At 38.5% G+C, this 144,179-nt stretch overlaps 3 protein-coding genes and 7 long non-coding RNA genes across 25 annotated transcripts; 3 read left to right on the top strand and 7 right to left on the bottom strand.

Moving 5' to 3' along the window:
- The first annotated feature begins 27,112 nt into the window (after positions 1-27,112).
- On the top strand, positions 27,113-28,594 carry LOC123622685. Its single transcript, XR_006729601.1, has 3 exons — positions 27,113-27,181; positions 27,629-27,741; positions 28,551-28,594. It is a non-coding gene; the product is annotated as an uncharacterized LOC123622685 (long non-coding RNA).
- Positions 28,595-50,000: 21,406 nt separating this feature from the next.
- LOC123622684 lies at positions 50,001-57,640 on the top strand. 2 transcript variants are annotated; one of them, XR_006729600.1, is made up of 5 exons: positions 50,001-50,184; positions 50,854-50,926; positions 51,923-52,048; positions 54,523-54,616; positions 57,123-57,640. It is a non-coding gene; the product is annotated as an uncharacterized LOC123622684 (long non-coding RNA). The 2 variants fall into 2 exon arrangements; XR_006729599.1 differs by lacking the exon at positions 57,123-57,640 and having other exon boundaries at positions 54,523-54,639.
- A 4,011-nt stretch (positions 57,641-61,651) lies between these two features.
- On the bottom strand, positions 61,652-67,453 carry LOC123622675. Of its 9 annotated transcripts, XR_006729583.1 has the most exons (7): positions 66,344-67,453; positions 65,180-65,252; positions 64,420-64,537; positions 63,943-64,158; positions 63,278-63,384; positions 62,547-62,717; positions 61,652-62,149 (listed from the first exon to the last, which is right to left on the bottom strand). It is a non-coding gene; the product is annotated as an uncharacterized LOC123622675 (long non-coding RNA). The 9 variants fall into 9 exon arrangements; XR_006729584.1 differs by lacking the exon at positions 63,278-63,384 and having other exon boundaries at positions 66,344-67,450; XR_006729586.1 differs by lacking the exon at positions 62,547-62,717 and having other exon boundaries at positions 66,344-67,448.
- A 1,812-nt stretch (positions 67,454-69,265) lies between these two features.
- On the top strand, positions 69,266-82,670 carry LOC123622680. 4 transcript variants are annotated; one of them, XR_006729596.1, is made up of 4 exons: positions 69,266-69,334; positions 72,993-73,110; positions 80,134-80,262; positions 81,585-82,670. It is a non-coding gene; the product is annotated as an uncharacterized LOC123622680 (long non-coding RNA). The 4 variants fall into 4 exon arrangements; XR_006729593.1 differs by lacking the exon at positions 69,266-69,334 and adding an exon at positions 69,398-69,494; XR_006729594.1 differs by lacking the exon at positions 69,266-69,334 and adding an exon at positions 69,398-69,498.
- LOC123622678 lies at positions 72,942-77,710 on the bottom strand. Of its 2 annotated transcripts, XR_006729590.1 has the most exons (4): positions 77,521-77,710; positions 76,359-76,587; positions 75,377-75,510; positions 72,942-73,052 (listed from the first exon to the last, which is right to left on the bottom strand). It is a non-coding gene; the product is annotated as an uncharacterized LOC123622678 (long non-coding RNA). The 2 variants fall into 2 exon arrangements; XR_006729591.1 differs by lacking the exon at positions 75,377-75,510.
- Positions 78,309-83,585, bottom strand: LOC123622679. Its single transcript, XR_006729592.1, has 3 exons — positions 83,563-83,585; positions 83,354-83,419; positions 78,309-78,727 (listed from the first exon to the last, which is right to left on the bottom strand). It is a non-coding gene; the product is annotated as an uncharacterized LOC123622679 (long non-coding RNA).
- An 80-nt stretch (positions 83,586-83,665) lies between these two features.
- On the bottom strand, positions 83,666-101,727 carry LOC123622669 (putative coiled-coil domain-containing protein 144C). Of its 3 annotated transcripts, none has more exons than XM_045529214.1 (4): positions 101,591-101,727; positions 98,338-98,560; positions 95,928-95,970; positions 83,673-83,698 (listed from the first exon to the last, which is right to left on the bottom strand). In XM_045529214.1, exons 1-4 carry the CDS (start codon positions 101,725-101,727, stop codon positions 83,688-83,690), a joined length of 414 nt encoding a protein of 137 aa, XP_045385170.1. In that variant the 3' UTR covers positions 83,673-83,687. The 3 variants fall into 3 exon arrangements, with proteins under 3 accessions (XP_045385171.1, XP_045385170.1, XP_045385169.1); XM_045529213.1 differs by lacking the exon at positions 83,673-83,698 and adding an exon at positions 94,470-94,698; XM_045529215.1 differs by lacking the exon at positions 95,928-95,970 and having other exon boundaries at positions 83,666-83,698.
- LOC123622666 (ankyrin repeat domain-containing protein 26-like) lies at positions 101,614-106,773 on the bottom strand. Its single transcript, XM_045529210.1, has 4 exons — positions 106,603-106,773; positions 105,802-105,939; positions 103,435-104,394; positions 101,614-101,808 (listed from the first exon to the last, which is right to left on the bottom strand). The coding sequence occupies exons 1-4, from the start codon at positions 106,675-106,677 to the stop codon at positions 101,779-101,781; spliced, it is 1,203 nt and encodes a 400-aa protein (XP_045385166.1). The 5' UTR covers positions 106,678-106,773; the 3' UTR covers positions 101,614-101,778.
- Positions 106,774-107,955: 1,182 nt separating this feature from the next.
- Positions 107,956-118,897, bottom strand: LOC123622806 (POTE ankyrin domain family member A-like). Its single transcript, XM_045529426.1, has 5 exons — positions 118,728-118,897; positions 111,208-111,241; positions 110,860-110,932; positions 108,130-108,343; positions 107,956-108,022 (listed from the first exon to the last, which is right to left on the bottom strand). Exons 1-5 carry the CDS (start codon positions 118,856-118,858, stop codon positions 107,956-107,958), a joined length of 519 nt encoding a protein of 172 aa, XP_045385382.1. The 5' UTR covers positions 118,859-118,897.
- An 8,465-nt stretch (positions 118,898-127,362) lies between these two features.
- Positions 127,363-142,978, bottom strand: LOC123622084. The gene is made up of 4 exons (XR_006729408.1): positions 142,908-142,978; positions 132,333-132,393; positions 132,038-132,240; positions 127,363-127,467 (listed from the first exon to the last, which is right to left on the bottom strand). It is a non-coding gene; the product is annotated as an uncharacterized LOC123622084 (long non-coding RNA).
- Positions 142,979-144,179: the final 1,201 nt, after the last annotated feature.

The raw sequence follows: 144,179 nt of genomic DNA, 5'->3' as shown, positions 1-144,179 counted from the left end.
TCCCATTTTAGCTGCAACTTGCCTGTGACTCTCAGATATTCATGAGCAATTAAAAAATTATTTCTGAATAAAAACCACACAAGAAAAAGAAAGGAATACAATAAAGAAATATCTGAATTTTTGAACACATGAGTAGCATGGATTGTAGCATAACGATTTACTGCTATATTCTTAATGACAAAGATAGAAATCTCAGTCCGCTAGTTATATTTAACCAAAATAATTCCCAGATATACTCCTTTTAAAAACTTTTCTTGCCTCAAATTTACACAATGCCCTTACAATTTTTCTTAACACAAAGGAACAAAACTGCGGTCTAGGGGTCAGTGTAGTGGATCAGAGTGTGCTGATTGTGGGTAGGACCACACAGACTTTCACCATTGAGTTGGTTCCCGCCTCTCACCCCTGTCTCAGGTTCTCTCTCCAGGGGTCTACCACCTCCTAGAGGACTCTAAAACGCCCAGTGATCAGCTCTCATGTGCATTTCCCTGATGAGCCTTCTTTTAATTAATTTTGTTGGGGATTTCCTGCAGGGACACGTCACACCAGGGGCACTCACCCCAAGCACTCCCACTTGCACCCGCAGTCACCCAGGCGTGTCTTTGGCCGGGATGAGGAAAGTGCCCTTTCTCTTCAGAGCTGAGCAACTCAGTGTCTCATTTGTCTACCAACGGGACAGTTCGGTTGCCTCTTTCATTTCAGAGAGGCCCAGAAGAGCCAATTCCGAGAAATTTGGGGAGGAAGAGGCAATGAATGGAGAAGACCCTTTAGAGTGCACCTCCAAGTCAAAATTAGGAGCCCTCAAAACAACTTCCTAGTAAAAAAATCCACAGCTCAGAATCAACCGGGACCATCGACCCAGAGGGTGAGGGCCCCGGGCTCAGGAGGACTAACCAGTTCAGCCCAGGGGAAAGCTCAGAGCACCCGGGGCACCCGAGGGGGCCACGCTGGTACTCAGGAAATCTAGCCATCATCCTGAGACTGACCATATTACATTTCACTAACTTGTCAGAAATGATCTAATACAGACCCCTTTGCTTTTGGCTGGGTTTACAGTCGTATGACACTTGTGTCAAACAGTGACACTTTAAGCACGTCAGAATGTCCTGGATCACAGGCACACGTGCATGCTGAGAATTCGAAAGCATTTCCACCTTCCCTTCGCCATTCACACTTTTCTTGTGTAAATAAGCCAACTTATTCACCAAGGTCTCCTAACTTCACCAGAAATAGACAGGACTTTGGCTTCCTTCCTGGATGCAATTGGCCCTGCAGTTAAAAGGTGTGCACAAGAATTGGCCCTAACCAGCTGCAGTCCTAGCATACCTGACATGCCTTTGAATCTTGCCATTTACACACATACTTGCGAGTCCAGCTGGCAGAACCCCACCGGGGTGCCCAGATGGGATCACTCTCCTTGCCTTTCCTAACTTGTAGAGGATTGGTTTCCCAGTTTTCTCACAAGAAGCAACTGAACTGCGGTCTAGGGGTCAGTGTAGTGGATCAGAGTGTGCTGATTGTGGGCAGGACCGCACAGGGTTTCACCACTGAGTCAGTTCCCACCTCTCATCTGTGTCTCAGGTTCTCTCTCCAGGGGTCTACCACCTCCGAGAGGGCTCTAAAAGGCCGAATGATCAGCTCTCATGTCCGTTTCCCGGATGAGCCTTCTTTTAATTAATTTTGTTGGGGATTCCCTGCAGGGACATGTCACACCAGGGGCAGTCACCTCAAGCACTCCCACTTGCACTCACAGTCACCTAGGCATGCCTTTGGCTGGGACTAGAAAAATACCATTTCTCCTCGGAGCTGAGCAACTCAGTCTCTCATTTGTCTACAAACGGAACAGTTCAGTTTCCTCCTTCATTTCACAAAGTCCCAGAAGAGTCAATTCAGAGAAATTTGGGGAGGAAGAGGCAATGAATGGAGAAGACCCTTTAGAGTGCACCTCCAAGTCAAAATTAGGACCTCTCAAAACAGCTTCCTGGAAAAAGAAACCACAGCTCAGAATAAACCAGGACCATCAACCAAATCGTGAGGTCCAGGGACTCAGGAGGACTTACCAGTTGAGCTCAAGGGAAAGCTCAGAAGTAGGTGGCTGATGGGTGCCGTGCTGCCTGGTGCTGACATTGGGCTCCTCCTTCAGGAAATTCTGAGTCTTCTTTGAACCCCAGATGTGAGCACCATCTTGTTAAAAGAGAAGAACCCAAAATCTTTAGAATAATTAAAGAGTTTTATTGTGATTTGAACATGTGTGAGAGACTCACCTGGAGCACATGGCCCTGGGTGGTCCTGAGAATATGTGCCTAGACTGCTGTGGTGCAGTCTGGTTGTATAGGTTCATGCAGGTAGGAACTACAAATAACTCCCTAAGTCAGTATGCGGAGGGCGTGTATTTGTTTTGCCTGAAATAGCAGGACATCTTAAAGTGTGTTCTTATGTGTTATATGTGCACTTAAAGTTTCTTTGACTTGTAACTGGTTAAAGAATGAAGCTTTGTTTTAAGTCTTGGAATTTTTTAACTTAAGAAATCTGTTAATCAGAGATAAACCATTGGATGTTTACGGAAACTCAAGTGATCTCTTATGTAAATTGAAGGCCTATAGATCGTTTTAGGTTTTTCCTTCTATAGCCTGATGTCTGTTCATGATTTGGCATCTCAGGGTTATAAAGTGTAATGTCTCCAAAAAGATAAAGGAGCACCTACCTTTTTATAGCCAGTATCTGAGCCTTAGGTTATTTCTGCAGTCCCCTTTGCCAAGAGGGAGTCCATTCCATCACAGCTGGGGGGATTAAGATTTTATTTTAGTTCATACAAACCTGATTGTAGAATGTTCTTCTTTTGGTCTTGATCCCCGCAATCATTGTGCAGCCTCTTCTGAAGCTGGTGTTCAGCAGAATTGTTTACATCAGAACAAAAATATTATAACCTTGTTATAAATACCTGGTCTACCCCTAGCAACACCAAACCTTAACAGTGCTAGGTGAGTTTCCAAATATTAGAGGTTGCTTCTCTCTTCTTAGTGTCTCCTTTTGACCAAGCTAAAGTCAGGTTTCTGGATGTAAATCAATGACCTCTATCATTTCTGTGATTTGCTAATCAGCTGCTTGTCTAGGGAGCATGGCCTATAGAAATACTAGGGCTTTTAATGCACCATCTTATAATAGGACATTTTTTGTTTCTAAAACATTTCATAGTCATGAACTAACCTAAAATCATACCTACCATAATAAAAAAATATTTCTTTCTTTATCTTTTGGCAATTGATATATCTGAATGATGGCAATTAATGCAACCATCTGGAATTATTTTATTTCTGTGAGAAGCTTATATTTCAAGGCCTGATTTAAGTTTCTTATAGCATACTCAGCTTCATAATTTTTAGTTTTTTTAAATTATTAACCACATAAAACCACATTAAAATTATGATTGTTTTGTCTATAAGGTTTAAATTATTGTGAATAGTTCCCAAAATGCTGGCAAGTAATTGCTGGGTTCTTTCTTTAGGTGACGAATGAAGAGTGGCTGGGTTCAGAGTGAAGCAGCAATGGACAGAGACCTCTGAAGAGGAAAGCAGTAATATTTCTCAGGATGTCAGGTGACTGCCAATAAAATAGTCTATGTAGGATAGGAACCAGTAAGTGTAGTAGAAACTCTGGAATTAAATCAATGGAAATTTTCATACATTTTTCTATTGCTGTTATAGATCCCAAAAAAGGTGGATATGGCTTGGCCACTAGATCTAACAAAATACTGAAATAAGCAGTAGGTCTCTAATGATTCCCACATACTTGAGTCAGCACTTGGTCAGAGTTTTCATGAACAAAACATGAAAAAGGATTTGTGAGCCTAGAATCCTAGAGAAAAATCTGATAGTTTATATTTCAGTATTTATGTTTAAATAGCAGCATGCTTCTTTTAACTTGAAAAGTACACAGTTATTAAAACATACTTCTATTAATATGTTTTACTAATACATAATTAACCTAATATCAACTCTCTTTTGGATTTGCCAGGTTTGGAGCACTTTAATTTTTGCACAGAGGGAAGTAACACTTACTTTTTTGTTGTTTTTAAATACCAAGGTTGAAGGACAATGGCTCTCATAACAGTTTTGATTTATTTAAAACCTAAAGAGTTTTAACAAACCTAATTATTCCTATTTGCCTTTGTTTTGTAGAGCAAAATTACTGTTCTGAATTTTGGAACAGTAAAACAAAAAATAGTAGTTACAGAAGACATGATATAAATCATAACTAATATCAGAAATAATTTCAGACATTATAAAAACACTGTAAATAACAATTGTAATTGAAAATAAATTATGAAAAGCAAACAAGACGTTTTTAAAAAACTGACTTAAGAGTTTAAAAAACAAACAAAAAACAAGAGTGTAAAAAACAACCAAAATTTAACAGAATTACAAGAACTACCACATAAGCATAAAATAGCCCAGTCATTTTAAATAAAAATGTCACTCATTTTGTTTCTGCTTTATAAGTATTTATATAATAATTTGGAGGAAAAGATTTATAAATTTAGACATACACAGATATATAAATATAAAAATTGGTAATACTTAACATTCCCTATGGTTTTACCAAATAATTAACTAAGCAGTATATTAAATAATACATATATATCATATTAAATTTATTCTGTGGATAAACTATTAATTTCTCAAATAAGGAAATGATATCTAGTTTCTTGTATACATATATTTATTTCTCTAATTATCATACATTATATAATTATTTAAATCAAGTGTCTTCATATTAAATATAAATATATTATGTTATATATCATAAAACATAATGTATATATTATAAATGCAATTATATATTTATATTAAATATGATCTTTAATCAAAATAATTATTTTTCCAGAGAGAACAAAAGAACTAGAGAATAAAAACACAAGAATTGTTTTACTATTTTTTCTCCATCAGCACGTATTAACAATTGAAATAGATGAATAGACAGATATTCACATACATATACACACACATACATATTTATTCCTATTGTATAATTTTGAATATATTGTGTGTGTGTATATGTGTGTGTGTATATATATATATATATATATATAAAAATCCTCTGAGGACAACTGGAGGATATATATTTTGTCCTTAATCCATTGCCATTCAAAAATAACAATAGATATTATCATTATTTATAAGTGTTTTGTGTCTGTTTTTTACTAAGAAACTTTCCAGGCTTTCAAAACTTATTAACTAACTGAATGGCTTATCTAAGATCTTAAAGGTAGATAGGGATAGAGAAATTATAACTTAGCTAATACATTAAATCCTTATGATTTGCAGCTTGTAAACATATTATAAAATTAAAACGTTTAAACTGGCATCCATTATCATTTCATTTAGTTCAATATAAGTTCACACATATAATTTTGTGTTTTAAACAGTTATGATATAAGTGGTAATTTACTTATAAATCCAACATAGGAAACTTATAAAATTAAAGTCACGAGAAATTTTACCCTCTTATTAAACAAACAAAAATATTGTTCCTAACATGTTTCCATGGTAATCTGATTTTTTAACATGAAACCATACCATAAACTAAACTTTTTGATGTTGAACCCAAAGCCATTACTTCTTAGCTCCTAACTATAGTACCAGAAGCTTACTATGTAAATAAGCTTTTAAGCGTCTACCAAAAGAAACACCACTTAATAACTTTTTTCTTCTTCCTTTTTACGTTTATAGCTTAATTGATGTATCATTAGCATACCCTAAAATTTGCCCATTGGAAGTATAAAACTCAAATTGTTTTGATAAATTTGTACTTATTCAAGCATCACCACAATCCAGTTTTAGAACATTTCCATCACCTGCAAAAAGTTCCTTCACAATCATTTGCAGTTAATCCCCTCTCCCACCCCCAACCTTAGACAAATGCTGACTTGCTTTGTCTCTATAAACTTACTTTCCTAGACATTGTATGTAAATGGAATCACACAATATGCAGACGTTTTTGGTCTGGCTCCTTTCACTCAGCATGTTTAAGTTTCATCCATATTTTAGTACTTAGTAGTGTGCTTTTAATTACTGAATAGTATTCCATAGTATGTATATACCACATTTCTTTAATCATCTGCCAATTGATGCATATTTGGATTGCTTCTAATTTGAGCCATTATGAGCAACACTGCTAGAAACATCCACGTACGTGTCTCTGTGTGAACGCGTTTTCATTTCTCTTAAAGAGATTCCCAGAAGTGGACTTACCAGGTTGTGTGCTAAGTCTAAGAAATTGCCAAACTGATTTCCAAGGTAGCTGTACCTTTTTACACTCCCACCTACAACATGTGGGGATTCCAGTTTCTCTGCATGCTCATCAACACTTGTTATTTTCTGGGTTACTGCAGTCATTTTAGTGGGTATGTAATAGTATATCATTATGGTATCAATCTGAACTTCTCTAATGGTCAATAATGTTGAGTATTATCACAATGTGCTCATCATTCATAGGCCCATTAGCCATTCTTATATCTTCTTTGGTGAAATGTCTGTGCAAGTCTTTTGAACATTTTTTAGTTTTATTCTTATTGTTGAGTTTTACATGTTCCTTATATATTCTGGATTCAAGTCTATCATCAGATATATTATTTGTGATTTCATCGTCCAGTGTGTGGCTTGTGTTTTAGTTTTCTTAATGGTGTCTTCTGAAGTGAAAAACTTTATAATTTTTATAAAATCCATTTTAATGTCTTCTTTTATTGACTATGCTTTTAATGTTGTCTCTAAGAACATTTTCCACAACACAAGGTAATGCATTTTCTCCCTCTTTTTTTTTTTTTTTTTGAGACAGAGTCTCGCTTTGTTGCCCAGGCTAGAGTGAGTGCCGTGGCATCAGCCTAGCTCACAGCAACCTCAAACTCCTGGGCTTCAGCGATCCTACTGCCTCAGCCTCCCAGGTAGCTGGGACTACAGGCATGTGCCCCCATTCCCAGCTAATTTTTTCTATATATATTTTAGTTGGCCAGATAATTTCTATTTCTTTAGTAGAGATGGGGTCTCACTCTTGCTCAGGCTGGTCTCGAACTCCTGACCTTGAGCGATTCACCTGCCTCGGCATCCCAGCGTGCTAGGATTACAGGCGTGAGCCACCGTGCCCAGGCTTTTTCCCTATTTCTTATTGCAATTTTAAAGTGCTGACTCTTACATTCGGATTTATAATCCACTTTCAGTTAGCTTTTGTGTGCTGTGTGAAGTAATAATGGTTTTTTGACATATGGATATCAATTGTCTCAGCACCATTTATTAAAACACTATATACCTTTGTCAAAAATCATCTGACCATAAATTTAAACATTTTTTAACCACGCTGAAATAACTTTCATTGATCTATATACCTGACCTTGTGTCAACACCATGATGTCTTGATTACTGGAGCTTTATAGTAATTTTTGAAAACAGATACATAAGTCCTTCAACTTCATTCTTTTATGTAAAAAAATTGTCTTCATTATTTTAAGTTCTTTGCATTTCCATATAAATTTTCAAATCAACTTGTCTATTCCAATAAAAACGCCTACTGGGATATTTGTAGGACTTGCTTTGAATTTGGAGTTTAATTTGGAGAGAATTGTGATCTTGAAAATACTGAATCTCTAATCAATGAATACAAGATGTCTTTCCCACTTATTCCTATCTTCTAAATTTCTCTCCGTGATGTTTTATAATTTTCAGTATACAGGTTTACAAATTTTTTCCTAAATTTATTCCTATTTTATTCTTTTCCATACTATTTTAAAATAAATTTTTATTTTATTTTATTTATTGCTAGTATATAGAAACAGTTGATTTTTATAGTTTGATCTTGTATCCTACAGAGTTATTAAGCTCATTTATAACTGAAACATCTGACCATAAATTTAAGCAGAAACAGAAAAATAAATGCCGTATGCTCTCGTAAGTGTAAACTATGCCTACACAAGGGCACACAGAATGCTGTAATGGAAACTTAGAAGGAGGGAGGCGGGATGGGGTGAGGGATGAATATTACTTATGGGGTACAACACACAGTATTCAGGTGATGGGTACAAAAGCCCAGACTTCACTATATCATATATACATGTAACAGAATTCAACGTGTACCCAATTCTATCAAAATAAAATAAAAATAAACAAAATTTTAACCTTAAATAAACATATAAATAAACAAATGGGCTACATGGGGGTGAGAATCTTCTAGCAAGTGAGATCATGCTTGGCATTTTCAGGAAAAACTTGATGTCAGAGGCATCAATGTGAAAAACAACACTCCTCCCTCCAAAAGAATTCAGGCTGCTTGGACCTATAGATATGGCCAAAAGAGGGCCTAGCTCTGAGGTCATTAAGTTACTGAGCCCTTTTGATGACTCACTAGGACTAGATGTAGGCCTTACCTCAGATATAAGCCCAACCCCTCCATTTCCAGAAGAGGAAGACCTCACAAGTTGGGACATCATTCAGAGGTAGTAGAAAACTTCCCAATTTCATTGTGAGGAACAAAGAGCACACCCTGCCCACCCCCGCACCCCGCCCTGGTTTGGATGGTCTCTTGGTGAAAGCATTTGAGGAATGCTTCTGGAGTTGGCCATCCAAGCTGAGCTCTCTGATAGTTTATTTTCTAAGGACCTCTCTCAGGTGGCCACTTTCATTCCCATCACCTGAATTCTCTTTCTGCAGCCCAGGCTACAGTGGGAACTGCGTGGGCTTTCTCACTAAGAAAACCGACCTTGCTATGAAGCTCTCTCTGTCCGCGCACGTACGACGCATCTCTCACAGGCACAGTGATCCAGAAAACTCAAGTGGCCGTCTCTATTGCGGTCATCTGGACTTCCAGGCAAACAAGACACACAGGGGACAATGAGCAGGTAAGCTGAAGACTCTGGAGAGCAGGGCTGGCTCCGGACGAAATTTCTGGAAACCAAAGTGGCAAAGTGGAGGACTGTGGCAGCCAGAAACTGAGAAGTCATGGAGGGTTAGGAAGCAGAGGGCAGGAAGCTGTAGAATAGATGAGACCCATTGGAAGAGGCAGGTGAGAGGGTGTCCTTGAGAGATGACCACAGGAAGGTGGTCACACCCAAAGGGCGCTGGAGCTGGCCCTGGAGCCTGAGTTCAGCACTTCAAGTCCATGCCAGCTCTGCTGCACTCAAGCTCGGCAACCAGCTTTTCATCACTACCCTTTGCCTGCACGGCCAATCCCCAACTCTGCTCCAGGTGCATCAGAATGTCACCCCTGTGACCTCACACTCCCCCACCCCCTACCCCACCCACCTGTTATTTCAGGGAGGCAAGTCCTCCTCTCGCTGTCCCTGTGCCATAGGCACCCACTAGCTTCACCCCTTGTGTCCTTGGAGCCGTTCCCTGTCACCTAGCCGCCTCCACTGGTCCAGGGGAGCCAGATGTCACGTTTTCAGGCAGCTCATGATTGAAGCTCATTCCCAGGATACTGGGGTTACTGGGCCCCAGGAGCCAAGCGGAAAGGCTTCAGAAAAACACTGGGTGGAGAGGAGTTAGAGACTTGCAGCTGTCTGCTGTCCTGATTCTGCCACCAGCATTTGCCCCCACCCCTTTAAGGGACTTTCCCGGCCACGCCCATGAGTTCCCAGGGTGACAGCAAATCAGCCTCAACCATAGCTGTGAGGAGTAGGAACCAAGAGAAACTGAGCCCCCAGGTGCATGCTGCAGCAGGTGCAGCCTGGGGGCTTGGGTGTGGGGAAGAGAGGCTCTGAGGGTTGGGCTCCAAATTTGAGGATCAGGGCAAGAGTTCTTCCCCCAGAGGAATCATGTATTTTTTTAATACCTGATTCTGCTGGGGAGCAGCCTGGATGGAATTAACATGCCACCTGGGGAGAAAAATTGATCAATGTCACACGTGCAAAAAAAAGAGTATACTCGTTGTATTTGACAACTTCATTTGATTATCCTAAAAAATAATGCATTGGAGGCACTGATAAAGTGAGTGTTAATAGGCTGTTATTTTCATTATCAACATGGTAAAACATATTTCACAACCTATCAAAGTCTTACTAATTGTCATTTTCTTACATAAAAGTACATCTCTAATTCCTATGTTACTTACAGCATTTTTATTTCAACTACTGCAAAGTTTGCCTGTTGATGGGCAATTGGACAGTACTTTTTAAATAGTTAAATCAAGCAAATATTTGAATTTTTAAAATGACATTCACTGGGCCTGGCACAGTGGCTCACACCTGTAATCCTAGCACTCTGGCAAGCCAAGGTGGGAGGATAGTTTGAGCTCAGGAGTTCGAGACCAGCCTGAGCAAGAGCGAGACCCCATTTCCACTTAAAAAAAAATAGAAAGAAATTAGCTGGACAACTAAAAATATGTAGAAAAAAATTAGCTAGGCATGGTGGCACATGCCTGTAGTCCCAGCTACTTGGGAGGCTGAGGCAGAAAGATTGCTTGAGCCCAGTAGTTTGAGGTTGATGTGAGCTAGGCTGACATCATGGCACTCTAGCCCGAGCAACACAGTGAGACTCTGTCTCAAAAAAAAAAAAAAAAAAAAAGGCCTTCACTTTTGTCTGTCTTACCATCACTTGAGTGACTGATGACTAAGATGGGGCAAAGTGATCAAGAGTTTTTAAATAGTGACCTTGACTAAACAGAATTAATTACATTTTTCCTACCCAGAATTCCATGTAAAGCCAAATATGGTGCCCATCCCTCCTGAAGATGTAACAGAAACCTCCCAATCCAACTATATGATTTCACTCAAAAATCCATTTCTGGGGATCTCAAAATGAATCCAAAAATGAAAAGCTGTATCAATTGTAGGCTTGTTACAGAAACAAAAAAGTTCAACTCTTCTTGATCCAGTTTAAGAATTTGTTTAATGTTTGACCATCTTTGACTAGGGGGAGAATTTTAAAAGCTAATCAGAGTGGTGCATGCATGAAGTCCCAGCTACTTGGGAGGCTTACACAGGAGGGTCGCTTGATCCCAGTAGTTAAAACTTGTAGGGCATCTTGATCATGCCTGTGAATAGCCAATGTAATCCAGATTGGGCAACATAGTAAAAGAGTTTGTCTCTTAAACAAAATTTACAAAGGCCATAAAACATTTGTTTGAACAAAAATCTATCAATAAATATCAATTAGTTTTCATTGTGAATCATTGTTATTAAAATGTCCATTTCAACCAATATACATTAACTTATGGTTTTGATGGTGTTTTCTAATCTCCGTAATTCAGAGAAAAGTAGCTTAGGCCCATTTTAAATGAGGCCTTGACTTTGTGTCTTTACCTGGCTTCATGTCCTTAGAAATCATAGAAGAGCAAGTCTAAGCTTTCCTAGCATGCAACAAAATAGCTTAAAAGAGAACAAATAACTGAGAGTTTTAATACATAAATTATAAGATCTTAGCTAGCTGATGTTTTTTGGTCATTTTATTAGCTTCCTTTTGTTTTATTTTTCCAAGAAACTCATATAATCAGGGTCTAAGTGCTTCCCAGTCATGAAATTGGACTACCGGGTACAAAAGGAAAATGTTAAATGCTCTGAAAACCATTAGAATGAGACAAATATAAAATATTCTCATTAGTTATTACCAAAAAAAATCAGGTAATGTATCATTTAATAAGATGATAATGAAAGAGTGTGTATATGCAAGGAAAGATTTTTCAGTAAATATTTTCCCTTAATTTTTTTGGGAGGAGCGGTGTTTATTTTAGTATTTCTCAGTAAGTTGAAAAACATTTTATTTTAAACTTAATGTAGTAATTACAAGTTATACATGGTTTCCTTGTGGGGCACTGCTTTGCCGACTCATGTTAGACTTAATGAAAGAGATTGAAAAGCACTATTCTATCAAGCTACAAAGACATGTCTCCATAATCACTGCAGATGCCTTGAAAGAGTTCTTATGCAGTTGTTTTTTTACAAATTTCTGAGAGTTATAAAAAGAAGTTGCCTTCTGGCATTGTTAGAAATGTAATAATTTCTACTAAGAAAACATCAGATTCAAGTAATATGAGAGGTAGTAACATAAATTATGTAAAATCATAGGGAAAATGAGGTTTTTGTTAGAATATTATAAAACAATAAGATGCTTAGAAATTTTTTCTAGGATTCTCCAAAATAAAATGTTAAAAATAGCATTGATACTGAATTATTTATCCATCTTCTTTATTTGCAAGAACAAAGAGCATATGGTTCTCTCAATAGATGCAGAAAAGGTATTTGATAAAATACAGTAACTTTTATGATAAAAACCCTTAACAAAATAGGCATAGACGGGACATTCCTTAAAAGTATTAAGGCCATATACGAAAAACCCACAGTCAATATCATACTGAATGGGGAAAAATTGAAAGCATTCCCACTTAGAACTAGAACCGGAAAAAGTTGCCCACTATCTCCACTTCTATACAACATAGTGCTAGAAGTCTTTGCCAGAGAAATCAAACAAGAGAAGGAAATTAAGTGTGTCTGAATGGGGGCAGAAGATGTCAAACTCTCACTCTCTGCTGATGATATGCTATTACACCTAGAAAATATCAAGGATTCAACCAAGAGACTCCTGGAATTGGTAAACAATTTCAGTAAAGTCTCAGGATACAAAATTAATGCACACAAATCACTGGCATTCATATACGACAATAACAGTCAAGCCAAAAGTCAAATTAAAGATGTAACACCTTTCACAATAACATCAAAGAAAATTAAATATTTAGGAATATATCTAATGAAGGAGATGAGAGATATTTATAGGGTGAACTATAAAACATTGAGAAAATGTAGAGGATGTGCACAGATGGAAATCCCTACCATGCTCATGGATGGGTAGAATCAATGTTGTTAAAAGGTCCATCCTACCTAAAGTGATCTATAGAATTAATGCAATCCCTATCAAAATTCCACCATCATTCTTTACAGATTAAGAAAAAATAATTCTATGCTTCTTCTGGAACCAGAGAAGACCTTGTATAGTCAAAGCAATCTTAAGCAAAAAGAACACACTGGGAGGCATCAGTCTGCCAGACTTCAAACTTTACTACAAGGCTATAGTACCCAAACAGCATGGTGCTGGCACAAGAACAGAGACATAGACCTTTGCAATAGGACGGAGATTCCAGATATAAAACCATCCTTATACTGTCATCTAATATTCAACAAAGCAGACAAAAGCATACATTGGGGGAAAAAATCTCTATTCAATAAGTGGTGCTAGGAAAACTGGATATCCACATGTACAAGATTAAAATTGGATCCCCACCTCTCACCTCTCACAAAAATCAACTCATGTTAGATAACAGACTTAAACCTAAGGTATAAAACCTTAAGAATTCTGGAAGAAAATGTGGGGAAGACTCTTTTAGACATTGGCGTAGGTAAAGGATTTATGAAGACGACCCCCCAAAGTTCACAGCAGCAACAAAAATAAACAATTTGGATCTGATCAAATTAAAAAGCTTCTGCACAGCCAAGGAAACTGTCTTAGAGTGAATAGACAACCTATGGAATAGGAGAAAATATTTGCTTCTATACATCCGATAAAGGGATGATAACAAGAATCTATATAGAAGTCAAGAAAATCAACAAGCAAAAATGAAACAACCCCATCAATAAATGGGCAAACAACATGAACAGAAACTTTTCAAAACATAGAAAAATGACCAACAAACATATAAAAAAGTGCTCAGTATCTCTAATCATCAGGGAAATGCAAATCAAAACCAAGATGAGATATCACTTATCACCAATGAGAATGGCCTTTGTCAAAAAGTCCCAAAACAATAAATGTTGGTTTGGATGCAGAGATAGGAACACTCATACACTGATGGTGTTACTGCAAACTAGTATAACTTCTGTGGAAAGCAATATGGAGATACCTCAAAGAGAGACAAGTAGAACTACCATTTGATCCAGCAATCTCATTACTGGGCATCTACGTAAAAGAACAAAAGACATTCTATAAAAAAGACTTCTGCCCTTGAATGTTTACTGCAGCACAATTCACAATTGCAAAGATGTGGAAACAACCCAAGTGCACAACAATATATGAGTGGATTAATAAAATGTGACATATATATATATATATATATATATGTGTGTATATACACATACACACACACACCATGGAGTTCCACTCAGCCACAAAAAACAATGGTGATCTAGCATCTCTTGTATTATGCTGGATAGAGCTGGAGCCCATTCTACTAAGTATTCCAAGAATGGAAAAACAAGCACCGCATGTACTTACCATCAAATTGGTATTAACTGATCAACACTTAAGTGCATACATAGTAACAACATTCATCGGGTGTCGGGAAGATGGGAAGGGGAAGTGAGGATGGGTATGTGCACACATATTGGGTGTGGTGCACCCTGTCTGGGGAATGGACACACTTGAAGCTCTGACTTGGATGGGGCAAGGGCAATATATGTAACCTAAACATTTGTACCCTGGTAATATGGTGAAATAAAATAAATAAATAAAAAAAAACAAAAAACTCTGACAGGAGAATGATAAATGCCTCTGGTGAACACAAAAGTGCTATAGGACCCCAAACGGAAACGTTCACCCATGGCTGCTTGGGACAGGGAGGGATTTGTAGCAAATGTTCATGTAGATCTGAACTTGAGTAGCAGGCAAGATTTGCGGAAGCAAAGATCTGTGGTGGAGAGGGCAGGGAAAGGTGACCTTTCCAGAGGGACAAACATGTGAACTTTGACAGAAGTGTGTATGCACGCCATTAAGGAGTCCACTTTCTCTAGAGGCTAGGCTTTATGAGGGGCAAAAGCAAGGGAGCAGCCAGGGAAGGCAGGATGCCTGTGCTTCGTGTGCAGCGGATGCAGCTCTCGCAACACTTTGGAGCCAGGGAAGCACAATCAGAGGGTGAAGACAGCAGAGCAGTGAGGATGTGAGTGTCCAGATCAGACCTATCTAGGGAGGGGCCAGCAAGGTGGGGGCTGAGGAATAAAATGAGTTTTCTCTTTCATTGATTGCAAGATCATTGTGACAACAGAAAGCAGGTTCTTACACTCTTGTATCAAGGTACAAACCCATCACCACCTTCTTTTTGTCTATAAAAGTATAGAATTGGGGTGTTATGTAATCACATAAGGTGAGTGAAGATCATATCACAATGAAAAGTAGCTGCTGACATCTGGCAGTGGCGGTGATGATGGTGGCAGTGGTGATGGACATAATGATTATGGTGGTGTTGATGGTGATGATGTTGGTATGGCAGTGATAATGATGATAGTGATGATGGTGATGGTTGGGACAGTGACGGTGATGGTGGGGATGATAATGTGATGTTAGTGCTAGTGATTGTGTTGCTGATGGTGTTGACGATGTCAGTGATGGTGATATGATGCTTAATGTCAAAAGCTGAAGATTGTTGGGGCAGAGTATAAGTGCCAAGCCTGAGCAGGTGCTAGTGAAGAGATTCCTCTGTCTGCAGATTCACGAAATTGGGACTCAGGTGAATCTTCTCAGTCACTTCACCTTAAATGGGAAACTGACCATCACAAATGAATCACGTGTTCTTGTCCACCACTGGAACAAAAGCAGGCATTCCCTGACATTCGTGCCTCTGACCCCCAGAGATGACCATGAACAAGGAGAGAGGTAGCGTGAGAAAGGGGAGAGGGGAGCAAGAGAGAGAACAGAGAGGAATGGGTTAGAGGGGGAAGAGAGGAGAGAGAACAGAAATCTGACTTGTCCATAGGGGTTTCCACACATTCACTGTCACTTGCCTTGGAAGGTCTTTGTCATCCCAGATGGTCAGTTCTAGGTGCCCCTCCTTCCTGGGGAGGGCCGGTTTCATGCATTTCTGCTAAAGGGTTGGGGAGGTGGTGGGGAAGCTGCAATACCGGAGGCTGCTGCCCTCTCTTGGTGTCTCCTCTGAGCAGTGAGGCCCTGCATGCCCAGGTGGCCCAGAGCAGCGAGGAGAGAGCCAGGGAGGGGGGCTCTGCAGAAGCCAGTACTGCACTCAGGGAGTGTGTAGTTGCAAAGCTCCTTCCTTCAAGGCAGACCCTGTGCCAACCCCAGGGGCCACCTTCATAACCTGCTGCCCACACATCGAGGCAGGAACAGAAGGTGCCTGGGGAGGGCTGGTAATCTGTGGGTGACAGCTGCCCTCTGCTGGTCACCGTGCTCAAGTGGCGGACACAGGTGGAACCTGACAGAGGCTGCAACCATGAGCAGGATTTACAGGGCAGGTGGCTGGGGACCCAGGAACTGCCCTTTAGCTTGTGGTCTGTCTGGCACCTTCGAGGATTCTTTCAGTGGTGCTTTCATCCTCACATGTGATATTTCAGCACATCATCCTCCCCGTTATTGTGGGGTGGGGGCTGCTTCTTCCCTCCTGACTTTAGGAAGTATGCAGTTGCAATGCATTTCAGTTGACAGTATAATTCATCTCTCATCAGAACAAGTATTCTGATCAGCTTGGATTCATTTGTAGAATGCTACTTAATGAAAATATTCATTTTTTGCATTAGTTATATGGGCTATTGGTATGCCTACATTTCTTGTATCCTCTGGGTTAGTCACCTTAAACTTTCTTGATATACTCATGCAAGAAGCCACAACAACACATCTAAGAAAAAATGCATAAGTTTTCAATATTGAAATAACAATTTTAGAATTTAAGGAATGAACTCCATAATTTGCTTTCTTTCTAAAATTAGTTTGGTTACCATGTAGTCTTTAAAAGACTTTTATGAAATAATTACCTAAACAAAAATTCAGCTATGTTAAAAAAGCAGCTGATGCTTCTATATTCAAATTAATCTCATTTGATTAACTAATATTAACACAACATGTATATTTGATGGCTGACAGCTATGGGCAGGAAAAGTAAGTTACTATTGTTCACTCCCTCCTGCTTCCAGTAACTTTTAGAGCAGCAATAATCTAAGCCTCTGTTTGAGTGTGAACATACTGAAGTCATGTTCCTCCCAAGTTTCCTCATCATCTCCAAAATCACCTTCCTAACTTCTTTCTTTCCTCCCCCCTTACCCCCTCACAATCCTTCTTCCTTCACAACAGTCATCTCGAGATCTGTGGTCCTTATTCTACCCCTTCTACATTTTTTGATGTATTATTCCCACCACATCTTTCCTCTTTATTTAGCAGTAGTATCTTACATCTCTAATTTCTCCTTCCTCATCACGTGGCTCCTTCCCCTCTGGCTACAAACATGCTCAGACATAAAAAATAAATAAATATATAATGTTTTCCCTGATCCTGTAATGTCTTAAACTGTTATCCAATGGCTCCTCTTCCAGATTTCTCCAAAAGGAGGTCTATACCCCAGGACTACCAGCACCAGCATTAGCTCAGAACTTATTAGAAATGCAGAATCCCAGACCTGCTGACTCAGAGTGTGCATTTTTAACAAGGTCCCCAGCTGACTGATGAAAGTTTGAGATGCTCTGGTCTACACTGAGTGTGCTTCCACCTTCCTCTACCTGAACTGACCCTTTTGGAATCTAGCCTCAAGTTCCTCCCTATCATGTCACCCAAACTGAAACTGCATTACAAGTCATAATGTTTTGAATGTGCTGTTTATCAGCCTCTATCTTCCCTGATCTCTCTATAACTGACCCTACTCTCTTCTTCTTTCCAATGCTTTTATTTTGAGTTGTATAATTCTATCCTATGAAGTAACACCATTTCATACCACACTGAATTATACACATGCATCGCTGACTATATATGCTTCTATTCCTCTGTAGGACAGAAAATGTAGTTCTACAGGTTCAGGTGCCTCAATCCTTCATACCTTCCCAACAGTGAGGGAGATAAGAAGAGTGAGAAATATCTGCTATATTTCTCTGACACACACTGTTATTGGAAGCTCACTTTCTATTTGTCCCACCTTTCTAACACTCTGCTCTTCCTTTTTCTGAAGAATTATTTTAGTTGACCACCCTCCATTGCATATGCCTGCTTCTTGTTGCTGGATGATATTTTTTGGATTTTAGAATATTATCAGTGCACATGTTTTTAAATAAACAGTCTGTTAAATGACTTTCTTTTAATAAAATATGGTTCTTACCATATTTTAGGTACTTCCATTTCCATCCCCATCCTAACTACAAATTACCTCAATATTTTCTAAACAAACCGTTTCTGTTTTATTTATATGCAGAACTTATAGTGACTTATATGTCTTTGTTGTTTACTTGTCTTTCTGTTCCTACTCCTACAGCATATTCCCTCATCTTGTATTTTCAATGTCTTACTGCTCAGTATATAGTTGGTACTTAATAACAGACATTTAATCAATGGCGAAACATTTAAAATCCCATCAGGAGGGTCTCAAGCATCCAATCACTATATTCCTATAGGACATCTCTAGTAATAGTCTGCCCAAACTTAACATAACCCAAATTAGGAATCCATATGCCTGTTATAACTTCCATTCTTTTCTTAGCACTACTGCCTTCTGTTTTGCAAAAAGTACTTGCAAGCTTTATTAAGTCAGTGAATATCAGTGTAATCATTTGGTCCTCCACTGGTATAAACACCCTCTAGTTTACAAAATGTTTCATATTTCTTACCATATTGGTTCATTACACATTTTTAAGGAATAGATGTCAGTACCATGTTTTTGAAGAAGGTCCCTGATATCTGAATAGAATAAATCATTACTTTCAAGATTCCATGGCTAGTAAGTGACAGTACCAGGACACTAACATGTCTTCCACTCAGTGCTGATGCCACTGTGCAGCAGCTCTTCTATCATCAGACCCTTCCCAGCTCTTTCCACAATTGTCACCTTAATGTACAGTGTCATTATTTTATACTTACACTAGTACAAACATGGGTGCCACAAAAATATCCAATGTGTTCTATTATAAAAAAGGTATTCTACTTTCTAAAACAGCACTAAACCAAATTGTTACTACAGTCCTACATATTTACTGTTCCCATACCTTTTCTTCTCCTGAAATGTTGCTTGCAGATCTATACCTGACAACCCAATTACACTAACACCATCAAGTTATGGATATTATCTTTTTATGTTCCAAGTTGGAAAACGCAATAGTCCAGATGGTTTCTCTCTGAATATCATTAGGACTTTTACACATCTAATGATTCATGTGACCACAGGTTGACCTGGAATAATTCTTTAGATTGTAGATAAACATAACATTGGAACCCAAACTGATTCCTGTTCTAAGCCTTACTTTTTTGCACTACACTATAGTAGCTTCTTAAATGAATCCCACAAATGAGCAGAGTTGTACTATGTAATAATAATCACTTTTTTAATTATGAGCTGAAAATATAAGAAAATAATTTCTTATGGGCATATGCAGAGGTGAGAATGTAAAGTCAAAACATCTCCTTTTAGGTTTTAATATCATTTGATACTTATACTTTAAAATAATAACAACAATAGGCAGTACCTCCAAATCCTGAGGTGATTCTGCGTCTTCATTTTGTTCAGTTCCCAATGCAGAGATCTTGTCTAAAACATGTTATTCACAGATACGTTCATGAGAACATTTTTAATGTAAATTTTAAATTCATATACAAGTCTATCACCATTAATTTTTATTTCAATAAAATAAAATTAATAGCAAAAATAATTTCAAGGTTGAACCAGTTTTAGGGAGGGGATGGATGTATGACTACATGGTGAGTGCCAGGCGCACTATCTGGGGAATGGACACGCTTGAGGCTCTGACTCAGGGAGATGGGCGGGACATGGGCAATACATATAACCTGAGCTTTTGTACCCCCATAATAAGCTGAAGTAAACATAAAACCAAAAACAAAAACAAAAAAAGAAAAAAAAAAGACAGCAAAAGAAAAATATTTAAAAGAAATGAATAATATACTTGGGTCTACATACTTTCAATGTTTTTTTCATGATGGCATTTAAGTATCAAATATTGTCAGAGGTATTCACTAACTCACCACTTCTGTTATTTGTGTGTACACATATGAAATTGACAATATTTTTTTGCTCTCTTGCAGCATTTTCAATAATACCATTTTCCTTTTGTCCAGATACTGGCTTCGTTGCTTCATCCTATTAAAAAAAGAATCCCAACTTCAGAAAACATTGCACTTATTATTCGCTCACTCACTCACTTGCTCAGTCAGTCAGTAAGACAATAAACATTTACTGTGTCTGTCAAATCATAGGCACTATTCTGGGAGACGCTGAGGAGGTTGAGATGCAAGAAATGTATGAGATATATGAAATCAGATAAATGAAAGAAAGAAAAGAATAATTCACTGTTTCTACCATTAAAGTAAATAAAGGACAGTAAGAGTACAAAGAAGAGAGCAGTGAGGTCTACCTGAGAAGCATAGGACATGCTGCAAAGATATATGGCCATATTATGAAAGACAAAGTGTTGGAAAAAGACATGAAGGGTTTTTAGACAGGGCAGTGTGAGAAAAAGGATGAGTACTTGTAAAATGTACTTAAATATAGTAAACTGGGTAGAATTAAATAATGAAAACCTACACAGAACTCTGAAATTTTGAAAATGAAAACAGGAGGAGGAAGAAATATGATTCAATTTTTCAGTTATACCTTTTAATATTTGAACGATATGAGATACAATAGCATTAATATAAGAAAATATTTATTTCTTGATTATCGTAATATGCACTTTTAAATTGAATAAAAAAATTTAATTCTAAAATGCAATTTAAGATGCTGCAAGATTATTTTTAAAATTAATCTTAAAATTTTAAACTGTAGAGGAAAAATGCTTATGTGATGCAGAATTATGAGGTACTTCTAAGTACTACAATCATGTAAGAAAGAAACATAAAATCCTCCACTAAGTTTCACATGGTTTTCTTACTCCCACGTAAGCAACACACTCATAGCTCTAATTTCGTATTTACATTATATAACAACGTAGTTAAAAATTGGGGATATCATCTATTATAAATAAAGATATGATTACCCAAATTGAAGATTTAAGAATCTTCAAACAATCTACAATTGTCAATCAGGCCCCAATATTCACATGAGGAGTGGAGAGAGGACTACAAAATCAAGTCTACAGGATTTCTGAGTTTTACAGATGAACACACATTTATGTGCAAAATATAACAACTATCAATACTGAACTTGATAAAGCTTCCTGAGAATAATATAAAATGTCCCCAATGCTGGAGATATTTTTCAAGGTAAAAAATCATCTTCCAGAGATGACTGTGTATACTCTGTTGGCAGGTGCCCCTTCTTTATAATTCTATGATAATAAGTAGGTTATTCTAGAGAATAATGATCAATTATGATTGCATTCATGTGATGTATACATAGGTGTGTCCATTATATGGAGAAATTATTGCCACAAGATAAATCAGAATACCTCCAGAAATAAATAATTGTTACCTTTATTTTTTCAAGAGGGTTAGTTCTTATTTCATGGATACAGATTAAGAACCTCCTTCATATAACCAGGAATTCTAATTTTGATTAATAAAAAGATCAAATAAAATGCTTATTCCTTTCTCTCTATTCTCAAACAGATCTAAAATGGCTGTAAAGACTGTATCACACAGCAAGATAAATTAGTTAAGTTATGGATATACAAAAGACATGTTAGAAACCTTAAAGAAGAAATAAAAGAGTAAAAAATTAATAATTCATAAAAATCAGATAAGGCCTAAAATATATTTCATTTTGCATTATCTGGAAACACAGGTTTTACTTGATTAAATATAAGATATTACTTCAGTAATTTTTTTAAAAATGATTTTTCCCTTTAAAATTGTTTTTCATTGATATATAAAAGATGTAAGTATTTGAAGGGACATATGGTTTGATACATTCACACAATCTTAGCGTAATTGGGATATGTGTCATGTTAAATATTTATCTTTTCTTTATGGCAGAATCATTTCAATTATTCTCTTGCAGCTATTTTTAAATGTACAATATATTAATTTTCATTATACTCACCTTTAACTTTTCTTTTTTCATAAAACCATCTAGAAGTCATTCAAAAGAAATTGAGCTTCTTTTTCATTGCCTTTCTTTTCTTAATTTGCATGAAAATAATTTCTAACATATAGAAGAGTTCCTGCTCTCATTTAACTCATTTCTGTTGTCTTTTCATAATAATTTCTGTCATTTTGACTCTTATTCAAACTTTGTATTCATCTCACCCTTCCTCAATGAATTCTTCTCCTTCATCCCCCTCCTCATTTCCGTATTTGTTGTGCTATTCTTTTGGGTTGCTTTCTAATTCTTTCCTTCCACAATTTCTAACCTAAGAATGATTTACTCTGCTCAACTTTTTACAAATCTCAATCCTGTACATCCTTCCTTCTGTTATTACATTTGTTTTCTATTATGGCCTTGAGGAGGTCCATTTCTTTACACCATTTTTGTCTGCATTATGAGGATGGGTGAGTGGTATATTAAAAAATATATACAAAAAATTTTTAAATCGTAATTTGCCTTTGTAAGGCCACAGTTTTCCAATGACCGAAAGGAAGGTTTCAGAGGAGCCTCAGGTGATTGAAATGAAGGATGTGAAAAGCCCTGGACTTTGGCTGACATAGGAAAGGATTCAAACACATCTTCATTTGCATGATCACAAACCTTGTCCTCAAACATGATTCCATTATCTGTTCTCACAGTATAATATTTTGCTTCTACTATAGTAAAAAGAAAGTAAACAATATATGAAAATATTTGTAATGAACAATCAGTGAATAACACAAGAATAGGTTATCTTCAAATAGCTTACAGTTTTTCCTGGATCTCTGAGAAGCAGTAATTAAGTTTGTTAAGCTTCATTATGGAACATCCTAGAATAAAAAACAATACCTTTAAGAATAAAAAGTATCAAACTGGTAAAATAATTATAACATTGACCATTACTATATGATCTAACACAAAGAAAAGAGGATTTGGAGTCAATCAGATGCAGATTCAACCCTCAATTCTGTCATTTACTAATCTACATGTTCTCACGGGGTGAACATTATGAAAAGATGATACAAATGTCCTCAAAATTTTACTCCCTTTACCCATACTTGATTATTCTACAAATACTGTAATATTCATTGGATTATATTCTTAACCAAAATAGCCTGGGGCAAAAATGTACCTAGTCAGCTTAGAGGATTGTTAAAGTAACTATCGTTAAGATAGTTAATCAATTTTGAGTTATATTGTGATATGTGTTTGTATCATTCACATTTGGACGAATTATCTCTTGCCGGGGAAAATGTTACAGTTCAGTTTTTAGTAATAATTTATTTTAATGGGTTGGCTTTGCTAATAGTATAAACCACTTCTATTATGTTTGTCAAAATGCTAAAGATAAAGTACTGTATAATTCAGGTTCTCTCAAGAAAGAGAAAAAGACCGGGCGCAGTGGCTCACGCCTGTAATCCTAGCACTCTGGGAGGCTGAGGTGGGCGGATCGTTTGAGCTCAGGAGTTCAAGACCATGTTGAGCAACATCGAGATCCCGTCTCTACTAAAAATAGAAAGAAATTAGCCAAACAACTAAAATATATACAAAAAAATTAGCCAGGCATGGTGGTGCATGCCTGTAGTCCCAGCTACTTGGCAGGCTGAGGCAGAAGGATCACATGAGCCCAGGAGTTTGAGGTTGCTGTGAGCTAGGCTGACACCATGGCACTCTAGCCTGGGCAACAGAGCGAGACTCTGTCTCAAAAAAAAAAAAAAAAGAAAGAAAGAAAGAGAAAAAAAATAAAAATAAACCTTATGAAGCAATGATTGTTGAATGAAAGCCACAAAGAGCTACTCAATAGAAAGCTTTAACTAAATACGATAACAATGAAGACAGAGGCACTGAAAGGATAGACAACTGAGGAAAAGTATTCTGCAAGGAAAACGTTAGGCTGGGGTAAATCATTTTTAAAAGGTGGAGGAGGAAGAAGAAACAAACAAAAAGAGACAGGACCACTCCATCAAGTATGTACTTAAACCATAACAGAAAACGGAAAATTGTATGATAAGGCACATGAAGAAATAAATCTATGTATATGTATAGAACAGAGGTTTTAGTACAGAGTATATCCATAATAAAACTTCTTAGTATTTACAATTCATTTTTGTATATATTTCTGTAGTAAAGAATTTAATTTTCACTCTCTGGCTGGCTGAGGTGGCGGCGGTGCGACTGGGATGGGACCGGCTCTGGGGCGCAGGAGCCGCGGCGGCGGCAGCAGTGGCCGCGCAACTCGGGCCAAGCGCGGGGCGGCGGGCGAGGGCGCGGGGCGCTGAGCTCCTGCGGCCCCTGGATCCCCGGCCGCGCACGGCCGAGCCCAGGAGAGCGCGCAGAGGCGCAGCCGAGGAAGCCCCGCCAGAGCCGGCGCCGGCGTCTGGGGAGGAGCAGCCGGGAGCGAGTCGGGCCGGGCGCCCGGGCGTAGCCGCCGGGGCTGCTCCCGGGAGCCGCGGGCCGGGCCGGGCGCGCGAGAGGACCAGCCCCGCGCCACCCACGCGCCAAGGACTGTGTTGCCCCTGGGCCGGGCGCCGCCGCTCGGGCTCCTGCTGGCGCTGACCGCGCTCCGGTGTCCATGTAATGTGTACCCAGACCCCATCCCTGACCCCGGCCGCCGCGCACAATGTTGGCTCCCAGCGGGAGGCTGCTGCCTCCTCAAGTCCGTGGCAGCTTGCGTCTCCTGGACTTGGACAGATCTGGAGAGACCCTGGGAACCGAGGAGCCCTCGGCCCGTTGCCTTTTGCCCAGCGCAGGAGCCTGCCTGCCTTCACGCCCAAACCCCAAGCTTCCCTGAGGACCCTTTCCGGGCACATGGGGCAGCAGACGGGATGCGCTCAGCCTCTCCAGGAGGGTGGGGACGCGCCTCCAGGCATCTAGCCCCCTCCCCGCCCCGCCTTGGGGCAGCATCCCCTCAGGGCCTGGTTCCTGTGGGGTTTTGCTGTGGTAGCCCCTTTCCCTCTCCCAGCTGCAGGGAGTTGATTGGCTGCAGTTTCCTGCCTTCCTAAAAAGGCTAATTGGTAAAGCTTTCTTAGAATTATCCTCAAACTAAAATTACTCTCAAATAATCAGGTCTTGTATCATTGCCCAATAGGTAAAAAGACTGCCAAAATTTCCATTACTGTCCCCTATTTTTAGGCTTTGGGATTACGCTTTTAAATCTCATTCTACAGTACAATGTGTTTGACTAAGTTTACACAGGGGATAAAATAAACATCCAAAAGTCTTCGTCTTTTTACATCTAGGAAGAAATTTTAAGCTTCTAAACCTTAATCTTGTAACCTTAATTTTCATTATCTCAAATTAAAAATGAAAAAGTAAATATTGGCCCAGAAAGAGCAAGGAAAGGGAGACATCAGGAGGTTTTTGACAACCCAAGAGGTAATGGTGGGGCGGACCAGGTAAGAGGGAAAATGAAAACCACCCCCAAAGGTGGAGAGATTGAGTTGTGAGCAACAGGACAGAATAGAATAGAGACACAGTGGAAGCCGCAGGTTCCTCAGGGAGCCGGATGAGTAAGGACTTCTGGAGCTAGTCCCCTAGGGAGAGAGAAATTGGCGCGATGTGCAAGAAGAGAAAACCCACAGTGGCTGGAGAAAAGAGAAGAAAACAGCAAACCTAAGAAGGGCCAGAGGTGAGGGAACCCAACTACACCTAACCCGGAAGGCAGAGGCAGTGCTGCGGGAGGAGGACAGCTCAAGACAAGGAGCGAGGGGCTCCTGAAAGGCTTTCCATCCCTGCTGCGAGCCAGCACGTCCCCAGCATTCCCCTCTTCCTCTCCTTACCTGGGAATCCAAGGCGAAAAGAGGTCTACCACTGGGGGCCAGGTCCATTTCCAGGCTCACTCTCCGCCACGGAGACTGAAGTGCTATCACAAGCCTTATTTTGGCCTCGGCAGGCCATTTATAGGCTTTCATATTCCAATAAGGCTTTCTGGAATGTACATTCTGGTTGGATGATAAAAACTGTCTAATTCTGATTGGATAGTGCAATCCAATCAGAACGAGTATTCTAGAAGAGGCCCTTTGAAAAGAGAAATTCACAGACCAATTGTGATTGGATAATGACATCCAATCAGAATGGGTATTTTACAATACCTCATTTGAATATACGAGGCTATAAATTGTCTGCCATGGGTTGAAGCTGTTTCTTTTTTCTTTGGCTCTTGAGAGCTTGCTGAGGGGTCTGTTAGTTTTTCATTTTGCTCTGGCCGAGAGATTTCCGTTGGTGAGGGCTTTGTGGCCAGAACCGCCTTTGAATCTCCTGGGAAGAGAGCATCCTACAGTGAGCAACACCCAAGGAAGGACCGACCTAGGACTTGAGAGGGACTTGCTGGTGAGCATCCTGTCGTGAGAGGCAGGTAAGCAAGGACTCAGTTGGCACGTGGGAGGGATTTGGTCCTCGGTACTCAGAGGCCTTGTAGACCGGGAATGGGCACGTGAGTGGGAAGGGGCACCGAGTGTGTGTGTGTGGGGGGGACACTGTGTCCAGGTTCTGCTTCTCCTCCCCATAGCGGTTTGTGTAGCTGCTGGGTGTAAGTACAGCAGGGAGATAGATCGGGGTGATGTTCCCCACACCCGCCCATCGGTGGGCCTAAGTTGTCGGTTGGTTTCCGGTGGATTTTGCAGAGTGGGTGTGAGGGCATCGGGGAACCTCAGCCTCTGTACTACAGGGGCCGGTGTGAGGTGATGCCGTTTAGCACCACCACGTTCTCCACTGTGGTTTCATGCTGGGTGGGCTTAGGTTTCTGCTCCCAGGAGTGGCTCTGCAATACAATGTGAATGACGGTGAGTGGCGGATGTCCTAGGCTGTGCTGCTGCTGGCATTGAAAGTGTAGAGGAAGAGGGAGACTGTTTTGTGAGGGGCCGTGGGGTAAGGACAGGAGAAGGGTGTAAGGGCGCCATGGTCGCCAGCCACGCCCTGCACAGTGCTCCTGGTGTCACCCACCCTTCACAAGCTGCCAGGTTCCAGGCAGTATGGCAGAGAGGCGGTCGCCCCCAAAGTCAGCAGCAGAAGCATCTGGTGATGTGTCCACCTGCGTCTCCCACCCAGCCCCAGCCCCGGCTCCTCCTGCTCTCATCCTTAGATCTGTTGGCCCTTGTGCTCTCACCCAGGTGCCTACAGTTAGCAGCTTCTGCAGGGGTAGGCTGCCACCTACATCTGCCCTGTTGATACGGGATTCAGATTCTGGAGCTTCAGCAAAGTTTTTAAAGTGGAGGTGATGGTAAGTTGGCAGGTGGAGGTTTGTGGAAATTCACTGATAGTGAAGTCAGGTTCAAGTTATCAGCTGAGAGTATGTATGGAAAAGGAGGTCTTAGTGGTTTGTGGAGGAGGTACAGAGTCACGGAGGACTAGAAGAATGAGTGGAAATGGGAAATGTTATTGAGGCCTAACTGGAAGTTGGGGATCACGAATTTATATCAAGACCAGTCAAGATGAGTGTTTTCTCCTACTGATTTCTGTTTCTTTTATCTCTTCCAAATGCGAATTCTGGAACTATAGCCCCATAGGGCGCTGAGAAGATGAGTGTGGGGGCTGGCCTGCTAGCAGCACAGTGCAGCTTGGCAGCAGTGGCTCCACAGATAGAGAGGCCTCCTCGGGTGACCCAAAGTTGGCATAGCCCAACTCCAGGGCCTCTTCCAGACCCTGTCACTTTCCGTGCTGTTTCCAGGAAGAGACCAGCCAGGGCCGTGTTCAGATGGGGTTAGGAAGCCAATGAGGTGTGATGCAAAAGGAAGATGTGTATGCTATCAGGATGGCAGGGACCCTGTCGTTAAACAAGAAGTAAGTCTCCACTGCGTATGTTTCTGTCTATGCCACCATGAAATATTTTTAATAGTACAGCTCCTGGGAGTCAGTGATTTATGCTCTAAGATGATATGCTTATATGAGTTGGACATTATAATTTTCAGTAATGTTATGATTGGCCATTGATAGAAACATCCTGAAAGACTGACTTATGAAAAAGGGAAGGTAAAACCTACATTTGTGGGGGCACAAATAAGCATTTGAATCTATTTTTGATTAACCTAAGATATTAACATGATGAAATAGCCAGAATAGTTATAGTCAATCATGGAAACTCACCTGAAATCCTGTCCCAAACGGGAATAGTGCTTTTGTTTTTGATAAAATAAATTGTAAAATAGAAGAAGATGGTGGTGATCAAATTCTTACACAGTTGGGAAAGAGTGGATGTTAAAAGTAAGGGAAGAGGATGCGAAACAAACTGGTGATGAAACAGAAATCAGAGAAACAAGCTGGAAGGATGACAATTATGGGTCTTAGTTCTGTCAGTACAGTAGTAAACACTGTGTAGCATGGCAGTGAAAGCTGCAACTCAGAGCCACCTTTGCAGCCAAAACATAGTCTTCCATAAGAAACCTCCAGCTTGGCAACTCTGTTTTCAGAATAGTACCAAAGCAATATGTATGTATCATGTGAAAGAATTTATTACAGGTAAAAATGAAAAAGACTTAAGTACAAGCTGTCTCATGAGAAGGTCAGCACACACCACCGTGCTCATTCGAGAAAATGGAAGTGTATCTGCTCTGTCCTTAATTTCTTCTCCTTCACTCCTGTTTCCACTACAGCCTACAGATGGAGGAGACACGAGCACCATAATCTCACCCATCAAACTTGTCCAAAAGATGGTATCTAAGATCCCATCGTGTCATCAAATAACAGAGGAATCTGTGTTTTCTTCTGAAGAAATCTCCTTTTCCGTGTCCATCTTTTAGAAGCAGAGAAGAGAAGAAGCTCTGGGGGCGTCATCTCCAATATTCCTGACTCTCCAGCATGATGAAACCACGGGAAACATAATAGCAGAAACTTTCCCCTTCCAAAGGCCACAGCTGGGTCCAGAAGATCTCCTGTTTGGTACCACTTCTGCATATGGCCTCCAGATAATTCTGAAGCTCTCTGTGTTCACTGCATGAATGAGTTCAGCAGAGGAAAGGATGGGAAGGATCTGGGCACCAGCTGTCTCATCAGACACACGCAGAGAGCACAGCGCTCCGCTGTGCTGCAGGAGAATGTGGACCCGGGCATCCTGCCTCTGTACTCCATCCACCCAAGCCAGATACCTTCTCTACTGTCTCCAGAGGTGGATCTAAGGTCTATGTAGTCATCTTCAGGAAAACTGGTCAAAGAGTCCCCTTCAGCTTCCTCCTCCCCTGATCGGCTGACTGAGGACCTGCCATTGCATTTGAACCCTGGCGATGTGCTGATGGAAGCTGTGTTGGTGTTGTCATCCTCCAGTGATGTTGGGGAGGCCGTGATGTCCTTTCCTGAGAAGCATCAGTCCCACGGGTTGAGGCCTGGAATGTTTCAGTGTGGTGATGTCTTCCAGAAGAATAAAAAGATCATGAAAAGAATGAAATCAGAAGGTTGGAATCACTTTTCATTGCCAGTCTCAAGGCAGCGTGCAGATACTGCAGTTGTGTCATCAGTCTGGGAAAGAAGAGTGATGTGGGAAGAAGCTGTGTGTGATGAGACACCTGTACAGATGGCATCCTGAAGTAGTCAGGAACCAAAAGAGCTTTCTCTGTGAAAGTTTGGCAAATTGTATGCCACCTTTGTTTCTGCAGAAAGTTCCTTCTCCAGATGAATTGACTTGGGAACAATGATCATAAGATGTAATCAGGTTATGTTTCCTATGAATAGCAAAAAGACCTCAAAGCTGTGGAATCATTTTTCTGTTTGCTCTGCACACTGAAGTTGTGTGATTACGCTGTGTCCAGATCAGCAGAGGAAAGAAGCCAGTTACCCTGGGCACCCGTTGTCTCCTGAGACATTGCAGAGGCTCCACAGCAATGTGCTGAAACCAATGTCTCTGAGACAATGCAGTCCTCTTCTCTGGACATATGTGTGCCACTGAGCACAGAATTATTAGGACCTCCCTCCTTTGGTGGCACCAATGACATGTTTTATGATTCTCACTCAGTTGCAAAAGTAACATCACAAGTCTAATAGCTGCAATGGTCATACTTGACTTTCCGTCTTTGTAGACAATGTTGGCTCTAACAGACTGCTCCAATACTTGAAAACTCAATGTTCCTTGCCCTCCCCATCTTACTTCTCTAGAACAGGTATCCCAGCTACGTGTGGTAATGTGAAGCAGATAATTGTGTCACATCTTAAGAAAGGTGAGATTCGGATCCAATTCACTTTGGGAATAGGTATGAATAACCGGACTTAAGAGGACCTGGCCATTTAAAGGCTCACTGGGTCTCCTTCGAGTTGTCAGTGTAACCACACTGTGAGGACCACCATTGGTCAGCACTTTTTAGATGTGTCACAGATTGTGGCAATAGCAGCAACAGCATTCAGAAAAAGCTAGAATGATGGTGGGATGTCTCGGATACCTCAATTGGCTTTCAAATTGGTATAATGGTGACTGACAATCCAAGCACAGAAACGACATAGAATGAAGTACAGGAGCATGCAGTGCTTCAGCCACATGATCAACTTGGTTGTATATGTGAGGACAGTAAGAGCCACAGAGTGGTGCAGAACTTCCTTAGCATTGCACAGAAGATGTGTTATTGGGTACATCAATCATTGAAAGCCAAAAAGAAGCTAGTAGAGATGCAGAAGTCATATAAATTGCCACAGCACCATTTTATTCAAGACATTCCATCCAAATGGAGGACATCATTTCATATGTTGGAATGACTCATTGAACAAGAAAGGGCAATTAACGAGATGGCAACAGAGTATAATTTGGGAGAACTGATCGCTTGTGACCAGTGGGAGGTCATCCAGTCTCTGATATGCACCAAACTTTTCCATGCTAACAGTCGGGAGACAGCCACACCAGTTTCTGCTTTAATCCAAGTCATCCCCATGATCCACATTCTCAATATAAAAATTGAGGTGCTCTTTGAGGAGACGGTGGACATGGACACCATGCTAAAGTTCTTGAAGGAGTCTGTGGTGAGCTGATTGTCCACCATCCTACATGACCCCAGATACACATTTGCTACACTGTTGGACCCTCATTACAAATCTTCTCTGTTTACACAGGAGGCAGCAGAACAGCAAAAGTGGGCTTCAATCAGGGAAGTATGGAAATTCTGAGTTCTATCCAGATGACATGCCTTCCTCCAATGGGTGTGATTCATAAGAATTCGTTGGAGAGGATAACTTGTGGTCACTCCTGGCCAAGATGAAGAAGAAAAATCTGAGAGCAAAGCTACCTGAGGACATGGTGCTTGCATAGTTGGCGGAGGAAGTGCTTGATAAACAGAGCTCTGAGCTGCTTGCTTACTGGAACCTCAAGAAGTCATCCTCAACAGGGCTGTCAACTTTGGCCATCAGAGTTTTGGGCTGTCCCCCAGTTACCATCCCTTCAGAGAAGCTGTTCAGCATGCTCACTGAGAACAGTACCTTCGGCTAGTCCAGGCTCATGATGGAATATTTTTAAAAACTTATTTTTTTGAAAGCAAATATTTTCTTAATATATTTTCAGTATTGAATCTCACGATGGAGCCACCAGACTAGAGTTGCTATTGCTGCTTAGGCATTAGCAGTTGGTACAAGGGGCTGTGACTGTGCCCCGGGCCATGTATGTTACCAGACCAGACACTGAGGGTCACTCTCCAGCTTTCACCATAATGTCTGCAGGTGCCCTACTCCTACTCCTTCAGGCCAGGTATAGTGGTGTGTTTTTTAAGAAGTCTGTTAGAAATAGCTCGTCCTGTCAACTATGAAATAGGACCACTAGGTTTTAATTTGTAACTAAAGTTTTTTGAAAGTTGGGGTTTAGTAATTTGTCTTACTAGAATGGCAGAGAAAAGTAAATAATTTTATTCTGTAGGTGTTTTACTTCAAATTGGTATTATGGAGACTGACAATCCAAGCATAGGAAAGATGTTGAATGAAGGGGAGCATATGAGCATTGCCGTGCTTCAGCGGCATGATCAATTGGATTCCAGCTGAGGACAGAAAGAGCCACAGAATGGTGCAGAACTTCCTGCACCATTGATTATATAAAAACCATGAATCAGGTACTGGATTTTAGTTTAGCATTGCTTTAATTGTAGCAAGACAGCTTTTGTGCCTGTCAAATAAAATCTGTAAATAGGAGGTGGAGGCCAAGCCATCCGACCTTTGGAGTTTTTACTACAGGCTCTAAAGCTGTGGTCCCCAACCTGGGTACTGGTCTGCCGCCTGTTAGGAACTGGGCCATGCAGCAGAAGAGGTAAGCAGCAGGCAATTGAATGAAGCTTCACCTGTTTTTACAGCTGCTCCACATCACTCTCATCACTACCTGGGCTGTACCTCCTGTCAGATCAGCGCCAACATTAGATTCTCACAGCGTGAACCCTACTGTAAACTGCACACGTGAGAGATCTAGGTTGTGAACTCTTTATGAGAATCTAATGCCTGATGATTTGAGGTGTGGATGAGATGGTGATGCTAGTGCTAGCACTGGGGAGTGGCTTTAAGTACAGGTTATCATTCTCAGAGAGGTTTGACAGCACAGAGACCATAATAAATCAATTGCTTGCAGAGTCATATGAAAACATTATCAGTGAGGATATGTTACAATGGTGGAACAATAGAAATAAAGTGCACAATAAATGCAATGCATGTGAATCATCCTGAAATCATATCCCGCCACCAGTCCCCTGGTCCATGGAAAAATTGTTTTCCATGAAACCAGTCCCTGATGCTAAAAAGGTTGGGGATTGGTGTTCTAAAGTATGTCTCAGGGTACAGAGAATATTCTGGAAAGTAACTGTTTACTGCAACAGAGACATGGCATTTGAAAACAAAACTAAAATTAGATGTATCATGTCAGTTACATGGTTACTTGCTACCGAGAATTTTCCCTTTTCAAGTTTTATGTGGTTTGTTAACTCACAGAGCTCACAAGTTTTTAATGTGAGCTCCTTTGAAATTTGCTCCAAGTTTGTCAATTCATGCTCATTGTGTAGCCAGTGCTTAATATGACAGGTTTCCAGCAGATGATCTGCTGCTTAGTGTCTCTGCGCTAAGGAAGGTGTCTTGTAAAATGTCTGCATTGACCCACTTGTTTGTTCAAATTATGTGTAAAATTCTTTTAAGAGAAGATGGCTTAATAACAGGGAAGAAGCTCATAAAACAGTTTTAAGAATAGCCTTAGGTGTTTGGATTTTTTGTTTAATGGTAGGGAAGATTCAGCCATTGTTGGGATATTTTAGAATCCCAAGGACATCAGAATGAAGTATTGGTTGTCAGATTCTTTGAACAATTATGTCTTCATAGTTTTTGTTTTATGTTTAAAAAGGTGGTTTCTCAATCAAACCAATTAAATGTTCTGAGTTAGAAAAATAACTCATTTACCTATGACCTTTTAGAAAAGTTGCTGTTCTGTTAAAATACTATAGCTATGCTTAATCAAAATTGCATCGCATTGGCTGTCTTGGTGTATTTATAAATGGTGAACTCAATTTCTGAAATTAAATTTATTTACAATTTTAAAAAATATTGTAATATATTATTAATGTAATTACATGAGATTTCTACTGATAAAAAGTTTAGTTCTTAATGGCTTTGTTGCAACATACATACTCATTCTGCAATCTTATTTTTAGAACTTAGAATGTTTATATAACTTCAAACATACAGTGAAGTAAGACAATACTACAAAGGATGCTTCTTAAACCCTTAACCAAGACTCACCAATTTTTAACATTTTGCTCCACTTTTTTTTATCATTTGCTTTGTAACTCTTTACAAACATACTTTATTTTTTACCATTTGAGAGTAAATTGTATACATAATCACCCCTAAGTGTGTATTTCCTAAGAATGATTCTTTTACATAATTCGAGAATAATTACCAAAATCAGAAAACTTAACATATATACAAAATAATTATGAAATTCACAGTCCATATTGAAATTCTACTGTTTATCTCAATAGTCTCCTTTGTAGTGTCCCCTACACTGTGGTTCAGGACCCAATCCAGGATCACACATAACACTTACAGTTTCATATTAGAGAAAAAACTAATTCAGCCTTTTTGCAGGGGCAAGGAGAAGAGGATCTTTCATGATCTTTAAAATTGTGAGGAGTAAATTGCTAATTATTTATAAAATATTCCTTTAGTTTGTCTTTGTCTGACATTTTCTCACAGTTAACATAATTCTTGGTGAGTTTGTGATTAGCCTCCTAATGTATGGTTGTATCATATTTTTTTTTTTTTTGAGGCAGAGTCTTGCTTTGTTGCCCAGGCTAGAGTGAGTGCTGTGGTGTCAACCCAGCTCACAGCAACCTCAAACTCCTGGGCTTAACCGATCCTACTGCCTCAGCCTCCCGAGTAGCTGGGACTACAGGCATGCAGCACCATGCCTGGCTAATTTTTTCTATATATATTTTAGTTGGCCAGATAATTTTTCTATTTTTAGTAGAGACGGGGTCTCGCTTTTGCTCAGGCTGGTCTCGAACTCCTGAGCTCAAGCGATCCACCCACCTCGGCTTCCCAGAATGCTAGGATTACAGGCATCAGCCACCGCGCCCGGCTGGTTGTATCATAATTTAACCATTTATATTGAATCGTTATATGGTTTGGAGGGCTTTTTTTTTTTGCTGCTAAAAATAGCAGTGTGATGGTCATGTTAACTCAAAACTTTGCCTACATGCTTAATTTCTTTCCTTAGAATAAACTTCTACAAATGGAATTGCTGATTTACAGGATGATATTCCTTTATATGGTGTGTTTTGATACTGACAGATAACCTCATTTGAGAGTTCAGCAGTGAGATAGTTTGCATGAACCTTTGTTAATTTGGGGCTCACTTGCCAAATCAATGCTAGTAGGTAACAGAGTGAGTGTTTAAAACCATAAATTTAGTTACACTCTTCTTTCTAATCACAAGGGGTATTTGATAAATTTGTGGAAAAATCCCAAGGTACCAGATACAATCTATAGAAATTAATGTGATTTAAACCAGATAGGTATGGCTAAAACATAACAATGGTAGAACAGTTTTATGACTATTTCTCAGCTGTCCTTATTTTCTTATGTTAAAATGTGGCATTAATATAACTTTGTTGCCTTTATATTTACTGAAAAGTATATATGAGTCATCTAATTCTGTTTTTGTAAGAAAGCTACAGTCATACCACCAGTGTCAACACTTGAACATGTAAGTTGTTTGTAGTTTCTCTGTTTTCAAATAGAGCCTTCCAGAAATTTACATAGGAACTTGCTGATTTAAACATTTACCAAAAAAATTCAGCTACTTCCTGTGTTTGGTACTTTATTTCACTTCCTAAATCATCTTGAAATCAGATATATTAGTGACATTTTTTCTGTTAATAGAGAGTATTTTCTTAATATATGTTACATTATATATTTATATTATGAAATTTAGTTAAGGAATGGTAAGAAACCATAATTCTTAAATGTCTAATTGCTCTGCCTCCCCCCAAAGAGACAAATTACATGTCATAGTAACTGATTTAATAGTTATGCTAAGATTTTTCTCATTTGTTGTAAGTTTCACCATCATATCATTCCAAATATAGACATTTAAAAATTACTCTGTGACTGGGGTGGGGAACAGTTCTATTTGAGCATTATCCACCTATTGGCTAAGAAAATACACTTTTGCCTCATAAAGAATTTTCCTTCTTTCCTAAATTGCCAGTTTTATCTTCAGTCACCTCATGGTCATCTCTATTAAATGTTTCAGCTTTCAACATCATGGTGTCAAATATACCTCAGTGAGAGCTGAAGTGATACTGATAATGGTTTTTAATGCAACTATTTCAGAATTGTATCTGAAGTTGTTTCTTTAGTTATAATTTTTCAATTTACTAGGTGTCCCTGTTGTCTGAGAATGACAGGTGGAATGGAACTGGAGCCCGGGTGCTTGTACAAATCAGTGTTAATATGGGAGGAAGAGTGGAGTTATTTTGACCTGACCATATTACAATAGGTTTGCTTGAAACAATCGCTTTAGTTCAAATTGTGTTTGTAGGATTAAACATATTCTCAAAATCTGAGATACGTGTGTGTGTGTGTGTGTGTGTGTGTGTATTTAGTCAGGAGGAGAAACAGTCAGGAGGGGCCTCAGGGTCAAAAACAGTCACAGTCAGGGGAAACCACAGAGCCAAGAAAGGCTGCAGAGCCAGGAGTGTCTGCAGAGCCAGGAGGGGCCTCAGATGAGGGAGAAAACAGAGAGCCAGGAGGGGCCACAGAGGGAAGAGGAGTTTCAGGACCAGGAGGTGCCTCAGAGATAGGAGGATCAAAGGGACAGGAGGGGACCAAGAGTGAGGAGGGGCCTAGACCAAGGAAAGGAGACAGAGAAAGATGGGACACTTGGACAGGAGGGGCCTCAGGTTCATGAGGGACTATAGGGTCACAAGAGGGCTTAGAGCTTGCATCACATAACCAGGAGGGGACATAAGGCATGAGATGGTTACAGAGCCAGGAGGTCACAGAATCAGGAGGAGACACAGAGCAGGATGAGTAATAGACCCATGAAGGGTCTCAGGGCTAGATGTGACCTCAGAGACAGGAGAGGACACAAAGGCACAAGGGGGCACAGAATCAGAAGGGGCCTCAGGGCCATCAGAGGACACAGAGCTCTTAGGTGCCTCAGAGTAATGACAGGCTACATAGCCATTAAGGGACTCAGAGCCAGGAGGGGCCTCAGGAGGGTTTATAGAGCCAGGAATAACCTCAAGGCTAGGAGGGAAGTCAGGATTCAAAGTGACTTGGGGTACTGTCACAGAACAAGGACAAATTCAGCCATGAGAGGCCTAATGCCAGGATTGGATACAGGGCCAGGAGGGGAGACAGGATAGGAGTGGCCTCGGGCAGGAAGGGACAGAGCTGGAAGGAGTCTCAGAGCAGGAATAACCTCAGGGCCAGCAGGGGATACGAGCCAGGAGGGGTCTAAGAGTGGGGAGAGGCCTCAGAAATAGCAGGAGGGTCACAGGCAGGAAGGGACACATCCAAGAGGGGCCTGAGAGTTAAGAGGGGACACAAATCAGAAGGGGCCTCAGAGCCTGAAGAGGACACAAAGCCAAGAGTGGCCACATGACCATGAGGTGACACAGAGCCAGGGAAGGTGACTGAGAGCCTAGAGGGCCCTCAGAGGGAGGAGGGCCCACAGAGCCAGGTGGGAATATAGTTCCATTAGGAGCACAGGTCCTTTAGGGCAGCAGTTCCCAACCTTTTGTGCACCAGGGGCCAGTTTCACGGAAGACAATTTTTCCATGGACCAGGTGTGTGTTGGGGGGCATCTAACAGGCATAACGGATGCGGTGATGGGAGCAATGGGGAGCAGCTGTAAATACAGGGGAACTTGACCTGCTGCTCACCCCCTGCTCTGTGGCCTGGTCCCTAACGTTTAAGTAATAAATCTATATAACAAAACATATGTACATTAAAAAAACTGTATGTAAAGATTCGCTTTACTTCTGAAGGGATAAAAGTAGGCAGAATACTCCAATCCACAAAATAATTTTAAAATAAATTCATGGAAATTAAGAAATTACTTCTATCTGTGCAAGATTCATATTACTGCTCTTCCCAGGATTATATCCTTAATAAACTTTTACTAGAACTTTCAAATCGTACATGCTAATTGCCCAGAAATAACAAATTTTATCACATTGTGTACATATTTTAAGCTAACACAAGACGACAGTGTGTTTGTGTATATGTATAATAATCAAAATGACTTTTATTCTTACTTGATATACCTAAATACTCTTCACATGTCAGCACACATACGTATCTATGCCACCTTTTATGATCACATATTATTCCATCTATGGACACAATCAAATTGATTTACAAAATCCATCATATGCATTCCTCTTAAGACCTTATTATTTTAACTTCTGAGAAAAACAAATTGTATGATCTCTATTTCTTGAGGATATTTTAGTATAATGGAACTGATGGGTAAAGGGCATATACAATTTTTAAATGTATAGTTACAGTTGCCTCGTTAGTGCAGTAGGCAGGCAGCGCGTCAGTCTCATTTGTATGTAGTTACCACCAAGTTGTCTATTTGAAAAGAAATCAGCAACATAAACTGTAAGTACCAATATAAGTATTTTCCATGTTTAATATTAGTATTTAATATCTTCATTCTTACAAACATTCTGGATAGATTAATGGTATCTCATTTCTCTTTTAACTTAAAATCCTTCTCTTAGCAGAGACACTTAATACTTTTTCCTATGTGTGGGGGGGCACTTGTAGATCTGCAAAAAAAGTACTTTGCCAATTTGAAATTAGAGGTCAGCTTTTTCTTGTTTGATTTGTCACCATCAAGTTCTAAATTCTTTCATATATTTGGGTGTTCCCAGATTTTCTATTCTGTTCCATTCATTTATCTGTCTCTTCAACTGTTAATAAATGATTTAATTTGTGAAAATTAATAGCACATTTCGATATCTGCAAGTGCAAGTCTTATTCACTCCATCACAAAATTTTTCTTCATGTCATCACAATAGTAAAAGGCAGACACCATGTGTAACTCAAAAATTTGGAAACCTTATTACTTTTATTTAGCTCCTGTAAAATTTATTAAGAGCTCATATTTTCAGAAAAATGAGTCTTCCTATTGAAGACTATGGTAGGATCTAACCACTTCAAAGTTTCCTTCTAAGTTCCTTGAGTAAAGGACACATTTACATAGTTTTATATTGACGTAAAATGGATATTGAACTTCTTGCTAAGATGTTTTAGCACAGAATTTGATACAGTGTGTGAACTGTTCCTCTTGTTATGTACCTTTCTATAAGGTGTATAACATAATGATTTAAAATGTGTACATTAACAATAAAACACCGTATATACTTGTGTTAGTTAAGTAGCTAAAATTGGCAAGAAAGTGTCCTAGAAGGGGAATCATGAGTGAACGGGGAAGCAGCTGAAGTTTTGTTTTTGTGCTGCTGCCCATGAAGATGGCCTTGGTGCTGGACCCCTCCCAGGTTTCCACATCCCAGGTGCTGCGGGGCCCACAGGGAGGACAGCCGGGCGCCCTCACTGACAGGACTCCGGGCTCCCGCCAGTCTGGGAAGGGCGTTTCCCCCACACCCGCCAACTGCACCCAGGCCCGGAATGGCTGCTCCCATTACCTCTTCTTTCTATCTCTGGCATCCAAGACCTTTTTCTTCAGCGAAAGGATCCTCTTCACTTTTGCTATGTCACCAGCGCTGGCAGCTTGGTGAATTTTGCTGAGATCTTTTTTCCAGATGTGGTACCATGGCTGTAGGAAGGCGCTGTCACCTGCCTCGCCTTCCAGGCCCACTCTGGTCTTGTCAGAGCTGCTGAAGGGGTCCAGTGCAATGAAGACAACTCGATCTGACCACGACCTCCAACAAGGGAAATCCCGGTTTCCAACTTCTGACAGGAGCAAATCGCCAGGCAGCACCAAACACAGCCTAGCAAGGACAAGCACCACCAGAGCCGTTAAAGCAAGTGTGCATGCACGCATCAGAGAGCCGTCACTGCACATGAGCACAACCGCCAGCAGGAAACCGTCCCCCCAGTGACACACTCTAGAGCACACGGACTCCGGGCTGTTCTGGCTCTGTTGCCCACATGTCCTGCATGTGTGGCTGCAACTCAGGCCCCTACATGGGCTGGCGGAGCTCACCCTGGGCTGCATCAGGGTTGCTGAGCATGGCACCCGCTGGGCCTATGGGTTACCAGCCAACTGAACTCTCTGCTGACCATGGCTATAAAATTATAGACTCTAAATAAAGCTATTTTTCCAAATCTATTAGAAAATGTGTTTTTCTTTTGAATACCTAAAGTTGGTGCAATTACTTTTCAAATATGAGTGGTTTGAAAAGAGGCTGTCCATGGAGAGCTAGAATAAAATACGATCCTCCAAGATTTGGAAAAATAGAGAGATTTCCCATTCTTGGGTGATAGCATTTGGGCTGGGGCTGGTTAAAGTCCCTGACCTGGTGTTTGCTATATAGGAAGGATCACAGGGAACTGGCATGGGTAGACTCCTGTAGCCTTTTGGTCTCTCTCTGCTGACTGTGGCTATAAAATTATAGACTCTAAATAAGATACGCACATCTCATTGATACATTGAAGCTGAAAAAAAAAAAAAATCAGTCAAGACCCAAAGATTACCTGGCCACAAAATATTATCTGAAAGCCAGCTTAGGCTCTTATTTCTGGAACTTTTTTCTTCCCCTTTTACAATTTCTCCTCTTAATCATTCCCTTAGCTAAACTCTTTTTATAAAATCCTTAGCTATTCTGGCAGACTGCTTATTAAAAAAGGAAACCCTCTTGAAAACCAGCAGATTTTTTAAAGAAATATTTTGCCATTCAGACCTTTTTTAAAAGTAAAACATAAAATTCCTATAAAGACACCTTCCCTCTACTAAAAGAAATGGTGACATTATTATCTTCAAGGATGAAGAATTGAGTCCAAGAAACTGTCAGAACTTGTCAGAAGAACTCTTGTTTTCAGCCTTCTCACATATTTCAGTCATATTTTCACAGTTAAGTGTTCTTTGTACAATCCAGTATATTGATAACTGAGTCAAACTGCTTTACTCAAAATTTGGTTGACAGCCTTTATAAGATGGCCTACTTAAAAAAATCTTAACCTTATCTCATTTTGTCAGAAAAATGATTTAGATCCAACTGGTTTTTATAAACTGACGAGTTTATATGTTTTACTATCTCATGACTGAAATTCTAAAATGAAAACTTTAAGACCTTTATGTGTGTATATATATATACACATTATATATATATATATATATTTAGGTATATTGATGCATATACAGATGCACTATGTCCTATGTAATGCCTACATAATAAAATCTGGTATAGTCAGCAAAATTGGTTTAAATAAATGAGCACTCAAAATATTTAGTAATTAAATCAAATTTTCAGTTCACATGACAAGAAAAGTTTTATAAAATTAGAAATGTCTTCAAAGTTGTCAACATACTTTCTTTTTTTAGCAAAAATTATTTTTTATTATAATAGTGAAATTATTTTACTGTATTTCACCACTACATAGTAATGGAAAATTGGAAACATTTTAAATGTTCAACAATTGAGAAGATTATTGTAGTTGTATAAACTAGAACATTACACATCAGTTAAAATAACCAGCTTGAGCTATATAGATCAACATGGATAAATCCCAAAACCATAGAATAGCAAGTTTCAGAAGAGCATACATGTTACCATTGATATAAAAACAAACAAACCAAAAATACACATTTACAGATACAAACATACGAAGTAACAATGTAAATAAGTAGAGAATATCAGCAAACACAGATGAGAGTGGCTGTCCACAGTGGGAGAACTGTTGTCTAGGGGATGATTTTACATAGATACATGAGGACATTGAGTTTTGTAATCTTTTACTTGTTAACAGGGGAATAGGTGGTCATGTTATTCTCTGTTCTTTTCTGTTCATGTGAAATCCTGTAAAAAATTACCAAGCTTCCTATACTCTAAGAGGGTTGGCTGTATCTCATGTCCCCTGCATGTCCCCTGCCCCCACAGTGGCATCACCCCTTCAACATACTTTCTTGCCTGGGTTTACCGGCTTACTGGTGAAGGTTTTTACATCCATGTAACTTTCTGTACTGCTTTCAAAGTCTTTTGATTATCACTTTGGTTAAATGAATGACTAGTATTTTACAGTGTTCTCTGATTTTGATTTGGTCAAATGTTTTGAGCCATTTAACATCTTTGACAAACCTCCCCTAAATTGAATTCTAACTTAAGCATCTTTAACCTTGAATTAATTATGAAAATTTCCAGTTGGGTCCCTGGAAAGATTCAAAATATATATCTCCCATCTTAATAGGATATTAAATGATTAGAAAAGATGCCTGCTATTATAATTTCTTCTCAAGATTGTACTGACGATCCTGGCAGGATCTGTGAAGTAAGATAAATATTTGAAAGAATAAAAAATATTGTCATTATTCACAGATGCTATGATTGCTTATGTTAAATATCTAAAGGAGATTTTAGTTAAGTATTAGAAACAATAAAATTAATAAGGTGGCTGGATACATATCAAAATGTAAAATTAATTGAACATTCATAAACAAGTAGGGATCAATTGTATGAAATAATTTTTAACAGGTACTATTTAGAAAATACTTCATGAAAATATGAAGTATTTAGGGGTTAATATAATAAAGGATGTATAAATCCTTTATGAAAAAATTATAAAATATATTGAAAAACATTTTTAAACAAATATGCAGAGATATAAAATATTCTTAAATGAAACATTCAGTAGAGCACATATTCTTTAATGAAACATTCAGTAGAGCAAAGATACAAATTCTTACGAAAGTGATCATATATTTAATGTAATTGCAGGCAAAATCTCAATGGGGTTTTTCTGGCACAGAACTTGAGAAGATGATCCTAAAAATATATAAAAGAATAAAAAATAAAAATAGTCAAAACACTCCTGAAGATAGACGAAGGTACAGGGATTTTCCCTACTGAGATGGGTGTATACATACATAATGAGTGCGATGCGCACTGTCTGGGGGATGGACACGCTTGAAGCTCTGACTTGGGGGAGGAAGGCAAAGGGCAATATACATAACCTAAACTTTTGTATCCCCATAATATGCTGAAATAAAAAAACACTTTATACTCATTGAGATAACATACTGTTCATTGTGCGATAGATAAATGGTCCTGTGGAACATAACACAGAGCTCAAAACCAACTTTTACCTGCCTGGAAATTTGATTCATAAATGAGCAGTTAAGTCAAGGTCAGACTAGCATATACAGTAGTAACAGATTCTCCTTCACATTTCTCACAACACAAATCCAGTGTGAGTTGGCTGGGGTGGGTGGGGGTGGGATGCGTAATCTGCTCCCCAGAATCACTCAGGGATCCAGGCAAAAAGCAGCTTAATGATCTTGTAGCTGTACGTTTGGGAGCCTTGTGGTCGTTTTGGTCATTATGGCCAGAGTAGCAAGAACGAGAGGATCATGTGCCAGCTCATAAGTCCTTTGACTTAAAAGTGACCGCTCAGAGACCTTGTCCCATAAATTAAAAGCATGGTTCCACCTATCCAAAAAGGAACTAGGAAATGTGGAGAACTGTATGGAGATTCCATGAGTAACAAATATTACTGTTAGTGAGGACTGAAGATCATGGGGAAATCGATAGACTCTTTAATAGATTTAAAAAATAACAGTCTTATGGAGAAATGGTCAGGTGACATAAAGCTTTTCACAGAAGAGAAAATACACTGTCTCAAAGTATATGACATGATGCTAAAATTCATTTGTAGTAATAGAAATTAAAATTGAAACCAAAATAAGGCACCCTTGTACACCATCTTTTTGATAAGGTTTAAAATGTGTGAAAATGATCAGGATGTGGAGGAACTTGAACATTCATCTAATGTTGGTTGGGGTGTAATAGTAAAGTAACTTTGGAAATCAGGTTACCATCGAGTAAGGTATTGAACCTATGCATTTCTGTAACACTAGAATTTATTTCAACAGACCATGAGTACAGTACTCATTCAACAGAATATGTGTATAAGAATGTTCATACAACATGACTCATAATAGCCCCAAACTGAAAACAACCTAATTTTGGTAAAAGAAGACTGAATCAATAAATGGTAATATAGTCATACAATAAAATAAAGTTCAGGAGTGAAAATGAATAAATGCCAGCTAAATGTCTCAACATAGATGAAGCTCAAGAACATCAAGTTTTTGTTTTTTTGAGACAGAGTTTCACTCTGTTGCCTGGGCTAGAGTGCCCTGGCATCTGCCTAGCTCACAGCAACCTCAAACTCCAGGGCTCAAGCAATCCTTCTGCCTCAGCCTCCCAAGTAGCTGGGACTACAAGCATGTGCCACCATTCCCAGCTAATTTTTTTCTATATATTTTTAGTTTTCCAGCAAATTTCTTTCTATTTTTTTTTTTATTTAAGTAGAGATGCGGTCTCGCTCTTGCTCAGGCTGGTCTCGAACTCCTGAGCTCAAACGATCCTCCTGCCTTGGCCTTCCAGAGTGCTAGGATTACAAGTGTAAGCCACTGCGCCTGGCCCAGTGAATGTCATTTTAAAAATTCAAATATTAGCTTGATTTAACTATTTAAAAAGTACTATCCAATTGCCCATCAACAGGCAAACCTTGCAGTAGTTGAGATAAAAATGCTGTAGGTAACATAAGAATTAGAGATGTACTTTTATGTAAGAAAATGACAATTAGTAAGACTAATAGGTTGTGAAATATATGTTTTACAGTGTTGATAATGAAAAATAACACCCTATTAACACTCACTTTATCAGTGCCTCCAATGCATTATTTTTTAGGATAATCAAATGAAGTTGTCAAATAGAATGAGTATACTCTTTTTTGTGCACGTGTGACATTGATCAATTTTTCTCCCCAGGTGGCATGTTAATTCCATCCAGGCTGCTCCCCAACAGATTAAAGTATTAAAAAAAAATACTTGATTCCTGTGGGGGAAGAGCTGTTGAATTGATCCTCAAATTTGGACCCCAGCCCTCAGAGCCTCTCTTCCCCACACCCAGGCCCCCAGGCTGTGCCTCCCCAAAGCTGAGCACACACCTGGGGGCTCAGTTTCTCCTGGTTTTTATTCCTCACAGCTATGGTCGAGCTGATTTACTGTCACCCTCCGAACTCATGGACGTGGCCGGGAAAGTGCCTCAAAGGGAGGGGGGGCAAATGCTGGTGGCAGAATCAGGACAGTAGACAGCTGCAAGTCTCCGACCCCTCCCTACCCTGTGTTTTTGTGAAGCCTGTCCGCTTGGCTCCTGGGGCCCAGTCATCCCAGCATCCTGGGAATGAGCCTCAATTATGAGCCACCTGAAAACTTGGGACATCTTGCTCCGCTGGACCAGTGGAGGCGGCTAGGTGAGAGGGAACGGCTCGAAGGACATAAGGGGTGAAGCTAGTGGGTGCCCCTGGCACAGGGACAGCGAGAGGAGGACTTGCCTCCATGAAATAACAGGTGGGTGGGGTCAGGAGTGGGGGAGTGTGAGGTCACAGGGGTGACATTGTGACGCACCTGGAGCGGAGTTGGGGATTGGCCGTGCAGGCAAAGGGTAGTGATGAAAAGCTGGTTGCCGAGCTTGAGTGCAGCAGAGCCCGCATGGACTTGAAGGGCTGAACTTGGGCTCCAGCACCCGCCCTTTGGGTGTGACCACCTTCCTGTGGTCATGTCTCAAGGTCACCCTCTTGCCTGCCACTTCCAGTGAGTCTCATCTATTCTACAGCTTCCTGCCCTCTGCTTCCTAATCCTCCATGACTTCTCAGTTTCTGGCTGCCACAGTCCTCCACTTTGCCACTTTGACTTCCAGAAATTTCGTCCGGAGCCAGCCCTGCTTTCCAGAGTCTTCGGCTTACCTGCTTATCCTCCCTTGTGTGTCATGTTCGCCTGGAAGTCCAGACGACTGCAATGGAGACGGCCACTTGAGTTTTCTTGATCACTGTGCCTGTGAGGGATGCGTCCTATCTGCGTGGACAGAGAGAGCTTCATAGCAAGGTCGGTTTTCTTAGTGAGAAAGCCCACGCAGTTCCCACTGTAGCCTGGGCTGCAGAAAGAGAATTCAGGTGGTGGGAATGAAAGTGGCCACCTGAGAGAGGTCCTTAGAAAATAAACCATCAGAGAGCTCAGCTTTGTTCCTCACAATGAAATTGGGAAGTTTTCTGCTATCTCTCAATGATGTCCCGACTTGTGAGGTCTTCCTCTTCTGGAAATGGAGGGGTTGGGCTTATATCTGAGGTAAGGCCTACATCTAGTCCTAGTGAGTCATCAAAAGGGCTCAGTAACTTAATGACCTCAGAGCTGGGCCCTCTTTTGGCCACATCTATAAGTCCAAGCAGCCTGAATTCTTCTGGATGGAGGAGTGATGTTTTTCACATTGATGCTTCTGACATCAAGTTTTTCCTGAAAATGCCAAGAATGATCTCACTCGCTAGGAGATTCCCACTCCTCATGTAGCCCATTTATTTATTCATATGTTTATTTAATGGTAAAATTTTGTTCATTTTTGTTTTATTTTGATAGAATAGGGTACAACTTGAATTCTGTCACATGTATATGTGATATAGTGAAGTCTGGGCTTTTGTACCCATCAACTGAATAGTGTGTATTGTACCCCATAAATAATTTTCATCCCTCACCCCCTCCCGCCTCCCTCCTTTTAAGTCTCCATTATACCGTTCTGTGTGCCCTGGTGTAGCCATAGTTTACACTTATAAGAACATACGGCATTTATTTTTCTGTTTCTGATTTTTAAGGTTATAAATGAGCTTAATAACTCTGTAGGATACAAGATCAAACTACAAAAATCAATTGTTTCTATATACTAGCAATAAACAAAATGAAATAAAAATTTCTTTCAAAATAGTATGAAGAAGAATAAAATAGGAATAAATTTAGCAAAAAATTTGTAAACCTGTACACTGAAAATTATAAAACATCACGGAGAGAAATTTAGAAGATAGGAATAAGTGGAAAGACATTTTGTATTCATTGATTAGAGATTCAGTATTGTCAAGATCACAATTCTACCCAAATTAAACTCTAAATTCAAAGCAAGTCCTATAAATATCCCAGTAGACATTTTTATTGGAATAGACAAGTTGATTTGAAAATTTATATGGAAATGAAAAGGACTTAAAATAATGAAGACACATTTTTTACATAAAAGAATGAAGTTGAAGGACTTATGTACCTGTTTTCAAAACTTACTATAAATCTCCAGTAATCAAGACATCATGGTGTTGACACAAGGTCAGGTATATAGATCAATGAAAATTATTTGAGAGTCCTTAAAAAATGTTCAAATTTATGGTCAGATGATTTTTGACAAAGTTATACAGTCTTTTAACAAATAGTGCTGAAACAATTGAATACCCATAAGCCAAAAAAAGCATTATTACTTCACACAGCACATAAAAACTAACTGAAAGTGGATCATAAATCCAAATGTAAGAGCCAGCACTTTAAAATTGCAATAAGAAATAGGGAAAAAATGCATTACCTTGTGTTGTGGAAAATGTTCATACAGACAACATTAAAAGCATAGTCCATAAAAGAAAACATTAAAATGGATTTTATAGAAATTACAAAGTTTTTCACTTCTAAAGACACCATTAAGAAAACTAAAACACAAGCCACACACTGGAAGATGAAATCACAAATAATATATCTGATGATAGACTTGAATCCAGAATATATAAAGAACATGTAAACCTCAACAATAAGAATAAAACTAAAAAATGTTCAAAAGACTTGCACAGACATTTCACCAAAGAAGATATAAGAATGGCTAATGGGCCTGTGAATGATGAGCACATTGTGATAATACTCAACATTATTGACCATTAGAGAAGTTCAGATTAAAACCATAATGATATACTATTACATACCCACTAAAATGACTGCAGTAACCCAGAAAATAACAAGTGTTGATGAGCATGCAGAGAAACTGGAATCCCCACATGTTGTAGGTGGGAGTGTAAAAAGGTACAGCTACCTTGGAAATCAGTTTGGCAATTTCTTAGACTTACCACACAACCTGGTAAGTCTACTTCTGGGAATCTCTTTAAAAGAAATGAAAACACATTCATACAGAGACACATACGTGGATGTTTCTAGCAGTGTTGTTCATAATGGCTCAAACTGGAAGCAATCCAAATATGCATCAATTGGCAGATGATTAAAGAAATGTGGTATATACATACTATGGAATACTATTCAGTAATTAAAAGCACACTACTGATAAGTACTAAAATCTGGATGAAACTTAAACATGCTGAGTGAAAGGAGCCAGACCAAAAACGTCTGCATATTGTGTGATTCCATTTACATACAATGTCTAGGAAAGTAAGTTTACAGAGACAAAGCAGGTCAGCATTTGTCTAAGGTGGGGAGTGGGAGACGGGATTAACTGCAAATGATTGTGAAGGAACTTTTTGCATGTGATGAAAATGTTCTAAAACTGGATTGTGGTGATGTTTGCATAAGTACAAATTTATCAAAACAATTTGAGTTTACATTTCCAGTGAGCAAATTTTAGGGTATGCTAATCATACATCAATTAAGCTATAAACATAAAAAGGAAGAAGAAAAAAGTTATTAAGTGGTGTTTCTTTTGGTAGACGCTTAAAAGCTTATTTACATAGTAAGCTTCTGTTACGATAGTTAGGAGCTAAGAAGTAATGGCTTTGGTTTCAACATCAAAAAAGTTTAGTGTATGGTATGATTTCATGTTAAAAAATCAGCTTACAATGGAAACATTTGTTAGGAACAATATTTTTGTTTGTTTAATAAGAGGGTAAAATTTCTTGTGACTTAAATTTTATAAATTTCCTATATTGGATTTATAAGTAAATTACCACTGATCTCATCACTGCTTAAAACACAAAATTATATGTACCAACTTATATTGAACTAAATGAAATAATAATGGATCCCATTCTAAACGTTTTAATTTCATAATAGTTTTACAAGCTACAAATCATAAGGATTTAATGTATTAGATAAATTACAATTTCCCTATCCTTATCTACCTTTAAGATCTTAGATAAATCATTCAGTTAATTAATAAGTTTTGAAAGCCTGGAAAGTTTCTTAGTAAAAAACAGACACAAAACACTTATAAATAATGATAATATCTATTCTTGTTATTTTTGAATGGCAATGGCTTAAGGACAAAATATATATCCTCCAGTTGCCCTCAGAGGAGATATATATATATATGCATGCACATACAGTATGTTCAAAATTATACAACACAAATAAATATGTATGTGTGTGTATATGTATGTGAATATGTGTATATTCATCTATTTCAATTGTTAATCAATTGTTAATATGTGTTGATAGAGAAAAAACAATAAAACAATTCATGTTTTTTTTATTCTCTAGTTCTTTTTTTCTGTCTGGAAAAGGTTATTTTAATTAAAGATGATATTTAATATAAATATTATATAATTTCATTTATAATATATAAACTATGTTTTATGATATATAACATTTATATTTAATATGAAGACACTTAATTTAAATAATTATATAAGATACGATAATTAGAGACATGAAAATATGTATACAAGAAACTAGATATGATTTCCTTCTTATTTAAGAAATTAATAGTTTATCCACAGGACAAATTTAATATGATATATATGTATTATTTAATATACTGATTAGTTAATTATTTGTTAAAACCATAGGGAATTTTTATTATTACCAATTTTTATATTTATATATCTGTGTATGTCTAAACATATAAGTCCTTTACTTTAAATTATTATATAAATACTTATAAAGCAGAAACAAAATGAGTGACATTTTTATTTAAAATGACTGGGCTATTTTATGCTTATGTGGAAGTTTCTTCTTGTAATTCTGTTAAATTTTGGTTATTGTTTTTTACACTCCTAAATCAGTTTTTAAAAAGAAGTCTTGTTTGCTTTTCATAATTTATTTTCAATTACAATTGTTACAGTGTTTTTAAAATGTATGAAATTATTTCTGACATTAGTTATGATTTATATCATGTCTTCTGTAACTACTATTTTTTGTTTTAGCTTTCCAAAATTCAAAACAGTAATTTTGTTCTACAAAACAAAGGAAAATAGGAATAATTAGGTTTGTTAAAACTCTTTAGGTTTTAAATAATTCAAAACTGTTATGAGAGCCATTGTCCTTCAACCTTGGTATTTAAAAACAACAAAAAAGTAAGTTTTACTTCCCTCTGTGCAAAAATTAAAGTGCTCCAAACCTGGCAAATCCAAAAGAGAGTTGATATTAGGTTAATTATATATTAGTAAAACATATTAATAGAAGTATGTTTTAATAACTGTGTACTTTTCAAGTTAAAAGAAGCATGCTGCTATTTAAACATAAATACTGAAATATAAACTATCAGATTTTTCTCTAGGATTCTAGGCTCACAAATCCTTTTTCATGTTTTGTTCATGAAAACTCTGACCAAGTGCTGACTCAAGTATGTGGGAATCATTAGAGACCTACTGCTTATTTCAGTATTTTGTTAGATCTAGTGGCCAAGCCATATCCACCTTGTTTGGGATCTATAACAGCAATAGAAAAATGTATGAAAACTTCCATTGATTTAGTTCCAGAGTTTCTACTACACTTACTGGTTCCTATCCTCCACAGACTCTTTTACTGGCAGTCACCTGGCATCCTGTGAAATATTACTGCTTTCGTCTTCAAAGGTCTCTATTCATTGCTGCTTCACTCTGAATCCAGCCACCCTTCATTCATCACCTAAAGAAAGAACCCAACAATTACTTGCCAGAATTTTGGGAACTATTCACAATAATTTAAACCTTATAGACAAAACAACCTTGATTTTAATGTGGTTTTATGTGGTTAATAATTTAAAAAAACTAAAAATTATGAAGCTGAGTATGCTATAAGAAACTTAAATCAGGCCTTGAAATATAAGCTTCTCACAGAAATAAAATAATTCCAGATGGTTGCATTAATTGCCATCATTCAGATATATCAATTGCCAAAAGATAAAGAAAGAAATATTTATTGTTGTGGTAGGTATGATTTTAGGTTAGTTCATGACTATGAAATGCTTTAGAAACAAAAAGATGTCCTATTATAAGATGGTGAATTAAAAGCCCTAGTATTTCTATAGGCCATGCTCCCTAGACAAGCAGCTGATTAGCAAATCACAGAAATGGTAGAGGTCATTGATTTACATCCAGAAACCTGACTTTAGCTTGGTCAAAAGGAGACACTAAGAAGAGAGAAGCAAACTCTAATATTTGGAAACTCACCTAGCACTGTTAAGATTTGGTGTTGCTAGGAGTAGACCAGGTATTCATAGCAAGGTGATAATATTTTTCTGCTTAATGTAAATAATTCCGCAGAGCACTAGCTTCAGAAGAGGCCGCACAGTGATTGTGGTGGATCAAGAGAAAAAGAACAACTCTCTACAGTCAGGTTTGTATGAACTAAAATAAAATCTTAAGCCCCCCAGCTGTGATGGAATGGACGCCCTCTTGGCAAAGGGCACTGCAGAAATAACCTAAGGCTCAGATACTGGCTATGAAACGGTAGGTGCTCCTTTATCCTTTTGGAGACATCATACTTTATGACAGTGAGACACCAAATCATGAGCAGACCTAAGGCTATAGAAGGAAAATAGCCTAAAACAAACCTATATGCCTTCAATTTACATAAGAGACCTCTTGAGTTTCAGTAAACATCCAATGGCTTATCTCTCATTAACAGATTTCTTTTTATTTTTATTTTTTTATATTTTTTATACTTTAAGACAGAATCTCACTCTGTTGCTCAGGCTAGAGTGCCATGGCGTCAGCCTAGCTCACAGCAACCTCAAACTCCTGGGTTCAAGCAATCCTCCTGCCTTAGCTTCCCGAGTAGCTGGGACTACAGGCATGCGCCACCATGCCCGGCTAATTTTTCTATATATATTTTTAGCTGTCCAGATAATTTCTTTCTATTTTTAGTAGAGATGGGGTCTCGCTCTTGCTCAGGCTGGTCTTGAACTCCTGAGCTCAAACAATCCACCCACCTTTGGCCTCCCAGAGTGCTAGGATTACAGGCGTGAGCCACCGAATCTGGGCAACAGATTTCTTAAGTTAAGAAATTCCAAGACTTAAGACAAAGCTTCATACTTTAACCAGTTACAAGTCAAAGAAACTGTAAGTGCACATATAACATATAAGAACACACTTTAAGATGTCCTGCCATTTCAGGGAAAACAATACATGCCCTCCACATACTGACTTAGGGAGTTATTTGTAGTTCCTACCTGCATGAACCTATACAACCAAACTGCACCGCAGTAGTGTGGGCACATATTCTCAGGACCTCCTGAGGCCATGTGCTCCAGGTGAGCCAGTCATGCATGTTCAGATCAGAATAAACCTCTTTAATTATTTTAAAGAGTTTGGGTTCTTTTCTTTTCACAAGATGGTGCTCACACCTGAGGTTCAAAGAAGACTCAGGATTCCTTGAAGGAGGAGCCCAAAATCAGCAACAGGTAGCAGCACAGCATCCAAAGCCACCCACCTCCAAGCTTTCCCTTGGGCTGAACTGGTAAGTCCTCCTGTGTCCCCAGACCTCACAATCTTGGTTGATGGTCCTGGTATATTCTGAGCCGTGGATACTTTTTCTAGGAAGCTGTTTTGATGGATCCTAATTTTGACTTGGAGGTGCACTCTGAAGGGTCTTCTCCATTCATTGCCTCTTCCTCACCAAATTTCTCTGAATTGGCCTTTCTGGGCCTTTGTGAAATGAAAGAGGAAACTGAACTGTCCCATTTGTAGACAAATAAGAGTCTCAGTTGCTCAGCTCTGAAGAGAAAGGGCATTTTCCTCCTCCCAGCCAAAGGGAAACCTGGGTGACTGCAGGTGCAAGTGGGAGTGCTTGGGGTGACTGCCCCCGGTCGGACATGTCCCTGCAGGGAATCCCCAACAAAATTAATTAAAAGAAGGATCAGCCTGGAAATGCACATAAGAGCTGATCACTTGGCATTTTGAGCCTTCTCAGAGGTGTTAGAGCCCTGGAGAGAGAACCTGAGACACGGGTGAGAGGCAGCAACCAACTCAGTGGTGAAACCCTGTGCGGTCCTGCCCACAATCAGCACATTCTGATCCACTACACTGACCCCTAGACCGCTGTTCGGTTGCTTCCTGTAAAGAAAAATGGGAAGCCAATCCTCTACAAGTGAGAAAAGGCAAGGAGAATGATCCTATCTGGGCACCCCGGTCGCATTCCGGCAACTCTACTCACAAGTGTGTGTGTAAATGGCAAGATTCAAAGGCGTGCCAGGTACGCTAGGACTGCAGCTGGTTAGGGCCAATTCTTGTGCACATGTTTTAACTGAAGGGCAAATTGCATCCATGAAAATTCAGAGCTCAAGTGCTCGACCTGCCTCTATGAATTTAAAATGTCCAGTCTTTCAAGCTCTCTGTCTCTGTTGTCTGTTCTGTCAACTCTCAACCTGCTAAGTTTTCCTGTTGCTCTTGAGGTGGACTCAAAGTTTATGCTATTTGTCATTCAAAGCTACTTGGAGATCTTACAGTGAGTTCAAGCTAAAACACAAAGATTGAGCACTCTTTTTCCTCTAAGGAAAAGAAAGAAAAAAAGGATAAAAGGGTCTTTTTAAAATCAGACTGCCACCAAACTCTTTTATCCAACACTTTGGTCCATAGGCTTAATTAGCTTAACTCTCACGGCCATGAAAATTCAAACATATGAAAGAGACCAGTTTTGTCAGAGGTAATTCTGGTCCAGTGATGTTTTGTAAACCGGGGAGTTTCTATCAGAACCTCATGGCTAGAATTGTGAGGTTAAAGGTGATGGAACATTGTGTGTGTGTGTACGTGTGTGTATGTTTATATGTGTGCATGTGTTTAGATTTATTTGTGGATATCCATGTAGTATGTGTTGTGTTTACATGATGCCAGACTGGTTTATACATAAGGCAGCACTCCTAACTTACTTAAAAAGAAGCAAGATTACTCTGTATTTCCTATGAATTTAGTAAACTTTGGTAAATGAATTGGCTTATTTAAACAGGGTAAGTATGAATGGTGAAGTGAAAGTGAAAATTTTTTCAAATTGTGAGCATACATTTTTATGTATGCTCCTGGACAGTTTGATGTGTTTAAAGTGTCAGTTTTTAGCACAAAAATCTTACAACTCTAAACCTATCCTAAAGCAAAATGGTCTGTGTTTGTATCATTTCTGATAAGTTAGGGATATTTAATGTTAGTCTCACAATAACAGCAAAATCTCCTGCCTTATGAACAAAACTGCCCATGTGTTTAATGTTCTTAAGTATCTAAAAAGGGAGACAGGCTGAACTAAAATAAATGGTCAGAAAATTAACATAATGGAAACATGAAGCACATAGGAGCACAGAAAGACATACTTATGGTCAAAAGCTTATGAAGTTATTATGGTTTTGGCCATTGAATCCTAGATACGATGTATTTTCTTCCCCTGATTTCAATGTCTCTGCAAAGGTACACATAAAATGTGTTTCTAACTCCCTCTTTCTATCATTTGATATGAACGTTACCATTAGGGATTTGAAGCTGTGGTTACAAGGGCTTAAACTGGCAGCTTCAGTTTTCCCTTTGGTCTTATCCACTGTTCATTTGTCCAACTCTTACTAGCTAGGACGTTATGTGTCCACTGCACAGACACAGCACAGTTTCTGCTTAGGAGAACAAATCCCTAAGCTGTTAAATTTTATATAATACTTTATTTTAGGATAAACACAATGGTTATTACAATACAAAGAGAATCTCCAAACAGTATCCTTAAACCCACCGGTAACCTGTAATACCCCCCTTTGACATGTCATGCCTTTTGGGGCAAAACCAATGTATACCTTCTGTATACTGAATTATGGGCAAACCCTGCCCTTCTGAAAGGTATAAAGCCAAGATGTAACCCAATCAGAGTGAGAGCACTCGCTGAAAACCTCTTGCCTGTGATTTTCCGGTCCATGGTCACACGTACTCAGCTCAGGATAAACCTCTTTCATTTACTTTTCCGAGTTTGGGTTCCTGTCTGTTCACAAGATGATGTCAACCTGTGTGGCACCCAGAAGACTCACCAACCCCTGAGAGAGTAGCCAACCATGAGTGCCAGGTAAAGGCATGGCCCCCTCGGGTGCTCACCCTGCTTCAAGATTTCACTTGGTCTGAACAGGTTAGTTCTCTTGAGACTGCACGGCCCTCACGATCTTGGTTGATGGTCATGGATTTTTCTGATCTGTCAATACTTTTACTGGGAAGTAGTTTTGAGGGGTCCTAATTTTGACATGGTGATGAACTCAAAAAGGTCTTCTCCATTCATGGCCTCTTCCTCCCCAAATTTCTCTGAATTGGCTTTTCTGGGCCGTTATAAAAGGAAAGAGGAAACTGAACTGTCCCGTTTGTAGACAAATGAGAGACTGAGTTGCTGAGCTCCAAAGAGAAAGGGCATTTTCCTCCTCCCGGCCAAAGGCACGCCTGGGTGACTGTGGGTACAAGTGGGAGTGCTTGGGGGGACTGCCCCTGGTGTGACGTGTCCCTGCAGGGAATCCCCAACAAAATTATTTAAAAGAAGGCTCATCCAGGAAACGCACATGAGAGCTGATCACTCGGCATTTTGAGCCCTCTCGGTGGTGTTAGACCCCTGGAGACAGAACCTCAGACACAGGTGAGAGGCGGGAACCGACTCAGTGGTGAAACCTTGTGTGGACCACCCACAATATCTATCTGTGTCATAAAGAAACTCACAGTAAATTGTTAGGGTACAATCCATGTTAGTCATGTGTTCAAGAATTCACAGATATTTCTGTATTGCATTCCTTTCTTTCTTATTCTTGTCTGGTTTTTATGGAGAAATAATGTTTTAATTGCTAATGGAGACCTATGAGTCACAGCCAAGATGCAGCCAAATATGGGATCCTTAAATTAACTACTTTACTTCACCTACCTATGCATGTATACATACTAGGTGTTTGTCTAAGCAAACAGTTACAGAAATTGCAAAAATTTCCTAACAGCGAAGTGTTACCTAGCTAGCAATTGCTTAAAACAACAAAATATGCAAAGATTTGTAGTTAGATTAAAATATAATTTTAAGATCCATGGAAAAAAATTGTTTGTAAGACTGATTACATCTTCTTCCATCTGTATAGCTATATTTCCTTGTGTCTATATATGTTATGTATATAATATTTTGCTACCACAAAGGTACTTTAATTGATTATCTTAGAAATAATTGCTACATCAAATATTTTTCTAGAAAATAGAAACTAATTGAAATGCTTTTTTAGAGTATGTGACTTTAATAGTACAATAATTGACCTCTGCTCAACTTTTTTTTTTTAATTCCATTTCACTCTACTTCACAATTTCTGTTACATTCACCTACACAGTGAGACTATTAACATGGACCTGAGTACTCAGAGATACTGTGAATGTCCTTCAGTATTCTCTCAAATTGTCACAGCTGATTCATACTTTGACGTTTAGCCGGGGATCCATTCTTTTTCCTTACTTGTTCAGCATATGGACAATGTTTTACTCCATAAACCAGGTGTCCTCTTAGACATCCTCATTCTTTGAAAGTCTCTGACTGAGTGACGCCATAAAGCCTCTAGGTCCAAACTCCAGAGGGTACATGCAACTGTTACTTAGTTTTAACATAAAATATTTCTGGGCACTCAAAAGCTCACCCAAAAATTCCTTGAGTCAATTTTGTTATAGCCCTCATTAGAGATTATATATTGGTAAAAGGAAATTTTGCCACTATTTACACAGACTCCAAAGATGCCTGTGGAGGCAGGGATATTCTATTGCCAGGGTGTCTGGAAACTGTTGGGATTTAAGTGAACAATTTGATACCGGGACTAGCTATATGCAGACACTGACTAATATGCTTGAAACATATCATCAGCAGGTGAAAGGAGCATGGCTTCCACCAACTGATATGCTCTGCCATCCTTTTTGACCAAGAGAGTCTGTATACATCAAAATTTTTAGAGAAACACATGTACTATCATCTCTCCGGGCAGGCCCCTTTGAAGTACTGTTAACTACCTACATGGCCATCAAAATAAAAGAAAAATTTTCCCGGATTCATGCGAGCTACACCAAAGTGCACTGAGACAGTAGGAAGATCACCCCTACAGTGACCTGAAAGCAAGGATTTCCAGGGCTAATTCCCGGGCCCCTGAAGCAGACATCACATCAAAAAGTAGACAGGTTTCTCCCAAGATCTTAGATCAAGAAACCACATCTTCTATCTAACAACTCCTTTTTTTGTGTTTTTTTTTTCTCTTTTTTCCCCTCCCCTCAAGAAGGGTTCTTCATAAACCCTTTTTCTTTTGAGCCTCCCTGTTCGAGGATTGCACATGGGAAGCTGAGTGGGGATTGCCTCAACCTATCCCAATTTCCCTTTTAATCTTCCACTATGACTTTTCTTTCAAACTATGACTCACTCTTACTAACTCTTACTGTTTTTCCAGCAGGTCAGACACAGACCCAGCATCCCTTTGCACCAGTTTTTCAAACCCTGGCCACACTAACTAATCAATCCAATTGCTAGTTATGCCACCATGTAAATCATACAAAGGAACTTGAACTCATTTTTGTTTCTGCCAAAGTGAGTGCCTGGTGGGACTGGTCTGGAAGATGGAGATATGACAAGCAGTGGCATCCACAGCCAAAGAAAACATGTTATGGTACTGCTGCTGTTGGTGAGTAACTGAACACAGAAAAAGTGTCTTTTTCTCAGGTAAAGTCACTAGAAAGAAAATTTTTATCTCTTCTGGGTGACATTCTAGGGCAATATTGTGATCAATGGTTTGATTCCACAGAAGGCATTCTTGCACCTCTTAGATGATGTTGACACTACCCCTCATGATGTCAATGCTTGCTAAATGATAAGATGTTCTGGATGGCTCGCAAGCCAGGCCTCTGCAGCTTGCTCCCTTTGCTAAGTTGACGGACACTAATGATTACATATGGACAGACCAAAAGTCTGGACTGACTTGGTTTCGTGACAAAACCAAGCCCTGTATCTGCCAGAACTGGACCAAAGGCCTTTTGTATCAAATATTTCACAACCTGTTTTGTTCTCACAGACTGGCAGGGACACATGGAGATGAAACTGTCCATATTAAAGTACTGTGAAGCCACAAAGTATAAATAGTAATCCAGGTCTCATTTTTATAGAAGTACAGATACAGACAGAAATCAAAGAGCCATTGTTCCCTAACTTCCTTGCTGCTGCAAAGGGTTACTACTTAATTGCACTACTTGTGCCTCCCTGACAGGCACCAGATATGTGACTCCCCCCACTATTTCTATAGATAAAATTGCTATTGTAAATCCCAAGACTTTGACTCCATTGCTGTTTAAGTCTTAAGACTGGTCTTTGAGGTGTTTTTCAAACTCTGCATCCTGGAGACCTGCTGACACCAACCAGACCCGTGCACAGATGTGGGAATGGATCCAACAGCCTCGAAAGCCCCTACCCAGGAAACCTACCAACTGAGAAGATAATTTTTGCATTCCAACCCTATGAGCTCATCCCTCACCCATCAGCAGACCCCATTCCCTAGCCCTTTGCTCACCAAAGTCCCTTTAAAAACCTTTTCTCCCAAATGATTGAGGAAGATGAATTTGAGAAATTACTCCCCTCTCCTCGCATGGTGCCTGTGATAATAAAACTGTTTCTCTGCTGTAACCCCTGCTGGCTCAGTGTGTTGATCTCCTCTTGAGCAGCAGGCAGTGAACCTGCTCGGGCTGTAACAGATACTGGAGATGTAGAAGTGCCAACGAGAAAGAGCAAGTACAGCAAACTCCACACTGGGAGTCACAGGTTCCAAACTGACCCTCTCGGAAAATAACACTGGTATTTTAGTTCTTAGGAGAACTCTTATGGTTTCAGCCTTCTCACATGTTTCAGTCACATTTTCACAGTGAAGTGTTTTCTGTACAATCCAGTATATTGATAACTGAGTCAAACTGCTTTGCCCAAAATTTGGTTGACAGCCTTTATGAGACGGCCTACTTAGGAAAATCTTAACCTTATCCCATTTTGTTAGAAAAATGATTTAGGTCCAACTGGTTTTTATAAACTGGTGAGTTTATATGTTTTAATATCCCATGACTAAAATCCTAAAATGAAAACTGTAAGACCTTTTTTATGTGTATATGTATATATATATATACACACTATATATATATATATTTAGACGTATTGGTGCATATACACATGCATTATGTCATATGTAATGTCTACATAATAAAATCTTGTGTAGTCAGCAAGAAATCTCTTCAAAAGTTGTATTTTGATTGGTTTAAATAAATGAACACTCATAAAATATTTAGTAATTAAATTAAATTATTTTTAGTTCATATGACAAGAAAAGTTTGGCAAATTAATTGGTTTAAAAATTAATGATTACATAAAATTAGAAATGTCTTTAAAGTTGTCAACATACTTTCTTGCCTGGTTTACCGGCTTACTGGTGAAGGTTTTTGCATCCATGTAACTTTCTGTACTGCTTTCAAAGTCTTTTGATTATCACTTTGGTTAGATGAATGACTACTATTTTACAGTGTTCTCTGATTTTGTTTTGGTCAAATGTTTTGAGCCCTTTAACATCTTTGACAAACCTCCCCTAAATTGAATTCTAACTTAAGCATCTTTAACCTAGAATTAATTATGAAAATTTCCAGTTGGGTCCCTGGAAAGATTCAAAATATATATCTCTCATCTTAAAAGGATATTAAATGATTAGACTCATTGGATAAATTGTATAAGAAACATGGTCCAATGATAAGTGACACTAGATCTTACTTAGTTTCATTTATTGGTATGCTGTTGATATGAATGTTTCAAAAACATCATTTCTACAAGCATGTAAGTTTATAGAAGTTTAATATATTATCAGTCATAATTCTGGTTACTATCTGTCATAGATATAGTGACGTTTCCTTGTTGACTGTAAACTTTCATCAGATTTTTAAAATCTCTAAAAATCATTTATACTCAGATTCATGAAACAGACTCCAACAAACACTCTTACATACAGGTTTCTGATAACTTTAAGGACAATTGACTAAACAAAAATTTCCGGAACTCTGCTAAAGAAATGGGTGGATTCATGATACTACTAATGGAGATTAAGCAGAACAAATGTTGACTATATGACATTGAATACCTGATAAAATCATGTCCGTATGACTTTTATTTAAAACATTTTTGTTTGTCTACTTGAAATGTTTGTTTTCCAGATTTATTACCAAAGCTTTGACTAAAATATCATATTTGAAAATATGCATACAATGCCTGACTTCAAAGGTCCCTAGACTTAAAAAAAGTAAATAAAAACTCACTTTCTGTCAGAGCCAGCATCCTTACAACAGTAAATAAAACCTGAAGTCTGCCTTGGTTTGGCTTCCCAGCCTTAAGAAGTTATTAAACCTGAGGTTTCTATGTGATCAATATAGAGAAAAAAAAGTTATACTTCTAAAAAAAAACAGGTATAATACATTCATTATTTGACTGTAGCTCTGTATACTATTTTCTTAATTTTTTCGGGTTCTTCTCATCCAAATTTCTTACAAAAAATTACAAAAAGGCAAACTTCTTTGTGCCTTAACCCCTATAAGTTGAAACTAGATAAATTTCAAGAAACAAGTCTGTGGGTAATGTATGGGCCACACAGAAATTCACCAAACTATCTGATGCTATAGCCAGAGACATGGAAATGTAAACCAGGACAAGTTGAACTTCCCATGCTATAAACGGCTTTTCCTAAGTGGTTGAAGCAAGACTCCATATAATAATTCTCACCACGTATGTCTGGACTTTTTAATATGTTCAGCTGATTACCTTTAAAATTAGTTTCATGGTTTAAAGCTATTATTCAAACTGGGCTTATTATGCCATTCTGATTTTAACTTTGTTCTTATTGTCTGCCTAATCTCTGTAAATCCAGCTCTCTTCACAACATAATTTGCCTAAATGCTTCAAGATAATTTCTGATGCCTGTGGAACTGATAAGATGGAACTTGATGCTGGAATCCAAACAGCTGTGCTCAGAGAACATGTTTCCTTCTGGCCTCTTTGTTACTGTAATGTGTCCTGGGTCCCTGACAGGGTCTCATACTTTCCCCTGACTTGGGACGGAGACCACCAGGACAGGTTCATTTTCGCACCTGTCAGGTGCCAAGGGACAGGGTTTGGCACTCAGTTTTGTACCATTTTCTGCACAATTTCCCACGTGCCTTTGTGGCACCCCGACATGACTGTGTGATCTCTGGGTTAGAAGCTATGTCTTTACAGTCAATTACATTCTTAAAGCCTTCATGGGTCCCTTATTACCCTGTGGGTGCAAAGCAGTGTTTTCAGGGTATATGTGCGTGTCTGTTAGAGTATGCATGTCTGTGTTTGTGACTGTGTCTGTGTGTGTGTCTGAATGTTGGTTTGCGTCTATATGTGCACGTGTGTGAGCGTGTCTGTGTGTGTGAGAGAGGGACGCCAAGGTGAATGAGACACACCCTGCTTTGAGGAGCTCCGACTGGAAGACAGGGCCATCCAGGGCACAGGTGACTGTGGTGGGAAGCAGACATGTGGTGGAGACGGGGTAGAAATCTGGGAAGGGGTGGGAAAAAGCTCCGTGGAGTGACGGGCCTCTGGGCTGGGTCTTAGAGGTGAAGCACATCTCACCTGGGCACAGCGCAGGGGGACAGGCCTTCTGAGGAGGGAACTGCTGGAGCCAGGCTCAGACGGCAGGGCCAGGTGTGTCCAGGGTCAGGGAACTCCAGTTTGACTGGGTGTTCCCAGAGTCTCCTTTGGTACTGGGACATCTGATGTGGTCACGAGGCCCAGGCCACAGACCGAACCCTCCTCTGTGTCCAGGAGGTCGGCAGGAGTCAGGAGGGGACATGGCTGTTTGGACTCCCTACAAGCCACACTGGGGGCCCAGGAGACTCAGCTGTGAGGTGTGATGGAAGATGGGGCATGGATGTGCTCTGGCTGCACCTATGTTCTCAGGGCCCCCCGCCAAGCACTTCTCACCCCTCAAGCCAGGGGCCCCAACTGAAGTTTTGGGGGGAAGCCACAGCCCACAGCTGAGTGAAAAAACTGGGCATAGACTCTGATAGGAGCACACCCTGATTTTGTCAACCCATGTCAGTTTATTTTCCCTCACCCCAGAAAGTTCAAGGCAGAATTGAGCACAAGCTGAGGTCCAGGCTCTGAAAGAAATCCAGGTGTTTCCCTTTAGGAGCACGTCGTAAAACCAGCACACACTCCGGGCCCCAGATGCCCACTCCTTCCTACCAGGGGAGCCCGTTCATGTTCTCGGTGAGAAGGCACCTCCCGGAGGTGGCCACCATGCAGCATCTGATGTGACTCAGTGCCCCTTAGGCCGCTGTGTCAGCTGGGCCAGCTCCCTCCCATGCTCAAACTGCTGTTGGCCGCCTCATGGAGCAGGGACAGCTCCCACTCCAGGTCTTCAATCCTCTGAGCCAGGTGGACTCTTCTCACCTCCAGCTCCAGGGCCTAGTGGCTCTTCAGGGCCCAGGGTCCCAGCTTCTCTCCATCTGGGCCACTTGTCTCCAGTGGATGAAGTTTATCTTCCTGCCACTCACAAGGGGAGATGCTGGGAGACACCTGGGAATGACAGATGCACAACATGGACAGGTGACCCCTGAACACTCTCAGCTCACTCTATTCTGAGCCCTCTCTGTGGTCTTGGCCCTGACTTTTGTCATTTAGACACTCTCTAGGCACCAACATCCACCCCAAACATGGGAATATGCCAGTGAGCTCCCTCCAGGGACTGACCTCATGATTAACAAATGAAGACACAGTGTTCACAAGTTTCTGTCACCACAGGAATGCACAACAGTGGCCAACTATATCATTATACAATTGTCATGTTTAATAATTTAGAATGATTATTGAATAATTAAATCTCAGCATATTTTATAATCCCTCATCTAATCCTAATTTTCCCTTCCTTAAAACCAGGGATATTTGTATAGAATGTATTTTTAAGGATGATCACCTGTTACTTTGTCCTCACCAAGTCATGCTCTTCTGGCCCCTCAGTGCAGCTGAGGACAGGCTGCTGCACCTACCTAGTCCCTCTGCTGTCGAGCTACCTTCACGACTGCCCGTCTGAGGTGGACGGAGGGCGGGTTCACAGAGGAACTGACCCCTCAGCTTAGAGCAAACGCTGTGGAGGAAGTCCAGATAAAGCTCAGGGCAAGAATGATTGGTGCGATGAGATGACAGGAAGCCAGCATCTGCATTTGGGTTTCCCGAGGGGACCCACCTCTGGGGCTCAGGGACCCTGGAAGGCCGTGAGAGACACAGTTCCCGCAGCCTCACTGGGAGGGGCATCTGTGCCTCTCGTGGCCAGTCCTTGGGCCCCAGCCTGCCTTGTCTGCTCACAAGAGAAATGTCCCCTCAGCTGTTTGTGGACACAGGTGCCCTTTCTTATCATTTCTGTACTAAGAGAGAGGTCAGTTTGACCAAGAAGAGTTGATATTCCAGATCTTCAGACATCAAGACCCAGATACCCACGATGTTCTCCTGAAACTCTCCATATTGAGGGACCAACCTGACTTTCCCTGCTGAGTAAGAATGAGAAGAAAACCTGCCCCTTGGCCCGGACTCCTGGGGTCACCATGGCAGAGGGTGTTCCCTGGCAGGGGAAGAGGGGATTCTGTGGTATTTCAAGGTATCCCAGCCCAGACGCCCACACTGGGAAGGCGGATGTGAGAAGGTGCCTACCCATGCCCCTCCGCCACCCAGGGTGCTTCGCTAATTTTAGCATGCAGGGACGAGGCTGGGACAAGTGAGGCACTGGGCTTCGGTGTGAAAGTCCAGAGGTCCAGGGTCTAGAAGAGAGGATTAAACATGACCCGATAGCAAATTGGGGACATGACACACAGAGATAAATGACATAAAAGGTGTCAGAAACTACGAAAACAATCAAACTGGTGAACTAACACCCAAAGACTGGCTGTCAGCTTTAGCAAATAAAGTTGGCTTTTTTGCTTTACTTTTTCTTTCTTTTTTTTTTTTTTTGAGACAGAGTCTCGCTTTGTTGCCCGGGCTAGAGTGAGTGCCGTGGCGTCAGCCTAGCTCACAGCAACCTCAGACTTCTGAGCTTAAGCGATCCTCCTGCCTCAGCCTCCCGAGTAGCTGGGACTACAGGCATGCGCCACCATGCCCGGCTAATTTTTTCTATAGAGATTTTTAGTTGGCCAGATAATTTCTTTCTATTTTTTTAGTAGTCACGGGGTCTCGCTCTCGCTGAGGCTGGTCTCGAACTCCTGACCTCGAGCAATCCACCCGCCTCAGCCTCCCAGAGTGCTAGGACTACAGACGTGAGCCACCGCGCCCGGCCTTGCTTTACTTTTTCTATATTTTTAAGGAAATAAAGTTATCTTGACCTCAGTGCAGACACAATGGCATGATCACTTCTATCTTTCATCCTCCTTTCTTCTCCATCCTTTCATGCGTCTGCAGCTAGGACAGGGAACAGCCTGGATGGAAGATGCATCTTGCAGAAAGCTCCTGGTCCCAGAGGTGTGCACTATTAATTAGGCTACATCTACAACAGCCATTGTTAGTGCTCCTTTTCCATGCCCGTCCTCAGTATTTTCAGGCTGTGAATTAATTTAGAGAGTTTCAACCTAATCTGACGGTGTGAGCTTCCCTGTCTCCAGCCCCAGCTCTAAGCTTTCCATTCATGAAACCAACAAAACAGAACCTGACTTTGACTGGCGGACATTCTGGTCAGAGCTGGCTATTGCAGTCCCAACACCTCTCTGTGGAAGGGGCCGTGACTCCATGGGTCCCACCCCCCTGGACACCTTAGGAGCTGAGATGCTCATCTGCTGGGCTTACCACAAATGTGGAGCATTCACCTGGGGGCAGTGGGTCTGGCTCATCCTCCTCTTTCTGGAGCTCCAGGGCTGGAGAAGAGAGCTGGAAGAACTCCTCATTCACCTCATGCACAGTGTCTTCCACATGCCGTATCTTTCCCTAGAAACAAGGAACATGTGGTCTTTATTACTTTCATTTGTATTCTAAGTTCATTGAAAATTTCTTGTGCTCCTACTCCATGATTGACAGCAGGGTCAGTGCAGGGCACACAGACTCAGAGTCAGGTGCTGCTCTCGGACAGCTGAGCGTCTGAAGGCAAGGGGAGCCAGACCTGCAGCCCAGCACAGCAAAGTAGTAAAGCTAATTGTAGAGAGATACACCAGGCACTGCAGGAGCAAAAAGCAAGACACCTAGTCCAGGAAGGATGGTCAGGGAGAGCTTTCTGGAGGAGGGAATGTCTCAGCTGAATATTAAAAGGTGGACAGGAGTTAGCAGGGTGGAGAGAAGGAGAAGAGCATTTTAGGCAAAGGGAGCAGCATTTGGGTAAACACAGGCATGAGAGAGTATAGGTAACATTGATCTATTTGTCCATCTATTCATTTGTCCACCCATTCGTTCATCCATCCATTCATCTAACCTTTCATAAATGAACTGAACCATCCATCTACCCATATATCCATCTAGCCACCCATCCACTCGGTTATTTGTCCACCCATATATCCACCCATCTATCCACCCACCCACCCATTCTCTACCCAGCTATCTATCTATGGTTCCATCCATAAATATAGAAAGACTTACTATGAACCCAGTGTGTATCAAGACAATGGTCAGTTATGGGACACTATTAGGGAACTTCCATGGAGTTTATAACCTGTGAAGAAAGGCAGACATATGGCAAGAAATTACATGCGAAGGGGGTTATGTGAGTGGATGTTTGGGTTGCAGTGGGGATTAATTAAAGTTCATTTGGCAGTGGCATAGAATTTGTCAGGAAAAGTGTCAAGAGATGATGCTAGAGAAATGAGGGTGGCGTGCTTTTCTTACATTGTGGGGTCATCTAAAGGCCAATTTGGTAGAACCTTTCTTATGAATAGAACCTTCATTTTCTTGGGAGGGTCAATTTGCCCAGCTGAAATATGATTTATCTCAGACTCTCCATAAGATAGAGATGATCATGTTGCTAGTTTTGGCCAAAAAGATGCAAAAGGCAGTATTGCCTGCCCCTAAATGATGGCTTTGTTGTCAGGCTGGCCTCATAAAATGACTGCCAGCAGCACGCATGCTGGCTACTCCTTCACATCCAACGGCAGAGCAAAGGCCAAGGCCCGTTGTTAGAACCGGTGGTTCTAAAACCATATGGTCTCAAGCTTCACTCTGACTGGGCCACCCCGATCCAATTCATCTAACTAGGAAAGTGCCATTCCCTGATTGACTTACATCTGCGTCAATCACTATGACAGGGAAATGGGATTATTTCAAGTGGTTTAGAGCAACCAGAGCCCTCCTCTGGATCTGAAGATGAGGTTTCCCCTTCTAAACACCATGGCTGTCGCTCGAGGGAACTGAAAATGGATGGTAGAACAACTTCAATGTTTGCTACAATTAAAAAAATAATTTTTAGCTATTTAGTGCAGTGTTCCTCGTTGCCTTTTTTTCATTTTAAAGTTATCACTTATTTTACTACATTAGACACTTTCCAAATAAAATATCATGCTTTAGCATCCACAGGCAGGCATAGCTTAGAGTGAATTAATGGAAGCCAAGACATTAGCAACAGTTTCAGAATATCCAGGTTAGCGGTCTTGTCTTCTCTCTCCAATTCCCCTGATTTTTCTCTCCCTCCATTTTCTCAATGATCTTTTGTTTTCCCTTTCCTTCCACTTATAATCCTGTTTTTCTCCTCTCAATATGACTTTTAACATATGCAAACATAAATGGATGTATAGTTAGACATTTGCCTACCTCCCACAAGTTTAGCTAAAGCCTCAAAGCTGTTGACACAGGCGACAATGTCCTCCCACAGAGGAACTACACATGCCCTCTCAGGAGTTATTCAGAGGAAGCCAAAATCATCCATTGCTCATGTCCCCGGCATCGTGTGAAAGAGAAAAATAGAGATTCATTAGAAAGAAAGTTCTACAGAGGTGAATTTATAGGTAGAGATGAGACAGGGATGGTCTCACCCCCCCAGAGCCAACTGGAAGACTTTCAAGTGACTCACTCACAGTGTGCAGGTGCTTGGCACAAGGGGGAGCTAGTATCTTATTCTCCAAATGGATATATCCCAAGAGCCACAGTCTAGGAGTTTGGAGGGTGAAACAGGCGAAGAAAGAAGAGAGTAAAAGAACAAATATTGCCCATCCTTCCCACCGCTGAACCTCAAGCTTTAGGGACAGGGTTGAGCTGGGCTGAGGGTGGAGAGCTTACAGGAAACCTTTAAGTTGTATGCAGGATGGAAAGTTGGACTGAACTGGGCTTTCTAATACCTGAAAACAGCACTCTTCAATAATATCCCCAAAAGGCCCCGCCGAAGCTTTTTTCAAGAATTGAGAAAGAAAAGTCCAAAAGAATACCATTTTAAGTTAGTTGTGGAAACATTCCTTAAAGTTTTACATTACCTGTTTAATGTGAAGAAAAAGGTGGTTTCCTAATTCTACCCTACTGAATTCAGTTATTTATTAAGCAGGAGGACTGGCTGCCTGAGCCCACAGAGAGATGGAGCTGAGCTTCTCTGGCTTGTGCCCTGGACACCAGCAGGGGAGGAAGCCCGGCACTGCTGGGCACAGAGCAGAACGTACGTAAACAGCTCACTGCCCCTGGGAAATGGCAAATATTTAGCACATATGAAATATTTCCATTTCAGAATTCTGACAAGCAGAATTGTAATATACAGAATACCCAAATTACTTCTGACTGGTAGAGCTGTGTAGAATAAAGTAGAATTTTTCCATTGAGTCTTTTGTCAAAACATGCAATTACCTTCCTCTAGGAAAAGAAATTCACTTGGGATCAATGAAATCAGCCTTAAGAGTGTAGAGAATGTATTTGAACAAAATTATTATTAGCCTAAAATGAATATGGATAAGTACCTGATAGAAAATAATCACCAAGGCCAGGCACGGTGGCTCACGCCTGTAATCCTAGCACTCTGGGAGGCCGAGGTGAGAGGACTGCTGGAGCTCAGGAGTTCAAGACCAGCTTGAGCAAGAGCCAGACCCTATCTGTACTAAAAATAGAAAAATTAACTGGGCATAGCGTCTGTAGTCCCAGCCACTCTGGAGGCTGCAGCAGGAGGATCGTTTGAGCTCAGGAGTTTGAGGCTGTGGTGAGCTATGATGAGGCCATTGCACTCTAGCCCAGGTGACAGAGAGAAACCCTGTCTCAAACAAAACAAACAAAAAAAACCCACATTACTCACTTGGTATGATTTATACTCAAAAAATCCCTATCAATTTGAATCCATTATATTTGAAATCTCCAAACAACTTTCAAATATTGAAAAAAGACACATGCCAGAGCTCCTGCCTAATAACTTCCAAAGTGGAGAGTTTATGGATAATTCATTCTAACATTCCGTAAGCAGGTAGCATAGCCGCGTACATTATGACGGTGGAAAACATAACAGGGAAAAGCCAGCGACAGCACTGCTTATTCACAGTCAGCACAGCAGTGGGCTGGAAACAGTTCTCTAGGTGACTCTCAGGGAGGCTCCAACCCGGCGGCGCTGGGTCAACGTGATTCCTTAACCCTGGCCCTTACAACTACACACCACTGTGATGCGCTCCGAAGCTGATTACAAAAACCTGACTGCTTGGGCACATCAAGTACTTGGGCGTCCTTTTATATTTTTCTCCCACGGAACACGAAGCCTGACACCTGAAACTCGTCTAACCTTGTTCGGGGGCTTTGGAGTTTTTATTACTTTTAAAGCCCACTGGGCATAGATTCAGTTTCGTGTGTGCTGTGTATGCAAGACCAACCCATCTCCCGCATGCACGGGGAAGAACGCATGACAGTCAAGCGGCTCCGTCTCCCGAGTAACTTTTTTATCGGTTAGTCCTGAAATTTCCACAGGCAGCAAACGTCAAGCACCGGCCTGGCCACGCGCACAGACCGGGCCCTGGCGCCTCCCGGGGCGGATCTGTCCACCCTGGTCCCGCCCGGCCCAGCCCCGGCCCGCTCCGGCCCGGCTCCGCCCGGGGCCCTGACCCGCGCCCCCCTCGCTGGCCCCGGCGCAGCAGGGCGCCTCGTCGCGAGCGCGGGGCTCCCCCGACCGCCCGCCCCGCGTGTCCCGAAGCCGTCCCGGCCCGCGCCCGCCCGCCGTCCCCACCCGGGTCGCACCCAAGCCTGGCCCGGCGGCCGCACCCCAGTCGCCCGTCCAAGGCCCCCGCGACTCCCCCAGAGGCCGCGCCCGGAGCCCGTCGGCGCCCCCGGAAGGGGGTCCCGCAGGGGACTGAGCTCGCAGCGTCCTCTCCTCTCCGGACACGCTCTCCTCCAGCCGCGCTCACCTGGCCGGCTCCCGCCGAGGGACCGCCCGCCCGCACCCCGGGCCGCGGCGGCAGCGGGGTTCGGCGGGTCCGCAGTCGTCACGGCGCGGGGCGGGGGCTCCCTCCCGCCGGTCAGGCCCGCCCTTGAGTTTGACCTTTCCCCCCAGCCTGGCTGTGGGGAGGGGCCGAGCGGGCTCGTGCATGTCTCTGTGTGCGTGCGCGCTACCGGGCAAGGGGCCAGGGTCGCTCCCCGATGCCGGCGTCATTGCCATGACAACGGCAGCCCATTACCCCCCCCCCCCCCAGTTTTCCAATTCCTGTCCCCGCCCACCGTGTGCGTCCCTGGGCCTCTTGTGCTCTCTCACAGGAACGCACGCACTCTCAGAGCACTGGGGCGTTGGGAGGTCATCTAGGCCTCCTCGCTCCCTGTCCCTCTATCTCCGCCTCTCGAAGTTCGACCAATCCGGTGAGGAGTAGGTGTGGGCGGGGCGGGCTCGTTTCCCAGAGAGGTGTGAAAAATTTCCCGAGGCAGAGTGAAAACTGTTCCAGAGCGACAGAGCATGTCCAGTAGCAAAAGGGCGCGCTGGAGGCCAGTTTAGGGAAGAAGAGGAGGTGGCGGCATCGGGGTAGGTGAGAGAAATGTTAGGGCAGGTACTGTGCTGTCAGATTCGGACCCCGTGGATTGGAATGTAGCTCTGCCGCCGTCTGGCTGTGTGACCTGGGGCGTGCTCCTTAAACACTGAACTGCACGTCCCGGGTAAAATGGGGTTGGTGAGTAAAATCGACCGCTGTTCTTCCAAGGATCGAAAGAGAGAATGTGGGAAACGCCTCACCTGGCAAAGGGTAGAACCTAAACGCCTGGGTATTATTATGGAGCCCACATCCTCCGTATTTCACAGATGGAGGGGACAGGGGACTTAGTCAAAACTTAAGGGACTCGTTCCAGGTCAGGTAGTGGCAGAGAGCCAGGCTTCAAGTTCAGTAATCCTCATCCTACGTAGCCTGTCTTGTGCGGGGGCATCACAAATCCCTTGTGACCTGTGCATCACTTCGTAGTCTTGCCTCCTTCCCAGCCCCGCGAAGGTTTAAAATTCCGCACATAGGGTTGAACAGCTTTGGGGCAACTTTTAGAAATTCAGCTTCTGAATTTGCCCCTGAACGACCAGCAGAACGGTGCTTTCCTCAATTCCCTTGGGGCCGCTGCATTTCTTCTAAAGTTTTGGTTAAAGCGTAAACACAGTAGCAAGGACCTCCAGGACCTCCACAATCCCTAGCTAGTGGAGGGAAGGTAACTCGGTTAACCAACATTTACCTAACATCCACCAAGCAGCAAATGTATTGAGCACCCTAATGCTTACCCACACCCTAATCCCTAACCCTAACCCTAGTTCTAACCCTAACCCATTCACCATTGTTTCTTAGGCCTGAGTACTACTCCATGGTATACATATACCACATTTTATTAACCCACTCATGTATTCACGTGCACTTGGGTTGTTAACACCTCTTCGCAATTGTGAATTTTGCTGCAGTAAACATTTGAATGCAGATGTCTTTTTTATAGAATATCTTTTGTTCTTTTGGGTAGATGCCCAGTAATGGGATTGCTGGATCAAATGGTAGGTCTATTTGGATCTCTTTGAGATATCTCCATATTGCTTACAACAGCGATTGCACTAATTTGCAGTCCCACCAGCACTGTATGAGTGTTCCTATCTCTCTGCATCCACACCAACATGTATTGTTTTGGGACTTTTTGATAAAGGCCATTCTCACTGGAGTTAAGTGATATCTGATTGTGGTTTTGATTTGCATTTCCCTGATGGTTAGAGATGTTGAGCACTTTTTATATGTTTGCTGGTCATTATTCTGTCTTTTGAAAAGTTTCTGTTCATGTCCTTTGCCCATTTATTGATGGGGTTGTTTGATTTTTCCATGTTGATTTTCTTAAGTTCTATATAGATTCTTGTTACCAGCCCTTTATTGGATGTATAGAAAGCAAATATTTTCTCCCATTTTGTAGGCTGTCTATTCACTCTAATGACAGTTTCCTTGGCTGTGCAAAAGCTTTTTAATTTGATCAGATCCAATTTATTTATTTTGGTTGCTGTTGTGATTGCTTTGGGGATCTTCTTCATAAATCCTTTACCTAGGCCAATGTCTAAGAGACTTCCCAACATTTCTTCCAGAATTCTTAAGATTTCATGCCTTAGGTTTAAGTCTTTTATCCAATGTGAGTTGATTTTTGTGAGAGGTGGGGATCTAATTTTAATCTTCTATGTGTGGATATCCAGTTTTCCCAGCACCACTTATTGAATAGAAATTCTTTTCTGCAATGTATGCTTTTGTGTGCTTTGTCGAAGATTAGATGACAATATGAGGATGGTATTATATCTGGGATCTCCGTCCTATTCCAAAAGTCTGTATCTCTGTTCTTGCGCCAGTACTATACTGTGTTGGCTGCTATAGCCTTGTAGTAAAGATTGAAGTCTGGCAGACTGATGCCTCCTAATTTGTTCTTTTTGCTTAAGATTGCTTTGGCTATACAAGGTCTTCTCTGGTTCCAGAAGCAGTGTAGAATTATTTTTCCTAAATCTGTAAAGGATGATGGTGGAATTTTGATATGGATTGCATTAATTGTATAGATCACTTTAAGTAGAATGGACATTTTAACAATATTGATTCTACCAATCCATGAACACGGTAGGGATTTCCATCTGTGCACATCCTCTACACTTTCTCAGTGTTTCATAGGTTCACCCTATACATATCTCTCACCTCGTTATATATATTGCTAAATATTTAATTTTCTTTGATGCTATTGTGAAAGGTGTTACATTTTTTATTTCATTTTTGGCTTGACTGTTATTGGCATATATGAATACCACTGATTTTTGTGCATTAAGTTTGTATCCTGAGACTTCACTAAATTTATATATCAATTCCAGGGGTCTCTTGTTTGAATCCTTGAGATTTTCTAGGTATAATAGCATATCATCAGCCAAGAGTGAGAGTTCGACTTCTTCTGCCCCTGATCAGACACCCTTAATTCCCTTCTCTTGTCTGATTGCTATGACAAGCACTTCCAGCACTATGTTGAATAGAAATGGAGGTAGTGGGCAAACTTGTCTGGTTCCAGTGCTAAGTGGGAATGCTTTCAATTTTTCCCCTTTCAGTATGATATTGGCTGTGGGTTTATCATATATGGCCTTAATAATTTTAAGGAATGTTCCATCTATGCCTATTTTGTTAAGAGTTTTTAACATAAAAGTGCACTGTATTTTATCAAATGATTTTTCTGCATCTATTGAGAGAATCATATGGTCTTTATTCTTTCTTTATTTATGTGGTAAATTACATTTATAGATTTGCATATGTTGAACCATCCCTGCATCCCTGGGATAAAGTGGACCCCACCCTCTGGTCATGGTGAATTACTTTTATAAATGCTCTTGGATTTGGTTTGCTAAAATTTTGTGGAGGATTTTTGCATCTATATTCACCAGTGATTTTCATCTGTAGTTTTCTTTCTTTTGCTACATCTTTTCCTGGCTTTGGCATCAAGGTGATACTGGCTTCACAGAATGAGGTGGGGAGGCTATCATCCTTCTCAATGTTGTTGAATAATTTCTGCAGTATAGGCATGAGTTCTTCTTTGTAAGTTTGGTAAAATTCAGATGTGAATCCATCTGGTCTGGAACATTTTTTTCTTGTTGGAAGACTTTTAATTGCTGCTTCAATTTCTGTGCTTGATATTGGTCTGGTCGGGAATTCTATTTCTTTCTGATTGAGCCTAGATATGTTCTGTGTAAGCATTTGGAACTTGAAACTTTTCTCTAACTTTAAGACTGTTTCCAAAAGTTAATCAGAAATAAACAAATGAAGGAATGAATGATCAGAAAAATGAAAAGCCTTAGGCAAATTTTATTTCTCCAAGAAGAAAGAGTCATATAAATCAGTGCTTAAAATTAAAATTATAAACAGCTAACATTTTGGCAGTCTGAGGATGTAAAACTGGCTTTCATTTGCAAGACCTACTTAAAAGTCTTTCACATTGTATATTTTTTTAAAAAAAAAATTGGCACATATTTCCATGATGCTTTCTAAAGAATGTCTTCATTTAGATTTGACTCATCAGTGAATCTAGAGAAGAAGCTCTTCCACAGGAGAGTATCCAGCAGCATCTGGAAAGGAAAGACAGAGTATTCTTTACCTAACAGATTTCATTGGAACTAAGTGAAAGTGAGTAAAAAAGAGTCAAGAAGTGTATCAGCATGTTAATAATAAAAAATATGTATGTACAAATGTAATATAAAATTATTATTAAATATAATTTGCCTGTAGTTGCACATTGAATTAATTGTCATTGTGGTTAGGTATCAGAGCTTCTGCTTTTCTGAGTCTTCATTCACTTACTCAACAACCATGTGCTAAGGTACTATGACAAGCACTGGTATACAAGGTAAGGATGATACAGCCACATCATTGACCTCAATAATCATATAGTATACTATGAAAAACAAAACAGACAAATAGGCAATTTCCATGCAGAGTCATAGAGACTATAACAAGTTTAAAAGAAGGCACAATTGGAACACACAGAAGGGCCATATGTCTAAGTCTTCTCTCCAACACTATAAACTTTGTGATGCAGTGATATGGAAGTTGATAGCTGAGAGACAAGAAAAATGTGTGCCAGATAGAGGGCAGCAGCAAATGCAAAGTGCTGGACGTGAGGAGGAATGCTGTAGAATTCTAAGTAGTGGAGTTTAGTGAGATGCTACGGCAAAGGGGCAGAGTAGGTACGTGGTAAGAGATAAGGCTGAATAAACTAACAAGAACCACATTAATATGGGTGCTTTTTCCCATGCTAAGAAATATGGAACTTTTTCTGAGGGCAAAAGTACACCAATGATATAGTGAATGACTCATTTACAATGTCACCCATCAGGTGACTGCATGTGAACTGCAAGTGCTTGGCTAAATGTTGCTAGTGAATCTGGGGTCTTTTGGCCTGAAGTTGCTAACCTAAAGGTAGAAAGTTGATGATGCCTTGGTTTTCTGAGAATAGTTCCAGTGTGCTGGCTGACACACTGACAGATTCATGGGGATGGCAGGAGTAAATAAAGTGTAGAGCCAGAAAAAAAAAAAAGTTAAATACACTTCATGAGATTTGTAAAAAGCTATGAAACATGATGATGCAATCACGAGGCACAAGTATACTCTTCAGTATGAATGCTAGTGTTTTCAGATCTTTAATTACATGTGTGGATGAGGAAATATTTAATGCAGTATCTATTAACCAAACAATAGAGAGGAAAGCCACTTGTTTTTTACAGTTGATCTCAGAAATCATTTTGTTAATCTCAATTTCATTCATAAAATTTGACAGGATGCCTTCTTCCAGTTCTATAGTTATTTCTTCATAATATTCCTGCCATATCTCAAATAAGTCAAATACTATTTATAATATTTAGGTAAATCAGATATATTTTCATGAGACGATTGCAAAGACTAAACTTCAGTTGAGAAGTGCTTAAATAGAAAAATAATCACAGAAATAAAATAAAATTCCTATTTATTTACATGCAGACAATAGAGAATATATATGTGTGATGCTACTTACATTCATCTAATAAAAAGCACAATTAATATTGGTCTATTGAATATTCATCATTTCAAAAGGGTAGCATTTTCTCTTATCAGTACAAAGGGTGCAGAATTCAAGTAAGATTTTCGCATGAATGTGTTACTTTGTAATTCTTAGAAAAATCCTGCCTTTTATATAAAAGTATGATGAGTTCTTCTCACTTTGATGGATTTTTCCTTAAAATTAAGTTGCTATAGTCCACTTCTAGAAAATTAAAATTTTAAAATATGCTTTATGCTGCTAACTTTTTAGCTCAAAGTCTTAAATATACACATGAGGAAAGTGGCACTATCATAATGTCATGTGAATATTGTGGCAGAGATTAAATAAAAATATTTTGCTGTCTGTATTATGACTAACGTTTTTTCATATGAACACAAAGAGTTCATAAAATTTGCTTGAAAAAAGGAAAAATATGCATTACAACAAGTTTTCAAACCTAGTTTCTTAGATTCATGATCTTCTAGAATTAGAATAAGGCAAAAAATATATGGTTCTTTAATTGTTACTTTGATTTATTTTCAGAAATTAGTACCAAGTTTCTGAAACATCTGACTACTTATAGATGCAATTATCTACTTGTTTATGAAATGTGTGAAAACATTTCAAACTATATTGTAAATGTTCTCATCTAGAAATTTCTTATTTAAATCTTTTATATAAAAGATATTGTCCCTCTATCCTCCTGCCTAAGCCTCCCAAGTAGCTGGCACTGCCGTATGCACTGCCGTATGCACTACCGTGCCGAGCCTTTAAAATTCTCCCCCTAGTCAAAAATGGTGAAACATTGAACAAATATCTTAAACTGGGTCAAGTATACTTGAACTATTTTTTTTTCCTAAACAGCTCTACAATTACCATAGCTTTTCATTGTTGAATACATTTTGAGATTTTCCAGAAATAGATTCTTTGGTGAAATCAAATTTTGGATTGGGATGCTCTTCTTACATCTTCAGGGGACATGGGCACCATGTTTGGCATTCCATGGAGTTCTGGGTAGGAAGAATATAATTGATTCTGTTTGGTCATCATTGCTGTTTAAAGACTCTTGATGGTCTTTGCAATCATAGTCACAATCATTCAAATGATACCAACACAGAGAGACAAAAGTGAATGCCATTTTAAAAATTCAAATGTTTGCTTGATTTAACTATTTAAAAAGTGCTGTGCAATTGCCCATCAACAGGCACATTTTACAGAATTGAGATAAAAATGCTATAATTACCATGGGAATTAAAGGTGTATTACTACTTATGTGTAAGAAAAAGACAAATCTTTTAATTTAAAAAGAGAAGTTAATCTTTGTAGTTCTACAGGTTTATTTAATTCATAAAGCTTATTTATCTTGGCTTGTTATAAATAATAAACATCCAGATGTGGTTAAGTGTTTGCATGCCAATCATTCCCTTATGATTAAGGGTGGAAAATTTGATATGGTAGAGGAAAACCTTAAAAGTGTTATGAATCACAACCACAGTCAAACTAAAATCAATTAGAAGGAAGCCAAAGCACCTCTCAATATACTTTCTGTTATTAGCCAATAAGATTCAATCTCTAAAATTTAACTTATATGCAGCTTTTAAAGAAATTTAAAAAGCGTCATTTTCATTACATATATTGAATAGCATTAATATTACTACATGGGTATCTCTTAAAAATGAGAGCTGCAGGGACTTTAAGAAAATGGAAAAATTTCTCTTTCCTCTCTTTATTAACACAGAAAATTATAACCTTTACTTAGCATGCATAGGTCCTTTAAAAAACTCAGTATTTCACCAAATAAAAACAAGTATTATATCAGAATTCGGAAACCCAAAGGAAAGAAGATAATATAACTAACCTCACTCAAGTTGTTCTTCATGCCGGTATGTGAAGTCCATGGGCAGGAAAAAGAGAATGTTGAGTATTCTTTTGAAGTAAATTCTCTGTGAAGACCTAAACCATTATTAAGATTGCCACCAGGAGGTGACTATAGGACTGTCCATGAGTGGTAAAGAAAGTTCTGGTCTCCTGTCTCCACAAAAAGATTGCTACTGAATGCTGCTAGTCTCTCAGTAGTTCTGTGAAGACTGCAAAAGACAAAGTTTAGTAGTTCATTTTTTTCCTAAATGATTCCTCAGTGATTATATTTTTAAAAAGTGACCTTGAGAGAAAATGGAATTTCCCACTAAATAGTGTTTTAACTCGGAAAATGTGTCACAGCATGCTGACTCTGTGCAGTTATAGTTTTGCAATTGTTCTAAAGAAGTATAAGCATTCCTAGGGGAATGTCTGAAAATAGTAATTCAAATGAAGTAAGGAGCAGAGAGAAATGTCTAACAATAATGTGAGGCTTAACAGGTAACACTTGCTGCCTTCTGGAATGGATCTATTTATAACATTCTTGAGGGTGTCATTAGAAATACTTGTATTTAAAGGGTTAGTAAGTGAAACATTACTAACCTATTGGAAATATGTTATTAGCTTGACTATAATGGCCATTCACTATGTGTAAGTAGATCAAAACACAACATTGTACTCCTTAGATACATACAGTAAAATGCTTATCACTAAGAAAAGGTAGAAATTATTGTATTTAGTAAGGCAGTATAAAGAAGTTAATATACTGAGTGCCAGAAACCACCAAGAGTAGCTGCAGTAATTGACTCTTTTGGTTTACTTTGTAATCTTTCAAAAAGTAGATAAACTCATTAATATTTCTATTTAGGGACTGGTAACAAGCAATTTTATAACAGCATCATTGTCTAAATTATAAGACTTCAAAAATACTTAGCTGAAAGCCTATTAGGTCAGGTTAATGACATGAGAATATTAAGGGGAAAGAAAGTCATAATAAAACAAAAAAGATGGAGAGATATAAACTGTTCTGGACTACCATTAAAATTATAGTATGTACTTAGCTTTCATGTCCCACTAATGTCATAAACCTGTCTCACTAAAAAGCATGTTTTCAAGGCAAATTAATGAACTAAATTTATTTTCTATTCCATACTTTGACTTACTTTTTAATTTTGTTTGACAAGTATTTTCTAGCTTCCAATTCTAATTGATAGAGGTGCTTGTATTTTCCCAATTCAATATAATGAAAGACTTCTCAAGAAGTTTTCCTGTTGGAGACTTCAGATTCAAGATCTTTCATTCTGAGTTCCATCTGACTTCTAAGTGAAGTTCTCTGTATTCTTCAAATGCTGCTTGTGCCTGAATCAAATTAAAAGGATACATTTTTAGCAGTGACAACCTGAACAATTCTTGCATATTTGTTTCCTTCACTTTTAAATCAGACAGCCATTTTATTTTATTTTATTTTATTTTATCTTAAATTTTCGAGACAATGTCTCCTGTCACCCAGATTGGAGTGCAGTGGCCCAATCATAGTTCACTGCAGCCTCAAATTCCTGAGCTCAACCTATCCTCCTGCCTCTACCTCCTGAGTAGCTGGGACTGCAGGTGTGCACCACCATGCCTGGCACATTTTATTACTTTTTGTAGAGATCGGGTCTCATTATGATGTCCAGGCTGGTATCAAACTCCTGGCCTCAAGTGATCCTCCCACCTCAACCACCCTGGGAGGCATGAGCCACTACACCCAACCTCAGAGAGCAATTTTAAATATGTGACAAAAGAAGCTGAGGTTTAAAACATTTAACATCAATTGTCAACTAAATTGATAATTTCATCTGGCTTATAAAGAATTGAATCATTCCTCAATTACTACTTATGTGATCTGATAGTCCAAAGAAAAATAGGTGTAATTTAAAATTTTAAAATTTGAACAATTTAACAGAAATACAATTCAAGAATATGGTACAATTTCTAAATCACAATTTTTTTCTTTTCCTAATAGTCTTCTTTTATGCTAACTGGCCCAAATAATCAAATGATTCTCTAAGGAGTATCAGCCTTCTCAAAGATCCATTTAGTTACAATGATGACAGAAACTAAAAAAGCTAAAGGGAGCAACAGAGGCAACCTTCCTTCTAGAAATCTGCAAATCCAATTGCTGTAATGGAAACAGAGGAAACACACACAATGTACACATCAAAAATATAATGTGCAGTGAAATAAAGTAAGTGCATTTCACACTTAACTAACCTGTAAAAATAGATTGACTTGTTTGAATTTTTCTACAATACCTTTCTTGTGCTTTCTTCAATCTCTCACTTATAGTGTTCAACTTCACCACATTGAAAGCGCAAAAATCCTGTGGTGCTGGATGAAGGTTGGAGATATCAGTATATAAAGAGATGAATATACAGATTATATAGAGATATAAGTATAACCATGGGTTCATACACACACAGATTTTCTAGTTCTGACTGCCAAGAAGCAATGAAAATAAATCTTGGTTTCTATTTTTTTATCTTTCATTTTATTAGTTTTTTTTATTTCTTGGTTTCTAAATAACATTTTCAACTATAAGGAGTCAGGTCTTTGGAGAAATGATTGATTCTAGGACCAGGCCAATGAAAATACCAGATGATCCTGGAGCATCCTGTGGTGCCAAAAACAAATTTAAAAAGTGTCCAAGAAGAAAAGGAGAGGGCACGGCAAAGAGGCATAGAGCTTACCTGAACAAGCTACCAATTGCCAAAGCTAGCACTATCTGAGCAACAACAAGAAATAGTGTGATATTGGGGGGTTATAATCCAAAGTGAAATATAAATATACATGAGTCATACTCATAAAAATAATATGATGGATAAATAAATGGGAGAGAGGAATCATCTTTCCTATGGAAGAGTTTCCAATAATTTATGTAGAAAACATGGGGAAATAGGAAATCACTATTAGAACACCACAGCAGTAGTCGCTGCAGGCAAGATCCAAAGTCGGATCGATATTATTGGGTGAAACCTGAAAACGAGATTTGTAAAAGCTCAATATATATTTAACCACATATTTACTACCTGCTGTGGTTAGTCTGATGCAATTATAACATACACAGTGTGGAAAGGGAAAGATAGTAAGTTCACATTGGAGAAACCTGGCAGACTCCACCTTAACCAGGTGATCATGGTTAATGTCAGCAGTGATACCTTGCCCCCGTATGATGTGAGGAAAAGGTCGCTTCGCCTTTGTGTTAGTCTCTCCACAAATCCATAGCCCCAAACTAGACAGAGAAGCATAAACTAGGGGAATTCTATAAATATATAATCTGTATTCATAAAAAGTGCCAAGGTCATGAAAAACAAGGAAAAAGTGAGAAACTGTCAAGATTTGGGAAGACTACAGAATCATAATGACTAAACACAACACTGTATCTAGTACTGGATCCTGGAACAGACAAAAATAGGAATGGAAAAATGGTAAAATTCTAATGAATTACACAATATAGTTAATAGTACCATAGCAATGTTATTTATTTTTTTTAGTTTTGTTAAATGTATTATAGTTAAATAACATGTAAACCTTAGGGGAAGTTAAGAAAAGGACATGTGGAAATTCTGTGCAGTCTCTGGAATTCTTCCTTAAATCTAAAATTATTTCAAAATATATTTTTAAATAAAGCATGGAGGAGAATAAACTCTGCAAAGTATGGAGGAGAGCAGTAGGGTTCTTTGTTTTCATAGGGAGGTCAGAGAAGTTCTGACACCATTGTCATATTGTATCTCCAGCAAAGAGGAAGCCAAGCCTGGGCCATGTCTACAAAACCCTGATGACAGAGTGAACAGCAGATAGAGGGGAACTGAGGCAAGATGCTGGCATGTTCAGGGAAAAGAATAACAGCAAAACCAACAAGGCAGGTAAGACAGGGATGAGGTCAGAGAGGAGCACTGGGAGTGGCAGGAGGGATCTGTTAGCCCTGGGGAAGAATCTGGGCTTTGCTGTGTCACCTGAAACCATCTTAGGTGTTTGAACTGTGGGGTGGCTTGCACTGTCTTGAAGGCAAGACCCTCTTCTGGTTTCTGAGAATAAAATGTGGATGGGCAAGGACTAAGGCAGCAGAGGCCATCTGAGATAGAAAAGGACAATAAAAATTACAGCAAAAGATGATGCTATTTGGGTGAGAGCAGTGGTGGAGAGGCAGTGAGGCCTCACAGATACCAGATAAAAGTATAATTTAGGGCCCCAGCACTGGTGGATATATGACATATGGGTTTAAGTGAAAGAGAGACAGCAGGGATGACAGCAAGAACACTTTCCTAAGCTACTGGTATGATGTGGTTGCCATTAACTGAAAAACAGAAAGATTGGAGAGGAAGAAGATTGCAAAGCAGAAGAATGGGAGAATAGTGATTCCAAATGACTCCCAGGTACAAAGGCTAAGTGACCCCACAGGCAACTGGACATCCCAGACTGTAGATCAGGAGTGTGGGACCAGGCTGGATATATACAATCATGAGCCATCAGCACAGTGATGCTATTTAAAGTCATCAGACTATATAAACTTCCCTCTGAAATAAGTTTAGAAAATAAAAACAAAGAAGAATGAAAACAAACTATCAAAGGAGTCTGCAAAGGAATGGTTCCTGATGTAGGAGGGTAAATGAGACAATGTGGTGTTCTAGAAGCCAAATGAAGAGAGCTTTAAAACTAGACAAGAGTGGGGATGAACAAGGCCAATGATTACTCCAATATTAAATTAAGATGAAGGCTAAGAATTAAACTTTGGGTCTAGGAAGAGGCCAATGGTGACTGACCATGGCAAAGTTGGGAGAAGGGGAAGATGGCTTGTATGAGTTCTACATAGAATTGGAGGAGAAGAATTGAAAACTATAAATATTGATATAAATTGGAAAAGAGAAATAGAGTGGCTTGAGGAGAATATATGGTAAAAAAAAGAAGGTATTATTTATTTTCGAGAAGCAAAAAATACAAAATAATAGTGAGGAGAAATTCTCAGTGCATCAGGGGGCATTGGTCAATGTCTAGAGGTATATCCGTGTGTAGAAGATGGTAGATAGATTCTAGTGCAAGGGGGAGGGTTTGGTGTGAAAGGGGCATGGGCAGTGAGCATGCCTATGGCATCAGGAGAGAAGGCCAGGGCATAGACACACACAGCATGCAGGTGGACAGGTGTGGAGAAAATATGGAAGATCCCTTCTGATTGTTTCTGTTTTCTCAGTCTCAGTAGGAAGAAGGACCTCCACCAAAGAGTGAGCACTAGAGGTTTTGGAGGTTTGCAGGAAGAAAAGCTGTGAAATATTAAAAAAAATACCGTGGGAGCATCACCAGACTAGAGAACATGTTAGAATTTGGGGGCAACACTGAATACCTTCATGAAGTTACTGGTCATGAGTCAAAGTGAGAACAAAGCTTAGATACCCTAGCAGAAATCTTGTCTGGATGAGATGCTGGTGGTTGATCATTAGATTCATCACCTAGCCCAGGGCTGTTGGTTGATGCCTGAGACCCATGGAGGAAGGGACAAAGAATCATATGTAAAAAAGCAAAAGAAAACACTGCACCACTAAAAGCTTTGAAATATTAACACTACTTTTAAAGCATGTAAACAAAAGATGAGAAGATGACTGTCTCTCCCCATCCCACCGCTCATCATGGAGCACCTCAAAGAATCTCCTGCTTTGGCACTGGTGGAATTTTCAGCCTTACCAGGTGAAAGTGGTGGTGACCTGAGGAGGATTATGGAACCTGTGAGTGTGCACAAGCAGGAGGACACTGCTGGACCCACGAAGAGGAAAAGGATCAAGATGTGAACACCATGTGGTGACTGACTAGAACGTCTCACCACGAAGGTCCCTCTGAGAGTTCCCAGAAGGACCTGAATGTAGACTCTGTCGATAAAAGATTCATGAAGGTTTGCTGTGGGAGGAGGAATTCTAAACACAAACCTTGCTCTGGCTGGTACAGAAGGGAAAGTCAAAAAGATTTAAAGCACAAGTGGACCTGGCACATCACTGCTTGCTTGAAGACAGAAGAAAACCCATGAGATGGAGTGCAGATAGTTATAAGATGCCATGATTGGACCTTGGCTAACACCCAGCAAAGAAATAGACCCCATCCCTAAAACTGTGAGGAACTGAATTCTAGCAACCTGAATGAGCTTGGATGCAGACTTCTCCATAGAGCCTGCAGACAAAAAACCCACCTGGATATCAGTTTGATTTCAGTCTTCTGATACCCTGAGCAGAGAATCCACCCAAACTGGGAGCTCTTTGTTAATAAATGAGTGTTGTTTTAAGCCCCTAAATTTGTGGTAGTTTGTTATGCAACAATAGAAAACTAGTACACTAGTCTTCATACATCTCTAGTGCAGGGCTTCATGAGCTTTAGAACCAGGACATTGATGTCTGGTCAGTGGCACTCAGGGAACTCAGTGAACTGGGGCCGTGGGGCATCAGGTTCTCTCAGAGGCATCAATGTACCTGGAAAATTGTGCTCATCTCCACAGTGACGGAGTTAGTTCCTGAGATCTTTTCCCAAAACTTGTTGGGTTAACCTTTGACCATGACTCAGTTTCAAAGCCATTATATTATATAACATAATTCTATCCACAGACTCCCATTTACTTATAGAAGAATAGTAGGACTTTAATAGGCTGTGAAAAAGTTTTACAATGTTGATAATAACAAATGAGACCCTATTAACACTCATTATATCTGTGCCTCCAGTTCATTATTTCTTAGGATAATCAAATGAAGTTGTCACACAGAAGGACTATAGTTTTTATTGTGGAAATTACAGTTTTTTTTTCCCCAGCTGGCATGTTAATTATCTCCAACCTAATCACCAGAAGATTCAAGGATTTAAAAAGGAATCAAATACACAAACACACACACACACACAAATTTTAACTTTAAGACAATACAAATCTGGATCTAGCCAAGTTGGAGAAGCCTCAGCATCTGAAAGGTGAAAAGAAGGTGCAGTTACTGGGGAATAACACAATGATGAGTTCCTTGGGTCCTCAATTTCTTCCCATATGCTCTGGAGAGAGTGCTGCGGAAGCCTCCAATCAGGACCACTAAGTGGCACAGACAAAACAAAACAAGAAGCCTGCTCTCCCAACCAAAGGATTGGAAAAGAATGGTCTAACAGCAGAAAACCTTGCTGGCAATACCCACTCAACTGCAATGAAATACCAGGATGGTTTCAGTGGAGTCCATCGGGGAGCAGATTATCTACTTCATATCCACTGAACAGAAGCAGCCGTGCTCTGATGTTCTTGCCTGCTGGTATTACTGGCACCAACGAAGGAGCTCATCTTCTATTTCCCATCTGGCAAAAGTAGGCATTATGATTTTCACTTTGGAGTGGTAGCAACAGACAAAGTAGGAAGCTGTTCTCCATCCCCTGCCTGACAAAAGGAAATAATTTTACAGTTCCCTTGGCAATGTAGTATCAATGGGGTCCAGAGGGAACCTGAGCCCCCACACCCACCCAGCATGCAAAAGATTTACCAAGACAGTGTGAAGCAGAGCTAGTGTCATCTGTGCAGCCCTGATGGCACTGGAGTTCAGTAGGAAGCTGAGCCTCCACCTCAACTCAATAAGAAAGAGTCCCACACACTGAGAGGCAAGGTGAGTGTCACCTTCCCTACCCTGGAGTCACTGGAGACAAGTAGGAAGCTGAGTCACCACTGCAACCCAGAATCAACACACTGACAAGATAGTAGAGTCCAGGCTAATCAGCACTTCCATTTCCCATACTTCTGTTGTCAGCAGGGCCCAGCAGGCAACTGAACCTCTACGCTGCCCCAGCTACAATGAGACTGAGTGAGGTCATGCCAATAAGCAATTAGGAATTGTCTGGAAACAAATGAAAACCTTAAAAATTTCAGGAAAGGAAAAGAAGTTATGAGAAACAACCAAATGGTTATGGGGGGTAAGACGGTGGACCGAAGGCACCACCAGCCAGAGCATCTCTATAGAAGGAGAAGTTTTAGATGAAAGAGAAAAAACAGACAGACAAATGTAGATAAGAAAGGGGGCTTAAGGAAGGGTTCCTGAACCCACAGGAGACTGCAGGGGAAGAGGAGGAAGAGCAAGACTGGAAGGAGAAAGGCATCGATGGGAATTAAGCCCAGTGAGGCTAGGAGTCCAGGCGGAAGGGTACCTGGATCCAGTACCATACCCCTCCCTTGTATCTCAGACTTTTCCTGGGCTCCTGAGGTGCTGGAGAGACATTCTGTTGACACAAGCCCAGACAACGCTGCTCCCAGTGAGTGGAGAGCTGCTTTCAAAAAGGGCACCAGACTCCCAGCACCGCTTAGTGCATCTCATGCCGCACAGACCCAAGCAAGATGGGAGATTCCACATTGCTTTTTGACACACCTGCTGCCTTTGTCTTCACCAGGGTGCCCCAAACATTCCGGTTCCATCTTCCTCATCCCAACACAGACATTTGTCAACTCTGGCCCAGACTGCAGGAGCCACATGAGTGCAGTGGGTCCTCGATGATGAGAGTGATTCCACACACCCGTCATTCTGTGTGGACTGCCTCCCAGAGAGAGGTTTGAAGAAGACCAGAGAGTGGACTTTCCTCCACCTAGACTCTTTTTCTTTCCTTCCCCTCCCCCTCCCATGGCTACTGAGAGAAAAAATTGAGCCACCACACAGAGGCTCCCACAGGGAATGGAGCTCATACCTTTTCTCTGGAGGTCCTGTAGCAGAAAAAAGAGGTGCTTGGACTGTGAGTGCACTGCCTGCTGGCCATTCCTGGTACTGTTGCTGATGACTTCAGCAGAGTGGGACACAGCCCGAAGTGGAGGGACATTGATCCAGCTTGAGCATCCCAGGAGGGACTTGGGAACAGTATGCTTCTCCCTGCTATGTTCAGGGATTGATCTCCAGGGCCCAGAGGATGGGCCCACATGTCAGATCCAGTACACTCAGGTCCCAATCACAAAACCCAGGGGCAAGAGGGGATATTTGTGAATAATTCTCATGAGCTGTGGATGCCTGCAGGGGCAGATTGGGAGAGAGTGCAGTTTGGGTTCACACCTATGGTGTACATGTGGGGGCACCCCTCCTCCCCCAGAAGGGCCCCATTCCCAGCTCTGGCTGGGATCCTGGACAGGGAAACTCTCAGTACCCATCACAGTCATAGTACAACAAGGCTGGCTTGAGGTCCTGCCTGCCAGCAGAGGCTTGGAAGAAACCACAGAATAGGGGAGGGTGGAAAGAAGTGAAGTTTGTTCCAGACTACCTGATTCAGGGTCTCAGACAGCCCTGCCTCCACACACAGACTTTCTGGCTGAGTAGGCCCTACTTCAGCCCATCCCTGGCAGCTTTGCCCAAAGGCAGGTAGCAGAAATTTGGCCCCTGCTAAAACTTCTGTGGAATTTTAGTGCAGGTTCACGAAACCAAGCCACACCCAGCCTCACTCCCCTACCTGGACCTGCTGAAGTGTAAAATAAGGACACACCTGCCAGTTCCAGAGCCCCACCCACCATCTGGGACACTAGAGTTCTTCTGAGTAACTAGACGAGGTCACAGGAACCAAAAACAACACTGAAGCTTGTTCTTCCCAGCAAGCAACACCTACGGATAGGGAGGTCAGTTTACATGCCCTTTTACTACATTTACTGACTCACCATACAGGGTGTGGTCAGTTCTCACACAGAAGCATGACCTCAGGGCTCAGATATTAAACTTGGTATATGTCATTATGGAAACAAAAGAAAATCGAAAGGTTTTACCTCCAAAGAGGTAAAAATTGCTCCATACGAGAAAGAATCAGCAAAAGAACTCTAGAAGTATGGAAAATAAAAGCTAAAGAACACCCAGGAAAGGCTTCACCAGCACTCTAGCAATGGATACCAACCAAAATCATAACACTGAAATGACTGGTGAATAATTTTGAACATGGATTGTAAGAAACCTCAATGCAATTCAATAAAATATGGAAATACAACACACAAAAAAAGCCAAAGTGCAGGAAATGAATGAAAAATTCACTAAAGCAGTTCAAGTATTAAAGAAAAATCAAACAGAACTTCTGGAGATGAAAAATTCATTCAAGGAATTCCAAAACACAGTAAGAAGCCTTAAGAACAGGTTAGGTCAGGCAGAAGAAAGAATCCCAGAGCTTGATGATACCACCTTTCAATTAAATCAGTCAGTCACAGAGAGAGAACAGAGAAATAAGGGAAATAAACAAAGCATACAAAAATATGGAACTATGATAAGAGGCCTAACATAGGAATCATAGGCATTCCTGAGGCGGCAGAAGAAAATACACAACGGTTAGATAATTTAATTGAGTGAATGATTGAGGAAAATTTCCTTGACCTTGCTAGAATTCTAGATATCCAGGTACAAGAACCTCCTAGGACCCCTGGCGGAGCCATGATGAAGAGGAAAACACAACACATAGTCATCAGAGTGGAGAAATTAAACATGACAGAGGTGCTCTTATGAGCTGTAAGGGGAAAGCAGTAAGTAGCTTACCCAGGGAAACACATCACACTAACTGCAGACTGCTCAAGTGACACCTTACAACTGGGGCTCTATTCTCACTCTTCTCAAAGGAAATAAGGCCCAACTAGAATTTTGTATCCTGGAGAACTAAGTTTCATATATGACGGAGAAATAAAATTGTTCTCAGATAAGCAATCTCTGAGGGAGTTGTTCAAGACAAGACCTGCCATGCAGGAAGTACTCAGAACTGCATTAGTCATGGATCAGCACAATAGAACTCATCAGTGTAAAATTACCCAAAAGCTAAAGGTTAAAGGCCAGATACCACAATGGCACAGAGATAAAACAAAGCAACAGAAATCTAATCAACAGGATGAACAGATCCGACCCACTTATCAAATATTTCAATAAATATGAATGACTTGAACTGCCCACTGAAGAGACATAAATTAGGTGAATGAATACATATACATATGCCAAGTAACATCTATCCTCAGGAAATACATCTAACAAACAAAGACTCATTCAGACTCAAACTGAAGACATGGAAAACAATATTCCATGGAAAGGAAAACCAAAAGAAAGCTGGTGTAGCAGCTCTCATATCGAATAACTTAGTCTTCAAATCAACAAAAGTAATGAAAGACAAAGATGGTCATAATATAATGGTAAAAGGAACAATTCAACAAGAAGACATAACAATTCTAAATATTTACATGGTCAACAGAGCTGCACTCATATTCATGAAGCAAATACTACTTCATCTAAGCAAAATGATAAATGGCAGCACCATAATAACTGGGGTCTTCAAAACCCCTTTCACAGAACAGAACAAATCCTCCAAATAAAATATAAACAAAGAAACAATGGACTTAAAGTGAACTCTATGAGAATGATCCTAATAGACATTTACAGAACATTTTACCCAAAAACTGCTGAGTATACATTCTTCTCATCAGCTACTGGGACATTCTCTAAGCTTCACTATATCCTAAGCAATAAAACATGTCTCAACAATTTTTTTTAAAAAATGCAAATTATGCCATGTATCCACTCAGACCACAATGGAATAAAATTAGAAATCAGCTCCAACAGAAACAATCATCTCTACACAAATTCATGGAAACAAAACAACATACTTCTGAATGATACTCAGGTCAAGGAGGAAATTAAGATGAAAATCAAAAGATTCTTTGACCTAAATGATAACAGGGACACAAGTTATCAAAAATCTGTGGGACACAGCTACTGCAATCCTGAGAGGAAAATTATAGTCATACATTCTTTTTTCTAAAATACAGAAAGATCACAAATCAACAATCTAATGAATCATCTCAAAGAACTGGAAAAGGATGAACAAACCAATTCCAAACCCGACAGATGAAAAGAAATAAGAAGGATCACAGCAGAACTAAATGAAATCAATAATAAAAGACCTATACAAAAGATTTATGAAACAGAAAGTTCATTCTTTGAAAAGAAAAGAAAATTGGCATGATCCTGACTAGATTGGCAAGATCCTCACTAGAACCGGAAGCACAAAAGTCAGGGTGCTAATAAGCTCAGTCAGGAATGAAAAAGGAGAAATTACAACTCATACCATGGAAATACATAATATCATGTATGAATACTATGAAAATGTCTATGCAGGTAAACTTGTAAGTGTGGAGGAAATGGACAAATTCTTAGAATGACAATGCTTCCCTAGGCTCAATCAGGAAGAAATAGAATTCCTGAACAGACCAATATCAAGCACTGAAATTGAAGCAGCAATAAAAACTTTCCTAAAAATAAAAGTCTCAGACCAGACGGCCTCACAGCTTAATTTTATCAGACCTACGAAGAAGAACTGGTGCCTATACAGCAGAAATTATTCCACAATATTGAGAAGGTAGGATTCCTCCCCAACACAGTTTACAAAGCCAACATCACTCTGATCCCAAAGCCATGAAAGGACTTGCCAAAAATAGAAAATTACAGACCAATATCCATTATGAATATACATTCAAAAAATGTCAAGAAAATCCTAGCAAATCTAATTCAGCTACTCATCAAATAAATAATCTATCATGATTAAGAGGGCTTCATCCCAAAAATGCAGGGATGTTTCAACATACACAAATCTATAAATGTAATTCACCACATAAACAGAAGTGTAAGCTAAGACCATATGATCCTCGTAGTAGATGCACAGAAAGCATTTGATAAAATTTGGAACACTTTTATGATAAGAACGCTTAACAAAATAAGCATAGATGGGACTTACCCCAAAATGATAAAAGCCGTATAGGATAAACTCTCTGCCAACATTATACAGCATGAGGAAAATTTGAAAGATTTCCTGCTCAGAACTGGAACCAAACAATATTGCCTTCTATCACCAGTTCTGTTCAACATAGTGCTTGGGTTCCTAGCCAGGGCAATTAGATAAGAGAAAGAAAGCAAGCCAATACAAATGGGGGCAGAAGATGTCAAACTACTGTGCTTTGCTGACAATATGATATTTTATCTAGACCCCAAAGATTCAGCCAAGAGATTATTGCAATTGATAAGTTCAGCAAAGTCTCAGGTTACAAGATTAATGTACATAAATTGGTAGCATTCATATACGCAAACAACAGTCAAACAGAGATCCAAATCAAAGACTCCATACTTTTCACAATGGCAACAAGGTAAATAAAATACCCAGGAATATATTCACCTAAGCTGGTGAAAGAACTCTACAGGGAGAACTACAAAACACTGAGCGAGGAAATAGCAGAGGACATAAACAGATGGAAAGCCACACCATGCTCATGGTCATACTGCTCAAACTGATCTACAGATTCAATGCAATCTCTATTACAATACCAACAACGTTTTTTTCATATTTCAAAAAAATAAATGAACACTTTATATCAAACAAGAGAAGACCCCCGTATAGAAAAAGCAACCTTAAGCATAAAGAAAAAAATGGAAGGCACCAATTTAGCAGTCTTCAAGCTATCCTACAAGGCTAGAGTATCCAAAACAGCATGGTACTTGCACAAGAACAGAGACATAGACCAGTGGAACAGGACTAAAAACCCAGATACAAAACCATCCAGATAGAGCTATCTGCTCTTTGATAAACAAGAAACATACACACAGTGGGGAAAAGAATACCTGTTCAATAAGTGGTACTAGGAAATTTGGATAGCCACATGCAGAAGACTCAAACAGGAACTGCCCTTTTTGCCTCTCACAAAAATCAATTCACAATGGATTACAGACTTACACCTAAGGCATGAAACCTTAAGAATTCTAGAAGAAACTGTTGGAAAAACTCTCACAGACATCAGCCTAGGCAAAGAATTAATAAAGAAGACCCCAAAAGCAATCATGGCATCAGTGAAAACAAACAAATGGGACCTTATCAAATTAACAAGGTTCTGCACAGCCAAGGAAACTCCCATGAGAGCAAACAGACAATCTAGAGAATGGGAGAAAATATTCACATGCTACACATCCAATAAAGGGCTGATAACCAGAATCTATATGGAACTCATCAAACAAATCCATACAAAGTGGTCAATGACATGAACAGAAACTTTTCAAAAGAAAAGACTAATGGCAGACTAATGGCCAACACACATCTTTAAAAAGTGGTGAACATCTCTTATCCTCAGGGACATGCAAATAAAAACCACTATGAGATATCACTTAACTCCAGTGAGAACGGCTTTTATCAAAAAGTCCCAAAACAACGAATGTTGGTGTGGATACCAAGAGATAGGAACACTCATATACTACTGCTGGGACTGGAAACTGACACTACCCTCTATGGAAAGTACCATAGTGATAACTCAGAGAACTAAAAGTAGAACTATCATTTGATCCAGCAGTCCCACTATTGGGCATCTACCCAAAGGAAAAGATATTCTATGAAAAAGACATCTGCACTTGAATGTTTATAGCAGGATGGTTCACAACTGCAAAAATATGAAAACAATACAAGTGCCCATCAATACATGAGCAGATTTAAAAAATGTGGCAGATGTGTACCGTGGAGTACTAGTCAGCCGTATAAAAAAATTAAAAATGATTAACTACCTATTCTATTATATTGGATGGAGCTAGAGTCCATTTTTTTAAGTGAAATATCATAAGAATGGAAAAACACCACAGGCACTCACCATTAAATTCGTACCAAATGATCAACACTAATGTGCACATATGGGAAGAAACATTGATAGGGTGTTGAGCAGGTAGGAATGGGGAAGAGGGATTAGGTAAATCCACAAATAGCGGCTATGGTGCATACTCCCTAGTGAATGGGCACTGTTTTGGGACAGTGCAAAGGCAATTATGTAATCAAAGCCTTTGTAACCCTATAATACTCTGACATACAAAATAAAAACAAGGAACCAAATGGAAATTGTAGATTTTAAAACTATAATAACTAAGTTAAAATTTGGGGGATAAACTCAATAGTAAAAGGGAGAAGATAGAATAAATGAACTTCAAAGCAAATCAATAGAATTTCCCTATTTTGAACAATAAAGAAAAAAACAGATATAAAACAGAACAAACAAGACAGCCGTGGGGACCCGTCAGACAGCATCTGTACCATCAGAGACCCAGGGAAAAAAAGAAAGTCGAAAGAGACAGTAGGACTGAAAAAAATATTCAATGAAGTAATATCTGAAAATATCACAAATTTGGCAGACAAAACCCTACAGATTCAAGTATCTAAGTGAATTCTACATAAGATAAACCCAAAGAAGTCCAGATCAAGACATGTCCTTTAAAACCTTCTGAAAACTGAAAAATGAAGACAGATAAAAACTCTTCAAAGCATGCCCAAGAGAAATGATGTAGACTGATGGAGAGATATGGATTCAAATGACAGATTTCTCATTCAAAACCATGGAGGATGGGAGGAAGAGGCCTAACATTTTTAAATTGCTGAAAGAAAAGAACTATCAGCCACTAAATCTGCATCCAGCAAAATTCACACTCAGAAAGGAAGGGCAAATGAAGGCATCCTCAGATGGAGGAAACTAAGACAAGTTGTGCTTAGCAAACCTCCTCTTACCAATGTATAGAGTGAGTTCTCTAAACAGAAAGGAGCTGGTATCAGAAGAATGCTTGGAACCTCAAAAAGAAGAACATCAGAATGGGAAAATAGGGGAGGATAAAATATGCTTCTTCCCATACGTTTTTGAATGATATTTGATGTGGCATCCAGTGCAACAGGGGCGTCACTTAGCACCATTCCATTTTAAAAAGTAAAAAGCTGAAGGAAGCTAAATGGAAATAAGGTTTCTACATTTCACTTCAAATGGTAAAACATCCACACCAGTGGACTCTGATAAGTTGTGCATGTATAATAATAATTAAAGTCACCACTAAGAAAATTATAAAAGATATATTATCAAAAACACTGTAAAAAAATCAATATCTAATCCTAAAACTCCTGAAGTATCCAACAGGAGGGTAAGGAAAGAGATGCAGAGGAAAGAGCAAGATAATTAACAAACAGAAAACAAATCAAAAAGTAGCACACACCTGACCCTTAAGCATATAACAATTCCCTTGAATGCAAATAGTGGGCATGTGTCAATTAAAAGACAATACCAAAGTGGAGGGGGAAAGAGCATGATTCAACAAAATTTATGCTGCCTGTTAATGAACGCACTTCAAATTTAACAGCATAGTTACAGCGAATGTAAAAGGATGGAAGTGATAAACTACGCAACCTCAGTTCTCTTTAAAAACTAATATGGCTATGTTAACATGAGATAAAGTAGACTTCAGAGCAAAAACAATTACTAGACATAAAGAGGTACATCACACAATAATGGAAAGGCCAACAAACAAGAAAGACGTAAGAGCTGTTTAAATGTGTACACAATATGGCCTCTGTACACATGAAGTACAAACTGACAGAACTAAAAAGAGAAACAGATAAATGCACAATTTTACCTGAGGACTTCACCACCCCACTCTAGTAATCTACAGACAGAAGATCAGCACAGGCGTAGAACAAGTGAATAACACTCTCAGCCCCCACAAGTGGGTAGTCATAGAACAGTCCACCCAATAATAGCAGATGAAACTTTTTTTCCAATAATCCATGATGAATTCACAAAAATAATCCATATTCTAAGTCACAAAATAAACTTCAAGAAATTTAAAACCATTGAAATCATACAAGTACGTTCACTTAAAATAATTGAATACACCTGGAAATTAATGAGAAAGGTAACAGAAATTCTCCAAACAGTTGAGAATTAAATAGTACCCATCAAAGAAAGCCATGGGTCTAAGAAGAAAGCTGAAAGGAATATAGAATACATGAAACTGGATGAAAATAAAAATATAACTAATGAAATTATGTGAACGCCACTTAAACAGTGCTGAAGATGACATTTATTGCACTAAGTACCTACATTATTATAAAAGGAAAAGTTCAAATTAATAATCCTAGTTTAAGAAACTAAAAAAGAGCAAGAGAAACTGAAAATAAGAATGACGAGGAAATAGTGAATATAAGAAGAAAAATAATTATATGAAAAACCAGAAAAATAATAAGAAATCCAAGAAAAGAAGTAGCTAGTTCTTTAAAAAAATAAATAAAATCAACAAAAATCTGACAAGACCGAGAAAGATAAAAACAGAGAAGATACAGATCACTAATATCAGACATGAGCAGCAAAAAAGGCAAATGTTATAGCCACTAAAATGATAACTAATGAATGCTACAAAAAATGTCATGCTCATCAACTTAACTATGTATAACAAATGGAGCAATTTCTCAAGAACCACAAATTATCCAAACTGAGCCAATATTAAATAGATAACCTGAATAGCTCCGTAACTATTTAAGAAACAAATGGCATTTGGAATAAAACAGCTCCCTCTCCCCAAAGTCTCTAGGCCTAGAGGGTTTCACTGGAGAATTTTAACCAACATTCAAGGAATTAACACCAGGGTTATACAAACTCTCCTAAAAAATTGAAGAAGACAATTACTTACCAAATAGTTTTATAAAGCCAGTATCACCTTCACATCAAAACCAGACAAAGACAGCAAAAGAAAAAAAGAGAACAACAGACCAAAGGATGTCACTAATTTAGAAATAAGATCTGCACCAAAATATGAGGAAATTGAAGCAGGTAAGGTTAGTGTAAAAAGAATTACACACCTGACTGAGTTAGATTTATTTCAGGTACTATGCTTGGCTCATTCAGCAAGTCAAATCTCAAACACAGCAGATACCACCATTAGCGGTCAATGCTAACATCATCAGGAATAAGACAAATCAGATGTAGATCCCATGTTAGGATGCAAAGAGAAGATCCACAGGATCACTTCTGTGATACACTTGTCAAAACACACATGATCTAAATCTGAATGAACAGAAAAAATCAAAAGAGTTAGGCAAACTTTTTGTCTCCAGGAAGAAAGAGCCATATAAATCTGTGCTGAAAATTAAAATTACATAAGTCTGATGGCACTGTAAGAATTGTAACACCTCCAAACATTGACAATGACCACAGTACCTGAACCAAAATGATGTCTGTCTAAATGTAAATTTATCATTATGTATAGTGATGAAAATGGTAAAAGACGAATGAGAAATCAAGTAACTTCACTAAAGTATTCATGAAAACTTGCATGTTTGGTTATTGAAAGAGCTCACACTTTGACAGTTTGAGGATATAAAATTGGCTTTCATTGGCAAGATCCAATTAAAAGTCTTTCACATCATATAATTTAAAAAAATTTGGCATATATTGTTGAGATGCCTTCCAAAGAATATATTCATTTAGACTTGACTCATTAATGTATCCTAGAGGAGAAACTCTTCTAGAGGACTGTATCCAGCAGCACCTGGAAATAAAAGTAAAGAATTATATTCTTTACCTAAAAGATTTTGTAGGAAATAAGTGTAAGCTAGTAAGAAAGAGGCAAGAACTTTATTGGTGTTAATAAGAATGATAAATATATATGTAAACAGGCAATACAAAACTCGTATTGTAATATTAATATTATCATATTATTATTATTATATTAAATATTATTGCCCATAGTTGCACATTAAATTAATTATCATTGTGATTCAGCATCTGGTTTTCTCAGCTCCCTTCACTCATTCAACAACCACATGCGAAGGAACTATGACAAGCACTGGAATGACAAGGTGAAGATGACACAGTCCACATGACCGACCTCAACAATCGTATACTGTAATATGCAAAGAGGAGAAGCAGGGAACACCCTTCAGAGTCAGAGAGACCATAACAAGTATAAAATGGGCACTCTTTTAACACAGACAAGGGCCATCTGTCCAAGTTTTCTATCAGTAGAGTACACTTTTTGGTAGGGGTGATACATAACTTGATAGCTGAGGGACAATTATCAGATAGAGGGAAGAAGTAAAGGAAAACAGGTGGCAGTGAGGAGGTACATTGTGGAATTCTAAGTAGTCTAGTTTTTGAGATGCTAGAACAGAGGGGCAGTGTAGAGTATGTGGCAAGATATGAAGTTGAAAAAATTGACAAGAACCACATTGATGTGGGTGATGTTTCCATGCTAAGAAATATGGAACCTTTTCTGAGGGCAAAAGTATGCCAGTGAAAAAGTAGATGATGGATTTGAAAGGTCACAGGTCAAGTGACTGCTTATGAACTATAATTGCTTGGCTTAGTGTCACTAGATGAGTTTGGGGGTTTTGGCCTTAAATCATTATCATAAACGTAGAAAGCTGATGATGCCTTCGTTTTCTGAGAATAGTTCCAGTGTGCTGCCTGACACATGAATAGGTTCATAGGGATGGTAGAGTGAATAAAGTGCAGATCCAGAAAATAACAAAACAAAACATAAATTTCATGAGATTTCTCTGAAGCTATGGAATATGATAATGAAATCATGAAGCATAAGTATACTGTTCAGTATGAATGTTAGTGTTTTCACATCTTTCACTAGATTCACGTAAGAGGAAATATTTAATGTAGTATCTATTAACCAAATAATAGAGAGGGATGCCACTTCTTACTTACAGTTGATTTCAGAAATCAAATCATTACTCTCAATTTAATTCATAAAATTTGACAGCATACCTACTTCTAGTCCTACAGTTATTTCTTCCAACTCCTGCTGCATCTGAAATAAGTCAAATATTATTTATAATCTTCAGGTAAACCAGAGACATTTTCATGGCATTGCTAGAGAGACTAGACTTAACTTGAGGATTGCTTAAATAGAGAAATAATCACATAATAAAATAAAATTCCTATTTATTTCACATTTAGATAACAGAATGTGTATGTGTGATGCTGTCTACAATCATCTAATAAAAAAGTACAATTAATATTGGTCTACTGAATATACATGACTTCAAAAAGGGTGACATTTTCTCTTATCAGTACAAAGGTTGGACAATTCAAATCACACTTTCACATGAATGTGTTACTTTGAAATTCTTAGAAAAACTCTACCCTTTATAAAACATGATGAGGTTTTTTCACTGTAATTGATTTTTCCTTAAAATAAAATTTTTATTTTCCACTTCTAATAAAACTAAAATATTAAAGTATGTTCTATGCTACTAACATTTTAGCACAGAATCATGAATACACATATGAAGAAAATGGCACTGTCATAATGTCATGTGAATATTCTACTGGCTAAGATTAGGTAAAAATATTGTGCTGCCTGTCTTATGACTGACATTTTGTCATATGAACACTAAGATCTCCCAAAATTTGCTTGAAATAAGGATAAATATAGGTTAGAGCCAGTTTTCAAACTTAGTTTCTTTGATTCACGATGTTCTAGAATTAGAAAAGAGGTCAAAAATATATAGCTCATGAATTGTAATTTTTATTTCTTTTCAGAAATTAGTACCAGGTTTTGGAAACATCTGGCTGCTTATAGTTGCAATTTTTAGTTATTTCTAAAAATGTGTGAAAACATTTCTAACTATTAATGTATTGTAAATGTTCTCATATAGAGGATTCTTGTTTAACTCCTTTGTATAAAAGGTATTCTCCCTCTAAATGCCCAAAACGGGGCCTGAAAGAGTATATTCAAGCTAATAAATATATTGTGGTGATAATCATAATATGACATCTGATGCCTTCACAAATGTCTGACTAACACTTTTCCCAGTATTTTGAGAGACTGTTTTCCAGAACACTTTTGTGAGAACACCACCATAGAAAGGCATGAACAAATGAATAATCTGATAACAGTATTACCAGCCAGCTGTTGTAAAAGTACAACTCAATACCAGATAAAGGGAGAAGGCTTTATCAACAGAATCTTACGTTACCATTAATAAACACTATGTAAAATGTACATCATAACGTGACTTGAACTAAGGGCCTATTAATGTAATAATCTTTTCCCAGGTTACATATGAAAGCTCAGAAGGGAAAGGGATGGACCCAGATCCCAGGAAGGGAGCTGCTCTGGGAGGGGCACCCAGAGGCTTAGGAAAAGGGTCTGGAGTATTGATGCTTCTAGTTTTGTCCTGGCTGGTGGGAGGCTTGAGTGATTTTATCTATATTGACAAGTGAGACTGTCAAATATTAAATGATGTTTTAAAAGACTCTTTCATTTTATTCTTACTTTCCCCTTAAATCACACATTTTCCTCATATTTCCCTTACTAGAAATTCAGAATTGTTGTCGTCTGAAGGGCAATACAGTGCCTGGCACAGATTATAGAAGGAAAAAAGACAGCAAAATGTCTTGATAGATTTTCCATCTTAGTCATCAATCATTCAAGTGATGGCAAGATACAGAGACAAAAGTGAATGCCATTTTAAAAGTTCAAGTACATGCCTCATTTAACTAAAAAGTGCTGTGCAATTGCCCACCAATAGGCAAATTTTACAAAACTTGAGATTAAAAGGCTGTAATTACCTTAGCAATTAAACATGTACTTTTATGTAAGGAAATGACAAATCTTTCAATTTAAAAAGAGAAGTTAATCTTTGTAGTACTACAGGTTTATTTAATTCATAAAACTTACCTCTCTTGGACTGCTATAAATAATAAATATCCAGATGTGGTTAAGTGTTTGGATGCCAATCATTCCCTTGTGACTAAGGGTGGAAACTTTGAGATGGTAGAGGAAAACTTCAAAAGTGTTATGAACCACAACCACAGCCAAACTAAAATCAATTGGAAGGAAGCCAAAGGACCTCTCAATATACTTCCTGTTATTACAGAAAATTCAATCTCTAACATCTAACTTAAATGCAGCCTTTAAACAAATCTAAAATGTGTCATTTTACTTACATGTATTGAATAACATTACTATCTGGGTATCTCTTGAAAATGAGAGCTGCAGGGAATTTAAGAAAATAGAAAACTTTCTCTTTCCTCTCTTTATTAACGCAGATAATTATAACCGTTACTAATCATGCATAGGTCATTTAAACAACTCAGTATTTCACCAAACTAAAAACAGTAATTATATCAGAAATCTGAAACCCAAAGGAAAGAAGATCATATAACTAACCTCACTCAAGTTATTCTTCAAGCTGGTATCTAAAGTCCATGGGCAGGAAGAAGAAAACAGTGAGTATTCTCTTCCAGGAAATTCTCTGTGAAGACCTAACCCATCAACAACAGTTCCAGCAGAAGCTGACTCTGTGCTCATTGTACAAGGGCCAGAGAAACTTCTGGTCTCCTGTGTCTCTGCAACAAGACTGCTACTGAACGCTGCTGGCCTCTCAGTAGCTCTGTGAAGACTGCAAAAAGACAAATGTTTAGTATTTCATTTTTTCTTAAATGATTCCTAAATGATTACATTTTCAAAAAGTGACCATAAGAGTAAATGGAACTTCCCAGTAAATAGTGTTTTAACTTTGAAGATGTGTCAAAGCATGCCTACTCTGTGCAGTTACGCTTTCACAATTGTTCCAAAGAAGTGAGTGTGTGTGTGTGTGTGTGTGTGTGTGTGTGTCTGTGTGTGTGTGTATATATATATATATATATATATATTCATATTCCTAGGGGAATTGCTAAAAAAGAAGTAATTTAAATAAAGTAAGGAGGGTAGAGAAATGTCTATCAATGATGTAGCAATGTATGGCTTAACAAGTAATAATTGCTGCCTTCTGCAATGGCTCTATTTATAAGATTCTTGTGGATGCCATAAGAAACACTTGTATTGAAAGGAATAGTAAGTGAAAATGAACAATGTGAATTTATCAGTTTGGTGCAATATAATGGCTATTTCACTATGTACAAACATATCAAAACATCATTTTATACTCCTTAAATACACACAACAAAATGATTATCCCTATGAAAAGGTAGATTAGTAGTATTCCATAGTTACATATCTGAAATTTTACTAATCCACTCATGTATTGATGTGCATTTGGGTTATTTCCACATCTTTGCAATTGTGAATTGTGCTGCTATAAACATTGGAGTGCAGATGTCTTTATGAAAGAATGTCTTTTTGTTTGTTTGTTTGTTTTCTGAGACAAAGTCTCACTCTGTTGCCCAGGCTAGAGTGCCATGGCATCAGCCTAGCTCGCAGCAACCTCAAACTCTTGGGCTGAAGCAATCCTTCTGCCTCAGACTCCTGAATAGCTGGGACAACAGGCATGTGCCACCATGTCTGGCTAATTTTTTCTGTCTATGTTTAGTTGTCCAGATAATTTCTTTGTGTTTTTAGTAGAGACAGGGTCTTGCTCTCGCTCAGGCTATTGCTCAGTCTCGAACTTCTGAGCTCAAATGATCCACCTGCCCCGGTCTCCCAGAGTCCTAGCATTACAGGTGGAAGCCACCATGCCTGGCCCTAGAACATCTTTTTTTCCTTTGTTTAGATGCCCAGTAGTGGGATTACTGGCTCAAATGGTATTTCTACTTTTAGCTCTTTGAGGTATCTCCAAATTACTTTCCACAGGGGTTGTGCTAATTGGCAGTCCCACCAGCAGTGTAAAAAGTGTTCCTATCTCTCCGTATCCAGGCCAGCATTTGTTGTTTTGGAACTTTTTGATAAGGGCCATTCTCACTGGAGTTAGGTAATATCTCGTTGTAGTTTTGAGTTGCATTTGCCTAATGAGTAGAAATATTGAGCACTTTTTTATATTTGCTGGCCATTATTCTGTCTTCTTTTGAAAAGTTTCTGTTCCTGTCCTTTGCCCATGTATTGATGGGGTTGATTGTTTCTTGTTGTTTTCTTAAGTTCTATATAGATTCTTATTATCAGCCCTTTATCAGATGTGTAGAAAGCAAATATTTTCTCCCATTCTGCAGGTTGTCTATTCACGCTAATGATAGTTTCCTTGGCTGTGCAAAAGTTTTTTAATTTGATCAGGTCCCATTTGTTTATTTTTGTTGATGCTGTGATTGCTTTGGGGTTCTTCTTCATAAATTTTTTGCCTAGGCTGATGTCTGAAAGAGCCTTGCACCTCTTATATTATCCTGGACAGAGATTGAGCCCGTCCTTTGATGTGAGGTATCACAAGGGTTGAAAACATGCACCACATGTACTCGCCATCAAATTGGTACTAACTGACCAACACTATGGTGTTCACATGGTAGTAATACTGAGTGGGTGCTGGTCGGGGGGAAGGGTAGAGGGTAAACCCACAACTAATGGAAGCAGAGCACACTGTATGGGGAAGGGACATGCTTGTAGCCCAAGCTTGGGCAGGGCAAACAGCACTGTATGCAACCATTAGGTTTATTACAGGTAGAAACCCATAAAGGATGTATAGGACAGAATGTGGTTAATGCAAAGCTTAGGCTCATAAAACAATAGCCAAAGCAGTCTGGGGAGACCCCGGACTTTGTAGATCAGACAGCTGCAGCCAGCATTCCTTCCTGCTCCCTCCCTAATGTAGACCAAAGCTATCCCTCCCTAGGTCTCCTGATAAGGACTATGCCAGAACAGAAGGATGGATGCGACTGGGGAAAGGGGCCATAGGACTTGGTCATTTTAAGAAAAATGTACTACAAACAACTGTTGTGCCCACTGTCCTCTGCTGCCCATAGCAGGAAGCAATTCTCCACCTGCCAGTGTGGCCCAGAAACAAAGAACTGAACACAGCTGGTGGGAGGGGGTCGGCTATCCCAGTTTATAAAAAACCTGATTGAACTCCCTTCTGTGTTGACACTTCTGACTCAGCCCACCCACACCCGGGTGAATAAACCAGCCACATTGCTCTCACATAACCTGTGTGTGAAATGTGTCCTTTAGGTCATTCATTCACCCTTTCAGTAACCAAAATGTTTGTACCCCCATAACATCCTGAATAAATAAAAAAAAAGAAAATGTAGAAATTATTATTTTTGGTAAGCCAATATAAACAAGATAATTTACTGAGTGCCAGAATGCACCAAAAGTAGTTGCAGTACTTGGCTATTTGGTTCGGGCTGTAGTCTTCCAAAAAGGAGTCAAACTCATTAATATTTTCATTTAGGGGGATGGTGACAAGCAGTTTTATGACAGTATCCCTCTCTAAATCATAAAGCTTCCAAAATACTTAGCTCAAGGACTATGAGGTCAGGTTAACTACGTGAGACTATTAAGGAGAAACAAAGCCAGATAAAACAAGAAAAGAGGGAGAGATGTAAACTGTCCTGCACTCCCATTTTAAAGGCAAGTTTATTTATTAATATAATTTTCCAAAATTATATTATCTAGCTAGCTTTCACTTCCCACTAATCTCATGAACCTGTCTTAGTAAAAGGCGTGCTTTCAAGGCAAATTAATGATCTTAACTTATTTTCCATTCCATATTTTGACTTACATTTTTAGTTTCTTTGGCAAGTATTTTCTGTCTTCTAACTCTAATTGATAGAAGTGTTTATATTTTTCCAGTTCAATACAATGAAAATCTTCTGGAGCAGTTGTCATATTGGAGACTTGGGATTCAAGATTATTCATTCTGAATTCCCTCTGACTGCTTATTGCAGCCAGATGATTCTCTCTCCACTGTCATCTGTATTCTTCCGATGCTGCTTGTGCCTGAAACAAATTAAAAGGATACATTTTTAGCAGTGACAACCTAAACAATTCTTGCATATTTGTTTCCTTCACTTTTGAATCAGACGGTGATTTTATTTGATTTTGCTTTATCTTAGTTTTTAGAGAAAGTATCTCCCTGTCACACAGGCTGGAGTGCAGTGGCCCAGTCGCAGTTCACGGCAGCCTCCAATTCTTGGGCCCAAGCGATCCTCCTGCCTCTACATCCCGACTAGCTGGGACTGCAGGTGTGCACCACCATGCCTGGCACATTTTATTATTTTTGGAGAGACGGGGTCTCATTATGATGCCAAGGTTGGTGTTGAACTCCTGTTCTCAAGTGATACTCCCATCTCCACCACCCAAAGTGCTGGCAGGCATAAGCCACCACACCCATCCTCAGAGAGCAATTTTAAATACATGACAAAAGAAGATGAGGTTTAAAATACTTACCAGCAATTATCAACTAAATCGATCATTCAATTTGGGTTTTAAAAAATTTAATCATTCATAAATTAGTACTCAAGGAATCTAATAATCTAAAGAATAGAAATAATTTACAATTTTAAAAACTGAACATTGTAACACAAGTACAATTCAAGAGTATGGTAGAATTTCTAAATCCCATTTTTTTTTTCTTTTCCTAGTACTATTGTTTTATGCTAACTGCATGCTAACTGGCCTAAATATACAAATGATTCTCTAAGGTGCATCACTACTCTCAAAGATCGATTTAGTTGTAATGATGATAGAAACTGAAAATGTTAAAGGGAGAAACAAACGCCACCCTCATTCTAGAAATCTACAAAACCAATTGCTAAAAGTGTAGTAGAAAAAACACACACAATGTACATATGACAATATAATCTGCAGGGAAATGAATGCAAGTGCAGTTCACACTTAACTAACCTGTAAAAATAGGTTGACTTCTCTTAATTTTTCTGCAATAAACTGTGTGGCTTTTTCTTGAATTTCCTGCTCCTACTGTTGAACCTGACCACGGTCTACCATGTTCTGTTCCAACCTAAGTGCCCGTCAATTCATGACTGGATTACTAAAATGTGGTATATGCATACAAAGAATATTACACAATTGTGTATGACAATAAGAAATGACAGTGGTCTAGCACCACTTATACTTTTCCTGGATTGAGCTTGAGCCCATTATCCACAATAAGGTATCACAGGATCAGAGGAATAGCCTCCACATGTACTCACCATCAAATTGGCACTGACTGATCAACACTATGGCGCTCACACGGTAGTAATATTTTCCAGGAATTAGGGGTTTGGGGAGGGCATAAACTCACAACTAATGGACATGGTGAGCATGGTAGAGGGGAAGAGCATGCCTCTAAACCCTGCCTGGGTGAGGCAAAGACATAAAATGTGACCAAAACGTGTGTACCCTCATAATATCCTGAAATAAAATATAAATTTTAAAAAAGTATTTTTTATGTATAACTTTTATTAGCTGGAAACAAGGTATGTTTCTAGCCTGATATTGCAAATACATTTATCATCTAGATATGTTTATATTCAACTAGATTCAACATATGGTCACAAACAAAGATTACTTTAAATTTTCTTTCAGGAACTTTGAAAAAGATTTATGTTTCTTGATACTTACTTCTTCTGGTTTCCCTTTTTCATTTTGATACAGCCTTTCTTTCAACTGATTGCATTCACCGATTAACTGCTTAATTCTATCTTCTAGCAGATGGGTTTGCTTTCCGTTCTCAGCTAGAAGGTTTTTCACAGTATCTTGAAATTGCTCTCGCATATTCATCAGTGTCTCCTCTTTATGCTCTGCTCTGCTGTGAGCGTACACCAGTTGCTCTCGAAGCAACATATTTCCTCTTTCTAGTTCAGATATTCTCTCCTCTAGATATTCCTGTTGTCCAATGTATTTCTTCACTTGATATTGTTCATTTTCATACATTTGATTGATCTTTTCCATTTGACATTCTGTTTGGTAGAGGTGTCTTTGGACACATTCCAAAGACAGAGTCTTATCTCTCAGAACATTTCTTGTGCTATGGAACTCATCTTCCAGGCTACCGATTTGACTTTGAGCCTTAGAACAGTTTTGACCAAAAGTCTCATGGTTTTCTTTGAGATCAGACACAGGTACATTTATTTCATTCCGTAAGCAAAACCACTCATGTCCTGCTCTCTGGAAAGACATTTCGACGTCTCTTCCTGACATCAGAATTTGATCAACGTATTGATCATGTATTGCAGCAGTCAGTCTAGAACTGCAGGATGCAAGTTCTGCTTGCAGTTGTTCCTTGCTCTCTTTTTCATTTTGTAGTTGAGCATTTAGCAAGGCATTCTCACATGCCAGAGCATTAAGCTGGTCACTATACTGAGATACTGTGTCTGTTAACTTTTCCACATTCTTTTTCATGGTCATTTGAAGGTTCTCATTCACTTCTTCCACAATTTTAATGTGGTTGATATACTTATTTTCTTTTTCCTCATTCTGATATTTTATTGTGGCTATTTCCATTTGTAGCGTGGCTATTTCTTCATGCAACATGTCATTTGTACACATGAGAAATCGTTCTTTTTCATAACTCTGACAAATCTAAGTACAACAAAGGGAACTTTTAGTTAGCACTCAATGAAATGACATATGATTTCTTCTTAAAATAAAGGAGAACCTATCCATTTATACATTGAAAATGATGCAATAAGAGAATATCCAACTGGAAATAGAAGATGGATCAAAACCTCACACTGTATAATAGAGCATAAATTCTCAAAACATCAAACATTCATTTCTGGAAAATGAATCCATGAAAGGAAAAAGGAAACCATTAGAGAATTTTTAAGAATCTCAGAATTGGAAAAGCCTTTCCCTGAATTACAACAAAATCAAAGGCATAAGAAGAAAGATTTATAGATTTGACTACATTAAAAAATTGGGTTTACACTGTAACAGCTAACCTCTGCGTTACCCATAGGAAGAGACTTAGCTTTGCATATATTTGGACAGATAAAATTTCCTTATAGATATTCTACCTTCCTAGCTATTTGTAGTCAGTGTGTATGGTACATTGGTGGACAAATGATGTATCTAGGCTTTGTCCTACACCATTTCTACATACATCAACAAACTCATTTAGTTATCACAGTTCTGAAAAGGAGAGGTTAACAATGTAGGCAAGCTGTGGAATTTCCCCCAGGTCTTCTGATTCTACCTCTACCAAATCACAGTTACTTCTCTTGTGTAAGCATATAAACACAAAGGAAGCCTTTCATTTCAAAACACCAACCATAACTAAGATAACATTGATTGAGCTCTTCTTAAGAAAATCATGAATTGCCATCACAATGGCTCTTATTTTCTCCTGGTTACAATGTTTGAAACCGTAATCAGTGTGAACAGGGGAAAATGCACTCAATCATTTTACTAGGAATAAAACACTTATCAAAAAATTCTCACTAAGTCTATGTTATGGCATACTATTGTTTGCAAAACCTCTTTGTACTGAAATAAGACACTACTTGGAGCAAATTGTAACTCCTCTCCACAGTGAGGAGCATGGCATCCCAAATATGGTCTCTGAACTGGCTGTCCTTTTCCTCCTTAACCATCAGTGCAAGTAATAAACTAACCTCTCCATTAATATATCAAGGGAATGGAATCACTTCCCAAAACTAGAACATCTATTCTTAGTAGCAAGGGATTTGAGATTATGAAAATACCATCAATTCCTACAGAAAACATTAAAAGCCTCTGATTTGGATGAGGCCATTGTGACTATAACTACTGGACTATGGCAGAGAAATGTAACTAAATTGAGAACAATATTTTATCCAATGGGCCAAAAATGCCACCACCATCACCGCCATACATGTATAAATACACAGACACGCAGCTTAAAATACTTTATACTTTCCAAGATGCATATAGTTTGTGTTTTACATATTAATATATACACATACAAGCACACACAAACACGTATGTGAAAATGACTAAAGAAAATACCTGAGATTCCATTTCCCTCAGAGTCATTTCTGTTTCAGTTTGTGTGTAAAGTTGATTGGCCAGAATCCAACCTTGTAATTGTCTGGCATTCCGCTCTCCATATAGCTGCCTCTGACTCTCGTTGTACTTTTCTGCAAGCTAGAGATATAGTAAAGTTTTTGGTCTAATAGCATCAGGGAAAAAAGTCCAAAAAGTTAATTAAGAGTATAACCTTTAACAAAGCTGTGAAAAGCAAGAGCTTATGAAGACAAGGACTTTTATGTCTCAAGAATTACTCCAATTTTAATTGAATAAATGACAGCTAAATTCATCAAAGAACAACAATTTTAAATACACACATATATAGTACTGTGAAAAAAAATTTACAGAACATTAAACTAGTTTCATTAGAGTTTCAAAGCTATAGACCTTACTGTAATATAAAAATGCCTAAATTAACATTTTTATTAGTGATTAAACTCAACTTTCCCTTCATTGCTCCATGCAGAACGCATATACTGAACACTTATCAGATGCCAATATTTATAATAAGGAATTTTAGCTAAAAATGCCATAATTCATTTTTAAGATAACATTTTTCTTGTGTTTTAATCCTACATAACATATATTTTACCAAATTGATGTAAGCAATATTGTTGACATAAAGTTAATCTGGGGAAAGGACATGGTTGAAGTTCTGACTCGGGGGCGGGGGGGGGGGTGATGGGCGGGACATGGCAATATATATAACCTGGACTTTTATACTCACATAATAAGCTGAAATATAAAAAAAATAGAAAGTTTTACCGAAGATCAATTTACCTCAGACAAATAGTTTCTTAATATATTCATTTCTGCATTCAGTGTTTTGACAGACTCTTCAGCTTGTTGTTTCATTTCAACTTCTTTCCTGCATTCCTCTTCCTTTTTTCTTATCTCTTCTCGAGTGTTTTCATATAACAGATCAGCATTTCTTCTCTTCTCTCCTTCTTCTTTTAAGGTACATCTGCAATTAAATACACTTATCTTTTAAAATTAGTTTTTTGTAGAAAATACAAAGTCCACTTTATGATCTGCCTCTTCATATGTTGGTCTATTATCCTAATAAAATTTCCATGCTCTTGAATATTTTTCCTACTTCTCAGGTTTTTAATTTCTCATTTCAGTCTCTTCCAAAGGATATAAAGAGTACTGATGAAAGAACTATCTGCTAACTGATAAGTTTGTATTACTAGTACCTCTGGTAAATATTATGGAAAAGAATACTGGCAATGATCCACTAAAGATACAAGTTGAAAGTTTCCTTGTTTTCACACAGTCATAATTACCCCTCAATTAGGGCAGATCATTTCAAGTTAACTAAGTTTTAAAAAGTCACTGTTTATAAACAAGCTTAGACATTCAGTAGAAATAAATTGTCAACTTCATGACATATTGCAGGTATCCCTAACAATAATTTACCGTGTAGGAGAGCACCTTCCCATGTCTTTCACAGAACATGTATCTACAGATTACCATGATCCAGGAACAGCCTAAGGAGTCCAGTATCTATTACCCCACACCTTTTGCATTTCTTTGTTTGGTAACATGTTCAGTGTATCTTGCTCATTATTTTATATTTCATAAAAAATTTTAAAATCTGCTTTGGAACAAGAGAAGATCTAATATTTAATTAAATAACATAGGATAATATGTATTTTAACATAGAACTTTGAATTAACTTTATCTCTGTATGAGAGAGTGATGTTGAAGAAACAAATCCGTAATTATGTTCCATGTTACTTTTTGTTCCATGCATATTCAGAATAAAAGCATATAAAATTTTTAAAATTCATTCTGGGTTGAGAAAAATGGCCATTTCACATTCTGTTCAATTGTAAATTAATATGAAGTTTCTTGAGAAAAAAATATCAATATTGATCAAAGATCTTTCTTTAAAAGTTCCTATACTTTCACCAAAAATTCTACATTGAAGAATTTATTCAAAGTAAATAGTTAGAAATGTAGGAAAATATTTATATCAAAGCTGTTCCTTGTAGCATTGATTATAATACAGAAAATTTTAAAATTCAAAATATAATTTCTGGAATAATGAGATTTCCAAATTTTAGACTTCTATGTAGCCATTAGCATTAAGTAGTAAAAGAATATGCATTGGTTTATTAGTAGACATATTCACAGTTTATAACTTACTGTCTTACTTTGAAGAATTTCACACTCTACAACATCACAGATTTTACCCCTGTTAAACCCCAGAATGGAAGTAGCAATTACTCAAATTCTCCTGTAGATCTTTAGTGTGAAGCAAACAGTACATGCAAACATTTCTTTAAAACTAGGATGTCATACCTCAAAGTAGAGAGTTCACATTCCCATACAGCTTTTTCATAATTTAACTGTGACATTATTTTTTTGGCTTCATAGAGCTCATCTTGCAGAACGCTAACCTCGTTTTCCATTTTTCCAATTTTTATTGTGAGTCTTTCACACTCATTGCTTTTAAGTTCTACTAATCTTTGCTGGGAAAGAATGGCATCTTGCATTTTCAATAGGATAACAAAATCTGTATTAGGGAGAAAACAATAAAGATATAAAATACATGAGTACTTTTGGGATATAAAGGACTGCACATTTAACAGTCACTCATTCATACAATGAACAAATATACAGCAAGGGCCTGCAATGTGGAGGACCTTACACCCAGCTCTGAAGATAAAACAGATAAGACCTCTGTTCTTATTTAAATACTTTAAATGTGGTCAGGAACAAAGACAATTATAAATTCAGATAGATGCTATAAGTAAAGAGAGTTCTATGAGCACTTAAGAAAAACTGATCTACACTGAGCCCAGCGAACTGTCTCTGAGGAAGGGATGGCAACACTGAAAAACAGAAGATGAAAGGAAGCAGTTGAGCAAAGGGAGAAGGAAAACATTCCAGCCACTCTACAGCCTGGGCTGAAGCTCCACTGCAATCTGCTTCCAGCCAAGTTGGAGGAACAGGTGCTGATTGACCTTCTTACCTGAAACAACCAGAACAAAATAGACAAGGCACATTAAACAATGATTTTCAGGACAGTGGACTTCAAGCAATGGAGACCATGATCCCCGAAAGAAAGGAAACAAGTGAGCTAAGCCTTATGAATGCCTCAGCCCTCTGCCTTGACAGACGTTCCAGGCCATGACTGAGGGAGGAAAAACCTCAGGTAGAGTCTCCCAGACTCCCCGAGTTGAGGTGATGAAGCTGAGAGTCTGGTAAAACCAAGGCAGAGAGAGATCACAGGACAGAACACTGGATAGGAGAGAATAGCACAGGGAAAGAAACCTGGAGACCTGCAGAGATCCCCTGTCGGGTATTTAGTAGAGTAACGAACAGTGCATGTGTGCTAGGAAACTACCTAAACCAAGGGTGGGGGGTGGAGAAAAGCTAAAAGAAATAGAGGAAACCATGCCTGGTGTTCACACAGAGCCAGGAAGAGTGGCCATTCCCATGAGCCAGGCTGGGAAAAAAATCATACTAGCAAAAAACAAGCAAATTAAAATTTTAAAAATATTTACAACTTCATCAAACAATGAAATACAGATAAAACTGGTAAAATCAAGAAAACCTATACACTGAAAACTATACAATATCACTGAAATAATTAAATTCAATTATATAATTGGAATGATACCCTCTGGTGCCAGAACAGTTGAATATCAATAACCAAAAATGAACTCAAAATGGAACCATAGATCCAAATATTAATATAAGCCCTAAAACTAGAAAACTTCCAGAAGAAAGCACAGGAGAAAGTCTTTGTGATCTTATGCTGGGCAAAGACATTTTAGACATGCTATGAAAATCAAAATCCATAATTGAACAAATAGATAAATTGGACTTCATTAAAACTATAAACTTTTTCTCTTTATAAGATACTACCAACAGAAAGAAAAGTTAAACCACAAACTGGGACAAAGTCCTTGCAGAAAAAAAACAAAACAAAAACATTGTTAATAAAGTAAAAGTATCCAAAATGTATTTTAAAAAACCTCCAAAAAGATAGTTCACAAAGAAGTCATACAGATGGCAAGTAAGCATATGGGAAGATGCTCAAGGTTATTAGTTATTAGGATAATGTATATTGAAACCATTATGATATGCACAATACACACCCACCAGAATGCCTAAAATTTAAAAATTCTAAAAAATGGCACAACATGGTGTTTGTGGCAATACAGCGCAACCGGAACTGTCAGATACTGCTGATGGCAATGAAAAACTGTACAAATACTTTGGAAAACAATTGAGTAGTTTCTTAATAAAGGAATAGAAAGGGGCATGAGGAGACTTTTGTGAGTGATGGATGTTAACTATCTTGACAGTGGTGATGGTTTAATGTCTCCATATGTGTCCAAAATTATCAAAATGTATATTTTATCTATGTCTTTATCATATATTAATTATGCTTCATGAAAGCCATTGATTAGAGCGACAAGCATCTAAGATGGTGGCTGGAACACAGAGAGAAAGAAGGGTAGAAAATTATGCAGTATAATGCTGGAGAATTGAGATCTTTAACCTTATAGCAATGAAAGGTGATAGCTGCGTTTTAAGCAAGGGAGGACCATGATGAGATCTGGAGTTTTCAAAATATATAATTATAGTTGAAGAATAGACCACAGTTTGGGCAGCTAGGGTAGAAGGGAAAACAGTTTTAAGTGTATTCCAATATTCTAGGTGGGAGTTAATGGCAACCTGCCCTTGGCTATAGGTAGGAGGAGAAGCAGAGTCAACAAAAAGACTGGGCATGCCATTCACACAGAGAAAAACACAGTGGAATTATCATAACTCTTCAGCTGAGAGTGCACAATATACATTAGTTCTAATTGTACATTAACATAAAGTATATTTCTGGGATGAACTCGTGACTATAGCACATCAGTGCTGTATGGTGCAGTGCTAAGCAATGGGTACATATATGTTACTTAGGATACGTAAGAAGGTCTTACATTTATACAATGGTTCTACCTTTACAATACATTCCAAGCTGTTCAACAAGCAAGATAAAATGCTGATAGTAAGAGGAAGGCAACTCACAATCCTCTGGGGCTGTTGCAGATGACCAAGTTAAGTCATCATGGTCACCCATAGACTGTATTTGTTCTTTCACCTACAAAATAAATAACACTGCTTCAATATGTCTCCAAATACTCATAGCATAAAAAAATGTACAGAAGTGCTAGTTATCCAACTTTTATATGAATAAAATCATAGGTTCTTCTAAAAGAAATGGATTTTTGTTCGAAGGATACCTTTATCGATGCCTACTGCTTCTTACCACTTTTTCAAAGCAAATGACTTTACAACAAAATGTCCACTATTTTCTTATTTTATGTTGTATAATACATATTCTAACAATATTTTTGATAATTTATTTTTAAATACCTTGTTCTTTTCATTAGGTGTTTTCTTTGCAGGCCTGGAACAACACAAACAATTTCTTTTAGACAAACAATAAATATATGAAATACAAAGAATAGCTAAAACTTTTGTATATATAAAATGTCTAATTTTTATATGATAAAATTCATATGTAAATTTATTTCTCCTCTTCAAAATGTTACAGGTAATTATATTTACAGGCAATATAAAATATAATAATTTTTACAAGGAAGTTTAAATGATAGAAAGTAATATGAAGAGATACAGAAAATATATTAATAATATAACAAAGAATTAAATTTAGATCAAGCTTTCTGACATTCAAAACAAAAGGAAACACATCTTAGCTACATTATTTGATAGAAAGAAATCTATCAGGGTATTTTTATTGTGATTATTCTCCTTTTCACTAAAAACAAGCTTTTACTGGCATTGAAACCTACTTGGGAAATCATACTTATGTCCTTATATGAGGGAAACGTTTTTCTCATGATGGTATTAGCTAGCTCATTCCGAACTTATTATGCAGATACTATGCATTATTTTAAGCACTGTGCATGTGGTAAACTCATTTTTGTCCTCACCATAATCCTGTGAGGTAGGTGACACATTAGGTATTTTATAAAGGAAGAAGCTAAGCACAGAAAGGCCACAGAACTTGCTCAAGCCCATAAAGCTTGTCCGTAGCAGACCCAGCATTCAAACCCAGGTTTCTGACTCCAAAGCATGGGTTTCCCCATGTGATGTGAAAGTAACATTTATTTTTAAGTGTTTTAAGTGGGATGATAGCAGAGGAAACAATATTATCATTCCATTTCTTTCCAAAATCATACATAATAATTTCTAAACCTTACAAATGTTTTCTTAAAAGGTTTTATACTCAACCAATTTTGGAAACCTACTTTAATAAACTAAACATTTATTTTTTCTACAGAACGTCATCAGCAAGCATTCATTTATCTATTCAACTGTTCATTCATGCATTCAACAAATACTTATTCAGCATGTAATACATGTGAATGACATTGTTGGTACAATGAAACTTTATTTTATACTTTAGAACTTTATAATACAGAAGTAATAATCTGTGGTAGATCATAATAGTTTGCTTTTTTATTGTACATGAAGAAAGCCCTCCCCACAATCTAAATAATTATAAAGTTGACACATATACCTGATACTTTAGAGCACCTTACCAAATCATAGGTATTTATTATGCTACTGGCAAAGGTACTGTAATATATACATGGTCAAAAAGAAATGTTTAAACTGTAATAAATATGCCTTAAGTGTCTGTGTGTTTTTACTACACTTTTTAAGAATCCTATCTATTACAGTTTAATTTTTAAGTCATCATTGGCATCTTTAATTCAATTAGAAAATTTCATTTCTGAACCAGTTCTGAAGAAATAACATCCTACTATAAAATCATACATGAATAGAACTTCTAAGGACAATTAGTTTACTACAAATGCTTAAAACGTAATGTATGAAGGTTTCTAGCGCTCAGACATGTAAACAAAATTAAATTTCCTTCTCTACTTGGTCATTCCCAACAGCATACAAATATATTCTCTAAAAGCTTCTAATTTAAAATAAAGAAATAAAACTCCCTTGAATCCCACATTCTTCTTCAGTTATTACCCATTTCTCCATTGCCTTTCCCAGGAAAATGTCACTCAAGAGCTGTCCATGCTGTCCACTACAGTCAGGGTTCCATGGTAACCATTTATTGAAACTGCTCCTTTCTTGAGCTACTTCACTTAGGACAATGGTCTCTAGTTCCATCCACTCTATAATAAATTGCAACTAGCTAAGGGGCACACACAGACACACAGGGAACTGAAGTCATTGGAAATCAAGCAGGGGGAAATAGGGAAAGGGGCACAGACCGCCCTGAAGGGTATACTGAACACTGCTCAGAGGATACGGGCACACTCACAGCCCTGACTCAAGTTTTACAAAACCCACCCATGTAACAAAAACATTTGTACTCTCTTAATATTTTGAAATGAAAAATAATAATACTTAGCTTAAAATACAAAAAAAAAAAAAAAAAAAAAGAAACTACTGCTCTACTCCTTGTCCAAGTTCACTTGTCCTCATCTTAATCAATCATTTCACAGCATGGATACAGTTGAGCATTCTCTAGTTTTGGCAGACAACACTATTATATTTCCAGTAAAAGTAATCACTGCTGACATTCTTTCACAAGGACATAAAGGACTTAGAGATTTTATGTTCCTTCATTCTATTTCACTTCAGGCGCTGTCATCACTCACACCTCCAGGTACTAAACTGGCCTTCTCATACACTGCTCATCACAGATTCGTTTGAGGTCTGTTTTTCATTTTCATTTTTCTTTACTTCCCTTATATGCAATGAAGGACCAGTACTTTAAAACAAACACATAAAAGAGATAATGTTTTCTAATAATTCTATTGACAATATATAAAAGGGAATTTTTTATAAACTTCTACATCTTCTCCATTTCAATTCACTTATTAATTTAAAAAAATATTATGAAGCACCAACAATATGCAAAGAAATACATATTCCTTGCTTCAAAAAAAAAGGTCAAATGCAATTATGATACAGTGTGATACACAAGACTGAATCTTTTTGAAAAGTTCTACATGAGCCCAGGGAAGGCTTCACAGAACAGACAAAATACATAAAAGAAGCTCACCAGGCAAAAAGTAGGAGAAAGCCAACCAACTTAAGGAAAGAATGTGAGTACCAAGATGAGGCACAGGGTGTCTAGGTGTTTCTTAGGAACTTGAAAGGAAAAGTGTAAAATACATAGAAGCAAATGCTGAGAGGTGAACGCTACACTGACCTTGAATCCTACACTGAAAGCTGGGAGCTCACTGCCTACAAGAAATGATTCTTAGGCATACGAGCAATAATTAGATTTGTGCTATATTTTTGGTTTTCTGTTTAAATATGACAATGTTTCACTTCAAAAGTTATAAAATAGCATGAAGCACACATAACATGAATGTAAGAAATCGGCAAATATCTTAGGGGAAATCCTTACTTTTAGAATACCTATATATCATTCTATATAGGATTTATAAATGGTAATATTGTGATGAATTATAATTTTGTTTGAAAATAAAATAATTTTTTGACTTTTATATACTTTTACTCTAGCTAATTCTAATGTAAATAGTAAGATATACCAACAGAAAAGTGTATTTACTTTTTTGTGGAATAAACACATGTGTAAGAAAATCACTATCATATACGTATATGAATTTACAAAGAAACCAAAATTTCCCACAGGAGATTATGTTAGGAGTTGAGCATGAGCCTTTAAATATATCAAAAACAAAAACAAAAGTAACAGCTATAAAATGAATCATGTAGATAACTGTTCTGTTTAAGACTAAGCAGGCCAGAAAGAAAAGGAGGTTGGGGAGAAATCTTCCTGAGAGCAATTATCAAACAACTGCTCTTGACTCAAACTGCAAAATAAGTTTACGATTCTAGAATAACAAATAGTTTTCATTTTGAACATAGTTGATAGAAGGCTGATTACAACACAAAATGTCTGGTCCTCACACTTAGAAAATGACTGATCTGTAGCCATGGTAACAAATAGCCACCCCCAAGTAGTTTTAAATCTAGTCAATCCATCAGTGACCACTGGCCTCATTCACCAATCAATGTCAGCCACTTGCTTCTGAGAGACAGCCAGTCAGACACAAACTCATTCCAATAAACATGCCTGGGAGTGCCCAGCACTCAACCACTGTGTCACTCAAATAACCGTGCTAGTACAGATGATGTCAACCCATGTATTCCTCTGAAAGGCTGCCAGTCCTTCAATGCCACTCTTCCCAAAACCCTGTGTAAGATCAGCAACTGCTCTGTCAGAAGAAACTGCCTCACCAGCATAGCTCTCTTACTAGAGAAAGCAATAAATTCCAACTTCATCTTCTTATTTCAGATATTGAAGGTTCACCATTCTTTGGAAAGAATTGTTAAGTTCATTAAAATTACCTCACTTATATTTTACTTTTCTTAATAAACACAAATGAAGTTTGCAATTCCTTTGATCTGTCTTACCATATGTAAAACAATCATCATTATAGTAAAAGAGTAAATACTGAGTAAACACATTATTGGGCTTTTCTCCCTAAATGAAAACAAATAAATATACAGAATATAGCTTATTAAAGTGTACATAAGAATTCAAAAATGCATAATCGCTAGGTAAAGTTGTCACAATGAACCCATGTCACACTTTTAAATGAGATTTAGTCTAATGATTAAAACAATACCCACAGGGTAAACTCCATACACTCAGTTAATACAAGTGTATGGAGTAGGTCCTTATGACATTACATGCTAGGCTGTTTTCCAGACACAGGGGTATGGCAGTGAACACGCAAAAGTCCTATCATGAGAGTGAAGGAAACACACAATGACAGTAAACAGAACAGCTGGGCAAACTGCATCATATGTTAGAGGAGAAAAGGTAAAGCAGGATAATGAAATGTTTATGTGTTGGAGAAGAGGCATGGTGGAAATGTTAGCATGTCTAGAAAAAGCCTTGCTGAGAAAACAGTTGTTAAGGAAAGAACTGAAGAAATAGACAAAAGGAGGCCAGAAAGATTTCTGAGGAAAACCATTTAAAATAGACAGAACTGCCAAGTACAGAGGTGTGCCTGTAGAGTTTAAGGAATAGTGAGAAGTTCAATGAGGCAGTAGCAGAGCTAAAGGGATTAAAAAAATGGAAAATTAAGGCAGAGGGACTAAAGATCAGATCATGTGCTTCCTTTTAGGTATTAAGAAGAATGGTGACATATACTCTGACTGAAATGGGAGGCAATTGGGATGTTCTGAGCAGAGGAATGACATCCTCTGACTTGTTTTAATATGAGCACTGGGTTAAGCACTGATGGAAAGAGGACTAGAAAAAAAAAGACCATTTAGGAGTGCGTTACACTCACCTAGACAGCAGATGGTGGTGGCTTAGACATTGGTGGTGGCTTCACCAATCTGTGAATGGTTTCTGCATCTATTTTGAAGGAAGACCTGACAAGATTTGCTGACAGATTTGGTATGAGATGTCAGAGACAGAGAGGGAGAAAAAAAGAGAGAATGAGAGAGAGAGAGATGTCAAGGATTACACCAAGGTTTTTGCCAGAGTAACTGAAAGGGTTCCCATTAACTCCGGTAGGAAAGACTCCATGATGAGGGTGAGGTATAAGAAAGAACATCAATAGCTCAATTTTGGACCTCGTAAGCTGTGATACCTAATAGCTAACCAAAGAGGGAGGTCAAGTAGGCAGTTTTGTCTATAGGTCTGGAATTAAGAAAATCATTAGCACACACAAGGTAGTAAAAGTCATGAGAAAGAAGCCTGAGGACTGAGCCCTGGGACACTTCAATGTGCGAAAGGTGGGGTGTGAGGATGAACACACAAAACAGACTAAGATGGATGAACTAGAAAAGAAGGAGGAAAAACCAGGTGAGTGAGTGATACCCTGAAAGTCAAGGGTAAAAGGAATTATGGAGGAGAGAGTTTTTCACTGGAGAAAAGATTGCTGACAGAGTGAGTAAAATGAGGTCTCAGAAATTATATCTAGATTTATTAAAGTGAAAACCAGTGGGAACTTTGAGAAAACCAATTTTGCACTAGAGGTGGGAGTGAAAATTGCTGGAATGAGTTCAAGAGTGAATGGCAAAGAAATTCAAGTCCATGTGCAGACACTAGGCAGTTTTTTCAAGGCCATCATACCTAAGTGGCATGATCATGGACACTCTAATGTTCTTCTTGTTTAGCTATATATTTCAATCACTATAAAATAATTATATAGTATATTTTCACACTTTAAATGTTTCCAAATTGTATACATATGGCATTTTAAAAAACGCCAGACCAAGGTATTAAAGAATAAATTCACAAAAATTATAGAATTACAAGATCCTATGAACATTTCTAGATCATATAAGCTGATTTTTGCTTATACTTTTGCCCATACTTATAAAAAAGACCACAGAAACACCAAAACATTCAAAAGTAGTATTTTTGCCTTTAGAAACATCATCCAATTGCAGGATATTTTATACTCATCAAATATAGAAAGCAATCACTCATACTAAAATACTGATTCAAGGACAGGAATAAAAGGGGTAAATGCACAAAATAATCTCATTTTTAAACTGAATGTTTGTAACATATAAAGTCACTGTAGAAAATACGGTATGATGCATACTGACATATATTTAAAAGGAAGGTTAATGCCATGAATTCAGGCTATCTTTACAAAGAAGATTCACCACATTAGCAGCACCTTGGTGTTGGCACGGGGGTCAGCAAATTAGTGTCTTGGGGCCAAGTCAAGCACGCTGCCTGTTTTCATAAGTAAAGTTTAATTGGGACACCACCATGTCTATTTATTTACTGTCTATCACAGTTTGTGGACTACAATGAACAGAGGCCCTGTGGTTCACAAAGCCTAAATCATTTACTATCTGGCTTTCTACAGAATGAGGTGGCCAATACCTGGTTAGTAGATTAAAGATCCTTTGATGTATTTTAGTAAGTTTTACCCAAAATATGAAAATGTTTATATGAGATATGGATATGCAATCCCTTGGCAATATCTGGATTAATGTGAGGATCCAGCAGGTGAGCACTCATGCATTGAGAACAAAACCCCAACAAATCAATAATTAGCAATTCTGTTGGGAACAAGGTAGAGCTGCAGTGTAGCATGCGGCATCCTTTTGAACCTCAGCAGATATTACAAGAATTCTAACATAATTTGCTTAAGATGTGTCATCAAACTATATGCTTTAAATATCCGTCAATTGTGAAGTAATCAGTACACTACAGATCTAACTTTGTTGTTTAAATGGTTGCATATGACATTATTATATGGACATGACAATGTAACTATTTCCTTCTTGATTGGTATGTAGACTACCTCGAAGTTTTTGAGATGATGATGTTACAGTAACTATCTTTAACATGCATATACATGTATGCACGTAACACACTTGTATAAATATTCTGAACACACATATATTATAGATCTTTGACATACATAGGCTATTTTATGAATATATTGGCTTCTTGTATGTTATATAAAATATAGAATAAATGTCCTTAACTCGTATGCGTTTACATGTGTTTCTACAAGTCATGTTTTCCTGCAGCATCTAGTCCCAGATCCTAAGTTCTTGGTAGGCCAAAGGAGTGACATATTTGAAGTGTTGATACATGCTACTAAATTACACTTCAAAAAGGATTTGTCAATTTTATTTACCAACAGTGTATCAAAATGCATTTTCCTCACATTTGCCAACACTGCTAATCTTTTAATAAAATGCCAGTATCATTGGAAAATATGTTACATCATTAATGTGCATTTTTCTGATCACCGAGCAAGGCTGAATATACCTACGGAAAGCATAAAATTTGTTAATCATGAATATTAGTCCAATTAGAATTAATTGTATAGCACAATAAAATTATCTACTGTTAAATATTGCTACAGGCTTACCTATCACACACTTCATTCTCCATCCTAGGAAATTGCCAACTGTCAGTTTTTCTACTCTTTCTTTCTTGAAGTAATGCGTCATCGTCACTGTCATCACCAGCACCATCACATAGGTTTTCTGATGCTGCCATTTTATTGCTTTTGTGCTTCTCCTTTTCTTCAACCTTTAATGAAAGCTTGATAGTACGAATAATTGTTATTACCTTATCAATAAAAATAACTTTTTCTCTTTTCATTGATTTTATCCCTTGACTCACCTTAACTGTCATATTTTTAATCATTAAATATTTTGTGCTTACTTGAATATTATTGTACATAATTATCATATAATTATAATTATTATGGTATTATTGAAATTTTTATAAAGTCTACTTCATTTCTGTTTGAGTGAATGAAACAGAATTTTCCCAAATTTCTAAAAGGGCCCTTCTTAATTTTTTGCTGTTATTCACATCCACTCTTCTCTGGATAACAGGAATTTCCACCCCCATTTGACTGGCAGAGACAGAAAGAAAAAGACAAAGACATAAATCACGTCTTCTTCTGTCTTATCACCTGGATTTTACGTTAAATGGCCAGATTTAGAGGATGCAATATTGTAAGGCTTCAGGAACAGAGAGAAAGCTTTCCCTTTTCTGCACCAAGTTAATCTTTTGCCGCTGCCGTTTATCATTCTTTTTTCATTTGGATAGAGAAATATCAAAAGATGAAGATACACACAAATGTATATGAACCAAGTTTGTCACCACACAAGGAGCAGAGTGCAAGTGCTCAGTTGCTGGTGTGGAGTCCTGAAAAATGAGATGCTTCCCAAATTTCACATTCAGTAGCCATACAATTTTACAGCTGGAGGATGTACAGTATAAAGTAATTATCTACTTTAGCTCCTTCACCTACTGATAACTGGAGTAAAACCGAGAAAGATTAAATGATTCATTCAAAGCTCCTAAAGTGGCATTACCTAGCAATTTGTGACAAAAAAAAAAAAAAAGAGATAGTGGAATTGCATCATGCTGAATCAGGTAAATTACGAGATTAAACTAGTCAAAAACTAGTCAGATAAATTAACTGTGTGACTTTGGCAAAATAACTAAATGCCTTAATTGGGGGGCAGGCCTCATCTACATTGACATTTAAAAAAGAGTATCTCTAGATTTTTGTGTAGCTTTAAAACTCAACGTACAGAACTCACCTTTCCATTTTGGAGTCAAATACTGTATTTTGGGCTGGGGATTTTTCTACTCATATGATCAAATCATACTTGTCAAATCTTATACCATATTTGCAACATAATGTAAATTCTGATTTCACAAACATTTGAGAGTGGCAATTTTAAAAGCTATGTGGAACTATATATGTTTCTGGTCAATAATATTTAAAGTGGTTATGATGGAATTTTAAGTTCCAACAGTTTGAATCAAATAGATGAATCTTGCACACATAAAAGCACATTAAACAGATTCACTTGGCTGGGCATATTTGTTGCAAATCTCAAGGTTAGACACATATTTATCTCTTCTCAGTCACTGCTTCCTTCCCACTGTATTTTCATTTTATTGTTCAAATCAATGCAATTCATCTTTAAGTCACTAGGGGGTGAAAAAATCCTAGACCTTACTACATACTTTTATTAACTTATTTTACATTTATTCTTGTTCAGATGATATGGCATGTGAATGAATTAGCTTCCCAGTCCTTAGGCCACTTGGAAGACTGGTGATAAACAGGTTGATTAAGGAATAATGATTATGAAAAAACTATTCTGAACTCCTATCATTTACATAACAGATATAATCTATTTCTATATACAATTATATCTTTAGATAACTCCATCTTACCCATGAACTTTTATAAGTAGAAAATCAGAATGGATCAGGCAATTGATGAAGAGAAAGTAGAAAGGATAGCACTTAAGTACTTTTTCTAAAGATTGCTAACTGGAGAGTGTCACACTTTTAATTATTAGGATCCAAAATCAACACACCAATTAGAAAGAAAAGGAATTTCTTAAATGTTAATTCAAATGATATACCATAAGATGATAATGTCATCAATCTAGATGGACAATCTGCTTAAGACTGGTTCTAATATAGTCTTGTTAGAAGAGAAGTTTCAGAGACAGGGCTGAGATCACATGTGGGGACTTGCAAAGTGGGAGCAGATGTTAAAGTAAATAACCCTTAGACAGGAGCTGACTAGAGGGGCTGTTAACCATAGGCAAGAACCAGCTTCAGCTGGCTTGTCATTATGATTTCTCTCATTTTACATGAACTTAGGCCAATTATTACTGGAGTTTTACAATTGCTCCACCCTTGAAATCACCATGATGGCTCAAAGACAGCCATATACAGTATTAAAATGAGAGCAAACCCAATTTTAGGAATTACTACCCAAATTCATAGAAAAGTCAGCCCCTTACTCATAAATACTCCTCCCCTCGATTAATAAGACTTCAAAACACCAAAAACCTCTTCCTCCTGATGCAGATGCTTTTTTCAAAGCCTGCCCACTCTCTTACTCTTGAGAGAGTGCACTGTTGCTTTCAATCATTCAATATAAAGCTTCCTGCTTGACTTTCATGGTCCATCCTAAAATTCTTTTCCTGATTAACACCAAGAACTAGGAAAAAACCTCCATTCAGAGGCCACTAACAGTCTAAAGTCTCCTAATGACAGTGAATTTAAAAATATAATAACATTTCATGATTTCCCACATTAAAACAAGTTAGAAAGTTGTTTGTACCCTAACACCAAAGGACCCCTTCTTAAAGATATGAGTCCCTTAACAGACAGTACAGATGACTTTATGACCCTATTCTCACCCTGGACATAGATGATGAAGTCAATTAGAGACCACAAGGCAGAAGAAATCTTTAACCGTGCCATTAATGATTGATAACATAAAACTGAAAATTCTGAACCACTGGCAATGATTACTCCTTTGACATGAATACAACTCAGTGGTCATCACTCTTAAATTACTCATAATTTCTATTGCTTATAATTCAATATTTGATGTCACACTCTTTATCATGTAAGGAAGTTGTAAAAATGGAAGAGTAAACAAAATTTGGAAAAACATATGCCTCAACTCCAAGGTAAACATCAGCTATAAGTTACTAGAGATTGTAAGAATATTTTCAGTTGCGTAACTACTTTAAATGGGGGTAGGTAAACTCATAACTAATGAGCGCATAGCACACTGTATGGGGGATGGGCACACTTGTAGCTCTGGCTTGGGCAATGCAAAGGCATTACACATAACCAAAATGTTTGTAGACCTATAATATTCTGAAATTTTTTTGAAAAATGAAAATAAATAAATAAATTGGAAAAATAAAAATATAAATAAATAAAATTATAAAATAGTAAATGATTATTTACTCTAACAGGTTAGTGCAAAATGATGTTATTAAAATGAAAAAAATTATGTTAAACCAGAAATTTAAATTTAAATCTTTACATACCGGTGGCTGGTTATTTTCACTTCCTTCATGACTCTCTTGCTCATTCTCTGATGTCACTTCTAGGTCTTCTTCTGCTAAAAAATCCATACATTGAATTAAATTGGATTAGTTAGAAGAGTGAGGTAAAAGACAGTCTTTATAGAAATAGAAAATAAAATTTTCATTGTATAAATTTAGAGTTTAAATGAAGCTAAATCTATGATGAAATACTTACTTCTTTAAGAAATACTTCTAATTAAAAAAAGAAAAAAAACCCAAGCTTCAAGAAATCACTTGGGGTGACACCTGGTGCAAGGCATACAACATCTCAAAGATTCACTCACAAATTCTATTAACTATTAGCTATGTCTGTTAACTGAAGAGGAAAGTGGCCATAGATCTGTGTGAACATGCTGATTGATGAGGGGAAAAGGGATCATTAATCAGCGGAGAAAGTCATGACCCTGAGAGGGTAACCATCAAAACTGATGGGAGAATGCTACAGCATATCTGTAACACAACCCAGCAGAATTATTTGTACCATTATACTATAATTAGTTATCATGTTCTTCAATTTGTCCCACGATTTGGAAGTACTCAGCTGCAATGCAGTTGAGAGCATAATTCATCTTTCATCGGAAAAACTATTCTGAACTGATCAGCTTGGATTCATTTGTAGAATGCTAGTTAATGAAAATATTCACCTTTTTCATTAGTTATATGGGCTATTGGTATGCCTACATTTCTTGTATCCTCTGGGTTAGTCATCTTAAACTTTCTTGATACACACACATACAAAAAGCCTTAACACCACATCTAAGAAACAATGTATAATAAATTTTCTATATTGAAATAACAATTTTAGTATTCAAGGATGAACTCTGTAATTTTTTTTCTTTTTAAAATTAGTTTGGTTACCAAGTAGTCTTTAAAAGACTTTTATGAAACAATTACCTTACCAAAAATTTAGCTATCTTAAAAAAGCGGCTGATGCTTCTATATTCAAATTAATCTCATTTGATTAACTAATATTAATGCAACATGTATATTTGCTGTCTGACAGCTATGGGGAGGAAAAATAAATTACTATTGTTCACCCCAATTCTAGCACTCCCTCCTGCTTCTACTAACCTTTAAGTAGCAAGAATCTAAGCTTCTGTTTGAGTGTAAATATAATGAAGTCATCTGAAGTGCTCCCAAGTTTCCTCATCAACTCCAAAATCACCTTCCTAACTTCTTTCATTCCTCCCTCCTTCACCCCTCACAATCTTTCTTCCTTTACAGCAGTCATGTAGACATCTGTGCCCCTTATTCTCCTCCTTCAACATCTTTGATTTATTATTCCCACCACATCTTTCCTCTTCATTTAGCAGTAGTACCTTACATCTCTAATTTCTCCTTCCTCATCACTTGGCTCCTTCCCCTCTGGCTATAAACATGCTCAGAAATGATAACAAAATGTTTTCCCCTGATCCTGTAACGTCTTAAACTGTTATCCAATGGCTCTTCTTCCAGATTTCTCTAAAAGGAAGTCTATACCCAAGGCCCACCAGCAGGAGCATCAGCTGAGAAGTTACTAGAAATGCAGAATCCCAGAGCTGCTGACTCAGAATGTGCATTTTTAACACAGCTGATTGATGAAAGTTTGAGACGCTCTGGTCTACACTGAGTGTACTTCCACATTCCTCTACCTGAACTGACCCTTTTGGAATCTAGCCTCATGTTCCTCCCTATCATGTCCCCACAAATGAAATTGTATTACAAGTCATAATGTTTCTAATGGGCTGCTTATCAGCCTCTATCTTCCCTCATCTCTCCATAACTGACCCTATTCTCTTCTTCTCTCCAAAGTTTTTATCTTGAGCAGTACTAATTCTACCCTATGAAGTAAGAACATTTCAAACCACATTAAATTATGCATGTGTACAGCTGACCACATATGCTTCTATTCCTCTATGGTATAGAAAAGATAGTGCTGCAGGTTGAGGTGCCTCAATCCTTAGTGCCTTCCCAACAGTGAGGGAGATAAGAAGAGTGACAAATGTTTGCTGTACTTCTCTGACACACTCTGGTATTGGAAGCTCACTTTATATGCTTCCCAGATTTCAAACACTCTGCTCTTCCTTTTTCTGAAGAATTATTTTATTTGACCACCCTCCATTACATATGCCTGCTTCTTGATGCTTGATGATATTCTTTGGATTTTAGAATGTATCAGTGTACATGTTTTTAAATAAACAGTCTGTTAAATGATTTTCTTTTAATAAAATATGGTTCTTACCTTCTACTTGTCCATTTACGGTGTATTCTTGTTTGTGAACTGCAGCCCACCGTAAATCACCATGATACTTCTGTGGGAGATTCGTGGAGACATTCTGTTAAAATTAATATCAATAATAAGTTTCAATTAAAAAATAAAAATAATGAATTCCATCAAAATTTTCCAATCATATTCTTAAAACTACCTGAATTTCCTATTGTAAAGGCAATTAGACTTAAAAATAAGAGAAATATGTATTGAAAAACCAAAACATTTGTACAGGGAACTTCACATATGTTATCCAGCTCAAGGTTACCTTTTATCTATTTCTGGCTATTGACTCTGAAAACCAAGAATGGAGGAAAAAGGCAATATAGTCACAGACAAAATATTAATGGGTATGCACATTTCAACAAGGAAGTAACTTCAAAATACCTGATTGTACTTTACAATCCCCACCAAAAATAAGAAGAGTATTTAATATATATACATACATACAATACACCTACTATAATAATTACATAATTAAATATTTAGAATAATTTTAACCTTCGAAATGTTTAGTGTTAAAATAAGATACTTAGCATGATAACAAACATCAGAGTATGTCAAGTTCAGTAAGAACAGCACATTTAACAAGCTGCATCATTTTGGAAACAAGGGCTTGCAAATATCTAAATATTTTTTAATAAAGTTTTTACTGATAGTATAAACGGATGAATAAAATGATGGAGTAGTAAAAAAACATATCTTTATGTCATATTTCAATAAAACCAAGGAAATGTTACACATGTACAAGGTAAAGCAAACAAATATTAGAGATACACAAAGTAAAGTATATGTAACTCTTTCCCAATTAAAAAGAAAACTGCAAAAAAGAATAGCAAACCTTAATGAAGAGAGAATTATAAGAATATTTATTCATAAAGCATCTAAATGGTGCTGGACACTTATTTGTACATTTTTTCTATACTTAATAATAATTGAGTAGGATGGTGGTTGTCCCATTTCCTGCTTCCTGGTCATTCCAGGATGTTAAGGGTAAAATGAAGAGATGTGATCCACTCATCTCTCCGTCCAGAATGTCCTCCTCCTAGACTTTCACGTAGCTTGCTCATTCCTAGTAATGTGAAATTCGGCGATGTAAATGTCACCCTCAGAAAGATATTCTCTGACTACAGAATTCTATTCACATTTCCATCCCCATCCTAACTACAAACTACCTCAATATTTTCTAACCAGTCTCTGTTTTCCTTATATGCAGAACTTATAATGACCTATAGCTCTTTGTTGTTTACTTATTTTTCTCTTCCTACCCCTATAGCATATTCCCTCATCTTGTATATTCAGTGTCTTACTTCCCAGCATGTAGTTGGTACTCAATAACAGACATTTAATCAACGTCAAAACATGTAAAATCCCATCAGGAAGGTCTCAGGCATCAAATCACTATATTCCCACAGGACATCTCTGGTAATAGTCTGCTGGGAAACTGAACATAACCAAAATTAGGAATCCATATGCTTGCTATAACTTCCATTCTTTTCTTAGGACTACTGCCTTCTGGTTTGCAAAAAGTACCTTCAGCATTCATTAAGTTAGTGAATATCAGTGTAATCATTTGGTCCCTCATTTGTATAAACACTCTCTCCAGTTTACAAAATGTTTTTATGTTTCTTACCACATTTGTTCATTGCGCGTACTTAAGGAATAGATGTTAGTACCATATTTATGAAGAAGGTCACTGATATCTGAATAGGATAAATCATTCATTTTTTTCAAGATTGCATGGCTACTAAGCGACAGCACCAGGACACTAACATGTCTTCTGGCTTCCACTCAGTGCTGGTACCACTGTGCAACAGCTGTTCTATCATCAGACCCTTCCCATATCTTTCCACAGTTGTCACTTCAATGTACACTGTCATTATATTATGCTGACATTAGTACAAACATGGATGCCACAAAAATATCCAATGGCTTCTATTTTTAAAAATGAATTCTACTTATTAAAACACCACTAAACTGAACTGTTGTTACTATAGTCCTACATATTTACTGTTCCCATACTTTTCCTTGTCTGGAAATGTTGTTTGCAGATCTATACTTAACAACCCAATTATACGAACACCTTCAAGTTGCAGATATTATCTTTTTAAGTTCCATGTTGGAAAAGACAATCGTTCAAACAGTTTCTCTCTGAGTATCATTAGGACTTTTACACACCCACATATAACATAGAATGATTCATTTGATCATAAGTTGACCTGGAATAATTCTTTTGTTGTGGAAAAACCTAAGTTGAGAACCCAAACTGATTCCTTTTCTAAGCTTTATTTTGTTGCACTATACTATAGTAGCTTCTTAAATGAATCCCACAGGTGAGAAGAATTGTACTATGCAATAACCAATTTGTTAATTGTGAGCTGAAAATACAAGAAACTAACTCTTTACGGGCATAAACAGAGGTGAGAACATAAAGTCTAAACATTTCCTTTTAGGTTCTAACATCATTTGATACTTATATTTTAAAATAACAACAACAATAGACAGTACCTCCAAATCCTGAGGTGATTCTGCATCTTCATTTTTTCCAGGCTTTAATGCAGACATCTTGTCTATAAAATGGTATTCACAGATACACTCATGAGAACATTTTTATCGTACATTTTAAATACATATACAAGTCTATCACCATTCATTTTTATCTCAATAAAATAAAACTAATAGCAAAAATAATTTCAAGGTTGAACCAGTTTTAGGAAGAAAAAAGTAGACAGTATCAAGAAAGACAGCAAAAGAAATATATTTAAAAGAAATGGATAATATATTTGGGTCTGCATACTTTAAATGTTTTTTTGTGTGTGTGATGGAATTTAAGGATTAAAGAGTATCATAGATATTCACTAACTTACCACTTCTGTTATTTTTGTGCACATAAATAAAATTGACATTACTTTTTGCTCTCGCGGAGCATGTTCAATAATACCAATACCATTTCCCTTTTGTCCAAATGCTGGCTTTGTTGCTCCTTCCTATTTAAAAAAAAAAAATCCCAACTTCAGAAAACATTGCATTTATTCCCTCACTCACTCACTCAATTAGTCTATAAGACAATGAACGTTACTCTGTCTATCAAATCACAGGCACTATTCTGGCAGAAGCTGATAATATAAAAAAACGGTGGATTTTGCCCTAGATTCAAGAGGAGTTTGAGATGTATGAAAGAGAGATGGAAAAGAATAATTCACTGATTCTACAATTAAAGTGAATAAAGGACAGTAAGGGCACAAAGGAGAGAGCAGTGAGTTCTGCCTGGGAAGATCAGGAAATACTGCAAAGATATATGGCCACATTGTGAAAGATAGAAAAAGTGCTGAGAATGGGTGTGAAGCATTTCAAGACAGGGCAATGTGAGAAAAAGGATGAGTATTTGTAAAGTATATGAAAATGGTAGAATTAAATAATGAAATTCTACACAGAACTCAGAAATTTTGAAAATGAGAATAAGAGGAGGAAAAATACGGTTCAATTTTTTCAACTATACCTTTAAAAATTTGAAGAATGTGAGATATAATAGTACTAATATATGAAAATATTTATTTCTGGAATATTATCATAACATACACTTTTAAATTGAATAAAAAGATTTAATTCTAAAGTACCAATTCAAGATGCTGCAAGAAGACTATTTTTAAAATTAATCTTAAGTTCCATCTGGATCTCTCCCTTGACCCAGTAATCATTCAGCAAGAGATTGTTTAATTTCCATGACCTTGTGAAGCAGTGTTTCTGTTGGAACTGATCTCTAGTTTTATACCACTATGATCTGACAAGATACATGGTACAATTTCTATGTTTTTAAATTTGTTGAGGTCTGATTTGTGGCCTAGGATTTGATCAATTTTGGAGAAAGTTCCATGAGATGATGAGAAGAATGTATATTCAGCTTTATTTGGGTGGAATATTCTGTAGATGTGTGTTAGACCCATTCGTTCTAGAGCTTTGTTTAAGTCCATGATTTCTTTGCTTACTTTTTGTTTGGGAATCTGTCCAATTCAGTCAGTGGGGCACTGAAATCCCCTCCTAATATGGAATTACTGTTTATCATGCTATTTAGATCAAACAGGGTTTGCTTTATGTATCTGGGTGATCCTGTGTTCGGTGCATAAATATTAAGAATTGTTAAGCCTTCTTGTTGGATTTTTCCTTTCACCATGATTTTGTGACCATCTTTGTCTTTCTTTAGTCTTGCTATTTTAAAATTTATGCTGTCTGAAATCAGAATCACCATGGCCTCTCTCTTTTGGTTTCCATTTGCTTGGAAGTTTGTTTTCCAGCCCTTGACTTTGGGTCTGAAAGTATCTTCAAACTTTACTACAAGGCTATAGTAACCAAAACACCATGGTATAGGCACAAGAATACAGATATAGAATTTTGGAGTAGGACAGAGATCCCAGACATAAAACCATCCTCATATTGTCATCAAATCTTCAACAAAGCAGACAAAAGCATACATATGGGAAAAGAATCTCTATTCAACAAGTTGTGCTGGGAAAACTGGATGTCCATGTGCAGAAGATTTAAACTGCATCCCCACCTCTCACCTCTCACAAAAATCAACATACGATGGATAACGGACTCAAACCTGAGGCACGAAACCTTAAGAATTCTGGAAGAAAATGTTGGGAAGAGTCTTTTAGACATCCACCTAGGCAAAGAATTTATGAAGAAGACCCCCAAAGCAATCACAGCAGCAACAAAAATAAACAAATGGGACCTGATCAAATTACAAAGCTTCTGCACAGCCAAGGAAACTATCATTACAGCAAACAGACAAACTGCAGAATGGGAGAAAATATTTGCTTTCTACACATCTGATAAAGGGCTGATAACAAGAATCTATATAGAACTTAAGAAAATCAACAAGAAAAAATCAAATAGCCCCATCAATAAATGTACAAAGGACATGAACAGCAACTTTTCAAAAGAAGACAGATTAATGGCCACCAAACATATAAAAAAGTGCTCAACATCTCTAATCATTAGGGAAATGCAAATCAAAACTACAATGTGACATCACCTAACTCCAGTGAGAATGGCCTCTATTAAAAAGGCCCAAAATAACAAATGCTGGCATGGATACGAGAGATTGTGACACTCTTATACTGCTGGTGGGACTACAAATTAGTACAACCCATGTGGAAAGTAATTTGGAGATACCTCAAAGAGCTAAAAATAGAGATATCATTTGATCCCGCAATCCCACTACTAGGCATCTATCCAAAGGAAGAGAATAAAGACATTTGCAATCAAATGTTTATAGCAGCACAATTCACTTTTCCAAAGCTATGGAAACAACCCAAGTGCCCATCAATACATGAGTGGATTAATAAAATGATATATGTATACCGTGGAATAATACTCAACTACAAAAAAGAACAGTGATCTAGTACTTCTTATGTGATCCTAGATAGAGATTGAGACCATCCTTTTAAGTAAGGTATCAGAAGGATGAAAAAACATGCACCACATATACTCACTATCAAATTGGTACTAACTGATAAACACTAAGGTGCTCACAGGGTAGTAATACTCACTGGGTGCTGGTCAAGTTGGGGGGTGGAGGACTGAGGGGAGTAAACCCACAGTTAATGGAAATGGGGAACACTGTATGTGGGAAGGACACTCTTATAGCCCTAGCTAGGGTGAGGCAAACAATATTTCATGTAACCAAAATGTTTGCACCCCCAAAATATCCTGAATTAAAAAAATTAAAATAAAAAAAGGAATGACACTAAAAAAAATAAAATTAATCTTAAAATTTTAAACTGTAGAAGAGAAATGCTTATGTGATGCAGAATTATGATGTATTTCTAAGTACCATGATCATGTAAGAAAGAAACATAAAGCCCTCCATTAAATTTCACCTTGTTTTCTTACTCCCATGGAAGCAACATACTCATAGCTCTAATTTCCTATTTCCATCATATACGATGGTAGTTAAAAATTGGACAGAGCATCTACTATAAAGAACATAAAGCTATGATTACCCGAATTGAAGATTTAAGAATCTTTAAATACATCTACAATTGTCAAACAGGCCCCAATATTCACATAAGGAGTGGAGAGAGGACTACAAAATCAAGTCTACAGGCTTTCTGAGTTTTGCAGATGAACAAATTTATGTGCAAGATATAACAACTATGAATACTAAACTTAAAAAATCTTCCTGAGAATAATATAAAATGTTCCCAATGCTAGAAATATTTTTTAAAAGTAAACAACCATCTTCCAGAGATGAATGTGTATACTCTGTTGACAGTCACCCCTTCTTTATAATGCTATGACAATAAGTAGTTTATTCTAGGGAACAATAATCAATTATGATTGCATTCATGTGATGTATACATATGTGTGTCTGTTATATGTAGAAATTATTGGCACAAGATAAATCACATGTCCAGAAGTAAACAATTGTAGCATTTATTTCTTCAAGAGGGTTGCAGCTCAAAATTTATATTCTTATTTAATGAATACTGATTAAGAACCTCCCTTATATAACCTGAAATTTTAAAAAAGATCAAATAAAATGTTTATTCCTTTCTCTATTTTCAAACAGATCTAAAATGATTGTCAACATTATACCAAACAGTAATACAAATTATTTAAGTAAGTTATGGATATGCAAAAGATAAGTTATAAACCTTAAAGAAGAAATGAAAGAGTCAAAAATTAATAATTCATAATATCAGATATGGCCTGAAATATATTTCACTTGGCATTATCCAGGAACATAGGTTTTACTCGATTAAATATATTACTTTAATAATTTACTAGATTAAATGTATTACCTTAATAATTTTTTAAAAATGAGGATTCATTTTCTTCCTTTTTACATAGTTTTTATTTGAGCATAATAGATGTACAAATTTTGAAGGGACATAAATTTTGATACATTTCTAGAATCTTATCAGTGTACTTGAGATATGCATCATGTTAAATAGTATCTGTTGTTTATGGCAGAATCATTTGAATTATTCTCTTATAGCTAGTTTTAAATGTACAATATATTAATTATAGCCACCCTTAACTTTTCGGTTTGTTTTTCATTAAAGCAATCTATAAGTTTTTAAAAGAATATCAGCCTCTTTTTCATTGCCTGTCTTTTCTTGATTTGCATGAAAACAATTTCTAACATACCTTACGATACAGAGTTCCCACTCTCATTTATCTCCACTATTTCTGTTATCTTTTCATAATAATTTGTGTGATCTTGACTCTCTTAATCAAACTTTGTATTTATCTTGCCCTTCTTCCATGAATTCTTCCCCATCATCCCCCTCTTCATTTCCACATTTCTGAGCTGCTCTTTTGGGTTGCTTTCTAATTCTTTCCTTCTACAATTTCTAACCTAAGAATTGTTTACTCCCCTCAACTTTTACAAATCTCAATCCTGTCCATCCTTCCTTTTGTTATTACATTTGTTTTCTATTATGGCCTTGAGGAGGTCCATTTCTTTACAGTATTTTTGTCAGCATTATGAGGATGGGGGAGGGGTACATAAATATATGGGGGAGACAAGTTTTTCAAATAATAACTTACCTTTGTAAGACCACAGTTTTCCAATGACCCGGAGGAAGGTTTCCGCTGAGGCTCAGGTGGTGGAAAGGAAGGATTTAAAAACCCCTGGACTTTGCCTGATGTTGTGGGAAAGCATTCAAACACATCTTCCTTTGGATGATCAGAAATCTTGTCCTCAAACACGTTTCCCTTACCTGTTCTCACAGTAGCATATTTTGCTTCTACTACAGTAAAAAGAAGGTAAATAATATGTAAAGATATTTGTAATGAAGAATCAGTGGATAACACAAAAATAGGCAATCTTTAAAAAGCTTACAATTTTTCCTGGATTGCTGAGAAGCAGTAGTTAAGTTGGTTAAGTTTGGTTCAGAAACATCCTAGAACAAAAAACAATAGCTTTAAGGATAACAAGTATCAAAGTGGTAAAATAATTATAATATTCACCATTACCATATGACCTAATGCAAAGAAAAGAGGTTTTGGAGTAGATTCAACCTCAATTCTGTCATTTACTAATTTACATCTTCTCATGGGGTGAAGATTAGGAGAGATGGTACAGATGTCCTAAGACTGTTACTCCCTTTGCCCATAATCAATTATTCTACAAATGCTATAATATCCATTAGATTATATTCTTAGCCAAAATAGCCTGAGACAAAAATGGACCTAGTCAGCTTACAGGATTATTAAAGTAACTATCATTAAGATACTTAAATTAATCAATTTTGTGTTACATTGTGAAATGTGTTTGCATGATTTACATTTGGATTAACTATCTCTTGCCAGGGAAAATGGGAGAGTTTAGGTTTTAGTAATAACTTATTTTAATGGGTTGGCTTTGCAAATATTATCAATCACTTCTATTATGTTTGTCAAAATTCTAAAGATAAATTATTGTATAGATTCAGGTTCTCCCAAGAAAGACAGAAAACAATAATAAACCTTGTGGGGCAATCATTGAAGAATGAAAGCCACAAAGAGCTACTCAGTAGAAAGCTTTCACTAAATACGATGACAATGAAGACAAAGAGGCACTGACAGGGTACACACTGAGGAAATGCATTCTGAAAGGAAATATTTAGATTGGGGAAAAGCATTTTTGCAAGGTGGAAGAGGAGGATGAAACAAACAAACAAAAAGAGACATGACCACTCCACCTAATATGTGATTAAACCATGGAAGAAAAGGAAAAATATTCTGTATGATAAGGTACATGGAGAAATATGAGAATAAAACAGAGACTTTAGTTTACAGTATATCCATGATAAAACTGATAATTGATTAATATTTACTCTACAATTTACTTTCCTATATTCTTCTATAGGAAAGAATTTAATTTAATTACCATAAAACAATAAATTATTGAAACATAATCATCTTCCACTATGTGGAAGCTGTGACACTATTGCTACAGAGATAAAAAAATCAGAAAAAGAAATATTCCATCTCTTTTGTACTTGGAGAAAAAATTGGTAATTAGAATTATAAAGATTAATGTATTGCTTAAAAAGACATTTTTTAATAGAACTTCGGTTGAAGATAAGGAACACTTAAGAAATTTTAATCTGAAATCCTAATCTAAACTTCTAGTTGGATGATACTAGAAAAGATAACATAGTTCTCTTTCCTACTTATGATATGTTGCTAATTTGTTCATTTTTATGAAATATTTTCTCATAATAACTCTCCTGAAGTTGTACAATCTAATTATTAAAGGGGAACATAAATTTAAATTATATTTTAAAAATTCAATAGATTTAATTATTAATTATACTATGGATATTGTTACTTTTAACATTCCATTGTAACCTTAATATTCTAACATTTCTTTCCACTAAAATTCATTTATCTATTCATTTATTCCCATTAAAATATATTAAAATGCTTTATACATGCCAGATTACATTCTCCATACTCTAACACACACACAAATATGTTTCCTAACCTGTAGTAACTCATAGTAATACAGGAGTTATAAAATTATTATTTAAATAACTAGGAAAAACATGGAGTGGATATAGCTTAGATGGCTGACTAGAGATATCAGAAGCCAGATCATCTCAGAAAGAAGAGAAAGTTTCAGATGAAATCATAGCCCAGATGTAATTCTGCAGGAAGAGTACCAGAATCTGCCAGAAACGCCAAGGAAAGAAGTCACAGGAAATAACAAGAAGGAACAAGATTTTAGAAGAAATGAACCCCCAGGGAATTAGTGGCCCCATGGAAAGGGTAGGTGGGTGTGTTTGATTTTCCTCCTTTCACACCTCTGGCAGTCCTAAGGCTCCAAACTATTGGGTAGACCCTGTAGCCTCATAAGCCCAGCACTGCTGCCCTTAGTGAACTGAGAGCTTCTTGACAATACAGCACCAGGCTTCTAGCCCACTGGTTATCACTCACGCTTACCACAGACCCAAGTTGAGGCAGCAGTTGTCATACTGCTTTTCCAGCTATTGTGTGCCTTTGCCCTGCCCAGGGGAATTCAGCATTTTACATTTCTTGACACTGGAACCCACACAAATATTCTCTAATACTCAGTCAGATTGCAGTAACCACAGGGCACTGGTAGGTCTTAGGGGAACTGTGTGATCCCAGAGCTTGGACATACAGGGTGGGCTCCCTTCAAGTAAAAAGAGAGTGCATCCCCTGCAGGGTACACCTTGGGAAAAAGAGGACCAGAGTGCCAGCTCTCCTCCATTCAGACTCTTCTCCCCTGACTCACAGCACTGGACCTGCTCTACAGAGCAGAAAATGCTACATTCTACAGAAAATGCTCAAAAGTGCTCTAAAAATCAGAGTGCAGTCAATACAGTGTAAAAATAAGTAGAAGTTAAAACTCAAAATTCTTACAAAATAGTAAATTAAGTGAGAATACAAAGCTACCGGTAAAAATCAACAAGACTGAAACAGTATTTCACTAATCAATATTAACATTCAATGTAAACCTTCTAAATATCCCACTGAAAGATATCAATTGGTGGCATGGATGAAAAAACAAAACCCAAAAATATCATGTCTCAAAAAAATACATTTAATTCATAAAGATTCTCACAGAATCAAAGTGAAGGTCTGGAAAAAACATTCGATGCAAATGGATATAAAAAGCAAGCAAGAGTAGTTAATCTTATATCAGGTAAAATAGACTCTAAAACAACAATAATGACAATACAAAGATGGTTATTATATAATGATTAAGAGATCAATTCAATAAGAAGATTTAACAAATCTAAATATATATGTACTTAACACCAGAGCTCCCCAATTCATAAAACAAATGCTACTACAGCCAGGAAAAGAAATCAATAGGGGCATAATTATACTGGGGGACCCTAACACTCTACTGACAGAACTAGATAAATCACTGAGGCAGAAAATCAGCAAGGAAACAATGGATTTAAGATGGTAGAACACATACACCTAAGAGACATTCGCAGAATATTCTGCCAAAAAAACTGCAGAATGCACATTCTTCTCATCAGCACATGGAACATTCTCCAAGACAGAACTTATTCTAAACCACAAAACACATCTCAGAAAAGTTTTAAAAAATCAAGATCATATCATGTATTTATTGTCTCATACTACAGTGGAATAAAATGAGAAACAATTCCAAGAGGAACTCTCAAAATTGGACAAATATATAGAAATTAAACCACTTCCTGTGAAATGATCTTTGGGCCAAAGTTGAAAACACGACAGAAATGAAAAAATATTTTTCAATTGAATGACAATGGCAACAAAAGCTATAAAATTTTCTGAAATGCAGAAAAAGTAGTAACAAGAGGGAAGTTTATAAGAGCACAAAATATCTACATGAGAAAGACAACAAATTAATAACCAAATATCATACCGCAGGAAACTAGAAAAAATGAAAACAAACCAATGCCAAATCTAGCAGGAGACAAGAAATAACAAATAGCCAAGCAAAACTAAACAAAAGTAAAACCAAAAAGAAAATACAAAATGTCAATGAAATGCAAAATTCGTTCTTTGAAAAGATAAAACCATTGACAGACCATGAGCCAGATTAGCCAAGAAAAGAGATGATTCAAATAAACTCAATCCAAAATGGAAAAGGAGACATATTTTAAAAGAAAATCTGAGATTACTACAAACACCTCTATGCACACCAACTAGAACATCTAGAGGAAGTGGACACATTTTTTGGAAAAATGCAAAGTCCCCTGCTTGAATCAGGATAAAATAGAAATCCTGGATGAACCAATAATGAATAATAACATTGAGTCATTAACAAGAAAACTCCCATGGGAAAAAAAAAAGCCTAGGGTGAGATGGATTCACAGGTATATTTTACCAGAGCTACAGAAAAGAACTTGTACTATCCTACAGAAATTGTGCTACAACAAGGAGGGAATCCTCCCTTACTCACCTGACAAAACCAATATCATCCTGATAACAGAGCCAGGTAAGGACACAACAACAAAAAAAGAAAACTATAGGCCAATGTCCGTGATGAAAATAGATTTAAAAATTCCTCAAAAACAAACAAACAAACAAGCAAAACCTAGCAAAAAACACTTCAACAATATAATTCACCATGATCAAGTGGGTTTCACCTGAAAGAGGCAAATGTGGTTCAACATACAAAAGTCCATAACTGTAATTCACCACATGAAAAGAATTAAAAACAAAACCAAAGCCTAATCTCAATACATGCAGAGAAAACATCCAACAAAATCAAATACCCCTTTCATGACAAAAACCCCCAAGACACTAGGCATAGGAAGAATATGCCTCAAAATAGTGAAAACCATATATAAAAAACTCACTGCCAACATCATACTGAATGGGGGACATCTGAAAGCATTCCCTTGAAGAATTGGAACGGACAAGGATGCCCACTTTCACCACTTCAATTTAACACACCACTGGAAGTCCTAGCCAGAACAATGAGGAAAAAGAGAGATAAAGCGCATACAAATTAGAAAAAATTGAAGTCGAACTATCCTTGTTGGTTGAGAATATGATCTTATACAAAGAAAAACATAAAGACACCTCCAAGACATTCCTGAAATAGATAAATAAATTCAGTAAAGTCTCAGGTTACAAATTCCATGTATACACATCACTAGCATTTCTATGCATTAACAACAAACAAGGTAAGAATAATATCAGCAACTCAATCTCATTTATAACAGCTTCCAAATAAACAAATAAATAAATAAATAATCTGGGAATATACTTAACCAAGATTGTGAATCATCTCCACAAGAAGAACTACAAAATACTACTTTAAAAATGTCCTAGATGATACAAAATTTGGGAAAGTATCTCAGGATTATGGATTAGAAGAATAAATGTTGTGAACATGGCCACATTGACAAAGTAATCTACGGATGCAATGCAATTTATACCAAAACACCCATGTCACTTTTTTCACAGAATTAGAAAAAACAAACCAAAAAAACCATATGATACCAGAAAAGAGTACGAACAGCCAAAGCAATGTTAAGGAAAAAAGAAATCAGGTGGCATCGCATTACATGATGTTAATTTACACTATAAGGCAATATTAACCAATAAATCACACTACTAAAATAAAAGTAGATACATACACCAATAAAACAAAATAGAGAACCCAGGAATAAAGCCAAATACCTACAACCAACTGATCATTCACCAAGCAGACAAAACCATAGACTAGAAAAAGGAAACCCTATTCAATAAATAGTGCTAGGAAAATTGGATATTCCTATACAGAAGAAGGAAACTTGATTTCAATCTCTCACCATATACAAGAATTAAATCAAAATGGATTTAAGACTTAAATGTAAGACCTGAAACCATAAAAAAAATTTAGAAAAAAAATACTAGAAAAAACTATCCTCAAAATAGGGTTAGGTAAAGAATTCATGTCTATGACCCAAAAAGCAAATACAATACAATCAAAAATAAATAAATTGAAATTAAGTTAACTAAAATGCTTTTACATAGCAAAAGATGTAATCAACAGGGTAAACAACCTACAGAATGTATGCACAAGCTCCGTATCTGAAAAAGGCCTAATACCCAGAATCTATAAATAACTCAAATCAACACGAAAAAAGAAAAAAAACCATCAAAAGTAGGCAAAATAAATGAACATTTTTCCAAAGAAAAGAAACAAATGACTAATAAACATATGAAAACACATCACTATTCATTGTACATCACTATTCATTAGAGAAATGCAAATCCAAACCACAATGCGATACCACCTTACCCTTGTCAGAATAGTTGTTATTAAAAAGTCAAAACCAATAGATGCTAGTGGGGATGTGGTGAAAAGAAGAGGCTTATACACTTTTGATAGGAGAATAAATTACAACAATCTCTATGGAAACTATATGGAGATTTCTCAAAGAACTAAAAGTAGACATACCAAAAGAAAAAGAAAGTCATATTATAAAAAGGACATCTGTAGGAGATCTGAGAAGAGCAAGATGACCAAATAGAAACCTGCAGCAATCATCCCTCCACATGAACACCAAATTCAACAACTAGACACTCAAGGAAGCACCTTCAGGGAAACCAAAAATCATGTGAGTGATCTCAGTGCCAGGTTTCACATTCAATCAATGAAAGAGGCATTGACTGGGGCAGTAAAGAGCCTTGCACACTATCCCTGCTCCATCCGCAGGCAATGCCACACCAGCACATCAAGCAAAGAGAATACATTTCCCTGAGTCAGAGAGAATGAAGTGATTGTGGGACTTTGTATTGAATTTCAGAGGAACATAGCACAGGTCAGAATACTGCCAGTGCCCACAGAGGGAGCATTTGGACCCACCCAGCCAAAGAGAAATTCTCTGTCCTGAAACCTTAGTTCTGACTACGTCCATCAACTGGCTGAGAAAAAGCAGCCTGGGGCCTGAAATAAATTCGTAAGGCAGTGATTTCACAAAGGACACCATCCTTGGGTAGTTCCTGTGCCTGTGCTGGCTCCGATCCAGTGGGCTTGAGGTACACATGACCCAGAGATACACTAATGGTGGTGGCCAAGACAGTGCTTATGTCACCCTTCCCACAAACCCTGGCAGTGCAGCTCAGGGAGAGTCTTCTTCCATTTGGGGAAAGGAAAGGAAAAAATTCAGAAGACTTTGTTTTGCAACTTGCATGCCAACAGCAAAATAAAGTACATAGCAGACTCCTAAGGCCCTAGATTTAACAACATAGTCCATGAATTACACTCCTAGAATCACCTTGAGCCCAAAAGATACACTCTGCTATTAAAGGAAAGACCCAGTCCTGGCAGGATTCACAACTTGCTGACTAAAGAGCCCTTGGGCTAGCATAAACATCAGAGGGAGCCAGGCAACAGTCACCATGGGCTTTTGTTGAGATTGGCTGGGGTCCAGTGTGACCTAAGCAAAGTCTTAGCTATGATGACCATGAGGGAGTGCCCACATTGCTCCTCCCCCAACTCCACCAACTCAGCACACAGAGTGAGGAAAGAGAATGACAAATTTTCCTCATAATCCAGGAAATTCTCCTATATCATTCCCAACTCCACCAAGCCAGTACTACAAGGATTTAGCAATCGTCGTATAATTACTGGACGTGGGGTTCCCCCTGTGCTGATTCACCTGTAGTAACCAACAAGTTACTTAACAACACTCAATTTCCTTTGAATATCTGGAAAGCCTTCCCAAGAAGCTCATGTTAAATGGAGCCCAGATCAAGAAGTTTAAAATAAATAACTGCAAGATGGTGAACCAGAGGCACCACTAGCCAGAGCATCTCTGTAAGAAGGAGGAGCTTTAGATGAAAGAGAAAGAACAAACAGACAAACGAACACAGATTGAGTGACAGTCTAAAGGAAGGGTTTCTGAACCTACAGGAGACTCCACAGGAAGAGGCTGCAAAACACAACTGGAAGGAGAAAGGCATCAGTGGGGACTAAGCCATGAGAGGCTTGGAAACCTACAAGAAGGGTAGGTGGAGGAGGAGTTAACATCCCCCTCCCTCACATCTCAGACTGTCGGTGGGCTCCAGAGCTGCTGGAGCATCCTTCTGCCCACCTAAGCCCAGAGAATGTTGAGACCAGTGAGCAAGGAGCTTCTTAAAAACAGGAAACCAGGCTCCCAGCCTCCCAGGACACCTCCCGCCCTTCTGGGAGTCAGCTATTCTCCAAGAAATACAGGTTCCAAGCAGGATCCTTGCAAGACATTTGGAAATTATAGAGATAGAGACAAAGTGTAGTTTAAAATGATGGGGGAGGCAGAGGGCCTCCAGCATTCCCGTGAGCCAGGAGTCACTGAGTGAAATCCTGCATCAGTATTTATTGGTACAACAATTAGCTGTTAGCGGTTACAGATATATGTGTACAGATCATTCATTTAGGTTTAAAGTCTCCCCAAAGGTTTCAAGAGATCCTTTAATTAATTCTGTCTACATGAGCAAATGGTTACAAAATTTTTCTGAGATAAACTTCTTAAGCACTAAGTTAAGAATAGACCTAGCTGAGTATACAAGTTAAAGATAAAATTACCAATTAGCAATAAAGCTAAAACAGAAATATACAGACCATGTATTTCTTTATCTAGTTTGTCATTAACTGAGACATGTGGTCAAGAGCGAAGCAGGAATTGTCCATGAGGCTAATTAGCTTTAGCTACAGGTGCCTGCTGGGCTGGCATCCTTTGATCACTTCCTTAACCTGTGACCCTATGCCGAGCTCCGCCTTACACAAGCTCCAGGTGCTGGCCTGCAGGCCTCGAGACAAGCATAGCCTTGCAGTCACCCCGGGTCAGTGGAATGCCTCCCCTGTTGCTAAGCAGCTTCTGGAATGTGAACTAATATACTCAGTTTCCTTCAAGCAAAGCCCTGAAAAACTCTTGAAACTTTCCATGTCTCTTAATTCTGTATTCCAACAACACCCCACAGATCTGAGCTGGACAGTAGGTGTCATATTTCTTCTCTACCACCAGACACCTTTGTCCTCCCTAGGGGGCTTCAACCCCTCAGGTTCCATATTACTCACTCCCACATAGACATTGCTCAACTTTGTCCCAGACTACAGGAGCCACAGGGGTCCTGTGGGTCCCAGGTGATCTGCATGAATCTGCATCCCCATCATTCTGGACAGACTGCCTCCTGGAGAGAGGGCTGGAGATGACCAGAGTGGATTTTCCTCCAGCCAAACTCTTCTTCTCTCCTTTCCCTCCCCAACCCATCGCTGCCAAGAGAAACAATTGGGCGACCACATGGAGGCCTCTACAGGAAACAGGGTTCACACTTTTCCTTATTGGTCCTGCAGTGGAGAGAGGGGTAACACAGACCATGAGCTCCCTGTCTGCTAGCCATCCCTGGTGATATTTCCCCAGCAACTCCAGTAAAGCATGGAACTACCAAAGGTGGGGGGACAGAGAATCAGCTTCGGTACCCCATGGATGACTTGGGAACAGCATCCACATCCCTGGTATAATCAAGAACTGGATCCCAGGGATGGGCCCACACACCAGATCATGTATGCCCAGGTCTCAATCGTATTGCCCAGAGGCACAGAAGAAATATTTGTGAATAAGTGTCATGAAATGTGGGTGCCTGCAGGGACAGACAAAGAGGAGAGTGCAGTGGGGGTCCTAGATGTAGTGTGCTCTAAGGGCACCCCTTCTTACATGGGAGGACCGCACTTCCAGCTGAGGCCAGGATCCTGGGAAGGGAACATCCTGGCTTGCACAACAGTTGTAGGGGACCTTGGCTGGTTTGAGGGCCTAATGGCAGAGGCCTGGGAGAAACCATGTAATAAAGGAGGGTGGAAAGGAGTGAGGCATGCTCTAGACTGCCAGATTGAGGGACTCAGATAGCCCTGCCTCCTCACACAGACTTTCTGGTTGAATGGGGCCACTTGAGCCCCTCCCTGGCAGCTTTGTCCAGAGGTAGGGAGCAGATCTTCAACCCTTGTTAATAGCATTTTTCATCTTGATGGCAAGTTCACCACCCAAGCCAAACATGCCCAGCCTCACTCCCCCACCCACAACTGCTGTGGTGGAAAGTAAGGGCACACTTGGAAGTCCCAGGGTTCATCCAACCACTGGGGGCATGAGAGTGCTTTTCTTGAGGGACTAGACCTGGTCACATGACCCCCCAAAAAAGCATTGCAGCTTGTTCCTTCTGGCAAGCACCACCTACCAACAGTGAAGTCAATTTGTACATCTTTTTACTGCATTTACTGACTCATCATATGGGCTGTAATTGATGCTCACCTCCAAGCACCACCTACTGGTTCAGAGAATAAACTGGGCATGTCATTCTCTAAACAAAAGAAAATCCAAAAGTAAGAAGCAATATCTGCTCCAGATGAGAAGGAATATGAGACAGAACTCCAGAAGTATGAAGAATCAAAGCAAAAGGACACCCCCAAAAGGGGACACCACATCTCTGGCAATGGGTAACAACCAAAACCAGAATATTGAAATGACACATAAAGAATTTTGAACATGGATTATAAGGAAGCTCAACGAAATACAAGATAACAAGGAAACCCAACACAAAGAAAGGACCAAAACAATGCAAAAAATGAATAAAAAAAAACACCAAAGAGACTGAAATATTAAAGAAAAAAATCAAACACAATTTCTGGAAATGAAAAAATCATTCAAGGAATTACAAAACACAGTGGAAGACCTTAAGAATAGGTTAGATCAGGCAGAGGAAAGATTCTCAGTACTTGAAGATAACACTTTTTAATTGAACAAGTCAGTCAAGAGATGGAGCAGATAAGCAAGAGGAACAACAAAGCCTACAAGAAATATGGGATTCTGTAAAAGGCCTAACATAAGAGTCATAGGAGTCCTTGGGGAGAAAGCCAAAGTAGCTGACTAGAGAAAAAGCTTGCTGGACCATCCCAGCAGAACAGTTGAGGATTGGACTGAGAGCAGAGAGTGATTACCGCTTGGAAGTAGACTTCGGGGATAGATACCACTGGAGTCCAGGAACACCACCAAGAAGAACTGAGTTACTGAGAGAGGAAGATAGAAGGGAGTTATTGGCATGTCCTGGAGCCCAGGGAAATGGTAAGGGTTTTCTTTTCCCCTCCCCCACCCAGAGGCCTCAGGGCAGCAATGAGATGCAGGGTTCTCATCCAATAGGGGAGTGCCAGAAGAGACAAGGGAGTTGGCATCTCTGCATGCAGATGCCATCTCCTCTGCACTCCCCGACTCCTGGCATCACAGGAAGTAATTTTGGCTCAAGCAACTCCTAGCCATGAGGCTGCACCCACACCATAGTAACCACCAAAGCACCTTGTACTGAGTGACTTGGTTCCACACAACAACACACTCCCAGCTGAGCCTGCCTTGAGCCAGAGAAGCACACTCCCAGAGCCCATTCCAAGCTCAGCCTGCCTGGGTCAGCAGAGCTGCCACCAGGGCTCAGAGAGGCAGACAGACAGGTGCCACTCCAAACTTCAGAGTGGTGCAGGAAGTCCACAGCCCCTTCCCCAAACCATAGCAGCCCTGGAGTTCTCTGTGCTCAGTAACATGCTTCAGTGCCAGGGGCACTTTTCCACCCACAGCCCTCAGTTTGTGATCTTGCTGCCTACAGGTGCTTGGTGTGTTCAGCTGCTAATTGTGCAGACAGAAGGGCAGGGGCCATGGGGGAGAGATCCAGTTCTAAGTTCAGGTGGCAAGTGAGAACCCATGCCCATTGGGAGGGTGTGGAGGAGCACAAGAGAGCAGGGTTCTATGGGTGAGCCCCATGCCCCCTTCCCCACTGAGAAGTGCCATATTGGAGTTGGCTGTGCCATTGGGATGCAATTTGCATAAGTACTGGTTCCTATGGAAACCAAATGCCTTGAGTGCCACAGGCTGAATCAGAGCAACCGTCCCTATCCCCACTCACTTTAATAGAGAGTTAAGCTTGAACCAAAATTTCCTTTAGCTGCCATTATTCTCCCAGTGGGAGCATCACTTTAGTGGTGACTTTGGGGGGTAGAGAGGCCCACCCACCTTGCGTTGGGGTCTAGTGACACAAAAGCAGTGTACAATTGGAGATCCCCCTATCTATCAGTGATGTGCAGAGACACATGCCAACAGGCCAGATACACAAACTGTGGGGAAGATTGAGAGCCCACCTTGGGTGGAGAGGAAACAAAAGCAGACCGATCAGAGGGAAAAGTGACCAGGTTTGTAGATAAGAATGGAAAATCTGGCCAGAGGCCTCA

This window comes from Lemur catta, chromosome 17 (assembly GCF_020740605.2).
Source record: "Lemur catta isolate mLemCat1 chromosome 17, mLemCat1.pri, whole genome shotgun sequence".
NCBI lineage: Eukaryota > Metazoa > Chordata > Mammalia > Primates > Lemuridae > Lemur > Lemur catta.
Note: the sequence above shows the minus strand (reverse complement) of the source record. Positions and strands in the feature narration are given on the sequence as shown.

What these genes read in the sequence shown, in the direction of transcription:
- LOC123622669 (XM_045529213.1), bottom strand. Translation starts at nt 101,727, where the DNA reads ATGAATAATCTTGAATCCCAAGTCTCCAATATGACAACTGCTCCAGAA. An exon ending in TTGCCAAAGAAACTAAAAAT is followed by an intron (nt 98,561 to 101,590) that starts GTAAGTCAAAAT and finishes CAGTCTTCACAG; the next exon opens with AGCTACTGAGAGGCCAGCAG. An exon ending in AACTGTAGGACTAGAAGTAG is followed by an intron (nt 94,699 to 95,927) that starts GTATGCTGTCAA and finishes TTTTATTTCCAG; the next exon opens with GTGCTGCTGGATACAGTCCT.
- LOC123622666 (XM_045529210.1), bottom strand. Translation starts at nt 106,677, where the DNA reads ATGAAACAACAAGCTGAAGAGTCTGTCAAAACACTGAATGCAGAAATG. An exon ending in TGAGGGAAATGGAATCTCAG is followed by an intron (nt 104,395 to 105,801) that starts GTATTTTCTTTA and finishes TGTTGTACTTAG; the next exon opens with ATTTGTCAGAGTTATGAAAA. An exon ending in AAAAAGGGAAACCAGAAGAA is followed by an intron (nt 101,809 to 103,434) that starts GTAAGTATCAAG and finishes AATTTGTTTCAG; the next exon opens with GCACAAGCAGCATCGGAAGA.
- LOC123622806 (XM_045529426.1), bottom strand. Translation starts at nt 118,858, where the DNA reads ATGGCAGCATCAGAAAACCTATGTGATGGTGCTGGTGATGACAGTGAC. An exon ending in GAGAATGAAGTGTGTGATAG is followed by an intron (nt 111,242 to 118,727) that starts GTAAGCCTGTAG and finishes GTGTTGTTCCAG; the next exon opens with GCCTGCAAAGAAAACACCTA. An exon ending in CACCTAATGAAAAGAACAAG is followed by an intron (nt 110,933 to 111,207) that starts GTATTTAAAAAT and finishes TTTATTTTGTAG; the next exon opens with GTGAAAGAACAAATACAGTC.